General features: G+C 43.1%; 2 protein-coding genes and 1 non-coding gene across 20 annotated transcripts; 1 reads left to right on the forward strand and 2 right to left on the reverse strand.

Moving 5' to 3' along the window:
- The first annotated feature begins 1,432 nt into the window (after positions 1–1,432).
- LOC133068546 (U6 spliceosomal RNA) lies at positions 1,433–1,540 on the forward strand. Its single transcript, XR_009695525.1, has one exon. It is a non-coding gene; the product is annotated as a U6 spliceosomal RNA (small nuclear RNA).
- A 1,318-nt stretch (positions 1,541–2,858) lies between these two features.
- On the reverse strand, positions 2,859–6,187 carry RPS17 (ribosomal protein S17). The gene is made up of 5 exons (XM_061158794.1): positions 6,071–6,187; positions 5,632–5,783; positions 5,028–5,133; positions 4,273–4,338; positions 2,859–2,985 (listed from the first exon to the last, which is right to left on the reverse strand). Exons 1-5 carry the CDS (start codon positions 6,071–6,073, stop codon positions 2,905–2,907), a joined length of 408 nt encoding a protein of 135 aa, XP_061014777.1. The 5' UTR covers positions 6,074–6,187; the 3' UTR covers positions 2,859–2,904.
- Positions 6,188–9,138: 2,951 nt separating this feature from the next.
- Positions 9,139–118,922, reverse strand: CPEB1 (cytoplasmic polyadenylation element binding protein 1). Of its 18 annotated transcripts, none has more exons than XM_061158796.1 (12): positions 118,757–118,922; positions 88,988–89,162; positions 34,643–34,831; positions 22,426–22,652; positions 20,862–21,114; positions 18,534–18,647; positions 18,128–18,217; positions 17,148–17,284; positions 13,872–14,070; positions 12,576–12,670; positions 11,946–12,026; positions 9,139–10,599 (listed from the first exon to the last, which is right to left on the reverse strand). In XM_061158796.1, the coding sequence occupies exons 1-12, from the start codon at positions 118,769–118,771 to the stop codon at positions 10,489–10,491; spliced, it is 1,686 nt and encodes a 561-aa protein (XP_061014779.1). In that variant the 5' UTR covers positions 118,772–118,922; the 3' UTR covers positions 9,139–10,488. The 18 variants fall into 18 exon arrangements, with proteins under 18 accessions (XP_061014779.1, XP_061014781.1, XP_061014780.1 ...); XM_061158798.1 differs by having other exon boundaries at positions 22,426–22,547; positions 34,643–34,834; XM_061158797.1 differs by having other exon boundaries at positions 18,164–18,217; positions 34,643–34,834.
- Positions 118,923–123,615: the final 4,693 nt, after the last annotated feature.

A 123,615-nucleotide genomic window follows, 5' to 3' on the forward strand; every position in this document is an offset into this window, starting at 1 on the left:
ACTCAAACCACCTGTATTTCTAAAATTAAAAAAAAAAAATCTAAGTGCAAGACAACATCAAACTGAAATTGAAGGACATTCTACAAGGAGTCAGCCAACACTTTTCAAAAACATCATGAAAGACATGGAACGAAAAGGACATAACAAGTAGATATAGTGATTCTGGGTTGGATCCTCAACCAGGAAAACTGGAAGAAATTACTGGGAAAATTGGCAAAATCTTACATTGGATTATGGATTAGAGAAGAAACGCTAAAGGCAAAGGAGAAAAGGAAAGATATGCCCATCTGAATGCAGAGTTCCAAAGAATGGCAAGGTGAGATAAGAAAGCCTTCCTTGGTGATCAATGTAAAGAAATAGAGGAAAACAATAGAATGGGAAAGACTTGCGATCTCTTCAAGAAAATTAGAGGTACCAAGGGAACATTTCATGCAAAGATGGGCAAAATAAAGGACAGAAACAGTATGGACCTAACAGAAGCAGAAGATATAAAGAAGAGGTGGCAAGAATACATGGAAGAACTACACAAAAAACATCTTCATGACACATTAACCACAACACAATGGTGTGATCACTCACCTAGAGCCAGACATCCTGGAGTCTGAAGTCAAGTGGGTCTTAGGAAGCATCACTACGAACAAAGCTACTGGAGGTGATAGAATTCCAGCTGAGTTATTTCAAGTCCTAAAAGATGATGCTGCACTCAATATGCAATTTGATCTCTGGTTCCTCTGCCTTTTCTAAATCCATCTTGAACATCTGGAAGTTCTCGGTTCACGTACTATTGAAGCCTCACTTGGAGAATTTTGAGCCTTACTTTGCTAGTGTGTGAGATGAGTGCAGTTATAGTGCTGCACTCAATATCCCAGCAAATTTGGAAAACGCAGCAGTGGCCACAGGACTGGAAAAGGTCAGTTTTCATTCCAATCCCAAAGAAAGGCAATGCCAAAGAATGCTCAAACTACCACACAATTCCACTCATCTGGACATGGAACAATAGACTGTTTCAAAATTGGGAAAGGCTGTATATTGTCACCCTGCTTATTTAACTTGTATGTAATCATGCAAAACGCCCAGCTGGATGAAGCACAAACTGGAATCAAGATTGCTGGGAGAAATGTCAATAACCTCAGATATGCAGATACCACCATCCTTATGGCAGAAAGTGGAGAGGAACTGAGGAACTTCCTGATGAAAGCAAAAGAGGAGAGTGAAAAAGCTGGCTTAAAACTCAACATTCAAAAAACTAAGATTATGGCATCCAGGCCCATCACTTTATGGCAAATAGATGAGGAAACAATGGAAACAGTGACATACTTTATTTTCTTGGGCTCCAAAATCACTGCAGATGGTGACTGCAGCCATGAAGGTGCTTGCTCCTTGGAAGAAAAGCTATGACCAACCTAGACAGCGTATTAAAAAGCAGACATTAGTGCTCGCTTCGGCAGCACATATACTAAAATTGGAACAATTACAGAAAAGATTAGCATGGCCCCTGTGCAAGGATGACACGCAAATTCGTGAAGCGTTCCATATTTAAAAAAAAAAAAAGCAGACATTACTTTGCTGACAAAGGTCTATCTAGTCAAAGCTATGGTTTTTCCAGTAGTCATGTATGGATGCAAAAGTTGGACTATAAAGAAAACTGGGCACCAAAGAATTGCTTTTGAACTGTGGTGTTCAAGACCCTTGAGAGTCCCTTGGACTGCAAGATCAAACCAATCCATCCTAAAGGAAACCAGTCCTGAATATTCATTGGAAGGACTGATGCTAAAGCTCCAATACATCAGCCACCTGATGCGAAAAAATGATTCACCGGAAAACACCCTGATGCTGGGCAAGACTGAAGGCAGAAAGGGATGACAGAGGATGAGATGGTTGGATGGCATCACCGACTCGATGGACATGAGTTTAAACAGGATCTGGGAGTTGGTGATGGAGAAGCCTGGCGTGCTGCAGTCCATAGCGTCAGACACTAACTGAACTGATGGGTTAGGTAGCAGTATCATATCCATGTGGATTTCCTGATTACCATCACTCATTTATGGTTGTTAAAAGAATGTCCTTGTTCTTAGGAAAGTGACAAGATATTTCAAACAAAATGGCACATGGGTAACTTAATCCCAATGGATCAGAAAAAAATGTGTATATAAATACAATATATGAAGCAATTGGGAGAAAATGTGAACTGAGAGGCCTGGAAAGAGTATAAGTTTTATGCTATCTTCTTGCAACATTTCAAGTTAGAAATTGTATCAGGTGTTATAACTTTGTGTATTTACAGTACACATTTTCAACATGTTTCCTAGGATCAAAGTGCTCCAACTGCTCCTCCAGCTACTTGTGAACAAGGACCAGCCCAACCTAGCACTCTCCACCATGCAGTTGGACCCACTGCCTCAGCAGGATCCCTAAGTTCAGAACCATCTCTCAGGATTCACCTAGCAAGCTCTGCCTCCCTTAACCTGCCACATCCCATGGTCTCACTGATCCTTCCACACACACAGCCATTCACACTCAAGTCTCCATTCTATCTCCCATCCCTAGAAAACCCAACCCTCATACATATGAGGAACATGACCCTTTCAAGACAAGAAGGTTCACTAACCCAAACTCCATGTACCCAGGAGAGGCTGAGCTCAAACACGTAGGAAACATGGGGTAAAGAGGGAAAAGTATTTCCTGACTTTTGCCCGAAGCCAGAGTGAGTGCGAAGGACCTGCCAGGACCAGGCCTTCTCATACATTCAGTCTGTATGGACACTGCCCACAGGTGCTCTGCAGGACACTTCTCCCATGAGAAAGAATTCCTGCCCTTAGTTCCACCAGGACCCAACCCCACAGATGACACAGGCGAGGTTGTTGTCCGAGGTTTATTGAAAATATTACAGCACAGCAGAAAGACTCAAACAGCTCCACGTGGTGTTTTGAAGTTCATCCCAACTGTAGGCTGAGTGACCTGCAGGTTGGACAGACTGCCAAAGTCCTGTAATGATAAAAATGGGCTTAGTGTGGCTGTTCTGGCAAGATCCGTGTCCAGAGCCCCAGCACCATCATTAGGCTATGCTTCACCAGCCCCCTCCAGCTCAGGTCAGACTGCTGGGACCCTGCAGAAAAGTGAGAGCCTTCTCCCCACCCCAGACCAGTAAACTCACAAGGGGGTGGACTCCATCTGAAGGATCCTCCACCCTAACAGTCACAAGGGAGCTGTCCTGTGCATTCTAAGACTTTTAACAGCATCTTCAGCCTTTACCCACAAGTCTGCTTGTACCCCCAGCTGTGACCAGGTATCACCAAATGTCCCCTGGGTGCAAAATCTGTCCTTTTGAGAATACTGCTCTAAGGCTAACACAGTGCCCCTTCACTTTCAGGACCAGTCTCAGATAGGAAGCATCACTCATGCAGCCAGCATTTGTGAAGGCCCAGGAAGAGGAGTGGTGGGACAAGGGCAGCACCTGCCTCTGAGCTGGCTCAATCTAAGTGCAGTGAACCCAAGGGCACACCACATAACCAGAAATTAATTCCTCATTTCATGCTCAAAGACCAATTTTAAGGTTGAAAATAAAAAGCTACATTCCAGGATAGTGGTTATTTCAGGAGAAAATAATCTGTAACAGGCTTTAGCTGTACTGGTGATGTTTTTCTGAAGCTGGGTGGTAGCTATATAGGAATTCATGCTATTATTTAAACGTTTCATCATCATAAAAAAGGGAAAAATAAAGTTGCTCGAAATCAACTGCCTCCTGGACTCTGAAGCTCATGCTCTCACCAAAATGCAGAAATACTAAGATAAATCACAGAAGAGACACTTATCAGTGTGCTGAAGACAGCTGAACCCCTCAATTAGTGCCCTGTCAGCACCAGAAATGGAACCAGAGCTCATGTGAGTGGTTAGCATGTGGACACAGGAGAGCAAGAAGAATGCAACAATCTCTAGATCTGGGAATTATCGTCATGTGGACAGCAAACTCAACCTTTAGCAACCAGCTAAACCCCCTCTGAAGATAGTCTAGCTTAGTGGTTAGAAGTGTGGATGGATTCCCACCTCTGCCACCCACTAACCTGAAATTACCACTCCAACATCTATAAAGTGTAAACAACAGGATGTGCCTCGTGGGATACAGTGAGGAAAACAACATATAGAAAATGTGGAAATTACCTGATATATTTTAAAGATTCAACAAGTGTTACCCAGGGGTATTACAGATGGTGGAGAGCTACTGATGGTTGGTGACCAGGGAAACCCTACTTCAGGAATTCAGCAAACACCTACCAAGAGCTTCAGCATTTCCTTAGTGTCAGGATCTACTTCAATGATTTCCTGATCCAGGGCTGAGACCTAGGAGAAACAAGGCAGGCCCCAAATAGTAATGAGTTAGAGAATCTCTCACCTTCCCTGCCTTTTCTCCAAGATCCTTATATGAGGAAGAAAAATTGGGGGAGGGGGGAAGCATAGAGGGGATACCATAGGATCCCACAAATTCAGTATTTAAAAAAACCTTAAGACTGGGTTTATATCAACAGTCCAGGAATATTATACCAAAGCAAAAAAAAAAAAAATCAAGCCAGAAGACATGGTAAGTCACCAATCATGCAAGGTTCTCATGTACAGAACTTACATGGTCCTAGCAGTACACAACACATAGGCAGGTACTAACAGATTATGGGCACCTACAGCTGCTTATGGGCTTCCCTGGTGGCTCAGATGGTAAAGAATCCGCCGGCTATGTGGGAGACCTGGGTTCCACTCCTGGGTTGGGAAGATCCCCTGTAGAAGTGTCTGGCAACCCACTCCACTATTCTTGCCTGGAGAATCCCACGGACGTGGCGGGCTACAGCCCAAGGGGTCGCAAAGAGTCGGACGCGACTGGGCCACCAAGCAGAGCACAGCTGCTTGGGGGTGGGGAGGAGTCTATGGAGACGCAGCTGAGGTCCCCCTGGAAACCAAGTACCCGAAACGGTTCTCAGGAACCTGCTTCTATCTTTCAGGATGAACCGGAGATCCAGAGTAACACCCAGAAAGTTTACCTCAGGCACGTAATTGTCTCTCCTCTCTCTCTCCTCCTCCTGCAGCTTAATGGAGATACCTCTCACCGGGCCTCTCTGAATCCGCTTCATCAGATGTGTGACGTAGCTACAAAGCGCCCCAAGAACACACATTGGTCCCCACGGTACACAGCACGTCTGGATGTGCACGTAGGAATTTCAGTTCTTTTCCCGTAGTGAGAAGAGTCATCATCATCATCTTGGGAGTCCTGACTCTAAAAATCTTCTACATACACAGAACCTCTACACGCAGCTCCGCTTAACCAGGCATGCCTGTCCTCTGTATTCATGTTCGTTTGTAAAATCACCAAATACTCCAACAAACTTTCGCGATCCCTCCCAACCCTCATCTGCTTTCCTTCCAATTCCAATGTACGCAATACAACAGTAAATCAAGTAGATCTTTAAATATTCTCTTCCACAGATCGACTGGGGCTAACTTCGTCCAAGCGCCACTGCCAAACAGCCAAGTATCAGCAACGTGAACACAAGACAACTTCACCAAGAAACCCCAGAGATGTACAGCTCCCAGGACCCACCCGCGGGGCCACGGAGGCCCTGGAAGCCGAACGCAGACTCGACTCACCCTGCGATCTTATTGCGGAGCTTCTTGCTGGGAATAATGGCGATTTCCTCGCATACCCGCTTGTTGGTGTGGAAGTCATTGCCCAGGCGCGTGTAGTACTTCTCAATGATGACCCGGGCCGCCTTCTTTACGGTTTTGGTGCGAACGCGGCCCTGCGGGTGGAGAAAATAGGGTCACTCGCGAGGCAGGACCACCCCGCTCCAGGAAACAACGCGGCGTCACACCCTGACCCGAGTTGGGTTCGTGAGCTGGGGCTGAGCCCGATAGAGTAAAGGCCCGGCCGGGCAGTGCTGGAGCGCGGGGTCAACGCGGAAACCAGCCACCTACGGAGGCTTCGGCCTCACAGGGCAGTGCGCGCCTCCTCACGGGCTGGGAACTGAGGGAAACGGCGGATGGAGGACGATTCTGGTGGGCACGAACTTGAAGCCAAAACACCTACCATGTTGGCGGGTCCTTGGTAAAAGAGGAAACAGGAAACACAAGAGAGACCTATAAAGCGCAGGCCAGAAAGCCGCTTCCGCCTAGCCTGGGACGCGCTGAGCCTACTCCAGCGCACCACAGCGACCCCTAGCGGGGCGGAGGCAAAATAGGATGGAAATATGGACGGCTCGTCTGCATCCGGAAGGCGGAACGAGCTATTGACCCGCCCCCTGATGGTCAAGGCTCTTCCGCTCCGCCCCGCCTATGGTCGTCTTAGGCTGGTGTCTGAAAGCCTTTTATTTATTTTTTTTTTGAAAGCCTTCTACAGTGGTTTCTACAGCTTCTACATCGGTCCTGAGTATTCATTGGAAGGACTGACGCTGAAGCTGAAACTCCAATACTTTTGCTGGCCACCTGCTGCGAAGAACTGACTCACTGGAAAAGACCTTCATGCTGGGAAAGATTGCAGGCGGGAGAAGGGGACGACAAAGGATGAGATGGTTGGATGGCATCACTGACTCGATGGACATGAGTTTGAGTAAGCTGACTTTACCCCAGCGGCTTGCAGTAGGAGAGGTGCATCTCTTCCACACATACCGGGGGTGGTGGGTATGTTGGGGGGGCGGGCGTGGGGGGAGGAGGTGGACAGCGGCAGCGAGTGGAAGCACGGAAAAGTGAGAAGGTAGGGGATAGCCTCGCACACAGGGTCCCCACCAAGTCCATGGCTCAGAGCCTTGTGACCTGGTGGGGACACAAGTACAACTGGGAAACAATTATCTCACTTCTGAATCTTTACTCAAATGTCACCTTATCAAAGGGGCTTTTCCTCCAATTAATGTATGAAGTAGCACTGTTGTCCTTTTTTTTTTTTTTTTAGCACTTCAGTTCAGTCGCTCAGTCGTGTCCGACTCTGCGTTGCCATGAGCCGCAGCAGGTCATGCCTCCCTGTCCATCACCAACTCCTGGAGTCTACCCAAACCAATGTCCATTGAGTCGGTGATGCCATCCAACCATCTCATCCTCTGTCATCCTCTTCTCCTGTCCTCAATCTCTTCCAGCATCACGGTCCTTTCAAATGAGTCAGCTCTTTGCATCAGGTGGCCAAAGTATTGGAGTTTCAGCTTCAGCATCAGTCCTTCCAATGACCACCCAGGACTGACCTTCTTTAGGATGGACTGGTTGGATCTCCTTGCAGTCCAAGGGACTCTCAAAGAGTCTTCTCCAACACCCCAGTTCAAAAGCATCAATTCTTCGGTGCTCAGCTTTCCCTATAGTCCAACTCTCACATCCATACATGACCACTGGAAAAACCATAGCCTTGACTAGACAGACCTTTGTTGACAATGTCTCTGCTTTTTAATATGCTGTCTAGGTTGGTCATAACTTTCCTTCCAAGGAGTAAGCGTCTTTTAATTTCATGGCTGCAATCGCCATCTGCAGTGATTTTGGAGCCCAGAAAAATAAAGTCAGCCACTGTTTCCCCATCTATTTGCCATGAAGTGATGGGACCAGATGCCATGATCTTAGTTTTCTGAATGTTGAACTTTAAGCCAACTTTTCCACTCTCCTCTTTCACTTTCAACAAGAGGCTCTTTAGTTCTTCACTTTCTGCCATAAGGGTGGTATCATCTGCATATCAGGTTATTGATATTTCTCCCGGCCATCTTGACTCCAGCTTGTGCTTCCTCCAGCCCAGCGTTTCTCATGATGTACTCTGCATGTAAGTTAAATAAGCAGGGTGACAATATACAGCCTTGCTGTACTCCTTTTCCTATTTGAAACCAGTCTGTTGTTCCATGTCCAGGTCTAACTGTTACTTCCTGACCTGCATACAGGATTCTCAAGAGGCAGATCAGGTGGTTTGGTATTCCCATCTCCTTCAGAATTTTTCAGTTTATTGTGATCCACACAGTCAAAGGCTTCAGTATAGTCAATAAAGTAGAAATAGATGTTTTTCTGAAACACTCCTGCTTTTTCAATGATCCAGCACTGCTATCCTTTTAATGTTGCTCTAGCATTTCTTAGCACGTGTCACAGTGACTTGTCTCAGCTTTCTGAGCTAGGGATGAATTGTGACAGCAGTGTTTTGCATTGAACAATGCCCAGCACAAAGTTTGTTCTCAAATATTTACCAGAAGGGCCCAGTTCACCTGTAGTGCTTCCAACTGAGGCACCTTCTCCAATCACCACTGCTTCTTCAGGCTGTTCCTGTCTTACCCATCCTCAAACCTAGTCCTTCTGGAGCCAACAGCACTGGCTACTTACTACCCTGGTGCCCAAACAGCCTCAGGAGTACTGCTCCTTCTCTCTACCTCTGCTGAAGTGGGTTCCAGGCCCTCACCTGACTTAAGGAGTAAATTTTTGCTATTCTTCGGGACTGTCACCTGGACTCTAACCTCACAGGCTTCTAGGATTTGTTACTCCCGTTCAGTAAAGAACTGGGTCAGCATAGATGACTCCAAGAGATAGGAAGCCTCCCAAGAAGAAAGCTCCGAGGTGTACAGGAGGAGCTCAGAACAAGTGGCCTGTGCTGACCCCAAGGAGCTATCCTCTGGTCCCTCCAAGGCGGGTCTAGGATGATGAGAAGAGGAGCCCCCTGCCTGCTGCCTGCTAAGTCACTCAGTCGTGTCCAACTCTTCACAATCCCATGGACTGCAGCCTGCCAGGCTCCCCTGTTCATGGGACTTTCCAGACAAGAATGCTGGAGTGGGTTGCCATGCCTTCCTCCAGGGGATCTTCCTGATCCAGAGTTCAAACCCGTGTCTCTTCTGCCTCCTGTATTATCAGGCGGGTTCTTTACCACTACCGCCACCTGGAAAGCCCAAGAGGAGCCCGAGAAAGTTTATTTGTGCGGCCTTTTTACATACCTGGACCAAAGGTATCCACTTACCAGAAAGGCACGTTCAAGGTGCACGAAGTAAACAAGAATGATTTAAACGGGCAGGTCCCCACATGGCCCCTCCATTAACCTGGGCAGGAATCCCATCCATTACAGAAGATCCAAGGAAATGTGCATTTTTACTCTGAAATCGTAAGTGTCTCACTGTCCCCATTCCCCCACCTCAGACACAGAGACAGAACCGGAACTCTGCTGCAACGTGTTTATTATGTGCCAAAAAAACTACACCACAGCTTACTCCACACACCTGTAGGAGAGTGCAGTCTTGCCTGCATATACTACAATGAGGTAGAGACTTCACACACAGCTTCACGAAACCCACAGAGTAGCTGGGATATGCAACAATGCAACGTCAGCTCAGCAGGAGGGAGGAGGGGCGTTATGACACTGGTTCTTTGGCACACAGCTTCCCAAAGAGGGGCAAGTAGTTTTGTTTTGTTTTTTTTTAAAAAAAAAAAAAAGGAAGGAAAGAAGAAAGAAAAAGTCAAGTTTTCAAATTCCAGTAGCATTTCAGTCGACCACAACTGTTGCTTCATATGCTTCTCAAACGAAGGAAATCAGGGTAGGGTACTTGTCCCCTCTGAGAGAAAGGGCTCCTGTGAGCCTTTATCTGCCCCCACCAGAAAGCAGCCCTTTTTAGCTCAGTTACAAAAGAAAAAAGTCCTGTGACTTTGTGATTAAAAACTTCTATCAACCCTCCCCCCCCACCTAAGTGCAACTTAAGAAGGTGCAATAAACCATTTTAAAACTATATACAGCAGCTGCTCAAACATCATTCATCCAGTCCAGTTTCAAATCCAAAAAAAATTTTTTTCTTGGTTGCAAATGCCTTGATTTGCAACTGTGAGAAACAGTGACCAGCAGTCCCCCAGACACAAATTTGCTGTAATGTTAAAAGCTGCCAGGAAAGAAAAAAAATCTCTTGTTCCAAACGACTTAAAAACTGTTTTAAGGAGTGTAAAAAGGAACCGGTAAAAACCCTCGAGCGTAAAATATGAAATATGATTTTGGTTTAAATGAAGAGCAAAGTCTCCTTGTTGTTTACAGTAAAAAACACCAGCTGAACACTCAGTTTATGCCGTTCAGGTGGGGGTTAAATAAATGGAAAGGCACTGTATGGCAACTGCAAGAATGAAACCAATGAGACCTGCACATCATCACCATCAGTATTGCAAGGAATGTAAAAAAGCGCTTTTAATAAATAAACCTAGATGTAGGTGTCGTGTCAATACCTTCTGGACACGTAGTTTGTTTTTTTTTTTTTTTTTTCTGCTTTTCATCGGCAAAATGAGGAACTAAAATCTGGGAAAACTACAGAGTCGCTTGGAGGGCGAGCCAGAGGGTCCTTGCCCTGGCACACCCTCTGAAAACAAAACCCGACAAAACTCATTGTGCATTAATTAGTGCAGAAACAAAGACAGATTCAGCAAGTGCAAAGGTGACTACGATTTCCCTTGTCCTCGGGAAGCCAGCTCCCTGGTCGCCGGTGGCAGGTGGGCCGGCTGTGGAGGCGGCCGGCCCTGGGCGCACAGGCCCCTCTAGCTGGAGTCGCGGTTCTTCTGGTTCCGCATCAGGGGGCTGTGGTGACGCAGGCCCTCCATGCTGTGCCGCCAGTGCCAGCAGCTCCGGCAGAAGTACTTGAAGCACACCTGCGAGGGGAGAGAGGAGAGGAGCCAGGCCTGGGTCAGACCCGCCGGGGCGGCCGCGTGCACTGCCCGCTGCAACCGCGAGGGTGTGGGCACTCCTCATGGCCTCTGTGGGCCCCGGGGACTCCTCTTGTCCCCAACACGAGGCGTGGCTGGCTTCTACGGGCGCCTGCACTCAACTGCGCACGCTGGGCTCCTAGTGTGTAGCGGCCACACCAACTCCCCTCCTCAGTTCTGAGCACCAGGTGCTCTTCCAGTCCCTGCCCGTCCTACCTCCTGTGGGGCACGTGGGTCACACGGCCACACACAATACAGGAGAGCGTTCAAAGACAGTGACTCCAGGCCCTAAGGCCAGGCAGCGTGGCTTCGTCGTCACACTCAGTGAGGAGAGGTGACTGCTCATGTAGATCAACATCTCAGTCCCAGCCCCTCACTCCTGCTGGCTGTGTAACCTCAGGCAGGCCACTAACTTCCAGATATCTGAAAATGGGGACCATCTGTGAAACACACTGACACCCACAAGCCTGTGAGAAGAGGCTCATCAGGCTCACACGTGATCTCAAGCTCTCCCCGGCAACCCACATTTACTTCACATCCTCCTCTTGCAGCCTCGGTTTAACTACCATCTACTCAGACTCCAAACCTGAGTGACAGCTCCACTGCAAACATAGCTGCAAATACAGACACAGTGCTGGTACCTGACCAGGTCCCTAACTCCTGTCAACAGCAACACAGGCGCCACTTGGAGACTTGTCACAAACAGGGAGTCTCGGGCCATGCTCCAAACCTGCTGAATCAGACTGTGCACTGGCACAGATCCTCAGGGCATGAGTACACACACACACACAGAGGACGACAAGCTCTGTCCAATAAATCCAGATCTGTGCTCCACCACCCAGAAGCATGCAACAAAGCTGCCGGGCTGCTTTCCGCCTGCTTCTGACAACTGGGTACAAACCAGGTAGCAGCACCAAAGCAGCCCAGAGATTCAGAAGTCAACAGAGACAGATGCCTCGCCTAGGAAGGCTCTCTGTTAGAGCCAGAACAGCAGGACCTGGCTGGCTCACAGGTAGTGCTGGCCACACCTGCCTGGGTCCCTGTTATCCTGAAAACCACCCATGAGCAGCAGTGCCGCATTGCACAGCACGCCCCGAGGACAGGAGGCCACAGCACCAAGACAGCTCCATGGGCTTTCCCCGCAGCTCAGGGTCAGCATCACTGCTGCTTCTGCTGCGTTCTGAGACAACCACGAGGAACCTGAGACCTCCGTGCTCCACGTGACGAACGTGACACAATGTCTAACTGAGGGCAAGGGCTCTGTAAACTGCTCACGTGCCCAGGGGCCTCACCTGATCCCGACAGAAGAACGGGCCAGGCTGGGAGCTGCAGAGATGGCACACAGAGTCTTCCAGGTAAGGGTCGATCTGAACCTGCAGACAGAGGCAGAGCAGGGTCACTAGGGGCTGCTTCTCACGGGGAGCCAGAGGGGCCACAAGAGGAGGGTAGGTGTGGGTCACCTATATGAGCACAAGGTGGTTCCTATTTTAAGGGGCCCAGAGAGAAATAGGGCAGAGGACCCAGAGATCCTCAAGAGAGACAAGATCACCGCAGCAGCTTCCAGGCTGGCTGTGCACAGCATGGCCACCCCACGTTACTGCCTGGCCTTCTCGGCAAACCTGACATGGAACGCTACCGCCCAGCAAAAAAAGCAAGTGCTTGGAGGATGCAGGTCAGGATGGAAGTCAGCTTAGCTCGCAATGCTGCTCAAGGACCAGTGAGGGAAGGTGACCCCATGCTGAGGCTCTCATCCATTCTCATCAACCGAGACCAGGCCCACCTCCAACCCTGACCCTCAGGTGCGTCAGTGGAAGCCCGGCTCACAGCCAGCATGGCACCGCTCTCGTCTTGGGCCGGCCCTGAGTGGTGGCCACCCAGACCTCTCAGATGGCCCAGAGGAGGGTGCAGACCAGCTCACTCACCTTCTTGGTGAACTTGGTGGTCTTGATCTCCACAAAAGCAGCACTGACTGCTTTCAGGTAACTGCGCTGGTTGTTGAAAGTCACACGACCAGAGCCTACGGAAGACGAGAAACTCACCCTTGAGCCCAAGTCTCCCAAAGGCCGCATGTCAACATTCAGGAAAATCTGCTCCTAGATCAGCATGGTGCTGCCCAACAGAAACGTAAACGCAGGCTACTTGTGTAAATTTAACAATTCCCAGTAACCACGTCTAAGGAATGTAGTGGAATGAATGAAAAGTAGGGGAATTAATTTCAGTAATATTTTCAGTAATATTTTTTCTTTAACCCAACATTATCATCGTTTCAACAGGTGGCATTCAACATGGTCAGCTGGTGGCACCACGTCAGAATGCAACTGCAGACCATGGTGGCACAGCCCCTCAGGAATGGCCCCTCGGGGGACGAAAGAGACTCCTTTGTGTGGGCAAACCCACAGGCGTGGTTATTCCAGTTCAGAGCGGAAAGCCAGACACAGGCAGAGCACAGCTGACGGCAGGCCAGGCAGGGGAGTCAGAGCAGCACCTCTGCCCAGCGCCACCTCCGCCCCAAGGGCTCTGAGCTCCCCCCACAGTGTGCAGTTCCACTGCGATGCTCACACCGCGCTCCTTCCTGCCCAGACGCAGCGTGGGTGGGCAGACGGTGCGTGGGGGCGGGGGGAGCCGGTGTTGATCAGGAAGGCCAGGCTCTGTTCCACCTCCGAGCCCCAGCACTGAGACGATTCTGTCACGACTGGGAACCTGACCTTTCTCAGTGGCCAGGCCCCCAGACTCCCCTCCGCTAGGACAGCGTGAGCTGTGACCACACTTTGCTGCCTGGGTCACCCTGAGTCCTGCCTCAGCCTGGCTTGGTCTCTGACCCTGAACAAGACCACTTTTCAAGGCCTCTTAATAGAGGAAACCAGGCAAGTTCAGGAAAGTCCCAGCCTTTTAATAAAGTATTACCTGTTGTCTGTCTCAGAATGGTTTGGCTGTGAATGCTGACCTTCAAACCAACATTCCTGTTTTGTTTTCACCTCCTATCACCTCCTATAGGGCTCCTATCAACTTCTTTCCCCTTCAAGGGAGATGGGGGGAGAGGGGTGGATACAGAGAGATCAGTACTGGTAGCATATCTAGAAAAAGATGCTATACTGCTGGTATATGCTGATGAGTAGGCCTGGGTCAGGCCTCGCCTCCACTCCCATAGGAGAGTGTCACAATCTTGGTCTACACCCTGGGGGCCGCCCAGTTGTCCCACACAGAAGTGGGACACTCACCAATGGGATACTTGTGCTTATCTGTGTCAATCCCAGCATACACCACACCACCAAATAGGTCGTTGAGAATGGCAGCCAGGGCCTCGGCGTTGAGCATCCCGTGCAGAGCACCCACGAACACCGTCCTGCTGGGGTCGAGCCTCTGGGAGGGACTCTGGACAAAGTTGCTGTCGGCCAGGACCCAGGGGATCACCTGCACCTGAAAGCACCCACAGGTGTGTCAGTTCCAGCAGGGAGCCATGGTGGGGCTCCCGCAGGGGGAGGCCCGTGCTGCAGACGTGAGGCTGAGCCCCACACGGTCCCCGGCACCCTCAACCCCAGTACAGCTAAGACCTGAATCTCACTGAGGCCGTGAGTCCAAAGTGGTGCAAAGACAACAAATGGCAGAGTAGTAGTCACTCATCCTGAAGAATAAGAACTGTCCCGAACTATCACACCCAGGATCCTGGTACTCTGTCACAGCCTTCAACGGTGGGGTTCCGACGAAGGACCATGGACACTGATGAACACAGAGCATGGTCCCGAGTCCCTGGACAGGAAGGGCTCACAGAGAAATGACAGGACAGGAACTTGAAGGACAGAGGGTGGGGACCCTTAAGGTATCTGTGTGGAATGGTTACTGGCCCAACATGCATATCAGAGGGCTTGGACAGGAGCAGTGGGATAGCCAGAGAGACGCAGGGTCAACGGTCACATACAGGAGGTCACTGTGGTTCAGCAGAGCAGAAAGACACCAGGGCAGGAGCAGACTGTGCCCTCTGCCTCCAAACCCCTTGAGCCTAGAACAGAATCTGGCAAAGCAGGCAGGAGGCTCCAGAATGAAGTGGGTTGACAGATGATCACTAAGTGTTCTTGGAAGATTAATCTGTGAAGTTGTTTTTTTTTTAAAAAAAAAAAAAAAGGTCTCAAAGCAGGAAGAGATTTGAAGCAGAAAACCAGCAAGGAGGCAAAACAGTAGTACAGAGGACAGGTGATGAAGACCAGGAGAAGGCTGGGGGAGCTGGGCACAGAACAGACCACAACCAAGAATATTCTTCTAGAGGAAAATCTGCAGAATCCAGACCACCTGGGCATGGTGGGAAAACAAGAAGAATCAGGACTGATGGGTTGCAGACTGAGGTAACCTTGGAATGAGACCCTACCAGAAGTTCATTACCATGGGGAGCCGATTTCACTGAAGATGCAAAAGCCCATCTTGTTTTTTCCATTCCCATGGGAAAGTATCACATCCCGGGTGCCACCAAGCTTTCCAAAGTGAAAAGTGAAAGTGAAGTCGCTCAGTCGTGTCCGACTCTTTGCGACCCCACAGACTGTAGCCTACCAGGCTCCTCCATCCATCCGTGGGATTTTCCAGGCAAGAATACTGGAGTGGGTTGCCATTTCCTTCTCCAGGAGATCTTCCCGACCCAGGGATTGAACCCAGGAATCCTGCATTGTAGGCAGACGATTTACCGACTGAGTCACCAGGGAAGTCTCTTCCTTAAACGTCAGAGTACACGATCACAGGACATCCTGAAGAAAGGCCCTGTAGGATGGTGGGGCTCAAGCAGGACATGAGCCTAGAGAGGTGAGTCTCGGTCGAAGGTACAAGGAGGGCCACAAAAGTGGGTAGTTTGTCTGATTGGGAAAGAAGAGGGGGCATCGAATACCTACTACTATGGAGGGGAGATACAAGGAAGTAAGAGGGTCAGAGAGGGATGAGAACCAGGGCAGCCCACAGTCCGTGCACCCAAGAGAGACTACAGCACTGCCAGGTGATGAGGAGGCAGGAAGGTGTCTGCAGGGGCACTGGAGCGGGGGAGGGTCCGTGGTAGCCTCTCACCGCGAAAGCAGTGATAGCTGTGTGAACTCCACGCAGCAAGAAAGGGGAGAAGGTGGGGAAGCTGTGGGTCCCTGCGGGCAGCCAGAGGACAAAATGCGCACCAACACCAGGAAACATCTGTAAAACCAAGAGTCAGCTCTGTAATGTGGACCTCTTACTTTAATCCAATGTGACCATCTCAGTGAAGCAGGCATCTTCCCCCTTACCCCACAGTTTTCAGTAGACTTCACTCTCTAGAGCAGCTTTAGGTTCACAACAAAACTGAGCTCCAAGTGTGGAGTTCCTGTATACCCACTGCCTCCACAGCCTCTCTGACTCTCAATGCTCCGCACCGCAGTGGTACGTTTGTTCCAATCACCGAGGCTACACTGACATCACTGTCCCAACTCCACGGTTTACATCAGGGTTCACACTTGGTGTCTGTTTTCCCACTGGAACTCTATGGGGTTTTTGGCAACTGTATAATGGCATGTTGGACACGACTGGGCAACTGAACAACAATAATCTACCACTTTAATATCGTAAGACAGCACCTTCACCACCTTCACCATCCTCAAAATCTTCTATATGCTTTGCATGTTCATCCTCAACCCTGTAAGTCCTGGCAACTGCAGATCTTTTTACTAATACAGGCATTTCAATTTCCCATTTTATAAATGAGGGAATGAGGTTTGAGCGATATTGACTATCTAGTCCAATATCACAAAATACACTCTAGAATCAAATTTTTAAAAGTAACACTGATTCCTGAGTTCAGAACTTTCTTTGACAAGTGATTCTCAACCACCACCCACTAGCACCACCTGGGGAACTTGGTTAAGGTGGAGATGCTCAAGCTCCAACCAAACTGACTTAGAAATCCTGAGGCAGGGTCCAAGAACATGCAGTGAGGCCCCAGGTAGGATGACTCCTCGCTTGAGACTCATGATGCTAATCGCATACAAGGCTGACACAGCAGAGATGCGAAGGGAGAGAGAATCAGGTGGAGAGAGCCACGTACTAAGGAAGCCCTGAATGGCAGTGCAGAAGTCACCACGCGGGGCGGGGCGGCGGCTACAGAGGGCTTTACCCACCACAGGTTGGGAGGTCAGCAGGCACAGCGTGAGGGCAGGACTAGAAGAAACACCTGTAGATGTTAAGACCAAGCAGAGCCCATCTCATTTCTAAGAGAAGAGGTTTGGGAAGGAAGTGTTGGTTAGAGTAGGAAGGAGAGTGAGAGCTGGGACACAGTCTGATTTCCATGAGCAGGAGCACACACAGACCGTTAATGCCCAGAGGTGGCAGCGGCGGCTTTAATACCTCAGAGAGTGTTTGCTGCACTCACCACAGGGCAAGAAGAGCAGCCCTCTCCCCTCAGTAGGAATTCGCGTCTGCACCTGCGTACCCACCTCCCCATGAAGCCTGCCTCCTCACAGCCAGGCCCCTGATCCAGCAAGGGCTCTGCACCAGCTCACCTCCTTGCAGCGCATCCTCCGGCTGGACATCTTGAAGTAGTACTCGCTCAGGCCATCCGGGCTCAGCGGGTCATGAGAGCAAGCCTGAAGCAAGGCCCGGACAGACTTCTCCAGTTCGAAGACCAGATACACATACCCTGTTACCAGGGAAGGAGAAACTGCATTAACATCCCTTGGGGGGGCTACTCCTCAGCTGGGCATTTACGGCAGAGTGTTGTTGCTGGTTTTTTTTCCCCCCAAGAAAGATGGCATATGGGTTAAGACACATTTGTGTCCTACTTCCAATGGGGGGAGGGATGCTCACCATTTCCCATCTAGTAAGGGAAGGGAGGGTGCGGCAGGACAGAGGGTCCCATCGTCACCACACAGCTCTTCACATCACAGCACAAAGCATGCTCACATCAGCAAGCCTGGCTTTCCTGGGGGAAGGAGCAACACCGGGTCTGTGGCGAGGGGGCGAAGGTACTTCTTTAAAAGCCTAGTTCGATCACTGGTTCAGTACATCAGTGAAGATGGGGCAGCATGAAAATAGCACCTGCTCCTTTCTACAGGGAGGGAATCTCATTTCAAACCAGTGAGGACTCGGACACTTGGTCCTCATTCCTGCTAACTCCAGAGGGATCTCAGAATCAGGTCAGGCGACAGCGTCACTGGGCAGGAAAGGCAAGTACAGGAAAGCTTCTCAAACACCTCGCTTTGAGAGAATAGGAACTGCTGGGGTTCAGGTTGGAGGGAGGTGTGCACGGGCTTTTCCAGGCAGCCCCCACTGCAGTGTGAGTCTGGATGGACAGGTGGAACATTAGCTCAGAAGGAACACAGGGGCGTGCTGGGTGAGGAGAAGTGCCAAGAGCTCTGTGCTCTGGAACACCCGAACCACATTACCAGCATGCATGTGCCATCCCAGCGTCCCCCAGTGCGATCAGGTACTGGGGAGGGAGAAAAAGCTCCTACCATGTCTGCATTACCTTTCGGCATATTACCTTTGGGAGGACACCGGGGGTGCTTGCCATCCTTACCAGGCCACTCCACACTCAACGAGCCGAACACACGGAAGGTGTTAACCAATCCAGCTGCAGAGAGACGGAAAAGCATGGCAGACGCTGAGGCAGCTTTCTCCCCAGGAGGGCACGAGCACAGGGCCACCAGTGTCGCTTGTCCTCCTGGACAAACAACTCTCAACTGGCCCAGGTCTCCAGCGACACATGTGGGCACCAGACCCAGCAGCACTGCAGGGTCTAAAAAGGCACCTTTCCCCTCACAGCTGTTCCTGTCACACCCTGGGCCTGGGCAGAGGTTCAGCTCCTGGTCTGGCCTCAAGGCCAAGTTTCATGCTCTGGAAACACAGGGCCACCTTCAACACCTGAAGCAGAAGGACTCAGAGCTCACCTTCCGTAATGTCCCAAGGGACGCCTCCTAGGAACACCTTGCAAGAGTAGATGGGGTTCTTGTAGTTCCGGGGAGGGAGCTGGCCGCTCCACGTGCAGGTGGCTTCATTCACAGCTTTGGCAGAAGACAAAGAGAAACAGGAGTCAGAGAAGCCACAGAGGCACTGCCCTTCTCCGTGGTGAACTTGCTTGTGAAGGAGAGACAGGCCACCATCCCTACCCTGGCTGCTGGGCGAACGTCCATGACTACTCTGAAAGGAAAGACACCGGACACCTCTCCAAACCTGCCAGCCCAGGATGGTAACCCTGATTCACCAGTTCTGTTTCTCCACTAAAACTGGGACGAACGGCAAACCATACGTGCAGGTGAAAACGATCTCAACCTGAGCAATTTTCAAACATAAAACTGATACACTCACCAGAAGACCGTTCCATCTAGTCACTGCTTACAATACCAATTAATCTGAATTTAGAATTATAGGCATACCTCAGAGGCATTTCAGGGTTCTGTGCCAAATCACCACAATAAAATGAACATTGTAATAAAGCTGATCATACAAATTTTCTGGTTTCCCAGTGAATATAAAAGTTGTATTTATACTATATTATCATCTATTAAGTGTGTGACCACATTATGTTTTAAAAAAACAATACTTTATTGGCTAAAAAATGCTAATCATCATCTGACAACACAGGTCACTATAAACCTTCAACTTGTTAGGGAAAAAAAAAGCAATCTCGATAGATTCGAAGTTTGGGATTGACATGTACACACTGCTCTATTTAAAATAAATAACCAGTAAGGACCTACGGTATAGCACAGGGAACTCTGCTCAATATTCTGTAATAACCTAAATGGGAAAAGAACTTGAAAAAGAATAGATACATACACCCCTATAACTGAATCACTTTGCATACACTTGAAACTAACACAGCAGTGTTAATCAACTGTACTCCAAAAAAAATTTTTTTTTTAACTCAGTATTTGTAAAGTGCAATAAAGTAAAGTTCAATAAAACAAGGCACACCTCTACTTGAAAGCAAACTGGACCATTTTTCATACAACATCCTAAGTGCTTCCTGGTCCAAATGGACCTTCTCTGCAAATGTTCCAATAAGGAACGTCATTCTGTTCTCCTGTCTGCTCCGTGAGCTCACCACTCACACAAGTCAGGACACTGACAGTAAGAACCACCACCAGCAAGACAAGTATGTGGTCACAACTGCTTCAAGTCAGAACCATTCCGCATCATCTCTAGACCTATCCTTACGGTGCTGAAGGAGACACTGGGCCTTCTTGATGCCAGCACTGTAAGATAAGAGATTTTCTCCCAATCTCTCAGCTTCCTGTTTACACCAAACAGAACTCTGTCCACACCTCTTATAAAGCTTCTCTGACTCAGTTAAGAAACCCTTAAGAAACCCTTGTCGCTGTATAGAGTTGAAACTATCTTTTGTTTGGCCTGCCCTAAACTTTCTCGAGTCCCTGCTGTTCTTGGTGACTGACCAGTCCAGCCTTCTATCGTACCAGTATTCAAGCCTGTCCCCACTCAGTCTGTGCCCCTGCAGATCAGAGACTGACCTCAGTGGGTACCAACTAGTCCTTGCCTGTGTTACTCTCCTCCTCCACAACTGGACTGCACAGCCAGTGAAATGAACCATCATTTTCATTCAGGACAATGACACAGAAGGCCACTCTCTGAAAGGCACAGGTCCAATGTGTTGCTACAGCAGGAAATTTAGGCACCATCAGCAATATTTTGTGAACAAAAACAGAAGTCGATAAAATGGCCTCACCCAAAAGCATGGTAAAGTTACTTCATAGGGAAGCAATGGCAACAGACATCCGTTACCTTGGAGGTGGACAAACGGACAACCCACACATCCCTTGGATACCAATCAGAAAGTCTTGGGGAAGGAGGCTCCAGTGTGGGTTGTGCCTGACATGTCTCTGAATGGGGAGGGGTGGGGGGGAGGCAGACAAAATTCTAGGCACCACTGCCAGGGTTTCTCTTAAGGCATCCGGCATCCACCCAGGCAAAAACTTAAAAGCAACAGTAGTGCATGATCTCCATGGAAGAGAACAAGTCACAGATGGATCCAAACGCTAAGAGGCATGACCTCGTGGTTCTCGGTCATCTCGTTCCCTCTCTGCTCCGACTCAAAGACGTTCCCGAGTTTGTCCCCATTAGCATTTACTCCTCAGAACAGATCATTCTGTGCAGATGCAGAGACTTCACCATGCAATCAAGTCCTCTTCTGGACAGTTCATTTGCCTGCCCCGAAAACAAGGGCTCGGGCCCCACCATAGGTGCACGCCCACACTTACCTGCAGCTTGCCTGTGTAGCCTGGCCTCTCTCTCTATGCTGAAAGGGTCTTTGGGAGCTTCGAGGAGGTCCCAGGACGGCCACACAGAAGCTCCTGGCCATCTCTTTGATGCACTGGTTGGGGAGGGAGTGACTGCAGCCAGAGCAGCTTGCTCTTGGTCCATCCGGGACCCAACCCCCATCTTTAAAGGGTCTCTGGGGCCGCCCCCTGTCAGAGACAGGAAGGGCAGGGGAGGGGAAATTCGCAGGCTTGACTAGGGAAGGAAAAAGGAAGACAGAGGTTTTTAAATGACAGGTGTTATAAAAGTAATAATTACACTATAGAAATTATGAAAAATACCATTTTGTATTTGATACATTTTCTTTTAGTCTTTCTTCCTATGCATTTTTAAGAGCTGCTCTTATATCATAATTTAAATAATTTTTTTTCTCCCCAATTCAGTTTTTTCCTTCATATTGCCAATCTTCATAACCATTTTCAGTTAATTTATGATATTCTTTTTAGGGAACAAGTTACAGTTCACTGACCTATTCCATCTACTGCTAAACATTTAGATACTTTCCAAGTTTTCAGGATTATAAATAAAAACTTTAAGGTGTAGCTTCTTCTTATTTTGTGTCTTCTCTGGTCACAGTCCTGGACATAAGATGTCAAAATGCTTTTTACGAGGGTTCTGTGTTCTGTCAAAAGTGTGTGAGAACACAAGTTTCGTTACACATTTGTGTCAAGGCTTTAAATTCTACTAATTTAAGTGGGTAAAAATATACCACATTATCAAGAAATAAACTGAAATAATTACTCAATAAAGTATCTCTTGTAAGTTGAAATACTGCCTCTATTTCCTCTTCTGTGAGTTGTCTGTCCATATCCCTTCATCAATCAACCTTTGGGGCAGGGATCTGAGAAAATTCTTTAAACAAAAATCTCAAAGTATCAATATTAAAGCTGGTTACCAGGCAGATTCCTAAGACTGAGCCCCATCTAAAGCAACGAACAGAATTAGGAGCATCTCATCTAATTCCACTTTGTGAAGTGAAGTGAAAGTCACTCAGTCATGTCCGACTCTTTGTGACCCCATGGACTATACAGTCCATGGAATTGTCCAGGCCTGAATACTGGAGTGTGTAGCCTTTCCCTTCTCTAAGGGATCTTCCCAATCCAGGGATCGAACCCAGGTCTCCCACATTGCAGGTGGATTCTTTACCAGCCGAGTCACAAGGGAAGCCCAATCTTTACCGCGGAATAAACTGCAGCCAGAGAATCAAAGGGACCTGTTTGTGGTCACCGTTTAACTTGTTAGGGAACAAATTACACTTCAGAATCCTGCCAGGACTCTCCTATTTACTCTCAAAACTGTTTCCTAACAACTCATGCAGTAACTGGTGAAGAAGCCTCAGCTCAGGTTCCGAGTGTGCTGCTCACTGGGAGGAGTGGGGACACAGGGCACCCTTTGTTCTGCCGAGGTTCAGAAGTCCTAGTGTCTCCCATCACCCCACCTTGCAGCCGCACCCCACATGCTCAAGCTCACCTGCCCTCCCCACCAACCCCCCAGTAAGCTACATACAATCAAATCTGAGAGATGATCTGATCCCGAGCTGAAGCCACTGGTGTCTGAGTCAGAAGGGCTGCTAGAGCGAGAGTCCAGGATGGGCCGGGTGTCCAGGCGTGGTCCTCTAATGGAGGGTGCTGGAAATTTGTCCACCAAGTCAGATCCAAGCGGGTCCAGAGGCAGGAAGCTCAAGGGGGGCTTTCCCAAAACATTGCCCAGTGGGTTATGGAGCATGCTCAGTACTAGGAAGAGGGGGGGGAAAAAATCTCATGACCTCTTAGTCTTCTTCCCAGACAAGAGCTTTCCCTTTAACACCGAGAGCAAGACACACTGAGGCAGGACCACCAAAAGCCTGAGAGGACCACAGAGATGAGCACAATGAGCAGATGTACACCCAGGGTATCTAATGAGAGGCAGGAATAGGATGGCTTTCTGAAGACCCAAGTCCCTGGGTCAGTAGCATTTGGGACACTCTGTGCCACTGGGGGGCCCTCGTGAAAGCCACTACCAATGTCTGGATACACATGCCCATGTCATCACAGGAGACACCATCAGCACAGTTACGAAGCCCAAACCATACTCCTTCCCTGCTGCCTGCCAACGTGTCTATCAGAACAATGGCCCCCCTTCCCTTCTTTCTAACACTATGTAGCTAAAACACAGAATTTCATGCTATGCCACAGAAGTTCGGCAGAGCATGAGCATCCATCTCATTTGAGAGGCTCCTGTATGCAGAATTCCAGCCCATGCAGAATCTCTCCTAGACAACCCTGGACTTCAAACATTTAGGACAGAAGCAGTGACGCTGTGGTTAAGCTGCTCTGGCTGACAGAAATCCTGGCTGAGCCTGATACCACCTTCATACAGTTGCCTGCTCTGGGAAGCTCTGAGTCTCCCTTTTCTCATGGAATCTTGGGTGGAATACCAACTGCTCCGTAACATGGTCAGGAGGGGTCAGTAATTAAGATAGCAGATGGAAAGTGCTCAGCACAGCAGAGCCCAGCACACAATAAATATTTAAATATTAAATATAAAAAAAAAGAGTGAATCCGAGGCCAGGAGAGATAAGAGAGGTAAGTGGACAGCAGAAGACAGCAGCATTTTCCCACACTTGGCCCTGGGGAAAAAGGAATCCAGAGCAAAGCAAAACACCCTTTTATCCACTAAAAGGGGGTGGGTGGGGGGGGTGGGAGAAGGCTTTGGCCATAGAGGTATGGTGGCACTGAGGTTAGAAAGAAGCCTCCTTACTCTGATTTTTTCATTTTCATCTGCAGAAAGGGGAAAACACTCCCCTCAAAAAGGCTATGAAGTGAAACCAAAATAATGTGTTTACGTGTGAAACTGTTCAATATACGGTGGCTGTGAGTGGCTCCACCTCACAATTAGTCACTAGTGATTGAGTGAGACACAGGTCACCTAAGCTGGTTTCCTCGAGGGATACAAGTCAGTCTGAGTGTCTGGCTGGGGCTGTGGTGGGTCTTGGGAGGCACGAATAAACCTCTCCAAGCATGAAATCAAAGTGAAAGCATGGTTCCAGGGTACACCATTCACCACAGAGCATTTGTACAGGATCAGGTCGGCCTGCTCCCCTCTCAGCCAACCACGCGTCCCTCTCAGATCAAGAGAGATAGGGTATCTTTAACTTGATCCACAGAGAGAATCAAGAGAAGGCAGTGTATCCTTTTTTTTTTTTTTTTTTAAATGCAGGGAACGGTCTTGGATGCATTTCTTTATTTTATTGCATTTATCCTTAACGTTTAACGAAACCATCCTACCGTCCTCCAAAGCAGACATACCAGTCTACCTTCCCGCCCGCACGGGGGAGAATCAGGGCCTCCACTTGCTGGCCAACACTCAAGAGGGCTGGAGGCCAGTCTCGTATGTGTGTGTATTGGGGAGTTTATCACTTAAAGACTTCATCTTTTAAGGAAACATTCTTTTAACTAGTTTCCTGAGCACAAGCACTTAACTGCATACTGAAACCAAGTGTCTCTCACGCTTGAATTCCGACACCCATCAGAAATTATCTGTCAAGTTTCTCAAATACGCCTGACAAAGCCCTGTCTCAATGACACACACAGTCCAGGCCCCTGGAATTCATGCTGAGGGGGTAGGAGGGTGGGCAATGCGAAGATTTAGTCCAGGCTCTTCCTGGGAGCTGCAAGATGTGGAAAAAACCAAACAAACAAAAAGCACTGTGAAAACAGACAGTTCTCTGACAATACAGATCACCTGTACTGGTCTTAAAAAGTGGTACCACTGCCCTGAAGGGCCTCATCTTTCTTCACATTTTACGGAAACAAGTTTATGGTGGTGAATGAAGAGGTAACAATCAAATCTTAGAGAGTTTTGAAAGCCAGGTTATGGCATTTAGACTTTATCCTGAGGGAGGGTGGAGACACGTGGCAGCGCCTATGGGGACAGCCTGGGGGCTGACCAGGGGCCTTGGGAACACGGGGCGGGCAGCCAGCACCCGGCTGAGGCTGAAGGTCAAGTCAGACATGGGTGGCTTGCACAGGCAGTGTCAGGAACCTGCTTAGACACGGGCTGTGGGGTCTTCCCAAAGAGAATGCAGAGGAGGAAACATGTCCATCGATGGGCTGATGGACCAGCCACAGAGAGGATGGAAGACACAGTCATGTGTCACAGGTGAACGACACTAGAGGCAAACAGAGAACCAGCAGTGGCCACGTGCTGTCAGCTACCAGGGGAGTGAGGGGCAGATGGGAGAGACAGGGGAAGGGGACCGAGAAGACTGGGTCCTGAGGATGGTGCCGTCAGCCTGTGTGATCACAGGTGGCTGAGAGGGGTGTGTGGAGGCTACACTGCTGGACGGCGTCCTTAAACGGACCCACAGTGACAAGCAGGCCTGGGGTTAAAACGTAACATGGACACTGAGCTCCTCAGAGAAGGTAAAGGACTGGGGAATAGTAAGAATAATGGAAAGAATGTCTGTGAGGGAGACGAGGCTTGGGGGAGAAGTCTCCACCCAAGAAAACAGCATCCTGAAGGGAACAACCATCCATCCATCCCCCAGGGACAAACAAGATAAAGGGCAGTTTGTTGATCCCAGAAAAGGGTGGCACCACAGAGCGCTCCAAGAGTTGTCGAGGGAGAAACGGCATGAAGCAGGATGCAGACAAATGCTTAAGGAGATGTCAGGCCCAAATGACTTGTGTCTGGAGGCACCAAGGATGACAAATATGGACTACAGTGACTGTCTTCAGCCAACATTTTAAAAAGGTGTATTTGAAAGCAATGTGCGTGCCAGTGTAAACCACATTTCTCATTCATGTTAATCTGTGTTCACGACTATATTGATGCATCTAACAGTCACAAACCCATCCACCTCAACTAGCTTACAAATTTCTTTGACATGCTCACAAAGATATCTTGAGGCTTTGTCAAATTGCTGTGTCGAAGCTAGAGATCATGTCTGTAACACTCCAATTGGATAATAAGCCTGTCTAAGAAGAAAATGCGATGACAACCGATGATGGCTACTGATGAACTCCACTTCCTTAAGGGCTCAGAGTTCATGGTCAAATCATCTGTTCGACAATCTGGACCAGGTTCAAGGAAGCTCCAACCACTCACTCACAGCAGCTTCCACTCTCTGTACATCTAGGATATTCCAGATACTGAGTCAGGACCACTTTAGATAAATACTCTTAAGCTGAATCCTAAGAACGGGGTATTATTGCCCCATCTTAACAAAAGGAAACCAAGGCTCAAAGGCCAAGTGTGTGTGTTTTTTTTTTTTTAGGCCAAGTGTTTATAGTGAGTTTGTCAGGTAGTGAGTGACAGAGTGGGACCCAATCCTTTCTGATTCTTTGCTTTATCCTCTGCAACACACCATTCACTACTTTTTTTTTTTTTTTTTAAATACTCAGGACTTTACATCTTCTGGTCTTGACACTTCTCTTCTGTTCAACTTCCTTTAAGATCATCAACTACAGATAAGCTATCTCTGGATTCCAGAGGTCAGTACCTTGGGATCTAAATCATCCAAGTCTTAAAACTTCTCTAGGACCTTGTTGCTGTAAGAACTCATTAAAAATGTATCCTGGGCCCCACTCCAGACCTACGGAATCAGAACCTGCATTTTAACAAGATCCCCAGGAGATTTGTGTACACATTAAAGTCTGAGAAGCGCTAATCTAGAAAAACCCGAGGCTTGCTACTTCAAGCTTCTAATCAGTTCCCCTTTACCACACCCCTAAACCTTTCCTAAGTAATTCTTTGCTTGACTTAAAAAAACTGTATTATTCAAATACAGCTTTTACAGCACAACGGCAACTGACATCCAGGAGGAAAAAAGAAACCAAGATGGCTACATATGACATGACCCAGGGAGCTTGATCTCTGAGACATCCCCTTAGCCTGCCACCCACACTATGGGGGAGATGAAAGAGGGAGAGAGGCCTAACCAGGAACAAATAAAGAATTTTAAAAAGACTGGCGTGGATTGTGATAATAGTTTCAGGAAATGTGACAACCAGGAACAAGCTGAACATTGTGAAAAACATTCAAGACAAGAACTCTGTAAGCTCACACCCTCAAATGGAGCAAATACAAAGAGAGCCTGGGCCTAATGCTTCAGGCAGACAACTGCTAAGAGACAAGGAAGAGAAAAATGCTGTGTGGACACTACTGGGTCACTGGGAAAACTGGAATGTGAACAATGAGAGCATGAATTTAATGAGAGTACGCTTACCAATTTTAAGTTGACTGATGTTCATAGCTTTTGTTGTATGTCAGTGTATTTTAGAACATCTCTAGTCCTTATGGTACAGAAAGAAATTATATAAAGAGATACATAAAGAGAGAGAATTGCAAATGATAAAGCAAATGAGGTAAATGTCAACAGGAGAATCTGAATAAAAGAATTTTGTATAATTTTTATACTTGTGACTTTCTGTAAATTTGAAATTTCCAAACAGAAAAAAATTTTTAATGACAGGAAGGAAAACTAATCAATTCTCATTTGACCTTCTTCATCTTTTTCAAGGCAACTGATCTGACCAGAAAAGGGAAATCAAGCACAACTAACTGGGACTAGAATCCCAAGGGGAAAAATGGCAACAGAGTACCTTTAGAGCCTCTGCCTATAAGAGAAATCTTCTTTTAAACTAGCTTTTTACCTCCAACTAATAAAAATAAATGGGAAAAAAATAAACTAGCTTTTTAAAGCGTCAAAAACACTTGTATAGATATTTGCAGGCACACATGGGTACAGAGTTCTGCCTTTTCTACGAAGCACACCAAAGGACCATCTTTACCACTCATTCCATTAGTAACTAGTCAACAGCTGGCAGAAAGCAGGTGATCAATGCTTGCTGAGCAGCACTGCAAGAAAAGCAGTACTGTATCCCCAAGAGCAGTGTGCTCACTGAAGCTATGCCCTTTCCTATAAAGGTTACTCAATTTAAGGACACAGTGCTGCCTTAGATACAATTTGGAATTAGAGGAAAAAACCTTACTTACTTCATCCTGACCCTGCCCGTCACCAAAACAGAGGTTGAGAGAAGAACAGTTACATATCAAATTTGTGACAATATTCCTTCCACTAGTTTCAAATACTTTCTCCAAAGAGAATTAAACACATACAGATACAGGCTGAAGAGGGTCACTCTCCCCGGGATCCTCACAGCCACTGAAAAAACACTTCTACACCGAGAAACAAGAAGCACGGAAGAGCCCCCATGGAACATTATACCAGCCACACAGGCAAACGGGAGGGGGCAGTGCCATCAGACAAACATGTAAGATCAGCATGTACCAGAGTTAACACATCTAGTTCTGTCAGCACCTCCACACATCAGTTTCCTGCAAATACTAAACTGGAAGGGGCCAAGAATAGAGGAGTTTGACTAGAAGATACGAGGAAGACAAGAAACCCTATTATCAAGAGGCAAGGATTTTCTAGGGGGTTTGATATTTCCTTCCACCCACAGAAGGAGCCAAGTTTCCAGAAACTGTCACTCATGATTTGACGCTCTATGGTGGCCTGAGTGTCTTCAGCCCAATCTCACGAAGGACCTGGCCAGACAGTTCTCTGAGCACCTACAGATCAAAGGTAGGAGAGCAGCAGAGACACTGGGCTCCTCAGGGAGCTGGCACCTCACCTCAGCCCATGAGACCACATCTCCCCTCTACAAGGATGTTCAGTGAGCAGCACTGGTTCCCACCAGCCAGGAATCAAGATAGAAGGAGCCGCCATGTCTTCCTAACTTTAAGAATAAAGTGTACCTACTGGAAAGTCACTCTCTTCAAGCCATACAACCTAAAATCCAGTGGAAGTGACAGGTCCCTTATGCTATAGGCCAATGACTGATCTCAACCTCCACTACCCATCACAGGGCAGAGTGCTTCATCAAGATCAGATGTTGAACGTTAACCTAGATGGATTAAGGGTGGGGTAGGGAGTGTCCTCGGAGAAGGCAATGGCACCCCACTCCAGTACTCTTGCCTGGAAAATCCCACGGACGGAGGAGCCTGGTAGGCTGCGGTCCATGGGGTTACTAAGAGTCGGACACGACTGAGCAACTTCACTTTCACTTTTCACTTTCATGCACTGGAGAAAGAAATGGCAACCCACTCCAGTGTTCTTGCCTGGAGAATCCCAGGGACGGGAGAGCCTAGTGGGCTGCCGTCTATGGGGTCACACAGAGTCAGACACGACTGAAGTGACGCAGCAGCAGCAGCAGCAGGGGGTGTCCTATAGTCACCTTCCAGTGACTCTGACTTCTTTGCTCTGGCCAAGGCCAAGGCCCTGATCTCTTTGCTCTGTTCCTATCCTGACCTCTACAACTCAGGGAACACGGAAGTCTTGAGGTTTACCAGGTGCCCCCGGCCCTGGTGGCCAAGTGGATGGTGGATCCTCATTTTGCAAATGTGACTAAGGAGAACCGTGTGCTCTGCTGGAGCCGAGGACCCACCCTACCCGCACACTGGCAGGAATCCGCAGCGGCTATGGACGGCTCTCGGCGAAGTCACAGGGAGGAGAGGACCTGGCAGAGGGTTCCAGCTCATTAGCACTACCTCAGAGGGTACAAGAGACCAAATCAGCAGTAGTATTTTTAGACTGATTGTTAACTTTCTCCACTTTCACCCTTCTGTGCCAGCTCCTGTGGGTTTTATAGCTGAGTCACGGCTAGAGTTTTCGCAAGCCTTCCCTGAGAGCACAAAGGCATCAGAGTCTGACTGCAGTGGCAGCCAGAAAACAGGGGTCCACACTGTCAGACACTGGGCCTGAGCTCAGCTCGGAAGAGCCCATCACAGCTGCGTGCCACCTGTCCAATGGGAGAAGTCGTGAGAGACACCCAGACCCGGAGCCATTATCTCTAGCCTGAGATGATGATGATGTTATTTAGTCATTCAGTCCTGTCTAGACTCTCTGTGGCCCCATGGACTATACCCTGCCAGGCTCCTCTGTCCATGGGATTTCCCAGGCAAGAATACTAGAGTGGGTTGCCATTTCCTCCTCCAGGGAATCTTCCTGACCCAGGAATGCAACCCGTGTCTCCTGCATCGGCAGGAAGATTCTTTACCACTGAGCCACCTGGGAAGATCCCTAGTCTGAGACATAAGGCCACATACCTGGAACCTTCTTCCCTGTACCAACCCTTGGTTCTAGGCTGCCTGCTCAAAATCTACCTGAATGCACAGGACAAAGGCAGGGAGAGCAGCACGCATTGCAGACATAACAGAAAGCTAACAGATGCTCTTTTCCTGTGACCCCAACCCTGAAACTCCACATCACACCCCAGCTCAGCCGGTGCTCTTGTGAGTCTGAACTCCATCCACCAACTCTGGATCCCCACAGGTCCAAGGTGGTACCCAACACAGCCTTTCTGCCCGTCTTAGTCACTGGACAAGTTTCATCACCTGAAGAAATGACCTGCTTGAGTCCCAGGTAAGGTCAGCAGTACCTGGTCCCTGCACCCAAGCTCCTCAAGTTCCCTCTCTGCAGGGAGGTGTCCTGTTGTCAGTGCTTCTCAGGCCCCCTTCTCTCTGCACTGAAAGTTACTCCTCAGTAAACTACCTGACTCCACAGCAGAATTCACGGTCCAGAGCATGACAGAAACCTTCTGCAAGGGCACCATCATGCCCTAAAAGCTGTGGGGGCTCAGAGATACTGATCGTTTGGAACCATCTGTCCATCAGGATGATCAACCCAAGTAGGAGGCAGAAGAGAGAGGGACCTTGTCTGAACTCTGCAGTTCAAACTTACCCAGAATTAACTTAGCACTCATCATTCATTCAATAAATACGTGCTAAAACACCAGGACCAGGCACTGTGCTACCTACCGGGAACAGAGCGGTGAAGAACTGGACAGCCAAGGTAGATGTGGGGAAAACTTGGCTGGGCCCAGAAGGCCATGTTCCACAGGGAAGAACCCAACCCTGTTTTGAATGTTGCCTCAGAAAGGTTATCTGGAAGCAGAGCAGCAGCAGGAACAAATTGCTGAAGACTTCCCTCTCACCCCAGGCTCAATCGGCCTGCAGACAGTGGGGAACCTGCAAGTTCTCCAGCACAGGGAACATGCTATTCACTAGTGAGCAGCCAGGACAGAAACCAAGGAGGGTGAACAGGTTAATCCCCAAGGACTTCTAAGGAGAGTGGATGGGAACAGGACGTGTCCTTTGGCACCCTCAGACTGAGCATCTGCTCAGCCCACTGTGCTTCTGCACAAGGCATTGGTTAGGAGCCCTTATTTCCAGGTCCCCTGAAGTAGGTTCTCAGTCACCCCACTTCCTGCTGAGTAATGCTGCGTGCAAAAGAGTCACTGGGGGAAGGCAGGGAGACAAACACATCAGGTGCACAGCTGACGGGCTGAGACACAGGGTGAAGAGGGAGTCAGAACCATCTGCCTCGTGCCCTAGCCTTGGGGACCTCTGCAAAGAAGACCTCGTGGCCAAACAGCCCTGGAGTTGTACACAGAGACAACCCACTCTGAGTGTTCCTGCTCAAGGGTTTGGGCTCTGCCCACAGGAGCCAGGTAGGAGAGAGAGCACAAGAGGCTTGGGATCAAAGAGACCCAGGTTCAAATTCCGGTAGCTGTGTCGCTTTTGGCATTCCACAAGCTCCGTGAGCGTTACTTCCTCATATTTGAGATGGGAACAATAACAGTACCCATTTTACAGGACTATGAAAACATTAAAGCCACATGACACACTTCACATAGGAAACAGTCGCTAAATGGTGATTAGTCACTCTCCCCCCAATCCCAGGACATTAAGGATCAGGGCCTTCACGGCCCTCCTGTTCCATTACAGGACTTAAGACAGTGCAAGCAGGACATGCCACTGAGGTCACTTCCAACGTTCATCTTGCCCTCATGGACAGGAAGGTTTCCTTCCCAGCCTGAGTTGAGGCTTCATGGGTAGGCACAGTCTGGAAGGGAGGTGCCTCACACAGCACCACACCCCAACCAATGCTGGCCTTGTAGGCACAATGCTCAAAAACAGATTCCACGCCAGGGTCTTCCTGCAGGTCCCCCAGGCCAATGAAACCCACAAGGCAGAATGACTCCAGCCCCTGGAGACAGGTCCCCATGGGAGAATCCAATAAAATGTTGCCCCAATGCCAAAAAATTCCTTAGGGGAGAAGATGGAGCCCCTGAGCAGAGCAGCTGCCATGTTGTGTTCAGTATATATCCCATTTATTTCTCCTCAACAGTCAAGGGCATTTTTAAGGGAAACAATTTTATCACTGGTGCACCTTCAGTGCCTAACACACTGCCTGGCACACAGCCAGTGCTCAGTATGTGTTGAATGAATTTAGCCAAGATTTCTCCGGCAAGAGCCCTGCTACCTCCAACCTTGCCCCCTACATGCTGCTCAACCTCAGAGTTGTAGAAAATGGTCAGATGTGAGCCAACAGCCACATGGGGTAATACATCACCCAGCAGAGCCCAAGGAAGAAGCCTGCACCATGAGCTCCTCACAGAAACAGAAGGTACCAGGCTGTCTGCAAGGACGACTCCCCGATTGTCCAGAGCTGCTGAAATGCCTCCTCCCTCCCTGGAGAAACCGAGCTGGCTGCTCTTCAGATGGGAAGGCAGTGTAGGCACTGGAATGTGGGCTGCATGTTCCCGCATCGCTGGCAAGGGTGCAGCTGGCTGGTGGGAGGGCTGCGTCCCACTCCAGGAGGCAGTACCCTCCTGTGGGCTTTCCAAGAAGGCCCAGGGCTCAGGGAAAGAAGAGAGATGGCCATCACCCCAGCTCCCAAGTCCAAGGATAACATGGGGATCAGGGATGGGTGGGTGTGTCCTCAGCCCTCGGAAAGGAAGACATACCCACACTAACCCTGCCCAGGGCCATTTAAATCCCACTGGGATAACCTGAGTTCCCCATGGATGCTAGGGCCACAGAGTATAGGATCTCTCTGATGCAGAAAATCACATAATATTTATAACTAAAGTGGGCTTGGGATGTGGGGAAGTAAATCCATCTCCACTTCAGAGACAGAGCTACAAGCACAGGCAGGTGGGCTGCTGGGGAAGCCGAGGAAACTGTGGCTGGACACAGGCTTTTTTTTTTTCCCCAGCCTGATTTCAGAATGACTTTCAGGCCAACCTCTCCAAGCCCCAAGTTGGCCTCCCCTGCATTTCTATGTGCTATAATGCATTCCAGAAGGGCCCCTGTAGCTAAGAGAAGCCAGAGCCAAGGAAGGGCCACACCCAACGTGAGACCAGGGAAGGACGGTGCCCTGATCACCTCCTGTGCAGTGGGCTCTTCGGTCTTCTGCTCAGTCAGCAGTGAGGGTGGGGACAAGGTCAGATTCACATGCCCACCACCCCCTGGCCGGCTGCAGGGTACCAATGTGAAACAAACTACCACGGCCTTAAAGCCGAGATATCCAGGCACAGGACACCAAGCAGTGACACCACACTTCCCAGCCCAGGGAAAATCCTGAGTCAGCTAAAGGCTAGTACTTCAAGAAAGTCTACCTTAACCCAGAGGTAGTTACTTAAGGTAAAGCTCTTCCTCACCTGAGAGAAGAAGAAAAAAAAAAAACAAACAAAACCCAGCCTCTACCCTCAATCCCCCCAATCAAATGGGATTTACCAAAACAACTGGGCACTGAAATGCCAACAGACACAACAGTCCTAGGCTCTGCAAAGCATTCTAAAAAAAGACTTGCGCCAAACAGGGTGGAGGCCAGAGGAACCTTGCTGCCAGGTTCTGGAGCGGAGGTGGTAGCGGGGGACAGCAGGCTCCGTGAACCCCATTGTCAGCACCAGTGGTAAATGGCTGCCCCCACCCTCGCTTTCCATCATTTAAAGTATCTGCTGCCAAGATGCTCCTTATTAAGGTGTAACTCACATAAAGCAAAATACTTAAGATTTTTATGTATAGTTACAGTTATTTCTTAAGTTCACATTTCTTCCTGAATGCTCCAGAATTTGCGTCTGGCCAACCCACCCCCTTGAACCATGAGAGGGAAATAATGGGCAGTGGGGAAGGTCTGAGCAGAAACAGTTAGAGGGGTTGCCAAGAAGCCCCCTTCAATCTGTCCCCATAGAATTCTTCCAGTATGACAAGAGACCCTAAGGGGAATGGCTCTTCCTTCATCCACTTGGTCACCCTTAACACAAAGAAAAAAAAGAAAGAAAAAAGGCCTCCATAAATGAGTTACTCCACCCGGCTCACCCTGCCTACCCCCTTTTCCAGGATCAATGCTCTCAGCCTTATGTGAAGCCAATTCCAATATCCTAGGATTACCCAGCCTCACTTATGGCTAAAATTCTTCCCTTGCCATGATTCGGGGACCACCCATCCTTTACACAGAGCCCCCTAGTTTTAAAAGCCACTGGGAAATAGAATCTGGACATCCAGTCATCAGCCCCTAAAGTCCCCTCCCCCGCCTAAAAGTGTTTTGCTTCATCATCTCCAAGGCAGGCCTGGGCACTAGGGGGTTCGCTGGATCTTTTCTGCATAAGGCTATCACCTTGGGGACCCTTCTCAGGGCCACTTCAGGTACAGACTAACAACTCCAGGGAATTTATCAGGGTAAGTGGGAAAGCAGTGCCTGCCTTTATGAGCCACCATCTGTCCTGCCACACTCACAGCCAGCATTTCCATCTTTTGCAAAACAGCTCCATGTTGTATGGGGGGTGGGTGGTGGGGGATGCAAAGGGGAAGAGAACAACTGTTGCTGTGGATATCCTTGCTCCACACCCCATGCGCCCCCTCCCCACGCCAGCTCATCTTCCGCACTCACCCGAGTGTGTGCTGCTCTGGGCTGAGGAGTCTGAGTCCTGGGTGCTCCAGGGTCGGTCCCAGCCTGTGAGGCTCAGGGACTGCAGGCCAAGGCACAAGTCATTTGCATCTGGGAGGCCACGGGAAGAATCTTGCGCAGAGGTGGGGAAAAGCATCCTGCTTGTGACTGTTTCTTCTGAGTCCTGGAAGTCTGCTTTGGACAGGAAAACACCAGAAGCCCAGAGTTAAGGGCTGTTTCCCCGGATTATCAACAATAAATAATATTAAGAATAGTTTCCTCAGGCTCGAAGACCAGACATCCAAGCTGGCCGGATGCTGCAGCCACTGCCTCTGCACTTTTGGGGGTGTTAAAGCAGGAGCGGCTGCCATACAGCCCCCTCCCCACACACACACCCCTATCCCGTCTGCATTACAGACTGGGCCAGCATGTGATCAGGCTGCTGATGCTCCCCGCTGCCAGTGACATCAGCCGGCTGAGCCGTGCAATGGAGAGCGGCATCACCCCTCAGAGAGCTGGGAGGAGCAGGGGACGGCAGGGAGGGGACTTGCCTCCCAGGGAAGAGACGGCACAACAGCCGCTGGGAACAGTCCGGGTGCGGTGCTGGTAAGTCTGGCTGCGAGGCAGCGCCCTCCGGTCTCCAGCAATGGTGGCCAAGCGGCCCGAGGCACGACTGAAGTCCTCTCTGCTGACAGCGGAGCCGAAGCTCAGGCTGCCAGCTCTGCCCTCCTGCCCCTCCCTCCCCTCCCTCTGCTCTCCGCCCCCAAACCCAAAAACACTCTAGTCCTGGACTCTCTCCAGCTGCTTGCTCAAGCCCTGGTTTTGCAGCCCGATGCAAAGCTTCACAATTCTGCTAGCAAAAATCTGTGTGCTCCAAGTGGCCCCTGAGCCCTACCCTGACACAGCAGTGTTTACCGGCAGGGGTGGGACAGGCTTCAGAAAACACAGCTCGCTCGGACCCTGGGGAACGACACCTGGTGCTCCAGGCTTGTCAGCAGCAGCTGATCACCAAGAAAGGGGTCAGTTTCAGCAGAGGGCGGGGGAGTCACTGGGCCACCCAAACGCCAGAGTAAGATCTGTCCTGACAAGGATGTGCTCAGTCGCTCAGTTGTGTCTGACTCTGAGGGACCCCGTGAACTGTAGCCTGCCAGGTTCCTCTGCCCATGGGGACTCTCCAGGCAAGAATTCTGGAGTGGGTTGCCATGCCCTACTCCAGGGGATCTTCCCAACCCAGGGACTGAACCCAGGTCTCCTGCATTGCGGGCAAATTCTTTACCATCTGAGCCACCAGGGAAGTCCCCTGACTAGGATACATGCTCCCTGTTCCCAAGTTCCCTCACTCCAAAAGGGTGGGCGTCAATCTCATAGCAGGACCAGCTCCCCCTCCTGCAACTGCAGGCGCAGACAAGGAAACATTCCCCTCACAGAGTCTGATCAGACCAAAACAGCAGAAATGATCTCGGAGGTAGTACGTGCCTTGTCAGAAGCCCCAGGTTTGGGAGCTCACAGCCCCTGGCCCTGCTCCTCCAGAGCACACGGGCCACGGGAGGGGCCCTGGGGCCTCTGGCTACCCAGACCCTCTCTCCAGGCAGGGGAGGTGCTTGGGACCACAGCCCTATTCCCATGACCAGTCACAGCCCCAGCACCAAGTCCAGCTCTGCCCAGAGGCTCTGGGACCTCTGCCACTTCCCATCTGCCAACGTACTCCCCTGTATGCGTCTCTTCCAACATGACCTCCAGTTACAAGGCCTCGTCCTTAGACAGGAGGGTACAGTGAGGGTGCCAGCCGCATGGCGGGCAGGCTGCTCACACTGAGACCAGGGACCCTGCTCACTCTGCCATGCTACAGCGACGAGCAACCAGACACAGGAAGCATGCCCACCTGGGACCACCCCGGACAGGGTACAAGGTGGGCAGAGTGGGCGCTACTGCTGTTAGCCACAGGAACGGCTGGCCAGAGCCTCCAGAGTGTCCCTTTCTGTCCACAGGCACTCAGGCACAGCCGAGAAGGGGAGAACGGCCAGTCTGTGGGAGGGACTCCTCCTCTTGGAGGGTTTTTTTTTTTTTTTAAAAAGAGCTTTGCTGCTGTGTCATCCATCCACGTTATTCCTGTCTGGCTGTAGATACTCTGCCTGCTCCAAACCTGTGTCTGTCAAAACCTCTTCACCACTGCACAGGCTGAGCAAGAACCCACCCATGCTGGTGCTGCCCCCACCCCAGACCACTCCCCCAGCAGCTTCTCTGTCCACCCTTCCCCCAAGCTTATGATATACTTTAAAAATAATCCATATATAATAGTTATAAAAACACAATGCTTCCTTTAAAAACATCCACATTTAAGTACCCATTCCCCCTTACAAACTCTCTGTATGGTCCCTTCCACCACACTGTGAGCACACCCACATCTAGAAGCAATCATTTCTCCCATCCCCAGCTAAAATCAGGGCCTTTGTGTTTATGGGGACTCCATGCCACAGGCAGAGAGAATCTAGCCATCAACTATGCTCTTGCTACCCAAAGTCTAGCGTGGCCGACCAACAAAATCAGTATCACCAGAATCTTGTTATACAGCCTCTCAGCCCCCACCTAAGACTTATGGAATTGAACTACATCTTAATAAGATTCCCAGTTTATGTTAATTCACATAAAAGTCTGAGTAGCAGTGGTCTATACAACTACCACAAACTTCCAAACCCAAGCAGAAAGACTCCAGTCCTGAGCAGCAGGTCCATCAAAGGTCAGTTCAGTTCAGTTGCTTAGTCATGTCCAACTCTTTGCGACGCCATGAATCGCAGCATGCCAGGCCTCCCTGTTCATCACCAACTCCCAGAATTTACTCAAACTCATGTCCATTGAGTCGGTGATGCCATCCAACCATCTCATCCTCTGTTGTCCCCTTTTCCTCCTGCCCTCGATCTTTCCCAGCATCAGGGTCTTTTCAAATGAGTGACCATTAAAGGTCACTTAGGAACAAATGGCTGCAAGCTGTCCAGGAGCTTAGCGGTCTCAGTACAGCATACCTCTCCTTTTACTACCAGCACTCCCACTGACACATCACCTATACCTTTATCCAGACATTCTCCATCCCACTGTTTCTTTCAGATAGAGGCTTGCACTACCATTGTAGAATTCCTTCACTAGTTCCTCCAATTAACAGAAGACATACCTGTTAAACCTTTAGTGTGGTAGGCTAGGAAAAATTAAGTGGCTTTAAAAGTTTTATAGATCTTGCTTTACTCACAAGATCTGCCATTTCGTGATCTCAGTCAAGTTACTAAACCTTTCTGAGCATCTTTCACCTGTCAAGTGGCAACAGCAGCTATCTCTCAGGTGTTTTGTTGAGGATTACATACAGAGTTTGGTACAGTGTCTGGCACAAAGTATTGTATTGGTATTTTGCTTTCAGTAGGTGACCATATAATTTATCATCCAAACCAAGGCACTTCTGAGAGAGAAAGGGGGCAAATATTAATAACCCTACCAATGCAGCAAGTTCAAACAGACACTGTCCTAGGTGGACTGGCAGGCATGATTCAGTCTTATCTGTGGCCATTTGAGTTCAGAAACATTTTACCCCCAAAGCCTCTTTTCTAATGATCCCAGCTCTCCAAATTTACCCACTGTGCTCTACCCCTTCGATCTGTATTGACAGAAAGTCTGAGAAGCAAACTGTCAACATGGGCGAATGCTCAGTAAGCTGAAAGGTGTGAAATTCAAAGGCTGATTTTACTGAGGAAAGCCTGTCTTTGCTTCTCAAACTCACATCTGATGCTGGGCAGGAACTTGACCTCTTTTATTGGAGGATATTCCTTGTAATCTTTAGCCAAGCACACACCAGACACTCCGAAGATACTAAAAGCTTGGAACCAGCACGTGATGAGGTGAGACTACTTCTAAGGCAATCTTTGAACAAAGACTCTCAGCTTAAACACTTTCTATATCAACCCTAACCCTGCAAGTTTCCATATCAATACCTACGCAACATTTATGATTAAGTTTCTTGATTTGGTTCAGAATTTTAAAATGATCTCCCTTTGAAAATATGTTACTTTCTTCATAATCACCCAAATTTCTTAGCAACTGAAAAACTCAAGTAAACTGACCCAAAGTCCAAAGTTTGTCACAGTCTAGAACAGAATGACTGCTGAGGAGATCAAAATGCAGAGGTGACCCAAGGACTCTAATTCTAGGGCTGAGAGTTGTATGCATGCAGGCATGCTCAGTCTTATCCAACTCTCTGCAACCCCATGGACTGTAGCCCACCAAGCTCCTCTGTCCATGGAATTCTCCAGGCAAGAACACAGGTGGGTTGCCATTTCCTCTTCCAGGGGATCTTCCTGACAGAGGGATCAAACCTGGGTCTCCTTGCATTGGCAGGCAGCTCCTTTACCACTGAACCTCCTGGGAAGCCCTCCAGAGGAGTACAGCCTCACCTCTTTTCAATCCTCAGTCTAAGAACCTGTCTGTCCGCTGATGACTCCTCTGTCAACAAGACTTGGCATGACATTGCTCATGGTCCTCTGCAACTATCATTCTTGAGCATCTGGCAACTAAGGAGGTGAAACAAGGAGAGAAGAGTGACTTCAGGCCTCCATTTATGAAACCATTAGGCAGGTTCCATAGTATAAGGTCCATGGTGCTTCCAAGAAGTCAGCTGAGGCCCCCAGGATACACAAGCTGGCTTCACAGAGCAGATGCCGCATGAGCTGATCCTAGGGGAAAGAGGATCTAGTTCATATGAGTTAACAGGAGAGAAGGTAAGCAAGGTTTGTTTGGGCCAACCAAGCCAGGAAGAACTGAGGCAGGAAAATGAAACTGATTTCATCAATGAAACAGATGCTCAGGAGTGTAGTGAACCGTCTCTTTACACTGTTAAACAATAATTAATGTGGTAAAGGGCTCAGGATGAACCAGAGATCAGAGCTAGGGAAGCGGTCAAGGGTATATGGGATGAAAGGAAGGAGGAGGAAGACAGCATAAAAGCAGATGGAGAGGAGGGAAGAGAAGGGGTTGGGGGCAGAGAAATATGTTAAATGACTTAACAGACTACAAAGCTGCATCTACATCATAACTGTAACTATGTGAAAATGTTGTTTGTTGACAGATGTTGTTAAGGGAACACAGCTTAATGTGTGAGGGTAGCAGGCCACTCATGGATTTATCCTCCTTTAGTCATTGTACAAACAGTATCACCAAAGTGGTGTTCTCCTTTCTCTTTCCTTTTTAGACTTCCGACAAGCACACTATTACAGTCTATACAGCAACCATACTTGAACTCTTTTACAAAATCTCAGCTTCACCTCCAAATCCTGTCCCTGGGAACAGGCGAGAAGGACGCTCCGCTCCATCACTGGTCCCCATTAGATTTCTTCTAAATAACTGACTTTACAGTAAGCTGAGGCTACTTAAATCAATGCTTTCTGTTCTTAAAAGTTTTTTTTAAAGCTCATAAAGTGGCATTTCTAAGAATGTATTTCTAAAAAGACCATTTGAAAGACTATCCCCCAACCCTGCCACTTCTGCCAAATCAGGAAAACAGAAACAATTCTGTAAATCCATTTTGGTAACCTGAAGTGAAAGAGCCACCATGCAAGAAGTCAGACACCTGTCAATACCATGTCAACCACTGCGTGCACTGGGGCCCTTGACCACTCACGCCAGGAAGACTGCATGTTCCCCTAAAGCAGTGCTTCTCAGACTTTCAAGGGCATAGGGATGACTTGGGAATCGACAACACTGACCCTGCCTCAGTAGGTGTGGGTTGGGCCCTGGAATCTGTGTTCTTAACCTACTCCCAAGTGATGCCTACACTACTCACGTGCTGACCACACTTTGAGCAGTGCGAGTTTAAAATGGTCTTCCTACCCTATTCTCTCTCTTCCAGGTAATTCACCTCATTCTTACTCAACACCCCTCCTCACAGTGTTCATTCTCCCCAACAGTGCCCTGACCAGTTTCCCACTGCCTCTCTCATCAAAGCCTATCTTCAGGCTGCAGCTTACTTATTAATCTTTCCTCACACTCACCATCAAACTTTAAAGGCTAAACTTGAGTCAATCACAATTCCCTGGAAGTTCACACTCTAAAAGACAATGTGCTGTTAACCTGAGTGTTAATTACAGTAGTTCAGAAGATAGAGAACGCATGATGCACAGATGCTCAAGGAAACCTTCCCTGTAATTTCGGCTTCACCCTAAGTCACATCACAGGTCAAGTTACGAGAGAAACCAGGTTCACTTTGTACTTCTGACCACAAAAGTACAATCATTGGCTTATTTTAGTCTTGACCCCACTAATAATCTTCCAATGAATTCTGCAATTTATTTCAAAACAATTTCTATAATGTTTCTGGAAATAAATACTAACAATGTTTAAATTTTAAAATGGCATACACCATGTTCACAAAGTGGAAAGTTCAATACTATTAAAAAGCTAATTCCTACCAAATTGATTCATATATTCAATGAAACCCCAATAATATACATGCCTTCAGGTTATTCAGGGGGGAGGGCTTTTTAAACAAATGGTGCTTGAACAACCAAATATCGCTGAAGGGTAGGAAATGAACCTTGATCTCCAACTCACACCATATATAAACATTAGTATGAATCAGAGAGATTTAAAAGTTTTAACTTCTTAAAACTTCTGTAAGAAAATGTAGACTATCTTTGTGAGCTTGGGCGGGGGGATGCATAACAAGGTTTCTTACGGAGGACACAGAAAGCAATCATCATCAGAGAAAGTTTTGATACACAGGACTTATGTCTGCTTAAAAATGTCTGCTCATCAAGACACCATTAAGAAAATAATTATGCAAGCTACAAAATGGTAGAAAACATCTGCAACCATACCTAACAAATAGCTAGTATCTAGAGTATATAAGAAATCTTAACAACTCAAAAGAAAAAAACTTTTTAAAAAGCACACTTAAAAAGAGCACAGAATCCTCAGAAAGGCATTTCACACACAGACATACAACTGGACAGTATGCACCTGAAAACCTGCTCAGCATTATTAGTCATCAAAGAAATGCAGATTTAACCACAATGAGACACTACTGCATACTCACCAGATGCTAAAATTAAAAGACTGCTCCACAGTTTGCCACCATTTGGTGTTGCCAATCAGAACTTCCATACATTATTGTATGATGGTTCAATCGCTTTTAGAAAAGCTCTGCTGATGTTTTATACAACTAAACATATACAATTCTATGACCCAGCAATTCTACTCCAAGGTATTCAACCAAAAAGAATGAAAGAGTATGTCTACAAGGAGACCTGCACATGAATAGTGACAGAAGCTTTATGCTTGATCACCAAAACCTGGAAAGAGCTCAAGTGACCATTAACAGGAAAATAAAATGTGGTGTTTATACATATATGCTAGAATATTTCTCAGCAATAAAAAGGAATAGACTATTGATGCATGCAACAACAGCCTTTCCAGGTGGTTCAGTGGTAAAGAACCGCCTGCCAATACAGGAGATGTGGGTTCAATCCCTGCGTTGGGAAGATGCCCTGGAGGAGGAGATGGAACCCACTCCAGTATTCTTGCCTGGAAAATCCCATGGACAGAGGAGCCTGGCAAGCTACATTCAATGGGGTCACAAAGTGTCAGAAGAAACTGCAACTAAAACAAGATGCAAGAACAGAGATGAATCTCACTACCCTGAGTGAAAAAAACCTTATGTAAAAGTACCTACGGATTATGATTCCACTTCTTTGAAGTTCTAGAAGAAGCAAAGCTAATAAACAGTGAAACAAGGTGGTTGCCTCCAAGGGAGAAAAGTGGGAGCCAATTGGGAAATGGGATGAGGAAACTTTCTGAGGTGACAGCAATGTACATTTTGTGGGGAGTTTCATCCACACATTCGTCAGAATGCACCTAATGACACACATTCTTCTTCAAGTCTTGTGCGTTTCACTGTTTATTAATTTTACCTCCAAGAACCTCTAAACAAATACTGAACATTCGAGTCAACATGCATACTCAAGTATCAGGAGTAAATTACACCCATGTCCCCAAATTCACTTTGAAATGCATCATAAAAGGAGATGGACTGATAAATGGCTGTGTGACTGCACATGTCACTCAGTCACGTCTGACTCTTTGCGACCCCATGAACTGTAGCCCCCCAGGGTCCTCGGCCGTGGGGTTCTCCAGGCAAGAATACTGGAGTAGGTTGCCATTTCCTCCTCTAGGAGATCCTCCCAACCCAAGGATCAAATCAGGGTCTCTTACGTCTCCTGCACTGGCAGACAGGCTCTTTACCACTAGCGCCACCTGGGCTACAATAAATGGTTAGCGGGATATATAAGGATACTTAATAAATGATTAGGGGGATATATAAACAGACATGTCATAAAGCAAATACGACAAAATGTTCATCGTAGGATCTAGGTGGTAAGTATTATGGGTGCTCACTTCACGATTTATTCATCTTTTCTGTATGCATGAAAATGTTCACAATAAAATGGTGGTGGCGGGGGGTAAAGTTACTTTTTCCAAAAAGCAAATCTGAATGAAGTAATTGGTCTGATGGTAAGAACCAATTTCATTAAATCAGATTTTACAGTTGACATCTTCCATAAGCAGAACAAGTTAAAATCTATAGACCCAAGGTTTTGACAAAACATAAAAACATAATTAAAGCAAGTGATAAGATAGAAAGCATTTTAAGGGAATTCCCTAGCAGTCCAATGGTTAGGACTCCATGTTTTCACTGCTGAGGGCCTGGGTTCAAACGCTGGTTGGGGAATTAAGATTCTGCAAGCTGCACATTACGGCCAAAAAAAAATTTTTTTGTTTGTTTTAAAATACTGTATTTGTAAAGGTGTATTTTAAATTTAACAATATTTTAATCTTCTCAATCCTTTAAGTAATCTGAGTTAAACAGGGTCTCTAAGTGAAAAAATAACAATAGTCATTTGAAATCTCCATTAAGCATTTTTGGTATACTTTCCCCAAACTGAGAAATTCAATGACCGATGTCTCAAGTAACAAATCTTTTTACAAGTTAGATGGTTTCCAATTCCTTCAATAAATATGAAGGAGTGAATGGAACTGTCAGCAAGTAAATGACTAAAAATAGATAGATGACTAATTTTTTGCATATAAGTTAAGCAGTTCAAACAGTTGAGTGACATTGCTCTAACAATGCTTTCATGTCCCCTCTACTTATTTATGTGAACAAGTTTGCTCAATAGGGCACAGATCTATAAGAAACAGAAAATAGGAATGTATTTGGTGTTGAAATCCTGAGTCATTCTGGCAATAAGTGAGTCATCCAAAATTACATGAGTTATAAAAAATGCCTCATTTATCTCATTAAGAAGCAGTTCCAATAAATAATTACTAAAGAAAATTTTTATCAAAAATTTTAACCTTTAGATTGTCTTAATCAATTGTCCTAGCCATCAATGGCCACAGCAATCCAAAACACTTATAAGCCTTTCAGTCACAGGAAATAATTTAAAATTTCAATTTATGTACTGCTTTTGTTGCAGGGAAGTATAACATGGGATCAACAGAAGACTGTTGATTTCATTATATGTAACATTTCATTAGTATAAAATTCTGTGGGAGAAGTAGACTAGAAATACAAATAAAGGAGAAAAGGAATAATGAGAAATTCTCTATGATTAAAGAGCTAATTTACAGGTTTCTAAACATAGTAAGTATAAAAATCTCTACAAATTTTGATTCCACTAGATACCTTTTTCCAATGAAAATACAGATACAAAGTTAAACGTGCAAGGTGTACATTGTATTTTTTAAACTTTTTTATTTAAACATTTTAACCATTTTGAAGTGTATTATTTAGAGGCATTAAGTACATTCACTTTTTTATGCATCTATTACCACTAACCATTGTCAGAACTTTTTCATATCAAAATAAAACTCTATACCCATCAAACACTAACTCCCCACTAACCCTTCCCGAGTGCCTGATAACCATCTTCTGTCTCTAAACTCAACTATTCCAGGTACCTCCAAGAAGTGGAGTCATGCAGTATTTGTCCTTTATGTCTGGCTTATTTCACTTAGCAGAATATCAGAGTTTATCCATATTGCAGCATGTATCAAAATTTCCTTCCCTTTTAAGGAGGAATAATTTACCATTGGATGTATATACCACATTTTGTTTATCCATTCGTCTGTCCATGGACATCTGGGTTAGTTCCTTCCACATTTGGCTACTGTGAACAGTGCTGCTATGAATATCAGTGTACAAACAAACAGGTTTTTCCATCCTTGAGTTCACTTCTTTTACATATACATACTTAGAACTGGAACTGCTGGATCATATGGTAATTCTATGTTTATTTTTTTTTAGGAACCACCATACTATTTACCACAACAGCTATACCATTTTGCATTCTGCAAAAGCACAAGTGTTTCAGTTTCTCTACATCCTTACCACTTACTATTTTCTGGTTTGGTTTTTTTTTGGCAGGGCGGGGCGGGGTGGGTGATGAGAACCAGATCTCATTGAGGGATACATTGTTTTTTTAAATTGGATATATACAAGCAAGTATTCAAAGACTGCTGCTGCCTAGTCTATGATTCCCCAAAGATGATGCTTTTAAAATTCTGCTACACCCCAGGCTTTTGTTGAACTGTTTTTCTTCCTATACCATCCAAGTGGTCCTAACAGCAAATGCCACCTTTCTTGCTGGTTTCTGCATCATTCATTACAGTGATGATCCACAGGTGGGCATCTGAGTCAACCTGGGTTATAGTAACCCGTCCCTGTGACTACAAGAGTCCACTCCTAGTATGGGCACAGCTCAAGACAAGCTGAGACTCCTTCCCTAAGGTTTTTCTAACTGGGTACTGGAAAGGGAGAAGCATTTCCTGACCTCATGATGCCAAAAGATGTGAATGGAGCCCCTTCCTCAGTTAACACAAAACTGTGGAGAGGGCAAAAATGAAACTCAGAGAGAGGCAACAAAGAAACAGAATCTCGACAAAACATCTTCCTATTCTGTGAGCTTCATACCAACAGCCTCCCAACACATCCCACATTCTGCTCAAGTTAATTCTAATTAGGCGTGTGATCATTTGCAAATTAAGACTGTTCTGTGTAATTCAAGCCCCTCAACAAGGACTGACCGAACAAGTAATTGCTACAGGCAGGTTGAGAATCTCTGGACAAAAGTCCCTGATGGCCTGTCAGCAGCAAATGAGCTGGAAGACCACCCGGTTAAATCTTTTCTTCCCCCCTTTCTTTCTTTTATAACTAGTGAGCAAACAAGGCTCAGACAAGGCCAAAGTGCCAAAGCTGCTAAGTGGCAGAGGTGGGATCATAATGCAGGGACCAACCTACCTTCCTGCCTCATCCCTACTCTGGGCACTTTCTCAGACTCAGGTCTACACTCACATATGCCCCAGCTCAGACTTGCTTTATCATTAAATTATTTTCTGAAAACAAAGAATTCTAACCAACTTCAGTAGAGTTGGTTTCTTTGAGCGGATTCAGACAAATAAGCCAGCCACAGTGGAAACCTAAGTACTCGTGCCTTTTTTCCCTACATGCTATGTGCTTTCTCTGTGTCATGCATATTCTCTAAGCCACCTTTCAAGATCTGGCACTCCTACCATCATTAAATTATTAATGGATTCTGTTCTCACCAGTTAGATCCCCACGGAGCTTTGTCCTAAACCCATTCCATCCTACCAGGATTTCAACTCTTAACACTAGCTCCTCCCTATTCTTATTATCCTTGCCCCAATCACCTACTTATTCAGTAAAATGTCAACTTCACACTTTGGTGTTTCCAAGATTCCACTGCCATGTACATACACAGTTTTTGAAGTTGACAATTTAATTTCTTCCTGGTGGAGAACAAAAAAGAAGACTGATGACTGAAGTCTAGCTCCACCTACTTTATGGCTTCTGGTATGGAGTTTCTGAAGCAGAATGTTTTCAAGACTCCAGTCCAGAGTCCTGGAATACAACATGCTGTCCATGTGGTATCCCCTACACTAGTTTTATGTTACACTAAAATATAGTATAACCTAATTAGGCTTCCCTGGTGGCTCAGATGGTAAAGAATTTGCCAGCAGTGGAGGAGATGCAGGAGCTGCAGGTTCAATCCCTGAGTCGGGAAGATCCCCTGGAGAAGGAAATAGCAACCCACTCCAGTATTCTTGCCTGGAGAATTCCATGGACAGAGGAGCCTGGTGGGCTACAGTCCATGGGGATGGAAAGAGTTGGACACGACTGAGTGACTAACATCTGAACACAATGAACTGTTACTTTCCCTGATGCTATGCTGGTTCAAATTTGGGGTTTGTAGAAGTTCCTTGAACATTATACCATATTGGAGACCTCTTACAGGGCCAAACAATACTGTTGTTCAGTTGCTCGGTTGTGTCCGACTTTTTGCAACCCCATGGACTGCAGCACACCAGGCTTCCCTGTCCTTCACTATCTCCTGCAGTTTGCTCAAATTCATATCCATTGAGTCGGTGATGCCATCCAACCATTTCATCCTCTGTCGTCCCCTTCTCCTGCCTTTGATCTTTTCCAGCATCAGGGTCTTTTCCAAATGAGTCAGTTCTTTGCATAAGGTAGCCAAAGTATTAGAGCTTCAGCATCAGTTCTTCCAATGAATATTAAGGGTTGATTTCCTTTAGGATTGACTGGTTTGATCTCCTCGCTGTCCAAGGGACTCTCAAGAGTGGCCAAAGCACAGGAGCATCAGCTTCTAGAGAATATAAAAGCTAGTGATTTTAAAAGGACAGTGTGGGACTTCCCTGGTGGTCCAGTGGTTAAGACTCTACACTTTCAACACAGAGGGCACGGGTTTGATCCCTGGTCAGAGAAGTAAGATCTCACATGCCCTGTGCTGTGCTTAGTCGCATCTGACTCTTAGTGACCCCATGGACTGCAGCCTGCCAGACTCCTCTGTCCATGGGGATTCTCCAGGCAAGAATACCGGAGTGGGTTGCCATTTCCTCCTTCAGGGATCTTTCCAACCCAGGGATTGAACCCAGGTCTCCCGAATTGCAGGTGGATTCTTTACCATCTGTGGGGGAAAAAAAAAGTAAGAAGAATTGGGTGTTTCAAGTAAGAGAGCAAACTGGTACATTTCTAAAGGGCAACCTAACATGTGCACTTAAATGCTTTAAAAATAGCTATTTGATGAAAAGATTTTGCTTTTAGATATTTATCCTATGTCCAAATAATCACAGATATAGGCAAATGTACTTCTACTAGTCTTTAAAGTAGACACCTATTTAAGTAAACTATCTCTAACAATTTGAAATTCTTAACTTTTTGTACTATGAACCATTTGGCAATGTGCTGAAACCTACAAACAGATATATGCAACCTTGAAAAAGAAAGTTAATGACACAGAAAGATAAAAGGAAATTAGATTTGCACTCTAAAGAGGCAAATTACTATATAGTACGTTCAGAAAGCTTTCTCTTTAATATGTTTTAAAAATATTAGAGAGGGGTACTAAAATAGTAACAGTAGTTGTAACTGGATAGTGGGATTACATATGAGTTTTTTCCTTCTAATATATGTTTTCTTCAAAAATTTTACAGTGAACATATTACTATAGCCAGAAAAAAGTGTAAGTTATTAAGAAGGGTAAGGCAACTCAAACTTAATATCCCCAAAATCAATTTGAAAAATTAAAAATTTCTATACAGAAGTCTATACTGAGACTTTAAATTTAATGTTAGAAGTTCAATGACAATATCAATTAGGATTAAAATCCTATTCAACTAGACTAAACCACAGAATATTAAAAACAGAAGAGACTTTGGAGTCTACTTAATCTAAGCCCCTTATTTCACGGTAGAAACACCCTATCTAGAACCTATTCCAGAAGCCTCAATCCTTGACCTCTATACTTTCCCTCTTCCCCTTAAGCTGTACTCATTTCTTCTTCAGTCAAAAAGATGAAAAAAACATCTACATTCAGAAACTGGAAAGCACACACTAAAATGGGATTAATTCTACCTTTGATCAAGACATAACCAAGCCTTAGGGTTTTCGTGGCAAAGCCCTGATATTCCAGCAGGTGGGGATGGTACTACAAAGAACAAGCCTTTCAGAAATTAAACACTACATTCCCTACTTAGTGAGAAAAGGAGCAGCCTGTGGAAAGTCTCTAGAACAATCACACAAGATGTATCTTTTCATGGCCTGAGTCTTAAGGTTGGCCCCCTCCTACTTTCCACTGCAGCGCTTCCACCTTTGTACTTCTCAAGTCCAAGTGCTGTTCTGCCCACTGTACCTGGAAGTGGCTGAGAACGTAAGAGGGCATCAGGTCAGCAGTGCTGACACAGTGAGGGTCAGACCCAGAGACGCTGGCAGCATCCAGCTCTGCTTGTTCTCCACTCCTCTTGCCGATAGCAGGCCCTGAAGACAGAAGTGAGCCCAGAACTGCCACCAGGTGCAGCGGCAACCGCCTCCCCCAGAGGCCCAACTCCACAGCTGGAGGGGCCCAGCTTTCTGGAGTGCCCCGTGGGCCCCAACTGTCCACCTGTACCAGGGCTTCAGGAAGTCGGCTGGTGAAACCACCCTGGTCTTTCAGCAACCCCTGTTCCTCTCTCTACTGTGTAACGAGAAGGTCCTATAACAAATCCCTTAGTTCATAATATTCATTGTGGTTCTGCCTTCTGACCATCAGGACACTGAATAGTGTGATGGAAGTCATTCCCACAGGAAACATGGCAGCTGCCGATCTCTCTTAGAGAGCCAAGGGCAGGAGCATGCCTGGGCTGCAGAGCCCCAAGGTGGAGAGTGGAGGCTGCTTGCTGTCCTGCCAGCCTCATATACATTCCTCTGGAGCGGTCAGCGTCAACTCAGAAGCCACTGAGCCCTTCAAAAGTAGCTGTGACAAGTGGGAAATGAATTCTAAACTTTAATTCATTGAAATTTAAGTTAAATATCTGGCAGTTCTAGTCTGTTACCAGAAAACTTTTCAGTATGCTTCAGAACAACTTAAAGGCGTGAATCTACATTTTCAACATTATGACACCTAAATCATAACCAACTACTGATGAAAATGTATAGTTCAAATCAAGATGAGCTGTGAGTATAACACATAATGCATATCATGAGAATAAGTCGCATATTATTTCACAATAAACATGTGTCCAATCACTAGGCTGTACACCTAAAACTAATAGAATGTTATATCAATTATCTCAATTTTTAAAATTCCTGCATTTTGAAGACACAGTATAAAAAATAAAAAATCAAAATATCTCAATAATTTTCTATATAGAACACATGTTGATATTTTTACATTGAATCATATATATATATTAACTGACGTATAGTTGATGTATAATCTTATATAAGCTACAGGTGTGGCACATGGGTACGTGCTCAGTTGCATCCAACCCTTGGTGACCCCACAGACTGTAGCCCACCAGGCTCCTCTGCCCATGGGATTCTCCAACCAAGAATTACTGCAATGGGTTGCCACCTCCTTCTCCACGGGGTCTTCCAGACCCAGGGATCAAACCTGTGTCTCCTGCACCAGTAGGTGGAGTCTTCATCACTATTAAGGGTGTATGACACAATAATTCACAATTTTTAAAGGTTATGCTCCATTTATAATTGTTATAAAATATGGCTATATTCCCTGTGTTGTACAATATATCCTTGCAGTTTACTTTATACATTACAGTTTGTATGTCTTAACTCCGTATCTTATCTCTCCCTCCATACACACTGGTAACCACCAGTTTGTTCAGTTGTTCTCTGCATCTGTGAACATGTTTGTTAGTTTTTTTTTAATTAGCAACCCAAATGTCCATCAACAGATGAATGGATAGAGATGTGGTGTATATGTGCGCGTGCGTGCACAGACACAGACACACACACACAGGAATACTACTCAGCCATAAAAAAGAATAAAATTTTGCCATTTGCAACAACTTGGATGGACCTGGAGGGTATTATGTCAAGTGAAATAAGTCAGAGAAAGATAAATACTGTATGATATCACTTACATGTGAAATCTAAAAAATAAAAACCAATGAATATAATAAAAAATATATTATTAAATTTTTAAAAATACCATATGGAGAAGGCACTAAACCCATTTTACAGGTACTGATTCCAAGGCTCAAAAGAAGTAAAGTAATGTGAGCAAGGTGAAGCTAACACTCAGTGTGGACATACACATTATGTTTTTAAAAAAGACAACACACAAATCATGTAAAAAGTAAAAGATCACTTTCACATTCCTGCAACACTTCTCCATCCTCAATTCTATAGTCTCTGAATTAACAGTTTACTCTGTATTCCTCTCATAACATTTCCTATGCATTTTTGAACACCTCTTATCAACACTGATACTATCCAACTTTAAGTTCTGCCAAAATAACGGGTTAAAAAATGTATTTACCTATTAAAGGAGATTCTAGTCTCCTAGCTAATCAGGCACTAGCTAGGCAACAGGAATATGGTAAATAAGGAAAATCAGCTATAGCTCCTGCCTGTATGGATTTACAATCTAATGGTAAAGACAACCTACATAATCACAGAAGTGATAAACTATCATGTCAGCCAAGTGCAAGGAAGGAAAGAGACATGATGATATAAAAGTATTAACAGGGTCCCTGGCCTAACAGGAATGTTGGTTAAGATTTCCCTAACTACGCTTTTCAAATATCTTGCTAATCTAACTTATAACATCTCATATTAGATAGTTGAGGCATTCCCCCCCCCCCACCCCAAACTGAAGAAATAAAAATAGACAGTAGCTATCAATGTAATTTCCTCTGCCCTCTTTTGAGGATGAGTTCTTACTTGGCGGCCTTTCCTCTACTTTAGCAAGCTAGCATTATTGTGTTCTGTAAGGTTACAAACAAAATTCTAAAAATATTTTGACAACATTTTTCAAAGCACTCTAGAAGATTTAAAGCACTTTAAACTATAGCACTGTCCTAGAAGCCTCTAGTTTTAAATATTAATTCCCTTTTTAAAAGGGCACATTAAATAAATTTGATCTCTCCCTCTCTGGGTTTTGGTCAAAATGAAAAGTTACTTAAGTTACATTTTGTCTAGGATAGCCAGATAGATGGTAAAAACCAAAACTCAACTGATGCATAAGAATAAACAGTACCACTTACAAGTCAGCTTGTACTTTTGCGTTTAAGGGGAAAGGAATTTAAGGATATAGTTAAAATTGATTTCACAGCTATTCTAAATTTGGATTCTCACCTGTACACACACTTTTGTACACAGGGATACAGAACTGCACAGGTATGGCTTTAAAATGATTTCTATTCCCAGCCATCATTAACATTTCAGACTTTAAGCTGCCTTTAAGTAGTATCTCCAACTCTAAACCCACTTGAAAGCATTTTCTCCCTGAGATTTGATTCATTTGAAATAGGATAACAATGAATTAAAAACCTACATACCTTGTTTTAACTATTTAATAAAGGAAGGAATCACAACTATCTTTAAGGTAGTTTGATTTTTCAGTGCCCAGTGTAGTTTCCAGGCCAGTAGGAAAAAGAAAGGTCTGGGGACTTCCCAGGGGGTCCTGTGCTTAACACTCCACGCTTCCAATGCAGGAGGCACGGGTTTGATCCCTGCTTGGAAAATCCCCACAATCCGTGATGCTCAGCCAAAAAGAAAAAAGGAAAAAAAAAAAAAAAGGTCAGCAGGAAATTCAACAAGCAAAAATAACAAACTTATAGTGTTGGTTTTTTAAAAATTTGTATTTCACTTTAAAAGAAACAGAAATTAAAATAAGAATTCTAGTTACCAAACCAGAAAACTAAAGGTATGATAGTCAATGGTGCTCATTTGATAGTCACTTTGATAGTTTTCTTCTCTGCATATGTGGTGAGACAAGCATTTTCATCTGCTAGAGGGCTCATAAAAGGACAACATATCCAAAAAACATCCAAAATGTTAAAAATATTAACTGTTCAACTTAGTAATGTTATTGCTAAAAAAAAATCTCTAATTAATTATACTCATAAATGCAGAGAAATATCTACCTATAAAGATGTTTGTCACAAAGGCAGATGGTGAAAAATTAATTCCTTCATAATGGAGTAGGAACTTAAAAACATTAAAATTCATACCTCAGCACATGATGAAATGAGAATGCAATAAGAGTTGGGAACAGAGAATAAACTATAGAAAGCATGATCATAATTGCATAAAAATATCCAGAAATACATAGAAACAGACTAACAGTCATCTAAACAACTGAAACAATACTGTAGGGTACATTTATACTTGGATTTTCCAAATTGTCTACAGCAAAGGTAAATTACAAAATCAATTCAGAAGATGATTTTAAGAATTTAAAATCTGGGTATGACTCTCTGACAAAGGAACTCACAATAAAGTAAAGCAAAAACCAAAAAAAAAAAAAAAAAACACACAGAACATTTAAATAAAAATGAACTATCTTAAGAAACAATTTTGTAAAACTTCTGAGATGCTCTTAAGTCTCTTTATATTCAGAACAAATTGTTAGTAGTGTAGTACTTCTGGGATTCTATCAGAATTAAATACAAAGACTTTCTTACAGGGAAGCTTTGCCACATGAAAAGTTATTAGTGGGACTTCCCTGGGGGTTCAGTAGTTAAGAAACCACGTTCCAACGCAGGGGAGACATGGTTCGATCCCTGGTCAGAGAACTAAGATCTCATATACCACAGAGCAACTAAGCCTGCACACCACAACTAGAGAGTCTATGAATCCAGAGTCTGGGAATCCGGAGCCCATGGGGCACAACTAGAGAGTCCATGCACTGTAACAAAAGATCCTGTGTGGTGCATCTAAGACCCAACACAGCCAAATAAACAAATTTTTAAAAAGTTATTAGTGGGACTCCCTGGTAGTTAAGAATCTGCCTGTCAATGAAGGGGACATGGGTTCAATCCCTGGAACAGGAAGATCCCATAGGCTGTGGAGCAACTAAGCCCATGTGCTACAACTACTGAAGCCCTGACTCCCCAGAGCCTGTGCTCCGCAACAAGGAAAGCCACTGCAATGAAAAGCCTGTGCATTACAACTAGAGCAGCCCCCACTCACTGCAGTTAGACAGCCCAAGCACCAGCAGAGACTCAGCAGAGCCCAAAATAAACAAGAAAGTTAATCTTTTTAAAAAAGGTTATTAGTAACAGTAGGCACAACTTCATATTCTTCTTTCTTACCTAAAGTGAGAATAATCTCCTTCCTCAAATTCCCCAGCCCAGAAGTGCCTTTCAAAGATTCTTTCAAGCACACAAACATATAAATGAACATCTCTCTTAATGTACACAAAGCATCAAATATATTATTTCACAGTTTTTTTTCCCCCAAATAATGTAATTTGGAGAGCTTCCCATATGTGCACATAGAGATTGTCTTTCTTCTTTGGTGACAAGAAGAATTTATGTTCATTCTATGAACATAATATTGATAATATATATAATTATTTCTCTATTGATGGACATTCAGGTTGATCCTAGTAGCTGTTATTCTTCTTCTATAAATTATAATAGGGCAATAAACATTCCTCCATATTTATTTTTACTTTCTCAGGCAAACATACTTGATAAGTGCAGATACCAATAGGTTTACATTTGATAAGGCACTGACCAAAATTACCCCAAAAGTCAAACCAGTCTAAATTTTCAACTACATCAGCACTATTTTTCCATGGCTTTGGCAAACTTTACTTTTTATGAATCTGACAGGTAAAAAACTAAAATACCAAAAATAAAAAAAATAAAATAAAAAACTAAAATACCATTGTTCAAGCTTGTGATAAGATTCCGAGACTGAATGGCAAAGGTCTACCATACCTCCTTAATTTACTTTTAAAAAATTCAGCATTCTTTCATTTATTTGTCCCCATTTTCCCTATAATTTCTATCTCATAAAATGATCCACTAAGTATGCCAGAAAAAATTTGATTCCCCCTCACAATCAGCAAGTCTTGTTAAACCGACTTCTGAAATCCACACTGAATCTGTCCGCTTACCTTGTCTGCATTATCACCAAACCAGTCCAAGTCCACACACACTTCCTGTGGCAGCCTCCTGACCCTTCTCTGCTTCATCACCTCCCATACCCTCACAGTCCTGCCACCCCTTAAATGCACCAGATTCAGGCCCATCCACCTACTCCAAGGCCTTGCTGTTCCCTCTGCTTATACTGATTTTCTCCTGGTATTAATCCAGTTTCTTCTCTACATGGCTGGCTCATCACTCAGGTCTTTAGCTGAAACGTCACGTCCTTAGAGACAGGCCTTCCCTCAGTAGTACATAGGGAAATAATTTATGCAACCACTAACCCCCACCCCCATGATAAGTCATTCCTTATCATGTCCCCTTGTGTAGTTTCTTTTCCTATTACTTAGCATAAACCGAAATATTATGTCTCTTACTCCCCCACCATACTTCTGCATTTAGGTATAGTTCATACCTCTTTACAGAAGCACAGATGTTCACAACTGTATTCATAGCACCTAGCGCAGTTTATTACATGTTGACTAAAAACTGTCTCTTCATGTGTGTCTTAACCATTTTACCCTGGTTGTTAGTCTCATTAATTCATAAGAATACTCTAAAAAAAAAAAAGGATACTCTAAGAAAGCTAACCCTCTGTTATGTAATGCAAGTATCTTTTCTCCTTGATCAAATATTCACCCATTAAAAGCACACAATTCAAAGGCTTTTCATATTTCCACACAGCTGTGCAATGATCACAATTAAATTTAGAACATTCTACCACCCCACAAGGAAAACCCTTCATCAGTCACTCCCCTTTCCCTCCTACCTCTCCCGGCCCTGAGCAACTCATTCATCTCTTTCTGTATTAGCCTACAATGGGCATCTCATGTAAGTGGAATGAGAGAACGTGTGGTCTTCCTTAACTAGTTTTTTTCACTTTAGCATACTATCTATGGTTCATTCATGTTTTAGTATGAATCTGGTCTTCATTTCTTTTTACTGGCAACTATTCCACCCTATGGATATACCACACTTTGTCACACCACTCATCAACTGACATCTGAATTGTTTCCATGTTTTGGGTATTGTGTGGATTCATGTTTTCACTACTCTCAGGAACAAACTTCTGGGTCATTCAGTAACTCTATGCTTAACCTCTGGAGTAACTGCCACACTGTTTTTCAAAGCAGTTGTAATATTTCGCATTAGCAATGCATGATTCCAAAGAAAGACAATGCCAAAAAGTGTTCAAACTACCATACAGTCGAGGGCAGGAAAAGAAGGTGGCAGCAGAGGGTGAGATGGTTAGATTGCATCACCAACTCAATGGACATGAGTCTGAGCAAACTCCTGGAGATAGTGAAGAACAGGGAAGCCTGGCATGCAGCAGTTCAAGGGGTTGCAAAGAGTCACACATAACTTCTTAACAGCTGAACAACAATGTATGGGAGTTCTAGCTTAACAACTTATTACCTGTCTTTTTTTCCCCCTTTCTTATAGCCATCCTATTGGGTGTGAAGAAGCTCAACTGTTCAAACACTAGACAATTTGAGCCAAAAAGGATGACTGCAATGGGTCAAGACACAAACACACTAAATCCATGAGTCCTCAATGACACTGAAAAACAACTGACTGCTCAGCTTTGGAGAAGTCTGGAAAACCAGCTCAATATTTTGAAAGAAAATAGAGAAGGATAATTAAGCATTTATCTGCCTTTTCTAAGGGTCATCTTTTCAGGTTAACCAAATAGTTGATGAAAGTAAGCTTACTTTTGTAAAAGCATGTCAGCTAATAAATGAATGCATGAGAATTAGAAAATTGCTATTTGGCAACCCCTAATAAATTAGTAATGATCAAGAGCTGCCAAGATCACTTTACAGAAGTATGCAGTTTCCATTATGGAATATTCTTCCCATTCAGAGGGCAGGCTGGTGTAAACTTATACAGTATCTGCAAACACACTTTCAGGCAATCTCCAATACAAAAGCCCATTTTAAAATACAAATTATTATAATGAGAACCTATTGCACAGCACAGGGAACTCTCCTCAGTGCTCTGTGGTGACCTAAGTGGTAAGGAAATCCAAAAAGAGGGGACATATGCATATGGATAGCTGATTTGCTCTGCTGTACAACAGAAAATACCACAACACTGTAAAGCAACTATACTCCAGAAAAAAAACTTTTTTAATAAAATTAAAAAAAAAAAACAAATTACAAGCAGTATTGACCAAGTATTTTCAGAAAACCAACAGATTCAATGAAGCAGCAATCTTACCATAAAACATACTTTGGAAATAAAGGATCATAAAGCCAAAAACAAGATTTTAAAATAATTATTGGGCTTCCCTTGTGGCTCAGCTGGTAAAGAATTCACCTGCAATGCGGGAGACCTGGATTCGATCCCTGGGTTGGGAAGATCCCCATGAGAAAGAAAAGGCTACCCACTCCAGTATTCTGGCCTGGAGAATTCCATGGACTGCTTAGTCCATGGGGTCACAAAAAGAGACATGGTTTTTCCAGTAGTCATGTATGGATGTGAGAGTTGGACCATAAAGAAAGCTGAGCACCGAAGAACTGATGCTTTTGAACTGTGGTGTTGGAGAAGACTCTTAAGAGTCCTTTGGACAGCAAGGAGATCCAACCAGTCCATCCTAAAGAAAGTCAGTCCTGAATATTTACTGGAAGGACTGATGCTGAAGCTTCAATACTTCAGCCACCTGATGCGAAGAACTGACTCACTGGAAACGACCCTGATGCTGGGAAAGATTGAAAGCAGGAGAAGGGGACGACAGAGGATAAGATGGCTGGATGGTATCATTGACTTGATGGACATGAGTTTGAGCAACCTCCCGGAGTTGGTGATGGACAGGTAAGCCTAGCGTGCTGCAGTCCATGGGATCACAAAGAGTCAGACACGACTAACCGACTGCACTGAACTCCAAGTCATTACTGTATTCCCAGAAAGATACTAGAAGATCCACTGGAGACACTGAAAGGTAACATTTGATTATGCAATAAAGCCAGTATGTGGTCTGACTGGTAGGAAAGACAGAGCAAGAGAATGTAATAGTGAGGCAGAAACACAAAGTAGTTTTCCCAGAACTATATTAAGCAGGACAATGCAGGTTGAAAAGTGAAAGAACACTGCAAACACTGTTCACTGCCCACTGTTCACTGTCACTGTTCACTGGACACTTCTAAGCTCTTCACTGGTGCTGTCTCACTTCTCTGGCAACTGTTCACAGGAAGTACTAGTACCAGAGGACAATTAAAATAAGGGTTAGTAATTTTTAAACCATTCAAATTTAAATTGCAGTAATGACTGGCAAGTTTATTCAGACTTATCTTCATCCTAAAAGTAGAAAATCCTTTAGTTAGTTAGTCATAAGTTAAAAAAAAAAAAAAAATCACTATAGATCTTACCAGTCTAATCCTGGGGAAAAAAAAAAAGCCAAAATCCAAAAGAGAAAGCAAATTACCAGAACACCAAAATCACTGATCCTATGAAGGTATCTGCCCATTCAGCAAAGTTTGCTTTCGGTTCTGAGGCTTGAAGAGGCAAAGGGAGAGAAGTCAAGACCCAAAGCCTGTCCCAGCATCAAATCTTAATAGGACACAGTATTTACTGAGCTGAGACCTGGGAGTACCTTAGGTAAAAATGAACCAGAAAGAAGTCAAGGCCCAAAACTTCTCCCAAGATAGTGGAAATTTAAATCTCAAAGGTGGACTGTGGCAGCAAATGAGGCACAGTTCTGCAAAAGAAGTAAACTAGAGCATAGGACCAAAATGTCCAAAATGAAAGGGAGAAACCAAGAAGAAAAAAAAAAAAAAAGGGAGAGGTGAGAACCAAAGAGAGGATGAGAGGACAGAATGAGAAGGTTGAATACATGTTTAATCAGACACACAGAAGAAAACAGCAAAATGAAACAGAGAAAATACATGAAGAGATAATGGCTATAAACTGAGTGCTGAAGATACCAATCCATACATATAAGAAGCCCAAGAACTCATAAGCAAGAAAACAAAGATATCATATGTAGACTAAAGAGTGAAACAGCAGAAAAGACATAGGGAGAAGTAAAACAAACAGAACAAGAGATGGAGATGAAAAGAGATTTCAAAAAGAAGAGAGTGATTTGTCAAGAAAATCCTGAAAACCCTAAGATAAACATCTTATAGACTGAATGAAAAATGCCAAGCAAGAATTCTATAACCAGCAAAAACAGTCTAAAAAGGAAGATGAAAAAAAGACATTTCCAGGGAAAATAAAAGAGAATTCATTACCAGTATATTTACACTAAAGAAAACACAAAAGATGTTTCTCAGCCAGAAGGAGAATAAACCCACATGAAAGCACAGAAAATCAGAAAAAGAAGCATGATGAAAAAACAATATATATGAGCAAGACTAAGTAAATAATGATTATGTAAAATAATTCCTTATGGAATTTAAAAATACATATACAATTAAAATGTCTATTAGCAACAGCACAAAAGCTGTGGTGACAAGGTAACTGGAGTTCCATAAGGTCCTCCCATTTTCCAGAGACAATAAAAGCACTAAATTTGTGAGATACTAAGAAGTCAAAGATATGTGATGTAATCCCTAAGGTAGCCACAAAAAGAACAGTAAAACAATATTTAATCACAGAAAGGGTAAGTTTGAATAAAGAACACTTGATTATGCAAAAGAAAGCCACACAGAATATGAAGTACAAAGAGAAGACCCAATAAAGGTGATAAATTTAAGCATAAAGTATACTAATTGTTTGGGCTTCCCTGATGGCTCAGACGGTAAAGAATCCACCTGCAGTGCAGGAGACCTGGGTTCGATCCCTGGGTTGGGAAAATCCCTTGGAGGAGGGCATGGCAACCCACTCCAGTATTCTTGCCTGGAGAATGCCCATGGACAGAGGAACCTGGTGGGCTACAGTCCATGGGTTTGCAAAGAGTCAGACACAACTGAGTGACTAAGCACAGCACATATAATAGTTTAACTACACGTTAAAAAAAAAAACCCAAACTGCAATTAAGACACCTTTTAGAAGAATGAGTTAAAAACAAAAATCTCAACTGTATTGCTACTTACCAAAGTCACGTCTTAAAAATATACAAGGTTACTGACAAGTTGAAAAATGTGAGAAAAGATATACCATGCCAGAACTAATCAAAGAAAGCTCGTGCAACTGAACAAATATCAGACAAAATAATGTTAAGGCAAAACCATGAGAGATAAGAGGAGCATTTCACAAGTATAAAGGGGACAATCCCAGAGGAACAATTCTAAAATTTAACAGTCTACAAAAATCTATAATGGAAAAAAAAAAAAAGAATCAACAAATCTAAAACAAGAAAACAGTCAAGACTACAATAAAAGCTAGCAATTTAAAAACATTTCTCTTGGCAACCAACAGAATAAGATGACCAAAAATAAGGATCTATAAGATTAAACATAAAATTAACAAATTTGGCCCAGCATAAAACACAGCACCGCACCAAATGTGGTCCACACACTTTCTCTACAACTGCAAAGCCTCTAACAAAGGGCATAAAGGAAGTCTCAACAAATTCTGAAGACCAGAATCACATGGAAGACTTTCTATGAACACAGTAGAATTAAGCTAAAATCCCATCATAAAAAGACAACAGTAAGGGACTTCCTTGGTGATCCAGTGGCTAAGACTTCGTTCCCAATGCAGAAGGCCTGGGTTTGATTCCTGGTCAGAGAACTAGATACCGATAGCTGCAATTAAGAGCCTGCATGCCAAAACTGAAGAACCTGCATGCTGCAAAGACCGAAGATCCCACAGCCACAACTAAGAACCAATACAGCTAAATAAACAAACATTTTAAAAATAATTTTAAAAATAAGCATACAACAAAGTTCCAAATTTTTTGATGTTAAACCACACATTCTTTAGGGGTTAACAAGATATTCAATAGAATTTACAAAGGGTTTTTACCTGAATGAGAATTATAAGACATCACAAGTCACAGAATGCACTTAAACCCATGTTCAGAAGGAAATGTATAGCCTGTGGTGCTAGTATTTGAAAGATCAAAAATCAGGATGATGTCAGTGAAATGGCACAGCAAGGACCTCTTGAAAATTCTTTCCTCCATAAAAGCAGTGGCACATATGTAACAGTGAAGAACAAAACCGGACTCCATGTTAGATCTGTTTCTTCCACTTTAACCTTTGCTTCCTTTTGTTACTGATACTCTCATCACTCAAAGGATGCTGTCTGTAGCTGTAAGCATACATAATGGCCTGCCTCAGGGAACCCTGCCCTCCACCTGATGTTAAACTAAAGTGCCTTTGTTCAGCTCACAGGGAGACACCCTGGCCTTGCCCACCTGTAAGTGCCTGCAAGAAGAAGAAATGAACACATCCCCTTCCAGAGGTTGGCTAAATTAGGAGATACTTTGCAAGACTCATGGCCTTTTTACTTTACTTCCTCCTTCCCTTCTCTGTTTCAAAGAAGAAACTGGCATCCAGACTCTAGGACTTTTAAGTCCAGTATCTTCTCAGACACCCAGCTTTCCAAATACAGTTGCTATCCCTTGCCTCAATACCTCAACTCCCGATTCCTGGCCTGTTGTGTGGCAAGAAGACTGAGCTTGGACTTGGTGACAAGAAAATCAGCAGAAACTGTCAGATGAACTTTTTCAGAACTCTGAAAATTAAACAAAGGCTTGCAGGGATTGAAAACATGATTTAAATCACAACTACAAAAGATCTGAATCCCAGTAAAAACAGCACACTTTGTGGCCTTTTAATTTGGACTATTCCCATCTCCTTCTCCCTAGCTCTCCAGAAAGCTTGAAAACCAAGAGCTCACTGTCACAGGGAAGATTATTAATAGCATCCTGGAAGCTACCAGAAGGGGCAGAACAGGATTGGAGCTCAAATCCCATTCCCAGAGGTTGTCATTACTTGATTTTTCTGGTAGTTCTGTGGAAGTTTCCATTTTTCCAGGCCGTTTTTGGAGCTCACCAAGAATGAGAAAGCTTTCTCTAGGTTAAGTTTGTCAAACAATCAAAGGCAACTGTTAAACATCTGGTGCCTCAGGTAGTAAATAACAGTTCAGGCAAACAGACTACCAATAAAGTTTACTGGGAAAAGCAGGGGAATAAGATACCCACAGGGAACTTGTGAAATCTGGAAGGCCCTGAGCTCTCAGTTCGATTAGCTTTGAGGCTCTGCGCCAGCAGGGAAGTGAAGGCTAGTGTAGAGTCAATAAGCTGTAAGGCCCAGTGAGGAAGGCACGATGGACCCCTTGGCAAAGACCAAGGGGCTGACCAGTTCTAGGCATGTAAGGAGATTTCTGTCCAGTCATTAGCTGACCACTAAGATAACCAAAAAGATTTCAGTGGACACAGAGAGAAAAAAAAAACAAACTTCACAGAATTAGCTGAGAAAACGTCAAACTCTGAGAACAGGTAATCTGATTTTCAGACTTGTCATTTAAATAATTTAGTGTCCCCCTTTCAATTCAAAAATTACAAAATATGCAAAGAAAATGTTTTTTCTCATTTACGGGGTGGGGGGGGTGGGGAAAGAGATGACTTGACTTAGATTAGGCATTTCAAGTATTAAGACTTCAATCAGCTATAATATTTTAACTATGTTTAAGTCTTTATTGAATTTGCTATAATGCTTCTGTTTTACTTTTTTTTTTTTTTTTTTGCCAGAGGGCATGTGATAGCTTAGCTCCCCAATCAAGGATTGAACCTGCACTCTGTGCGTCGGAAGGTGAAGTCCTAACCACTGGACCACCAGGGAAGTCCTTATTTTAACTATGTTTGAAGAGCTAAGAGAGAAAATGGCAGAAAGACTTAGTATAAGAACAATGTCTTACCTGCGAAAGGAAAATCAATATGGAGTTTGTACTGCTAAAGGAGCTCTCTACAACAGTGCCAGAAGCCACTGAGCAAGCGACTTATAAATGCCTCAGCCTAAATGGAACCTGACCTTCTGACCGTATTTTCTTAACATAGGCATCCAGAACATTTGCCCATGTTTCAACTCTATATACTTACTGAACCCTCTAGACAGCCTATCCCTTAGAAGCAAATATTTCCTTTCTTGTGTCAGGGCCAATCACAATTTTTGCTAGACAATTCTGACAACCTTGTAGCCCTTATGGCTTTTGCCATTGTCATCCCGACTACTTCTCTTCTTTGGAGCACTCTTTCAGTTTTACCCAAATCTGTGTCTCCTAAATTACAATTACTAAGATTCCAAGTAAACTCTTATTTTTTCTTCCGTTTTTCTTGGCAGACATGCCCAACAGAAGACCACTAAACAAACATAAATTTTATATATATATATAAATAAATATATATGTGTGTGTGTGTATGTATACATATATATATAAAGAACCAATTAAGAATTATGGTACTATACTGACAAGTACAACAACTGAAATGAAAAATTCCCTAGAGGGTCTTAGGGCTTAAACAGGCAGAGGAAAGAATCAGTGAATCTGGAGATAAGTCCACTGAGATTATCCAGTCTGAGCAAAAGAAAGAAAAAGGAATGAAGAAAAATGAGCAGTCTCAGATACCTCTGGGATACAATCTAGAAGCCCTAAAAAGAGAGGACAGAGAAAAGGGGAGAAGAAGAATATGTGAAGAAAAATGACAAAAAAATATCCCAAATTTGATGAAAATCAATAGAAACATCCAAGAAATTAAATGAACAGTAGGATGAACTCACAGAGAACCTAACCCTAAGACAAAGAGAATCTTAAAATGTGCAAGAGAAAACCAACTCATCATATAGCCTCCATAAGATTAACAACTGATTTCTCATAAAAAATCATGGAGGCCACGAGACAGTAAGACGGCATAGTCACAGTGTTAAAAGAACAAACTCAACCAAGAATTCTATGACTAGAAACAAAACAATCTTTTGAAAATAAAGATATTCCCAAATAGAACCAGAAAGAGTTTGTTGCTAGCAAACTTGCCCCTACAGAAATACTAAAGGCAGTCAGTCCTTCAGATTAAAATGAAAAGACAACCGAGACAGTTACTTTAACCCACACAAAGTAACAAAGACATCACAAAAGGCAACTACATAGGTAAATGCTAAAGACACCATAAAGTATCTTTGTTTAAAATTTTCTCTTATTAAAAGATAACTGAATAAAACAATAATTTTAAATCTGTGTTGATGGGCATACAATGCATGTAATGTAACTTGTATGACATCAGCACAGAAGAGGGAGGAAATGCAGCAATACTGAAACAGAGTTTTTACATACAATGCGGGGGTTAACCTTCATATACCTTCTATTCAGCCCTCCATCTCCATGGTTCCTCCACACTGCCAGAACTCAACCAACATTGAAAAATATCTGCATATGAATGGACCCATGCAGTTTAAACCCATGTTCAGGGTCAACTGTACTACTAAAATTATTATTAATCTGAACTAGACTGTCATGAATTCAAATGCTAGTTGTAACTTCCAAGGCAGCCATTAAGAAAATAACTCAGAGAAAATAACTCAGACCATACCATAAAAGGGCCTCCCTGATGGTCCAGTGGTTAAGAATGTGCCTTGCAATGCCAGGGACACCAGTGCAATCCCTGGTCCAGGACGATCCCAAAGCCACTGGGCAACAAGGCCTGTGCCAACTACTGGGCCTGTGGTCTGGAGTCCATCAGTCGCAACTACTGAAGCCCAGGCACCACAGAGCCCAGCTTCTCAAGGAGAGAGGCCATCACAGTAAGAAGCCCATACGCTGCAACTGGAGGCGGCCCCCGCTCTCTGCAACTAGAGAAAGCCCGCCTGAGGCAGCAAAGTGCAGCCAAAACAAAACTACTATAAAGACAAGGGAATTAAAATGGTACACTAGAAAGTATGTACTTAAAGCAGTTAATGAGGCAGAGAAAGAAAAAAACATGGTACCTGGAAAACAAACAGTGGAATGGTAAAATGCATACCCTGCTGCTGCTATTTAGTCTTAAGTTGTGTCTGACTCGCACCACCCCATGGACTTAGCCCGCCAGGTTCCTCTGTCCATGGAATTTTCCAGGCAAGAATACTAGCGTGGGTTTCCATTTCCTTCTCCAGGGCATCTTCCCGACTCAGGGATCAAACCCATGTCTCCTGCTTGACAGGTGGATTCTTTACCACTGAACCACCAGGGAAGCCCTAGATGTATATCCTACTTTACTATTAATTACATTAAATGTGGGCAGACTAAATTGTCCAGTTAAAAGATTTTTTTAAATGGATTTTAGAAAACCATGATCCAAATATATGCTGTGGAGACACTTTAGGTTCAAAGAAACAAACAGGTTAAAAGTAAAAAGATGGAAATACATACACATATATATCCTGCAAAGAGTAACTAAAAGAAAACTGGAGTGGCTACGCTAATATTAGAGAAAGCAAACCATGAGACAAAATTGTTATTAGAGACAAATAAGGACATTTTATAATGATAAAAGGGTCAATCCATCAAAATATAACAGTTATAAACACAGATGAACCTAAAAGCAGAACACTAAAATATATGAAGTAAAAACTGACAGTTGATAGGATAAATAGGTATTTCACAGTAATACTTGGAAACATCAATACCACAATTTCAATAGTGAAAAGGACAAGGAGACAGAAGATCAGCAGGAAAAAGAAGACGTGAACACTATGAACCAGCTAGAACAAAAGCCATCTCTAACACATTCCATCCAGTAACAGCAGAAATCACAGCTTTCTTAAGTGGATACTGAACATTCTCCAAGACAGACCAAATGTAATTGCATAAAACAACAACAAATTTGAAAGGCCTCAAATCATACAAAGAATATTCTTGAACACAACAGAGTCAGAAATCTGTAAAAGAAAAAAATGGAAAATTCATGAATACATGAAAATTAAACATAGGCAGGAGCTCAAAGAAGAAATCACATGGAAAAAACAAAATGAATGAAGAAACAAAATATTAAAATTTAAGTCATACACCAAAAGCAATACTTGTTATAGTTATAAGTGCCTATACTAAAAAAGACCTTTAATGAATTACCTAACATTATGCCTTATGGAACTAGAAAAACAGCCAGGAAACAAACAAAACCAAAAAGCAAGCAGAAGAGACAAAGTAACAAAGGTTAAAGCAGAAATAAAGACTAGAAAAACTATAGAGAAAGTCAATAGAACCAAAAGTTAGTTCCTTGAAACACTCCCAAAATTGACAAACCTTAACCTAGACTGATCATGGGGGTAAAAAAAGGATCAAGGACTCAAATTACTAAAATCAGTAATAAAAGTGGCAACATTACTACCAACCTTAAAAGAAATAAAAAGGGATTACAGAAACTAAAAGAGGTCACTATCTCTTGTATAACTGTATGTCAAATTAGAAAACCTATGTGAAATAAATATCTACAAAGGCACAAATTACTGAAACTGATATAAAAAGAAATAGGCAATTTGAATATATCTACAATAAGCAAACAGCCTGAACAATAATCAAAAAACTTCCCACAAAGAAAAGTCCAGGGCCAACAAATGACCTTATTGGTGAATTCAAGGCTTAAAAAGAAATTACAATGCTTCATAATTACAATTACAATTCTTCAAATTACAATTCTTCATCTTCCCACCCAAAAAAAAAGGAAGAGGAGAGAATACTTAACAACTCAGTCGTCAGGTCAGTATGCCCTGATAACCAAAAGTAGACAAAGACATCACAAGAAAATCAGACCTACAGCCCTTATGAGCACATAAATCCTTCACAAAATGCTAGCAAAACAAATGTGGCAGCATATAAAAGGATTACACATCATGACCCAATCAGACCTCCCCAAAATGCAAGGCTGATTCAACACTTGAAAATTGATCAGTGAAATATACAATACTAGGACAGAAAGTAATCTCAACAGACCCATAAAAAGTGTTTGACAAAATAAAACACCCTTTCCTGATTTAGAAAATTCCATAAACTAAGGACAAAAAGGAACAACCTCAACATGATATGGGGTTTTTGTAGAAGCCCTTTATCTAACCTTATACTTAATGGTCAAAGACTGAAAACTTTCCCCATATGACTGGAATAAGACAAGAATGCCTACTCCTTATAATTTTTATTCAAAATTGAGTTGAAGGTTCTAGTGAGAGCAATTGGGCAGCAATCTAAAAAAAGGACATTTAGATTGGAAAGGAAAAAATAAAACCACTTGCAGAAGACATGATCTTAGATAAAGAAAGTCCTAAGGAATCCACAAAAAAAAAAAAAAAACACAATTAGAGCTAACAGTTTAGCAAAGTGGCAGGTATTAATACAACATCAATACACAATAATAGTTCTAATTTCTATACACTAGCAATGAATAACCTGAAAATGAAATTAAGAAAAAATTTCATTTACAACAGCATTAAAAAAAAAAACCTTACAAATAAAGTACAGAGACATACATAGAAAACTATAAAGCACTGTTGAAAAGAAATTAAAGATATCTCATGCTCACTGGTTGAAAAGACTTACTATTAAAATAGCAATAGTCTCCATATCAATCTACAGATCAAAGTCTCAATTGTTTTTTCTGCAGAAATTAACAACCTGGTCTTAAAATTCATATGGAAATTTAAGTGACCATGAATACCTCAAGCCACCTCAGCGTTGGAAGACTTATATTTCCCGATTTCAAAATGCACTACCAAGCTACAGTAATCAAGACTGTGTGGTACTGGCTTTATCAATGGGATAGAACTGCAAGTTCAGAAATAAATCCTGATGTTTATGGTCAACTGATTTTCTACAAGAATGCCAGATCATTCAGTGGGGAAAGAATATTCTTTTCGACAAATAGTTGTTGGACAATTGAGTATCTGCATGCAAAAGAATGAAGTTTGGATGCTCATCCTACAACACATTTAAAAATTAACAAAAAATGGATCATAAAGCTAAATGTGATAACTAAAGCTAGAAAACTTTTAGAAGACAACATAGAGATAAACCTTTGCAACCCTGGATCAGTGATACCAAAAATACTAGCAACCAAAAAGATGCAAAAATAAATGAACCAGACTTCATCAAAATTAAAATCTTTTGTGCTAGAAGAGAAGACACTATCAAGAAAGTGAAGAGACAACCCACAGAATGGAGAAAATATTTGCAAATCTTACATCTGATAAGAGTGTAACATCTAGGCTATATAAAGAACTCAAAGCTCAACAGCAAAAAAAATAGAATTAGCTAGGGATTTAAAGATAAATTTGTCCAAAGAAAATACAAAATAGCCAATAAGCTCAACATCATTGGAAAAATCAAATGTTATCTCATTTGAGATAACATTTCACACCCACTAGTTCAGTTCAGTCGCCAAGTCGTGTCCGACTCTTTGCGAGCCCATGAACCGCAGCACACCAGGCCTCCCTGTCCACCACCAACTCCTGGAGTCCACCCAAACCCATGTCCATCGAGTCGATGATGCCATCCAACCATCTCATCCTCTGTCGTCCCCTTCTCCTCCTGCCCCCAATCCCTCCCACCATCAGGGTCTTTTCCAATGAGTCAGCTCTTCGCATCAGGTGGCCAAAGTTTTGGAGTTTCAGCTTCAACATCAGTCCTTCCGAAGAAACCCAGGACTGATCTCCTTTAGGATGGACCGGTTGGATCTCCTTGCAGTCCAAGGGACTCTCAAGAGTCTTCTCCAACACCACAGTTCAAAAGCATCAATTCTTCAGTGCTCAGCTTTCTTTATAGGCCAACTCTCACATCCATACATGACCACTGGAAAAACCATAGCCTTGACCACACAGACCTTTGTTGGCAAAGTAATGTCTCTGCTTTCTAATATGCTGTCTAGGTTGGTCATAACTTTCCTTCCAAGAAGTAAGCGTCTTTTAATTTCATTGCTGCAATCACCATCTGCAGTGATTTGGGAGCCCAGAAAAATAAAGTCAGCCACTGTTTCCCCATCTATCTGCCGTGAAGTGATGGCAGCAGATGCCATGATCTTAGTTTTCTGAATGTTGAACTTTAAACCAACTTTTTCACTCTCCTCTTTCACTTTCATCAAGAGGCTCTTTAGTTCTTCTTCCCTTTCTGCCATAAGGGTGGTGTCATCTGCATATCTGAGGTTATTGGTATTTCTCCCGGCAATCTGGATTCCAGCTTGGGCTTCCTCCAGCCCAGCGTTTCTCATGATGTACTCTGCATGTAAGTTAAATAAGCAGGGTGACAATATACAGCCTTGATGTACTCCTTTTCCTATTTGGAACCAGTCTGTTGTTCCATGTCCAGTTCTAACTGTTGCTTCCTGACCTGCATACAGGTTTCGCAAGAGGCAGGTCAGGTGGTCTGGTATTCCCATCTCTTTCAGAATTTTCCACAGTTTACTGTGATCCACACAGTCAAAGCTTTTGGCATAGTCAATAAAGCAGAAATAGATGTTTTTCTGGAACTCTCTTGCTTTTTCGATGATCCATTGGATGTTGGCAATTTGATCTCTGGTTCCTCTGCCTTTTCTAAAACCAGCTTGAACATCTGGAAGTACACAGTTCATGTATTGCTGAAGCCTGGCTTGGAGAATTTTAAGCATTACTTTACAAGCATGTGAGACAAGTGTAATTGTGCGGTAGTTTGAGCGTTCTTTGGCATTGCCTTTCTTTGGGATTGTAATGAAAACTGACCTACTAATGGATATCAAAACCCTCATACATTGCTGGTTGGAAAGTAGAATGTGGCAGCTGCTTTGGAAAACAGTTTGGCAGTTTATCACAAAGTTAAACAGTGAGAGACTACATGATCCAAAAACTCACTCTAGGATGTGAGGGCGATCTAGTTGCGACATCTGTCACCCCACTGATCGCCAGGGTTGATTCGGCTGATCTGGCTGGCTAGGCGGGTGTTCCCTTCCTCCCTCACCGCTCCATGTGTGTCCCTCCCAAAGCTGCTCGCTCGGTTGAAGAGGACGACCACCCCCGACAGAGGAGGACCGGTCTTCGGTCAAGGGTATACGAGTAGCTGCGCTCCCCTGCTAGAACCTCCAAACAAGCTCTCAAAAACTCACTCTAGGTATGTACCTAAGAAAACTGAAAACATATTTCCATGTAAAACTTCTGTATAAATGTTCTTAACAGTGTTATTCATGATAGCCAAAAGCAGAAACAACCCAAAACAGTCGTTTTGATGAATGGATAAAGAAAATGTGACAAGTCCATATTATGAAATATTATTCAACCAGAATGAGAAATGATGTTCTGATTCATGGTACAACATGGATGATGTTGAAAATACTATGCTAAGTGAAAGAAGCCCAACATAAAAGACCAAATATTCCATCATTCCATACATGAAATAGCCAGGGTAGGCAAATCCATTGAGATTAAAAGCAGATTAGTGGTGCCAAGGTATGGGAGAATGGTAGATAGGAGTGACATTTAATAGGTATGGGGTCTTCTTTTTGATGTGATGAAAATGTTCTGGAACTAAGAAAGGAGTGATATGGTTTCACAATTTTCTGAGTACACTAAAACCAATGAATTGTACATTTTAAAATGGTCGGCACATTATATATGTGTCAACCATTATATATGGTATCTAAAATACCATACTCTAAGTACGTCCACTTCAAGAACTTAGAACAACAACAATAAATAAAACCCAGAGAAAGCAACAGGAAGAAAAGAAAAAAACTAACTGACATAAAAATACACTAGCGTGGGGTACAAAATTCAAAGCCAAAAGTTCATCTTTAAAACAATAAATTGAAAGGAAAAAAAGTACAGATTATCATTGTCAAGATGTCAGTAAATATACTGGCAACAAAATGAAACAGTGATCTACTGACTGGAAGACAGTATTTGCAAATCATATGTCTGGTAAGAGGTTAATGTTCAAAATACATAGAAAATATATACAACTTAAAAGCCAAAAAAAAAAATTTTTTTAAAGAAAAAAATGGGCAGAGGACCAAAACAGACATTTTACAGAGGAGATACACAGATGGCCAAAACGTATATGAAAAGATGCTTTACACATCACTAATCATCAGGAAAATGCAAGCCAAAACCATAATGAGTTATCACCTCACACTTGTTAGAAGGGTTATTATCAAAAAGATAAGAAATAATGAGTGCTGGTGAGGATGTGGAGAAAAGGAACCCCTGTGCACTGTAGTTGGGAACTGGTATAGCCATTATAGGAAACAGTATGGAGGTTTAAAAATTAAAACTGGACCTATCATATGATCTTGAAATTCTATTTCTGGTTATTTATCTGAAGAAAATGAAAACACAACTTGAAAAGACACATGCACCCCCAGGTTCACTGCAGCATTAGTTACAAGAGCCAAAATATGGACACAACCAAAGGGCCTATCAATAGATAAATGGATAAATATAATGTAAATAGAATATTCACCAGAATATTGCTGCTGCTTAGCTGCACAGTCGTGTCCCACTCTGCAACCCATGGACTGTAGCCCACCAGGCTCCTCCATCCATGGAGATTCTCCAGGCAAGAACACTGGAGTGGTTCGCCATGCCCTCTTGCAGGGCATCTTCCCAACCCAGGGGTCAAAACCAGGTCTCCCACATTGCTGGCGTATTCTTTACCGTCCGAGCCACCAAGGAAGCCCGAATATTATTCAGCTGTAAAAAAAAAAAAGAAATCTTGCCATTTGTGACAACATGTGTGGAGGGCATTATGCTAAGGGAAATAAGTCAGGCAAGGACAACTATTACATGATCTCACTTACACATGGAATCTAAAAATGAAAAAAAATATTGCCACCAACTTCACAGATACAAAGACAGATTGGAGATTGTCAGATGTGGGGTGGGAAGAAACGGGGAATGAGTGAAGAAAATCAAAAGGTATCAACTTCCAATTACAAAATAAGTCAAAGGGATGTAATGTACAGCCTGGTAACCACAGTTGGCTCAGCAGTAAACAATCTGCCTGCCAAGGAGGAGGTGTGGGTTAGATCCCTGGGTCAAGAAGATCCCCTGGAGAAGGAAATGGCAACCCACTCCGGTATTCTTGTCTGGGAAATCCCATGGACAGAGGAGCTTGGCTGGCTACAGTTCACGGGGTTGCAAAGAGTCGGACATGACTTAGCGCCTAAACAGAGGCAGCAGCACTGCATATTTTAAATCTGCTAAGAGAATAAACCTTAGAAGTTCTCATCACAGGAAAAAATTCTGTAACTATGTATGAGGATATGTTACTTAGACTTACTGTGGTGATCACGTCACAATATAAATACAAATATCAAATACTTTATATACCTAAATTTAGTAACATTGTAAATGTCAATTATGCTTGAGTAAGTAAAAGGAAATAAAGAATACTGGTAACTTTAAAACAAAGAATGGCTATTACATATAAATTTATGCCAACGAACCTGAAATTTTAAATGTAATGGAGAAATTCCTAGAACAACTCAACTTACCAAAACTTAAGAGAAAAAGTATATAAATAATTCTTTATCTAGTTAAAAAAAAAAACTGAACCCATAATTTAAACCATTCCCTCAAAAAATAAAAAATAAACAAAACACTCCAGGCATAGGTTGTTTCCCCACTAAATAAAACCAAAATTTAAGGACAAGTACTGTAAACTGTACAAACTTTCTCCCAAAGAACAGGAGAAAAAGGAACTTTCTCATTTGTTTCAAGAGGCCAGTATAACCCTGATACCAAGATATTTTAAGGAAGGAAAATTACAAGCTGATCTCTTAAATGCATTAATACAAAAATCCTAAAGACAACATTTGCAAATCAATTCCAGCAATACACTAAATAAAATACTTAATCACCAAGTTGTGTTTATTCCAAGTGTGGTTTAATGCCAAGTTGGGTTTACTTGGGTATTCTTTTCTAAATGTTATCTACATGTGTTTTGTTTTTAAATTGCTTTAAATTTCTTGGCTCTGCTGGGTCTTCATTGCAGCACGCAGGCACCTCTTGTTGCAGGTTTAGTTATCCTGCAGCACATGGGATCTCAAGTTCTCCGACAAGGGATGGAACTGCATCCCCTGCATTGAAAGGCAGATTCTCAACCACTGGACCACCAGGAATGTCCCAAACCCACATATTTTTTTTTTTAGAATGAGAAAAGTCAAATGAACAGATGCAGGAAAACCTGAAATCATTTAACACCCAATCATGACTTTCAAAAAGCCTTCTCAGCAAATTCTAAAAATAAATTAATTTCCTTAGCCAAGTAAAAGACTATCTAAAAACTTCAGCTAACACTTAATGGTGAAATGTTGAAGATACCCATTCCTGTAACCCTTCCCACAAGACTGGAAACAAAAGATGTTTGTTATTGTCACTTCTATTCAACACTCTACCGCATAACCGAAGCCAGTAAAATAAGTAATGGGAAAAAAGTAGAAGGACTGGAAAGGAAGAACAAAACATTCATACTCTGCAGACAACATATTTGTGTACACAGAAAATTCCTTAACAATCTATAAGTAAACTCTTGTTGGTGTTTAGCAAGTTTATGAAGTAAACTTATAAAGTTCACTGAAGGTAATATGCAAAAAGTTTTTCTATGTACTAGAAAATAATTAGGAAACAAATTTTTAAATAATTCCATCTACAATATTATCCAAAGAGTCAACCAAGAAGGCTTCTCAAAGATTAATACAAGAAACATCCTCATTTCCTCAAAAAAGAGAAAGATTTCTAAGTATGGCATGAAAATGCTAACTGAAAATTTAAAAAATAAATTAATTGGAACCATCTTAAAATGAAGAACTTCTCCTCATCAAAAGACAACATGAGGAGACTAAAAAGATAAGCCCCAAATGCAGGTAATATTAGCAATGCATGTATCTAACAAAGGTCTCCGCCAGAATAAACACTGCCTACAAATCTGACTCACCCAGCCGAGAACAGCATCCACAACTCTGCATAACTACATGGCAGAACAGCATCTGAAGTGGCCAACAATAGCATGCACATGTTAAAACCTCAGTAGGTATTTGGAAGATACAAACTTTAAACCATAACGAGAACAGCTACATGAAGAAGAGTTGATAATTTCAGTACTTGATGCTGGTATGAAGCAGCTGGCACTAACACACCCTGCTGGTGGGAAAGCACTATAAAATACACAGCCTCTTTGGGGAAAGTTTGGAATTATCTATTAATTTTAAAGAATCTAAAACTCAGGGAGCTTGCGTGCCAGGATTCATGCCCAATAAAATTCATTCCATCACTGTTTAACAGCCCCAAACTAGAAACAACCTAAATGCTGAACATCAAAACTGAAAAACTGTTAGGTATTTCATGACACTGTATACAGCCATCAATGTTAACAAATTACAGTTGCATGCAACATGGATGAGTTTCATAAAAGCATATAATAAAGTTCAAATTTTAGACACATTTTGGTTTTATAGGCATGGGAGTAACATACATCAAGGAAAACACAGAAAAATAATGGTTGTATCTGGAGAAAGGGAAATGTTTTAGGGAAAACATGGGGGTCTTTGGGGGTACTGGTAATGTAAGCAGTACTTATGTGGGTACTGTATAATTTATTAGTGTGTACAATGGCTTTAGCAATTTCCTAGATAAGTATGCTACCCTTAATTTAGGAAAGTCAAGCAAACCAGTCCAAAAATGAATCAAGTAAAAAATGATAATCTAAGAAACCAGTGGCAGTTACTAAAATCTAAATACATGATGTATGCATATCACACATATTAAAACTACAACTAAAATCCTAAGTGTTAGGAGGGTTCTGGGAAGACAGAAGAGGAAGAAGCACCAGGAATCTGTCTCACCAGCTAGGCAACAACTGTACTAGCTGAATCTATAAGGATGCGACTATTTCAAGACCCTGGAGTCTGTTGAAGGTTTGTGACTTCAAAGGCAAAACTCAGAAGGTAAATTGCTGTTAATTTTAGTCAATTTCAGGTCTCAGCACAGTAAAAGCCATCTATGCCCACATGTTCCTGTAACAGTTAGGACACAGTTTGTGGGAGTAAGAATACGCAAAAAGGACCATCTCCTGCAAATACTACAATCTTTGCTCTGATCACTGACTGCCCCTTCTGATCAAAAAGGTCCAGACACAGGTAGGCAGCCACTCTTGCACCTTGCTGTCGCACTATCCAACTGCTGCAGCCCGCCGCCCCCAGCTGAAGGGGCTTGAGAAGATTAAATGGGTTGGTGCCATTCCCCCAACCTCGCCTCCCACTTTCATCCTTTATTTTTCACTTTTTCTCATGGGAGCCAGATATTAAAGACTAGCGCATTCTAAAACAACTGCATGTATGGGGAAAATTAGAATGCGGCTGCATGTGCCCAGGGAAAGGCTCAATAAACACCTGAGAAGACACCTCAGGCTGATCCTTGACAGAAGCAGGCTACAATAATCAAAACAAAGCAAAACCATAAAAAAGAGCAAACTATGGGGAAGGAGGAGAATTAATTTTCCAGACTTATCATATTATTAGAGTCAAACATACAGCATCCAATGGAAAAAAAAAAAATCACAAGGTATACAAAGAAATAGGACAGTATGGCCCATTCAAAGGAAAAAAAAAAAAAATCAGTTAAACTGTCCCTGAAAAAGACCTAATGGCAAATATGCCAAAGAACTTAAACAATCATCTTGAAAATACTCAAAGAACTAAAAAAGAATGTAGAGAAAGTCAAGAAAACAATGTGTGAAATGAACAATGGAAATGTCAACAGAGAGAAAACCTAGAATTTCCTGGCAGTCTGGTGGTTAGGACACTGAACTCTCATTGCCAAGGGCCCAAGTTCAATCCCTGGTCAGAGAACTCAGATTCCACAAGTTGCACAGCATGGACAAAGAGAGAGAGAGAGAGAGACAGAAAGAAAACCTACAAAAAAAAAGAAAGAAATTCTGCAACTGAAAAATGCACTAACTGAAATGAAAATTTCCCTAGATAGTTTCAACAGCACATTTGACCAAGCTGAAGAATCAGTGAACCTACACATAGCACAATGGAAACTGTCAAGACCTAAGAACAGAAAGAAAAAAGATTTAAGGGATTTCCCTCACGGTCCAGTGATTAAGAATTTACCTTGCAATGCAAGGGCATGTGTTCTATCCCTGGTCTGGGAACTAAGATCCTACGTGCTGCAACTAAGCCCATGCACTTTGGAGCCTGTGCTCTGCAATGGAAGAAGCCACTGCAATGAGAAGCCCGCGTACCACAACTACAGAGTAGCCTCGACTCGCCACAACTAGAGAAAGCCTGTGCACCACAACGAAGACCCACCACAGCCAAAAAGTAAATAAATATTTTTTTAAAAAGATTTAAGGTAAGTGAACAGAACACCAGGGACATGTGGGACACCATCAAGTAGACTAACAAATTCATCCTTAGAAGCCCAGGAGAAGGAGGGGATGTGGGGATGGAGGCAGAGAGAATTATCTGAAGAGATAATGGTTGGGAACTTCTGAAATTTGATTAAAATGCATATAAACAATGAAAGTAGAAAAACTCCAAGTGAGGTAAACTCTAAGAGACTCACACCAAGCCACATTATAATCAAATTTTTAAGAGACAAAGACACAGAGGACCTTAAAAGGAGCAGAGAGAAGCAAATCATCACATACAAGGATCCTCAATAAGATCATCAACAGATTTCTTATCAGAAGCCATTGAGGCCAGAAAACTGAGGGCTGAGAGTCAAACTGTTAAAAGAAAAAGAATTCTCAACTGAGAATCCTGCATCCAGCAAAACTGTCCTTCAAAAGTGAGGGAGAAATCAAGATATGTCCAGATAAACAAAAGCTGAGGGAGCTTGTGACCAACCTGCCCTGTAAGAAATGCTCAAAACAGCCCAGAAAGGGGAAATGAAAGGACACAGGACAGTAACCTGAAACCACATGGAGGAAAAAAGATCTCAATACAGGGAAATATATAGGCAATTACAAAAGCAAGCATGACTGTTAACGGTTGGTAGCTGTACCCTTTTTCTACATGATTTAAGTTAGTTAGTTAAATTGCTCAGTCATGTCCAACTCTTTGCGACCCGGTGGACTATAGCCCACCAGGCTCCTCCGTCCATGGGATTCTCCAGGCAAGAATACTGGAGTGGATTGCCATTTCCTTCTCCAGGGGATCTTCCCAACCCATGGATCAAACCCAGGTCTCCCGCATTGCAGGCAGACACTTTAACCTCTGAGCCACCAGGGAAGCCCTACATTTAAGGGAAAAAAACAATGTAAAAGCTAATATTACTGTAACTTTTGTTTCTAACTCTCAATCTTATTGTCTACATAATTTAGGGGACTAACACATCTGAAAGAATTTTCAGTTTATCTTTTGAGGTATACACTAATATAAAGACATGATTTTATGACATCAAAAACGGAAAGGGGTGGTGACAGAGCTGCAAAAGAGCAGAAGTTTTTCTATGTTATTGAAGTTAAGCTGCTGTAAATCAAATTATAGTCTTATAACTTTGACATTAAATGTAATCCCCATGGCAACCACAAAAATAGCTACAGAATTTACACACCAAAAAATTAAGAAGGAATTTAAACATGTCACTACAAAAACATCAACTAAACACAGAGGATAAGAATGCAGGAAATGAGAGACAAAAGGCTGTAAGGCATACAGGAAAATGGTGAAGTCAGTCTTCTCCTTTGTTGTTTTCCAGTCGCTCAGTCACGTCCGACACTTTGCGACCCCATGGACTGTAGCGCGCCAGGCTTCCCTGTCCTTCACCATCTCCCAGAGCTTGTTCATACTCATATCCATTGAGTCAGTGATGCCATCTAACCATATTGTCCTCTGTTGTCCCCTTCTCCTCCTGCCTTCAATCTTTCCCAGCATCAGGGTCTTCTCTAATGATAATCAGCTCTTCACATCAGGTGGCCAAAATACTGGAGCTTCACCTTCACCATCAGTCCTTCCAGTGAATATTCAGGGTTGATTTCCTTTAGGATTGTCTGGTTTGATCTCCTTGTAGACCAAGGGACTCTCGTGAGTCTTCTCCAACATCACAGTTCAAAAGCATCAATCTTTTGGCACTCAGCCTTCTTTATAGTCCAACTCTCACATCCACACATGATTACTGGAAAAACTATAGCTTTGACTATATGGACCTGTGTTGGCAAATTAACATCTCTCCTTTTTTATATGCTAAGTTGGTCACAGCTTTTCATCCAAGGAGCAAGCATCTTTTAATTTAAAGGCTGCAGTCACCATCTGCATTGATTTTGGAACCCAAGAAAATTAAGTCCATCACCATTTCCACTGTTTCCCCATCTATTTGCCATGAAGTGATGGGACTGGATGCCATGAACTCGCTTTCTGAATGTTGAGTTTTAAGCCAGCTTTTTCACTCTCCTCTGTCACTTTCATGAGGAGGCGCTTTAGTTCTTCTTCACTTTCTGCCAAAAGGGTGGCAGAAAGAGATGCATATGTGCATCTCTGAGGTTATTGATATTTCTCCCTCTGATCCTGATTTCAGCTTGTGCTTCATCCAGCCCGGTATTTTGCATGATGTACTTTACATATAAGTTAAATAAGCAGGGTGACAATATACAGCCTTGATGTACTTACTCTTTTCCCTATTTGAAACCAGTCCATTGTTCCAGGTCTGGCTCTAATTGTTGCTTCTTGACCTGCATGCAGGTTTTGCAGGAGGCAGGTAAGGTGATCTGGTATTCTCATCTCTCTAAGAATTTTCCAGTTTGTTGTGATCCACACAGTCAAAGGCTTTAACGTGGTCAATGAAGCATATGTTTTTCTGGAATTCTCTTGCTTATTCTATGATCAAATGGATGTTGGCAATTTGATCTCAGTCTTCTCCTTATCAGCAATTAAATGATGTAAATGGATTAAACTCTCCAATCAAAAAACAGAGATATGCACAATGGATAAAAACAGTTGATCCCATCGGTCTCATCTACAAGAGCCTCACTTGAGATCCAAAGACAGAAACAGAAGGAAAGTGAAAGAACATAAAAAGATATTACATACGAACAGTCATCAGAAGAGAGCAGGGGTGGCCACACTAATGGCAGACAAAACAGACTAAGTTAAGAAAAAGTTAATACAGATAAGACTTTATATGTTAATAAAACCCTCAGTATAACTACACAATATATAATTATTATCAAAATATATGAAGCAAAACCTAAGAACTGAAGAGAGAGAAATAGTTCTACAATAACAGAGACTTAAATATCCCACTCAGAATACTGAATAAATAACAGAAGATATTTAAATAAGGAAGTACAGCAGCTGAACAACAAAATTAACCAATTAGATTTAACAGACATATATGGAACATTCACCGTGTGTCTGTGTTCAGTCATGTCAGACTCTGCAACCCCATGGACTGTAGCCCGCCAGGCTTCTCTTGTCGATGGAAATTTTCAGGGAAGAATACTGGAATGGGTTGCCATTTTCCTCATCCAGGGGATCTTCACCACCCAGGAATCAAAATAAAAGACACTACTCATCTTGTGTCTCCTGCACTGGCAGATAGATTCTTTACCACTAGTGCCACCTGGAAAGCTTATGGTACACTCTACCCAACCACAAATACATGTTACCAAGTGCCTATGGGACATTTTCCATACTTCAGGCAACAAATAAAGTCTCCATAGATTTTTTAAAGATATCATACAAAGTATCTTCTCTGACAACAACAGGATGGAGATAGAAATCAGTAACAAAACCAAAACTGAAAAATTCACAAAACTGTGAAAACTGAGTAACACTTTTTTTTTTTAATTGCCTAATTAGGTTTTATTTCCATCTGGACAGCTTACTTTTTATTGGTGCGTGACGATATGATTTGTTTTTTGTTTTTCCTTCTGAACCCTGGATGAAAAGAAAATTCAGTTCTGGGAGGGACTGTCAGATAAGGGTACAGAATATGGTGAAATGGTGCTCAGTATTCTCAAAAAAATTAGCAAAATCAATCCTAGAAGATCCCTTATTTGCCCTCTTGCTAGTTAATAAATAGACTGCTGGGGAAAGGGAGGAATAGATTCAAGGGCAAAGAAGGGTCCAGATGGGATGAGGAAAGCAGGGACCACTCTCTCCTGCTCTCACTTACACCTATCCTCTAAATAAAGTAGTAGTAGACTTCACTGCTACTGCTACTGCTAAGTCACTTCAGTCGTGTCAGACTCTGTGCGACCCCATCCCTGGGATTCTCCAGGCAAGAACACTGGAGTGGGTTGCCATTTCCTTCTCCATGAGTAACACTTTTAAACAACCAAGGTATCAAAGAAGAACTGAGAAGGGAAATGAGAAACATTCAGAGACAAATGAGAACAAAAACAAAACATACAAAGACTTAAGGGCCACAGCAAAAGTGGTGCAATGGAGGAAATCTGTATCTAGAAGAGATGACATTAAAAAACAAGAAAGATCTCAAAGCAACACCCTAACTGCAACTAAGACCTAATGCAGTCAAATAAGTAAATAAATGTTATTAAAATTCCTGAACAAACCCTCTTTTTTAACAGAATAGGAACAGAATGAAATTACCTTCACATAATAAACACCATATATGTAAAACCCACAGAAAACATCGTATTCAATGGTGAAAGATTGAACAGTTTTTCTCTTAAGATCAGCGACAAGACAAAGATTTCTGCTTTCACCACTTTTATTCAACATATTATTGGAAGTTTCAGCCAGAGCAATTAATTAAACAAGAAACATAAAAGGCATCCAAGTTGGAAAGGAAAAGTAAAATTATCTGTTTGAGGAGAATACACTCTTACATGCAGGAAATCCTAGTCTCCACAAAAAATGCTGTTAGAGCTAATAAATGAATTCAGCAAAGCCAGCAGATACCAAGCCAACACACCAAAATCAGCTGCATTCATATACACAATGAACAATTTGAAAAGGAAATTACAAAAACAATTCCATTTATAACAACATCAAAAAGAATAAAATACTTAGGAAGTAACCAAGAAGGTAAAAGACTTGTAAATGAAAACTACAAAACACTGCTGAAAAAAATTAAAGATAACATAAATAAATGTAAACACATCCCACATTCATGAATTGGAAGACTTCATATTGTTAAAATGTTAATGCTATTCAAAATGATTCAATGAAATCCCTATCAAAACCCCAATAACTTGTCATAAAAACAGAAAAACCTGTCCTAAAATTCATACGGAATCTCAAGTAACCTGAACAGTCAAAACAATTTTGACAAAGATCAACAAAACAAGACTCAACATTTCCTGATTTTAAAACTTACTACAAAGATATGGTAACCAAAACGGTGCAGTATTAGCCTAAAGACAGACATACAGACTGAAGAGAAGGTCTGGAAATAAACCCTTGCAGACATGGTCAAATGACTTTTAACAAGAATGCCAAGACTACTGAATAGGGGAAAGAACAGCCTTCGACAAATGGTGCTTGGAGAACTGGACATCCACTTGCAAAAGAATGAAGTTGGACTCTCACCCAATGCCACTTTACTCAAAGTGGATCAACAAACAAAATATAAAACCCAAAACAATGAAACTTAGTAGAAAACATAGGACAAAATTTTCACAACACTGGGTCTGGCAATGATTTCTTGAATATGACTTCATAGGCACAAGTAACAAAAGAAAATAGACAAATGAGATTTCATGAAAATGTAAAAACTTTGTACATCAAAACACACTATTCTACAGAGTAAAAAGTCAACCCACAGAATGGGAGAAAATATTTGCAAATCAACATCCAATAGGGAATTAACATCCAGAATACAGAGAGATACTCCTAAAACTCAACGAGAAACCAAACCACTCTATTTAAAAGTGGGAAAAGGCATGAACAGATACTTCTACAAAGAAGATACAGAAATGACTGATTAAGCACATGAAAATATGCTAAACATCACTAATCACAAGAGAATGCAAACCAAAATGACTTTGAGACACCACCTTACACCCATGAGGATGGCTACTATCAAAAAAAAAGAAGAGAAAAGTGTTGGTGAGGGTGTGGAGAAATTGGAACCCTTAGGCTACTAGGAGATGATGAAAAACAGTACAGCCCCTGTGGAAAATAGTATGGCAATTAAAAAACAAAGTACTGTGTGACCCAGCAATTACACCTCTTGGTATATACCCCAAAAGAGTTGAAAGCAAGATCTCAAAGAAATACTTGTACACCTATGTTCATTCACAGCAGCATTACTCACAATAGGTAAAATGTGCAAGCAACCCAAGTACCCATCTGATGGACGAATGGATACGCAAAATGTGCTGCATGTGTACAACGGAGTATATTATTCAGCCTGAAAAAGGAAGAAATCTGCTATATGCTACAACATGGACAGACCTTGAGGACATTATCCTAACTGAAATAAGCAAGTCACAAAAAAGACAAACACGTGTATGATTCCACATATTTGAGGTTGGTCAAAACCATAAAGACAAAGTATAATGGTGGCTGCCAACAACTAGTGGAAGGAAGCATGGGGAACTACTGCTCAATAGGTATAGAGTTTCAGTTTTACAAGATGAAGGGTTAGGCCGATAAATGGTGGTGGCTTTTGCACAACTATGTGAATGTATCTAGTATCACTGATCTGTACACCCAAAAATACTTTAGATGGTAAATTTTATTTTTGCCACAATAAACAAAATCCTAGATGTTATCAACATTGAATGTGCGAACAGAATTTAACATAAAAATTTTTTTCTTTTGGCTACGCTGCACAGCATGTGGGATCTTAGTTCTCTGACCAGTGATTGAATCTGCAACCCCTGCAGTGGGAGTGGAGAGTCTTAACCACTGGACCACCAGGGAAGGCTCAGAAGTTCACCTTTTAAAAAGATATGACCCAGGTGAGCTTGGGGGAGAACAGATTTAAGTGTATGTATGGCTGAGTCCCTCTGCTGCCCACCTGAAATTATCATGGCATTGTTAATAAGCTGTGTGTGTCCTATTAAGTCACTTCAGTTGTGTCTGACTCTGTGTGACCCTATGGATTGTAGCCTGCCAGGCTCCTCTGCTCATGGGATTCTCCAGGCAAGAATACTGGAGAGGGTTGCCATGCTCTCCTCCAGGCGATCTTCCCAATCCAGAGATCGAACCCTGTCTTCTGCACTGACAGGTGGGTTCTTTTACAAAATAAAAAGTTTAATAAAAAAAAAAAATACATCAACACAGCAATGCTCTCATGACTGCATGCTATATACACACACCATCATAATCATATACTACCAGCATTTAGTAAGTGCAGTTACAGGCATTATTCTAGGTATTCAATACACGTATCTTATTCAAGCATCACAAAAATCCTATAAATGTGTACTATTACTACTCCTGTGTAATGAAAACTTAACCTTTAAGGTTAGAGCAAGTCAGTAGCACCGCCAGGATTTGTTCTCAAGGAACCTGCATCCAGAATCTGCTCTTTACTTTGTGTAGGTTTATTATGAGATGGGCAAACTGAATATGCTTTTCTTCAAAACTATAACCTCCCCACTTAGAGAATATACATGTTTATATTTATAACATCACATAGTGGGTCAGTAACAACCTCCAACAGCCAAGAATGATCCTGCTCCATCTGATAGAGCCAAACAGACAACAGAACATGTGAGAAGCTTTTCAGAGATGAAAACCAAGTCACTCTTAAATAAGAGTAGGATTTTTAAAGGTAGAGAACATTCAATTAAGGACCAGAACAGCATTCCTGCCATGATTTCATCTAAGTCGGCAATTTTAATTATACAACATTTAGAAACACATCAGACAATATAAAGGAAAAGAACTCTGGGGCATCGTTCTAGAGACCTTTTAGGGTTGATACCACAGCATATATGCTACATGTATTCTTTTAACTACACAAAGTATTTTTTAATATAAACAAAAACTTTTGCATCTTCACATAGTCATGGATTCAGCTTGTGAAGTGTCATGTCGTTCACCCGATGACTATGTGGAAATGCAAATGTCCAAGAGGAACCAAGTATCACGAAAGACAAAGATACAACCAAGTATCAAAATCAACTAGAAAGCTATTGTCTCTAAGACACGAGGACAGATAAACAATGGAAGAGAAAAGTCTCCAGAAACAGATGTGCACATGTAATACAGATGTCTGACTTATGAGAAAGGTGACAGTAGTACAGTGAAAAGAGATTTTTTTTCCCCAACGTGGTGCTGGGTCAACTAGCTATCTATGCAGAACAAAATGAACCCCGACCTTCCACCCTATATTGTGTACAATATGAAATCTAAGACGGGTTGCAAATGTTAAGACTGAAAGGTAAAACATTAAGTTTTTTTAAATGAAATGCAGAATATCTTCATGACTTTGGAATAGGAAAACACTTCTCAAACAGGACACAACAAAGCATTAGCCATAACTGAAAGTTGATAAACTGCACTCCATAAAATTTAAATTATGTTATTAAAAAATACCAATTAAGAGTATAAAGACAAGTCACAGGTTTGGAGAAAAGATTGTTTATTATATATATATCAAAGAACTCATAGTGTAGAATATATAAAAGAGTATACAAAAAATAGCTATAGCTAAACAGGAAAAAGGCAGGTAATTCTAAAGAAATATTAGTGTATAAGACTTGAAGAGGCACTTAAGGAAAGAGGATATGTGAAGGTCAACAAACATTATAAAGAGATGCTCAAGTTCATAAGTCATCAGGGAAACAAAACTTAAAACCACAATAGAGATGCCACTACATACTCACCAAAATAGTCAAAGGGAAAAAAAACAATACCAAATCTTGGTGAGGATGTAGAACTAACCCAAACCATCTGACAGTCTGAGTGTCACAAATGTAAACTGGTGCAACTGCTGTGATAAACTGGCATCCATTAATGCTGAAATCACAGATACTCTACCAGCCAACACTCTCCCAGGATACACCCAAATAGAAGTTCACCAAAACACATGTTCAGAGTAGCACTACTCAGAATAGCCCTAAATGTCTATTAACAGTAGAATAAGCTGGAATATATTCACACAACAGAATACTGTACAGCAATGGGAACAAATGATCCACAGCCACTGGCTGTGACATGGGTGAATCTCACAGCTGAAGAGTACGCATTTATGGTTCTATGTATGTAACTTTAGAAACAGGCAGAACATATGCATTTAAAAGCACAGTGGTTTACCCTTCACTAGTTCAGAGACTGTAGAGCTGCCTGGGGCTTCTGGTCTACCATCCCTACATACAAGTGGATACACAAGATTTGTTCAGTGCCTGAAAACTCACTAAATTCGCATATTTATCCTAATAAAAGTATCATACTTTTAGGTATATATCATACCTACTTTTCTGTATATAGTGTTATACTCAGACTGAAAGTTAAAAATTTAACTGTTAAAGCCATACATTAAAGGTTTCAGAAAAAAAAATTTTATGGGAAGTAAGACTTCCCAAGAGTAATTTCAGCTGTCTCCTGTTAGCTGGGACTGAATATATTAAAATTTATTTCAGAACAGCTTTTTAGATAATTTAGTGATGATACTCGCAGAATAAAAAAGGAAACCATCTCAGCCAGAAATTCAATATATCCGGCTACAATTATACACTTCTTTGGCCCTAAACTGAAAGTTGGCAGCTCATCTAGATCCGCATTGCTGGTTACCTGCCTGTGTTCAGCTGGAGACAGTGGGAGCTCTTCACTTATGATGTGTACTTTTCTGAATGTGTATTACAATAAAAAAAATATTAATCAGCGTTTCAGTCCCACACCTTACTTGCTGTGAACTACTTTAACTTATCTATCCCTCTTCTGAGCTTCCAACTATTTTTAACTAGTCTCTGAGAGGTCTCATCTCAGTGAGCTAAGATGAAACTTTTCCCTCCAGACACTGCCTCAGGCCCATCCCATAGTTAAGAAGTCCCTTAATGTCATCTTAACAATTTTCACACTTGACAGATACTTAACAATAACTCAGTTCATTTCTGTTTCAATCACATATCCATTTAGGCTCATTTCCTTCCTTCCTCAGAATTTTAAAGGACTAGGCGGGGAGTGGGGAAGGGCCCCTGAGGAGGCAGGCACCCTCTGTGAGGAGCTGCCTGGATGAGGGGTCCAGCTCTGGCCTAACCTCCCAGCCCCACCCCAGCCCCGCCCACAACCACCAGGGTCTTGGCACAATACCAGCCAGAGAACTCCAGCCTCCCTTAATGTCTCCTGAACCAGGGGAAGTCACCGTTTCCCTGTGTGTCAACTGAGGGGCATTCAGACAGCTCCAGCCTCCCTCCCACCCTCCCTGCCCCACATCATCCTCTCAAGTTCTCTCTCACCTCTCCTCAGTCAAGGACAGACAAGTCTGCTGCCTTACAAGGGGTTCAACAACCTTGTGTTCCTTCTTAGAAGCAATTTCCGTCTACACAAACGCTCCTCTCTGGAGACACTCCCCTCACGTGGCTTGACAGTGGGAGCAATGCCCGCCTTGCTGTGCTCCACCAAGAGCGGGGAGAATCACCCTGCATGCTGCCCGCCCCAAGCAGTCTTCCTAGACAGCCCAGGGAAAGGTTGAGGTGAGGTCTGTGGTAGAGGGACAGCTCTGTGGCCTCTTTGGAAGCCCTCAGTGTGAGGTATCTGGCTCCCACTCTTGGGGACTGTCACTGTACCACAGGTCATCTAACACATCTTCCACCTCAGCTTTGGACCCCAATGTCAATTCTGAATCAACAACAAACCTACTCAATATCCAATTACACTGAAGTAACTTTCTTCTTCAAGGCTTATTTCAAATGCTGCTTCATTCAGACAGTGTTTCTTCACTCCCTAACCAACAGTCTCTCCCTCCTTGGACCTTGTTCACAGCACTTTTCCAATAACACCTTATCAGCTGACTTGCAAAGTTCTGATATGACTCTCACTGCATACTATATGCAATGAAATTCTGTCACAGCTAACACAAGCCTTCTAAGTGATAAACCAAACATTTGCTCAAGTGAAAAAAACAAAAAGCATATAACTATTGCAAAGGTAAGTGTACCTATATGAAGAAAGTTGCACAATTAAATGTACCTATGCAAAATCCAAATATCAATGCTGAAACACTGTGCCAAGATATACTCTTAACAAGTTGTTCTTATTATAAAACATGTTTGTTACAGAAGAATCAGTGGGGAAAAGCACACAGAAAAAAAAAATTGCCCGTTACACCTTCACTGTTACATTTACGTCTTGTCATTCCAGTCTTTCTATGCATATATACATCCCTGAGACCACACTGTTTTGTACTTTGCTTTTTCACTTCAGGTACTGTGACTATCAACATCATTAGGTAGTCTACTACAAACATATTAATAACTGCAGGACATTCCACTGTATGGCTACTTTACCTTTTGTTGTCACCAGATTGCCCCTAGTTGTAACACGGTTATAACCAATCTTGTTCTTGGGTTTCTATAATGCTGATTATCTACTTAGGTAACAAGATTACTTCTGACCAGAAGCTACAAATTCAGGTTAAAGTGCTTCATGGAAAATATACATCCAGGTTTACTTGTGCATTAACCACAAGGTGGGTTTTTCTCTGCTGCGGAAGCCTGGGAATGCTGCTCTCTGCTCCAGGCCAGCAGCCCTGCCTCACCTCTCAAGATCCAGAGCCCACACTCCGAACCAGCATCTGAGGCAGGGACAATGACAGAGCTGACCACACAGCAGGGGCTAGGTACGTGCAAAGGGCACAGAGCACCAGCTACCTTGACCAGAACCTCTCCTACAATTTCGGGAGGTCCCTTCAAGCGGCAGCACTGCTTCCTTACTGAGCATCCCCACCAGCCCCCACCAAGTGGAGCCCTGTGAGGCATCTGGGGCAGGCACCATCCTGTCCTACAGCTGGAAAAAACTATCTCCTTTGTCTCACTGCCCAAGGTCAACCTTACAACCCAGGTTTCCCTTATTTTTCCAGGTACTCTTCCCATTGCACTTCCTGAACCTATGCCCTGAAAAGGCCCCCCTATGGAGCTCAAGAAGTCTACACCTTATAGTTTGGCCAGTCAGTGACCAGAGCCTGGGTGTTACCACTGAGGCCACTGGGTGCCCTGGCCAACTGTGAACATGCACACCTCAAAGCTCCTGTCTCACTGACCAGGAGTCCTTCCCCTTATTCAGGTCGACAACCTAGCATTAGCTGAAAAACGCTCTGATATAAACCATAAATGAATGTTCTAGCACGTCTGAAGCAATCCAGCGAGATTTAAGTCACTGTTGACTGTCATTCTTATTGGAATATAACTCAAGAAACTTTCTGGAAAGAGCAAAACACACACATAGAACCAGGCAGGTTCTCTGAATCTTTCACTTGACATAAGCTTAATAAAGAACAAGAGTTAGCTCATGGCTTACTCCAATTAACAGGAAATATTATACACATACTTTTTTGGAAGTCAGAAGAGACAAGAGCCACCTTTATCCCTCAGTCCCCATTTTCTTCTCTCACTTTTCTCCCAGCACAATTTAATAAATAAATTTCTATGGGGCCACCTCCTTCCTAACAAACTTCCCCGTTAAACACTTACTTTATGTTCACATGCTTCTGCATTTTTGTGGGAATTATTTCCAAGGCAAAGTTAAAGATAAATCAATGAATTTACAACTAGATAAACAGCAATTACCAGTCCTTGTTCTGAAAATCCCTGTTTTATCAAACATTTTCAAGGTCCATTTAAAAAATTAAAAACATGTCCGCTTTCATCTAAAGTAAGTCAAACAAAGGACAGTCCAACAACATTCCTATAATATGTTGCAACTCCCACAAAAAGATTATGAAACACTGTTGGGACATCCAAGCCTCCTTGAGAAGAACTGTCTTCAGGAGACACTGCCCTCTCCCTCCACTGTTCTGTGGAACACCCTAAATATCAGGAAAACCAAATGCTTGTTGACTTGCACACTTTTTAAAAGCGATTAAAGTACCCAAGAACTGCACCATCCAGTACAGTAGCCACTAGTCACATGTGACTACTGAGCCCTTGAAATGTAGCTAATTCAAACTGAGCTAAACTGTCAATGTAAAATATACATTGGATTTTGAAGTCATAACACTAACAAAAGAATCTCTCATTAACAGCTTTTATACGGATTATACACACTGACACACTATTTGACTATGTTGGGTTACATCAAGTATTAATCACTTTTTAAAATGTTTCCAATGTAGCTATAAGAAAATCTACCGTAACATGTAACTCATAATTGTATATATAAATAGTCTTGTCACCTCTGACCTACTTTTTTTCACATAATTGTTGTGTGAAAGTATTATAATCAAAGGATGTCTTTACCCCACTGGCGACCCAATCCACAAGGCAAACAAACGACGAAAGGGGTGAAGTGCAACCTGAGATTCAAGGTCATTCACAGACTTCACAAGGAAGCGGCCTAGAAACAGCAATGCGTGCATGTCTAGCACATCCAAGTTTTCAAATCTAAGTCACCTGGCAAATGATCATGAATTCCTCGATTTACGGGTGTAGTGCAGACTCTACTGAAATCCAGAGAATTATCCAATATGGCATTTATCCTTCGAAAGATATTGGCATTTCTACACGTGGAGAGTGCAGGTGCTTCCTGGTTGTCCCAGCAATCTTTTATCCTTCCCGCTTCTTCTTCCTAGACACAGAAAAAAGGTGTTTAGGTTTTCTATTCTCCCTGTTGATAAAGACTTCACACCTCCTTTCCTCTAACCCAATACAAGTTAGATAAAGTAACAAAGACTTGAATTTCTTGCCTGTATACTAACATACTTAATTAACTCTCAGCAAGGTACCCTGAGAGAACAGTAAGAGGAAAAAACACTGACATGTAAGCTATAAGAACCTTCTAACATAATGGGACTTGTATAGAAGTAGAATGGCAGCAACATGAGCGTTAAGAACCAGACACACCTGGTTCAAATTCTGAGTTTACCTATACAGATTATGTGGCAATAAAAGAATGAAGTACTGATATATACTACAATATGGGTAAACCTCAAAAACATGAGGTCAAAGAAGCCAGTCACACAAGACCACATACTATATGAGCCCAATTATATGAAATGTACAGAATAGGTAATCTAAAGCAGATTAGCTGCCTTCAGCTGGGGAGGTGAGGAGGTGGTTAGCCAGTTTGTCTCAAGGGTACAAGGTTTCTTTTTTCAAATGATGAAAATATTCTAAAATTAGATCATTGTGAGGGTTGCAAAATTCCATAAATATACTAAAGATAAATGAATTGTACTTTGAAAAGTGAACCTTACAATTATGTAAATTATATATTAATACAGTTGTTTCAAAAGTCTGATTCTGCCATTTATTGGCAGTTACTAGTGTCTGTGCTACAGTCCCCACTTGTAAAGTGGGGGAGAGTACCTACCAACCTTTTGATGGGATGTATACAGTACTCAGCATGGTGCTGGCATACGGTAGCTACTATTTTTACACTTTAAGATATACCTACAGGAAAAGACTTGGGCAGGATCAAAGTGGTACAAAAACCACCCAAAGGGATGTTTAAATAACTGATACAATCTATATGGTCATTAAAAGTGCCCACAACTCATGTAAGACATCACTGAATGAAAAACAGACTCACAGGTACATAAAAGTGAACTGAACCCCCACACAAGTGATTTTTGGGTGTTCTCTATCTCAGTCAATAAGACCACCATCCTCCAGGTGCCTGAGACAGAAATCTAGGTACCATTCTTCTCTATTCAATCGCCCTCACTAACCACATTCAATATGTAAGCAAAGAAATACTGGCTGACAGACTGAATATTCTAAAGGGAGTCAGACTCATTGCTTCTATCATTCCCAATTACCTTGGGGAATATACAAAAACAAACAACAAAAAAAGTCCAAGCAATGAAACTAGCAGGGCTTCCCTGGGGGCTCAGTGGTGAAGAATCTGCCTGCAGTACAGAAGATGCAGGTTCTATTCTGGCTCAGGAAGATCTTCTGGAGAAGGAAATGGCAACTCACCCCAGTATTCTTGCCTGGACAGAGGAGCCTGGTAGGCTACCATCCACGGGGTCGCAAGGTATTGGACACAACTTAGCGACTAACAAAAAAAGAAACTAGAACCTAAGACCCTGTAGCTGAACACGTCAAAACAAAATTTTTAAAGCCTGGTGTTATTCTGTGTAACTTATTAAAATCCAGGTGTAAGCATGAGAATGACCAGAAATATTTAAGACTATAAACTCTGCAGCATAGCCTTAAAGGAACAAACCTGAATTCCACATCATTTTCAAGCTCTTGAAAGACTGGTTGGTATTCTTTGCAAACTGTGAAGATAACCAGAACACAGTTCTGTTTCCCAAGCCCTCCAGGGAGGTGCCATTGAGAATGGTTAAATCCACTGACACAGGCCGTTTTCACAACTGCAGATTTCTAAGGTTAATATTCAACTTCATTAAGGCAACTTCACAAAGGCTAAGATACAAGGATTTATAACCAATCTGCATACCTTAAGGCTACATGCTTCACTCATTCACTGTCTAACATACATTAACCAACTGCCTGCTGTCCACAGTAGCATTCTAAGGATAGGCAGATTAGGTCCAAAGAAAAAAAAAAGATCAAATCCAGCAACATCCACTGGGGAACAGACGTATCACTCTCCCCACATGTACAACAGGGATAAAAGTAACAATATTATCTCAGAGGGCTTTTTGTGAATTAATACACATAAAGTGATTCACACAGTACCTGGCACATAACTATGTGCTGAACAAATAAATGCTGGCTCTCAGTAGTGTTGTTATTATACCAAGGGGTTAGAAGCCGCCACAAGGATCCTTGAAGAAAAGAATCTACCTGCTCATTAAAAGGAGAAAACTGAACTAAAAACCTATGTCAACTATTCCTTTGAAGACCCCAAGCCCTTCCATGCCTAATTTCTGTAATCATTTGATTTCAAAAGCTTAATTAGGAACCTCCTTGGTGGCCCAGTGATTAAGAATTTGCACTTTCACTGCAGGTAATAAGGGTTTGATCTCTGGTAAGGGAACTGAGATCCTGCATGCCACCCGCATGGTGTAAATAAAAATTAAAAAATTTAATTAAAAAAGACTAAAGACATGATTAAAATAAAAAAGATCAAACTGCCCAAAAGCTGAACCTACCACAGAATACAGTGATCCTTTTAAAATTCTTCAGTTACATAATTCTTAGTTTCTCATTTTTTAAACAGAAACCTTTTATCCATCCCTACCCTTAACAGGCCCATTACTCTGCATATTCTGATCAATAACTCTGATCAATTTATGGGTCTGAGTTCATATCCATGTTTTACCATAACCAAAAATGTAATCATTTGATTACATTTTTCCTTGACTTTCTACTACTGCCTGATAGATTTCACTGCTATTTGTGGCATTTTTGCCATGAAGTGAGATCACCTGCAGCTTTTTTTGAACTTTATCTTTCACTATCGTCAGGAAAGCAAGCTTTAAAGACACATTACAGACTCAAAGGAGAACACAAACATTAATACTACTGAGAACCATGGATCAATAGGAAGGATTACTTGGTAGGGCTAGAAAAAAAAAACAGTAATTCTCTATCTTCACACCTAAAGCAACCAGAGAAAGGAAAACAAAACCCAAAGTCAGTATAAGTAAAGAAAACATTTAAGATCAGAGTAGAAATAAATGAAATAGAGACAAAGAAAATAAATAGCAACTGTCAATGAAACTAAAAGCTCATTCTTTGAGAAGAGAAACATTGATAAACCTTTAGCCAGACTTGTCAAAAAAAAAAAAAAAAAAAAGGAGGATTCAAATAAGTAAAATTAGACATGAAAAAGGGGAAGTTACAGCTAACACCACAGATATACAAGGAATCATAATAGACTACTACAAGCAACTATATACCAATAAAATTGACAACCTGGAAGAACTGGACAAATTCTTAGAAAGGTATAACCTCCCAAGACTGAACCAGGAAGAAACAAAACATGAACAGATCAATCACAAGTACCGAAATTGAAACAATTATTAAAAATCTTTCAACAAACAGATGGCTTCACAGGCAAATTCTATCAAACATTTAGAGAAAAACTAACACCTGCCTTTCTGAAACTCTTCCAAAAAACTGTAGAGGAAGGAACACTCCCAAGCTCATCCACCATCACCCTAATACCAAAACAGACAAAGATATCACAAAAAAGAAAAATTACAAACCAGTACCATTGATGAACGTAGGTGCAAAAAGCCTTGACAAAATACTAGCAAAATGAATTCAACAACACATTAAAAGGATCACACAGCATGATCAAGTGGAATTTATCCCTGAGATACAAAGATTTTTCAATATCTGCAAATCACTGTGAAATATATCAACAAGAATAAAAACCATGTGATCATTTCAACAAATGTAGAAAAAGCTATTAACAAAATTCAACATGCACTTATGATAAAAACTTTCCAGAAAGTGGGCTTAGAGGGAACCTACCTCACTTTAATATAGGTCATATATGACCAACTCACAAAAAACATCATTCTCAATGGTGAAAAACTGAAAGCATTTCCTCTAAGATCAGGAACAAGACAAAGATGTCCACTCTTGCCACTATTATTCAACAAAATTTTGTAAGTCCTAGTCATGGCAGTCACAGAAGAAAAAGAAATACAATCCAAACTGGCAAAGAAATGAAACTGTCCCTGTTTGCAGATGGTATGATACTATACATAGAAAACCCTAGAGATGATACCAGAACACTACTAGAGCTCATCAATAAATCTGGTAAAGCTGCAGGATACAGAATTAATGCACAGAAACTCTACTGCATTCCCATACACTAACAGAAGATAAGAGACATCAAGGAAACAACCCTATTTACCACTGCATCAAAAAGAATAAAATACCAAAGAACAGACCTGCCTAAGGAGACAAAAGATCTGTACTCTGGAAACGATAACATATGGACGGAAGAAGTCAAAGATGACACAAACAGATGGGGAGATTCACCATTCTTGGATTGGAAGAATATTGTCAAAATAACTATACTACCCAAAGCAATCTACAGACTCAATGCAAACTCCCTAACTACCAATGGCATTTTTCACAGAATGAGAACAAAAAATTTTTAAATATGTGTGGACACACAAAAGATCCCGAAGGGGAAAAAAAAAAAAACCTCCCCAAGAGCCAAAGCAATCTTAAGAAAAATGGAGCTGGAAGAATTAGGCTCCCTGACTACAAAGCTACAGTAATCAAGACAGTATGATATTGGCACAAGAACAGAAATATAGTTAAATGGAGCAGAATATAGACAAAAGCCCAGAGATAAACCCACACACCTATGGTCACCTAATCTATGACAAAGGAGGCAAGAACATACAATGGAGAACAGTCACTTCAATACTGTAAGTGGTGCTGGGAAAACTGGACAGCTACATGTAAAAGAATGAAATTAAAATACTTAACACCATACACAAAGATAAACTCAAAATGGATTAAAGACCTAATATAAGGCCAGAAACCATAAAACTCTTAGACGAAAACACAGGCAGAACACTGACATAAATTGCAGCAAGATTCTCTTTGACCCATCTCCTAGAGAAATGGAAATAAAAACAAAAATAAACAAATGGGATCAACTTAAAAGCTTTTGCAGAGCAAAGGAAACTATAAACAAGATGAAAAGACAACCCTACGAATGGGAAAAAATAGTTGCAAACAAAGAAAAAGCATTAATTTCCAAAATATACAAACAGCTCATGAAGCTCAATATCAAAACAACCCAATCAAAAAGTGGGGGAAGTATCTAAATAGACATGTCTTCAAGGAGACATACAGATGGTTAAAAAGCACATGAAAAGATGCTCAGCATCAATAATTATTAGAGAAATACAAATCAAAACAATATACAATGAGGTATCACCCCACACCAGTCAGGATGGCCATCAATCAAAAGATCTACAAATAATAAATGCTAGAGAGTGAGTGTGTGGAGAAAAGACAACCCTTCTACACTGTTGGAGGGAATGTAAACTGCTATAACCACTATGAGGAACAGTATGGAGATTCCCTAAAAAACTAAAAACAGAGCTACGATATGATTCAGCAATCCCTCTCTAGACATATATCCAGAGACAATCTTAATTCAAAAAGACACATGCACCCCAATGTTCACTGCAGCACTATTCACAATAGCCAGGATATGGAAGCAACCTAAATGTCCATCAACAGAAGAATGGATAAAGAAGATATGGTACATATAGACAATGGAGTATTAACTCAGCCATAAAAAGAATGAAATACTGCCATTTGCAGCAACATGGATGGACCCAGAGATTGTCACACTGAGACAAGTTAGAGGAAGACATATATCATATGATATTGCTTATATGTGAAATGTTCAAAAAAGGGGGGGGGGTACAAATGTTGGTAAACAGAGATTGAGTTACAAATGTAGGAAATAAACTTATGGTTACCAGGAAGTGATTGTGGAAGGGATAAACTAGGAGACTGGGATTGTCATACCAGTTCAGTTCAGTTGTTCAGTCGTGTCCGATTCTATGCAACCCCATGAATCACAGCACGCCAGGCCTCCCTGTCCATCACAAACTCCCGGAGTTTACTCAAACTCATGCCCATCGAGTCGGTGATGCCATCCAGTCATCTCATCCTCTGTCGTCCCCTTCTCCTCCTGCCCCCAATCCCTCCCACCATCAGGGTCTTTTCCAATGAGTCAACTCTTCGCATGAGGTGGCCAAAGTATTGGAGTTTCAGCTTCAGCATCAGTCCTTCCAATGAACACCCAGGACTGATCTCCTTTAGGATGGACTGGTTGGATCTCCTTGCAGTCCAAGGGACTCTCAAGAGTCTTCTCCAACACCAAGTTCAAAAGCATTAATTCTTCGGCACTCAGCTTTCTTCACAGTCCAACTCTCACATCCATACATGACCACTGGAAAAACCATAGCCTTGAATAGACAAACATTTTTTGGCAAAGTAATGTCTCTGCTTTTTAATATGCTATCTAGGTCGGTCGTAACTTTCCTTCCAAGGAGTGAGCGTCTTTTAATTTCATGGCTGCAGTCACCATCCACAGTGATTTTGGAGTCCAAAAAATTAAGTCTGACACTGTTTCCCCATCTATTTCCCATGAGGCGATGGGACCAGATGCCATGATCTTAGTTTTCTGAATGTTAAGCTTTAAGCCAACTTTTTCACTCTCCTCTTTCACTTTCATCAAGAGGCTTTTCAGTTCCTCTTCACTCTCTGCCATAAGGCTGGTGTCACCTGCATATCTGAGGTTACTGATATTTCTCCCAGCAATCTGGATTCCAGCTTGTGCTTCTTCCAGCCCAGCGTTTCTCATGATGTACTCTGCATATAAGTTAAATAAGCAGGGTGACAATATACAGCCTTGATGTACTCCTTTTCCTATTTGGAACCAGTCTGTTGTTCCATGTCCAGTTCTAACTGTTGCTTCCTGACGTGCATACAGATTTCTCAAGAGGCAGGTCAGGTGGTCTGGTATTCCCATCTCTTTCAGAATTTTCCACAGTTTATTGTGATCCACACAGTCGAAGGCTTTGGCACAGTCAATAAAGCAGAAATAGATGTTTTTCTGGAACTCTCTTGCTTTTTCGATGATCCAGCGGATATTGGCAATTTGACCTCTGGTCACAAGCCAGATAATCACAATGGTGTAATCACTCACCTAGAGCCAGACATCCTGGAATGTGAAGTCAAGTGGGCCTTAGAAAGCATCGCTACAAACAAAGCTAGTGGATGTGATGGCTTGTCATATACATACTACTATATATAAATAGACAACTAATAAGGGCTTACTGTATGGCATAGGAACTCAATACTCTGTAAAGATCAATATGGGAAAAGAGCCTAAAAAACATACAACATTGCAAATCAACTATACTCCAAGATAAATTTTTTAAAAACAGTAATTCTTACTGTTACTAGCTAAAAATGGCTCAAGATAAAACTATTGATAGCTATATTTACTCATATGGGGGAAAAAAATGGTTCACTAGGAATTTCTACTAATAGAAGCGATTTTATGGCAGGTCACAGTTCTTGCCTCTTCAATAGCAAAGGGCTGACACCCCCATCATGAAACAGTGGCTTTCTTTAGCAATAATCCTTAACTGGAAGGGGGTAAGGCAAACAGCCTACAATCTGAAAAGAGCATTTCCCTTTTCCACAAAGGAAGAATCCTCCCTCAGAACTGTGAATCACTGTTTTGAAAAGCAGAAAGAAAGCTCCTGGAACACAAACACTAAGTTTACCGCTTCAGTATCTTCTCTAGCTTCCATTGGCTCAGGTACAAAAGTGGAGTGCTACCTATTTGCAGATTTTGTGATAATGAGAAATATATAAAGTACCTGAAAACACTCAATTACTTATTAGGGGCAAATGTACCCCAACTCCATCACTGTTATTCAGAAGTATTCTTTCAATTTATCCTAGTCAAGTTCACCAAGAAGCCTGCAGCACATAATTGAAGGTTGTTTGCCTTTGTGGCTTGAAACTACTCATAATACTTTAAAATCTGAACCCTCACCATGCAGCTATGTTTGTCTATTCAAGAATAAAATCTCAAAATGTTATACCTATTTGTATGCTATTACAAATCTAGACTTGCCTTATTCGGAAACCCCCAGCCTTGCTTTCACATACCATATAACCTACAATCAACATGGTGATGAAATGGCCATTATTTTAGGTCAAAATCCTGGTTTGGGAATACTTAATTGTCATAAATGAATGCCAACTTTATTATCCCTGGTTTATTTTTATTGTCTTTAATCAACAACAAAAAATATCTACACTGCAGACCACTTCAAGACTATTACTGTTAATCATCTGTTATGGAGTCTTCAAAAGCCAGGTGAAAGATTTACAGAAGGCTGACTGAATGGCACGCGGTTTATCTCCTGATGGGAGTTTTAGCATGGGCTTCCATGGACAGGAATCCACGAAGGCCCCTGGCAAAACTGTTCATCCTAAAAATTTTGCTGAGAATAAAATTTTCTAATTAATCACTTATTTTTTAGTTAAAAGCCCTGGTCTTTAAGTCTCTTTAACAAATGGGGTTGAGAAAACTGGACAGCCTCATGTAAAAAAATTAAACTAGATCTCAGCCTTTAACACCATACACAAAAATAAGCTCAAAATGGATTAAAGGCCTAAATGTTAGACCAGACACTATAGAACTTCTACTAGAGGAAAACATAGGCAGAACACTCTGACATAAATCAAAACAGCATCTTTTTTTATTGTCTCCCAGAATAATGGAAACAAAAGTAAGCAAATGGGACCTACTAAAATCTTTTGCACAGCAAAGGAAACAATAAGCAATACAAAAAACAACCCACGGATTGGGAGAAAATATTTGCAAATGATGTGACTGACAAGAGATTAGTCTCTAAAATTTACAAACAGCTCAAGATGCTTATCATCATCAAAGCAAACAACCCAATCAAAAAATGGGCAGAAGACCTAAACAGACATTTCTCCAAAGAAGACATACAGATGGCCAAGAGGCACATGAAAAGATGTTCAACATCATTCATTATTAAAGAAACGCAGATCAAAACTACAATGAGATAGCAGCTCACACCAGTCAGAATGGCTGTCATCGAAAAATCCATAAACAAGAAATGTTGGAGAGGGTGTGAAGTGTAAACTGATACAGTCACTATAGAACAGTATAGTTTTTTTTTTTTTTCCAAATGTTAATTTGCATTTTTAACTTTTTTTTTTTCATTTATTTTTATTAGTTGGAGGCTAATTACTTTACAATATTGTAGTGGTTTTTGCCATACATTGACATGAATCAGCCATGGATTTACATGTGTTCCCCATCCCAAACCCCTCTCCCTATGGAACAGTATAGATTTTTAAGGTTTTTAAAGGTTCCTTAAAAAGCTAAAAGTAGAGCTACCACATGACCCTGTAATCCCACTCTTGTGCATATATCCGGAGAAAAACATGATCCAAAAGGACACATGCTCCCAATGTTCGTTGCAGCACCGTTTACAACAGCCAAGATATGGAAGCAACCTAAATGTCCATTAACAGAGGAATGGCTAAAGATGATGTGGTACAGGACGTCCCTAGTGGTCCAGTGGTTAAGAATCTGCCTTGCAGTGAAGGGGACACCAGTTCAATCCCTGGTCCAGGAAGATTCCACATGCCGCAGAGCAACTAGGCCTGTGCTCCACCACTGCTGAGCCTGAGTGCCTAGAGCCTGTGCTCCATAACGAGAGAAGCCACCACACTGAGAAGTCCATGCCCTGAAACAAAGAGTAGCCCCATGTGCCACAACCAGAGAAAGCCACCATGCAGCAATGAAGACCCATCACAGCCAAAAAGTAAAAGGATTTAAGATGTGGTACATACATACAATGAAATATTACTCAACCACTAAAAAGAATGAAATAATGCCATTTGCAGCAACATGGATGGATACAGAGATTGTCATACTGAGTGAAGCACCTGAGAGGGAGAAATATCCTACGACATCACTTATATGTAGAACCCAAAAGAAATGATACAAATGAACTTACTTACAAAACAGGAAGAGACTCAAGACTCAGAGAATGAACTTGTATGGTTGTTAAGTGTTTGGGGTTGACATATACACACTGCTATATTTAAAATGGATACCCAACAAGGACCTACTGTATAGCACAGGGAACTCTGTTCAATGTTGTGTCGCAGCCTAGATGGGAGGGGAATTTGGGGGAGAACGGATACATGTACTTGTGTGGCCAAGTCCCTTTGCTGTTAGCCTGAAACTATCACAACATTGTTAACTGGCTATACCCCAACACAAAACAAAAAGTTAAAGAAGAAAAAAAGTACTGGTTTTCCAACTTTTTTTTTTAACTTATTATACAGCAGTCGAAAGTAATATACTCAAGATAGCCCCAAAACACTGGTTCTGTGAGATAGTTTGGAAATCTGATTTTAGTTTTTCGTAAGTAATGATGACTCAGTATTTTAAAGATGTTGTCTACAACAATTTGAACAACACTTACATGACCACCCACTCAGAAAAGTGTCACTCAGACTAAGATCAAGAAATGCCAGTTTCCTCTGAGGAACTGATATATCTTCTTTACATTCATTCTTCACGGAAAATGTAAATCTAGCCAAGTTTCCATGTTTGCTTTTGTCACTGGTCACTTGAAGCCAGTTTTGCTTGAATTTCAACATGACTAGACGGTTGTTAAGAAATGCTTCTCTAACTTTCTTTTTGGTTCTTGTCCATTCTTAACTGAACTTTCACCTCAAGTCTTCTGTGCAAGAATATAAGAAATACAAATGTATTCACTTGATCCATATGAAACTGTCAATATCCTCCCTTTTCTGACCAACAAAATAACAGCTTAACATAGCTCAATATTTCACAAATACTAAAAAACCTGCTACATCAGATGTTGAAATTACTGAGATAAATAAAACATAATCTGGGCCCTGGGGAGAACTAGGTAAGTGGGGGGAAAATGAATAAAAGTCAGCTAGGTAAGTGGAAATGAAGACAAGTTTGTACAAAACACTGCAGAAGAGAGGAACATATTAAGGTATCTGGAATTATTTGACAACTCAGACTTTTAAATTGAAGAATAATGAAAAAGCAGAATTTCAATAAGCCAAGTCTGAGAAAGAACATAACAGACAGGCAGAAAACAAGCACAGAGTGGACGCAGAACACAGTAAATTCAAGGAAAGGAAAGGCAGGCCAGGCTGGGCAGGAAGGCTGGCCAGGAATGCAGGAGAAATGGCAACAGGTCCTCACCTACAGGAAGAAAAGCTGAATCCATCCACAAAGAGAAAGTGAGCCCATTACCAGACAAAACTCAAAGAGACCCCTCCTCTTCATTAATGATCTCACGTCCCTCTCTCCTCCACTGCTGCCTTCCCACCAGTCTGTTAAGTAATGCCCAAGGCTCTCTCATCTTAAAAAAACAACAACAAAAAACCACATCTGCCTTGACTTAAACACTCTCTTACACCACTGTTTTCTTCCTTTTGCTCTACCACCTAGAAAATACATCTATTTCTTAACCTCTTGTTCATCCTTCCTCTCAACCCACAACACCCTGCCAGCATGTCCCTCTCCCCCTTCAAAAGACACCACACAACTGTGCTTAATCACTTGAGTTGCCAAACCCAACCCACACTTTAAATCTATTTTGCCTGGCATCTTTGGGGATCTGATCCTCAGCTATTCTCTACTCATTTAATTCAGGAACCACTTTCTCCTTCCTGGTTCTCCCTTTTCTGATTATCCTTCGGTTTCTACAGGATGCATTTAATGCTCAATATTCCTTTTGCTCTATAAATTCAGTCTGAGAAAGGAAATACTACAATTTCAAGGACAGGCTTATAAGAACACTAAGGAAAAATTTAATGGCAAAACTGCTCAAGAATACACAGAACACACGGTCACTATAATTGTAGCTCCTGTCACATCTGTCAAACCCTTTGCTGTATGCATTGTCAGCACTGCATTTGATAAACTGTAGGATCTTTCAAGGCCTTTATCAAAGCCAAACTCAACATACTATCTGCTAAATTTGCAGGCACTCAATACAGATACCACAGAAAAGGCAAACCCATATCATACTCCTTTCATAGGTATTTTTACCACCTCAATCACAACCTCTGTAAGTTGTAATTTCTTTATTAAATGATAAGATCAAAAATCGTTATTCACTCATCAATTCTTTTCACTGTCAAAGCTCTTGGCCACTCATTTCAGGACTTGTGATTTTAAGCTTGGAGCAGACACAATTTCATGTGAATGAAAAACAAGGAACCCATGAACAATATGACCTGATGCCTAGGGACACAGAAATTATAATTACTGATTTCATTCTCACACACCTGGAGCCATTCTGGGGACAGAGGATAAAGAAGACAATCCCAGCTCCCAAGAAATTAGTCCAGTGGGAACATAAGCACATCAACAGGTTATATACTACATTGTAAGCCTGGGTTTCCCAGGTGGCACTAGTCATAAAGAACCTGCCTGCCAATGCATGAGATATAAGAAACGCGGGTTCAATCCCTGGTTCAGGAAGATCCCTTGGAAGAGGGCACAGCAACCCACTCCAGTAGTCATGCCTGGAGAATCCCATGGACAGAGGAGCCTGGCAGGCTACGATCCATAGGGTTGCAGAGAATCAGACATGACTGAAATGATTTAGCATGCACATAAGCCTAAAAATACATACACATAACAACTAAAAGAGTAGTAGATAGGTAGATAAAAATTCAGACTTAAATAGAATAAAGTAGGGAAAACCACTAAACCATACAGGTATAACCTAAACCAAATCCCTTACGATTATATGGTGGAAGTGACAAACAGATTCAAGGGATGAGATCTGATAGATAGAGTGCCTGAAGAACTATGGATGGAGGTTCGTAACACCGTACAGGAGGTGGTGATCAAAACCATCCCCAAAAAGAAATGCAAAAAGGCAAAATGGTTGTCTGAGGAGGGCTTACAAATGGCTGAGAAAAGAAGAGAAGTGAAAGGCAAAGGAGAAAAGGAAAGATACACCCATCTGAATGCAGAGTTCCGAAGAACAGCAAGGAGAGATTAAAAAAAAAAAAAAGCATTCCAAAGTGATCAATGCAAAGAAATAGAGGAAAACAATAAAATGAGAAAGGTTAGAGATCTCTTTAAGAAAATTAGAGATACCAAGGGAACATTTCATGCAAAGATGGGCACAATAAAGGACAGAAATGGTATGGACCTAACAGAAGCAGAAGATATTAAGCAGGGGTGGCAAGAATACACAGAACTATACAAAAAAGGTCTTAATGACCCAGATAATCACAATGGTGTGCCCACTCACCTAGAGCCAGACATCCTAGAATGCGAAGTCAGGTGGGCTTTAGGAAGCATCACTACAAACAAAGCTAGTGGAGGTGACGGAACTCCAGTGGGGCTATTTCAAATCCTAAAAGATGATGCTGTGAAAGTGCTGCACTTTCCAGCAAATCTGGAAAACTCAGCAGTGGCCACAGGACTGGAAAAGTTTTCAATTCAATCCCAAAGAAAGCAATGTCAGCGAATGTTCAAACTACTGCACAACTGCACTCATCTTACATGCTAGCAAAGTAATGCTCAAAATCCTCCAAGCCAGACTTAACAGTACATGAACTGTGAACTTCCAGATGCTCAAGCTGGATTTAGAAAAGGCCAAGAAACCAGAGATCAAATTGCCAAAGTCTGTTGGATCATAGAAAAAAAACAAGAAAATTCCAGAAAAACATCTATTTCTGCTTCACTGACTATCCTAAAGTTTTTGTGTGGATCAAAACAAAACTGTGGGAAATTCTTGAAGAGATGGGGATACCAGACCACCTTACCTGTCTCCTGAGAAATCTGTATGCAGGTCAAGAAGCAACAGTTAGAAACTAACATGGGACAACGGACTGGTTCCAAATCGGGAAAGGAGTACGTCAAGGCTGTATACTGTCACCCTGCTTATTTAACTTATTTGCAGAGTACATCATGTGAAATTCCAGGCTGGATGAAACAGAAGTGGGAATCAAGATCACAGGGAGAAATATCAATAACCTCAGATATGGGGATGACACCACCCTTACGGCAGAAAGCGAAGAACTAAAGAGCCTCTTGATAAAAGTGAAAGAGGAGAGTGAAAAAGCTGGCTTAAAACTCAACATTCAAAAATATAAGATCATGGGACCTGGTCCCATCACTTCATGGCAAACAGATGGGGCAACAATGGAAACAGTGACAGACTTTATTTTCTTGGGCTCCAAAATCAGTGCAGATGGTGACTGCGGGCATAAAATTAAAAGACACTCGCTCCTTGGAAGAAAAGCTATGACCAACCTAGACAACGTATTAAAAAGCAGAGACATTCCTTTGCCGACAAAGGTCTGTCTAGTCAAAGCTTATGGTTTTTCCAGTAGTCATTATGGAAGTGAGAGCTGGACCATGAAAAAAGCTGAGTGCCGAAGAATTGATGCCTTTGAACTGTGGTGTTGGAGAAGACTCTTGAGAGTCCCTTGAACTGCAAGGATATCAAACCAGTCAATCTTAAAGGAAATCAATCCTGAATGTTCACTGGAAGGACTGGTGCTGAAGCTGAAGCTCCAATACTTTGTCCACCTGATGCAAAGAACTGACTCACTGGAAAAGAATCTGATGCTGGGAAAGATTGAAGGCATGAGGAGAAGGGGACAACAAAGGATGAGATGGTTGGATGGCATCACTGACTTGATGGACATGAATTTGAGCAATTTCCGGCAGTTGATGATGGACAAGGAAGCCTGATGTGCTGCAGTCCATGGGGTCACAAAGAGTCAGACACGACTGAGCGACTGAACTGAAGTAGATGAAAAGATTTTGTCAAACAAGCATATTGAGGATGGGGAGGGCATTCAAGACAGAGTTAACACATACAAAGGCCAGAACTACTCTTAGGTGACTGGAAGTACATGACTGCTAAAATTTTAAATTCAAGGGACACTACCCCCGACCCAGCAACGGCACACAGTCTCCTGTACGAGCGAGAAATGAATACAAATCGATGATACAAGAGCATGCACAAGAACAGTCACAACAGTTTTAGTCACTACACTCAAAATCTGAAAAGAAACAAAAACTGATGCCTGTCATGTTATGGTCCCCAAGACCACCCTAAGGTTCGATGACTCAGGAGGACGACTCACAGGACTCAGCATTTAGGTGTACTCAGCATGCATGAGGAAGGCTTACTACAGCCAGAGAACAAAGAGCAAAACCAAAGGGAAGCAGCACGTGGCGCAAAGCCTGGGATAGATACCAGGTGCAAAACTTCCAAGGGTCTTCCTCCCCAAGGGCATCACACAGTTCACACTTAATTCCCTAGCAACACACTGTGACAACACGTTTCAGTGTTGCCAACAAAAGCAGCACGGCACCCGGGGATTTTACTGAGGGCTGGTCAACAGAGGCAGCCTGTGTCTGTAACGTACCAAAATTCCAGACTCCAAGAGGAAAGCAGATATTCAACACAAACCATATTCCCTGTGCAGTTGAGGCACACTAAATCATTCTTACCAGTTCTTGGAACAGTGAGAACTCAAAATATAAGTTCCCAGACACTAGTCAAATGGCAGCCATGACGCCTGACATGTTACGTCTTTTCAGCACATCCGTGAGCTTCAGTGCAGATAAGCCGTCCACATCTGTAACATGCACTAGACAGATGCACTCACAGCTCTAATGCAGTACTTACTATACAGGAAAGACAACTGCATCGCATCTTACAGAAACCTCACAGATACTACATTAAGTGGGGGGGAAAAAGCTTAACTCAAGAGTACATGCTACATGATTTCATTTATAAGAAATTGAAAAACAGCCAAAATCAACTGATGACAAAGGAAATCAGAGAAGTATTTTAATTGTGGGATGGGGTGGGGCCCTGGAGTGGAAAGGGCACAAAGGAGCCTTAAGGAGTGTTAGAAATGGTCTGTGTCTTCATCTGTGTGATACATAAAAAGAACACATAAACATGTAAAAGTTGATCAAACCATACAGTAACAACTAATGCCTTTTACTTCAAGTATGTCATCACTCAATTTTTTTAAACATTTCTTTTTTTAGTATTTATTTGGCTGCACCAAGTTTTAGTTGCAACACGCAAACTCTTAGTTCCTTGACTAGGGATCAAACCCTGCATTGGGAGTGTGGAGTCACAGCCACTGGGCCACCAGGGAAGTCCCTCGCTCAATTTTCTAAAAGTTCAAGGAGTTGTAGACCAGGGCTAAAACTTGGCCACTAAACTGAAGTCACACCATCATGGACTCTGTATGCTAACTAAGGAGCTTGACCTTATTGTGTGGCAGCAGTTCTCAAAGCAAGGTCTATGGCCCCACTCTTTCTGAGGTCCACCAAATCAGAAAAACTTTTTGTAATTCTAAGATATCAGCTTCTTTTTTCACTATGCTGACATTTGCAGTGACGGTACAAAAGCAACAGGAGTAGATAAAACCGGCACCTTAGTAGGAATCAAGGCAATGCCAACCAACTGGAGCAGCAGTTACTGTATTCTTTATGCTATGAACTGCCAGAAAAAGCCAGATTTATTTACAAATTTCCTTGAGTAAACAGGAAAAGTTTTATTAAATCTCAACCCTTGAGTACATGTCCTAATATCTATGAGACAAATGAACAAGAGTATAAGGCCCCTGCTTGATACTGAAGTATAATCATGGTCTCAAGAAAAAGTGTGTGTGATTTGAGTTTCAAGAAGAATTAACCTCAGGACTTCCCTGGTGGTGCAGTGGATAAAAATATACCTGCCAATGCCAAGAGACACAGGTTTAATCCCTGGTCAGGAAGATTCCACATGCCACGGAGCAACTAAGCCCGTGTGTCATAACTTCTGAGCCCACGAGCCACAACTATTGAGCTTGCATGCTGCAACTACTGGAGCCTGCATGCCTAGAGCCTGTGCTCTGCAACGAGAAGTCACCGCAATGAGAAGTCCACACACAGCAACAGAGCAGCCACAGCTCACCGCAACTAGTGGAAAGTCCATGTTCAGTGATGAAGACCCAGTGCCACCAGAAATAAATTTTTTTAAAACAGAAATTTTTTTTCAATGAAACATTTTTTTGTACTTGAAAATACAACTGACACACTATGGTTATCAACTTTGGGTATTTAGCAAACATTATATATCTTGAAAACAGAGTAAGCCTGTAGCCTCAAAAGATAAGTAACTGTCACTATCTATTGCTAATGATAAAACTAGAGCCTTGGAGAAAAAACAAGAATTCTGGAAACCCTGGATTTGCCACCACTTGAACTTGACACCTTACTCAATACTTTAGAAGACTCTTCTGAGGAGACTGGTGATGCTATTAACCAGTGCTCGACATAACCACATAACTTAGTGAACCCACATTTATCAGATGATGTCACAAAATCAGGCATGAGTAGACAGACACCCAAAGCGCAACATGGACCAATGCATTTTGATGTAACAACACATGAACAGTACATCGATATGGCTTCAGATTTCATGTTGCAACTACAGTCAATCCTTTGTATATCTGAGTTCCTCATCTGCAGATTCAACCAACCACAGAGTAAAAATATTGGGGGAAATATTCCAAAAAGTTCCAAAAAGGCGAAAGCTGATTTTGCTGTGCAGTGGCAACTATTTAACTGGCATTTACATTGTATTTACAATTATTTACATAGTATTGGGTATTTTAAGTAATCCAGAGATGATCTGGTGTAACATTTACAGGACTGCGTATGTTATAGGCAAATACTATATCATTTTATGTAGAGAACTAGAGCATCTGCATTTTGGTATCCATAGTCGTCCTGGAACCAATGTCCCTTGGACCCTGAAGGATAACTCTGACCTTTAAGAAGTTACCACTTGTTGGCACCAATGACCATAATTATCTGAAAAGGTTATTAAAATATTTCTCTTCTTCCAAAAAATACCCACAGGACAATCCCAAAACAATTTGGAAAATGATAGTAGAAACATACATGTCAACAATTACCTTGAATGTAAATGGATTAAATGCTCCAACCAAAAGATACAAACTGGCTGAATGGATACAAAAATAACACCTGTATATATGCTATCTACAAGAGACCTACTTCGGACCTAGGAACACATACACTTAAACCAAGGGGGTGGAAAAAGAGATACTCCATGCAAATGGAAATCCAAAGAAAGCTGGAGTAGCAATATTCATATCATATTAATAAACTTTAAAGACTGCTTCAAGACACAAGAAAGGTCACTACATTAACAGCAAGGGATCAATCCGAGAAGAAGATATAACAAATATTCATGCACTCAACATAGAAGCATCTCAATACATAAGGCAAATGCTAACAACCATAAAAGGGGAAATCAACAGTAACACAGTAACAGTAGGGGACTTTAACGCCCCACTTATATCAATGAGCAGATAATCCACACAGGAAAATAAGGAAACACAAGCTTTAAATGACACAACAGACCAGACAGTCTTAACTGATTTATAAGACATTCCACCTGAAAGCAGCAGAATACACTTTTTTCTCAATTGCACATTGAACATTCTCAAGGATAGACCACATCTTGGGTCACAAATCAAGTGTTGGGAAACTTAAGAAAACTAAAATCATATCAAGCATTTTCCCAACCACAACACTATGAGATTAGAAATCAATTACAGGGGAAAAAATATAAAAATCACAAGCACATGGAGGCTAAACAAGACACCACTAAAAAACCAAGAGATCACTGAAGAAATCACTTCCTCTCTTACATTCCTATACACTAACACCACAAGACCAGAAAGAGAAATTAAGCAAACAATCCCATTTACCACTACAACAAAAAGAATAAAATATCCAACAATAAACCTACATAAGGAAACAAAAGAGCTCTACTCAGAAAAGTACAGTAGTAAAACACTACCTTTTTCTAGTGTAAAAAACTACCTTTTTTTACAACTACTTTTTAAACAAGCAGTTTAAAAAAACTACTAAAAGCAGAAAAGTAAAACACTGATGAAAGAAATAAAAAATGACAAACAGATAAAGAGATATACCATGTTCTGGGACTGGAAGAATCAATATTGTCAAAATGACTATGCTAACTAAAGCAATACAGATTCAACGCACTCTCTATCAAACTACCAATGACATTTTCCCCAGAACTAGAACAAAACACTTTACAACTTGTTAAAAAACACAAAGACCCCAAACAGCGAAAGCAATCTTGAAAAAGAAAAACAGAGCTGGGAGAATCAGCTGCCCTGATGTCAGACTCTACCATACACCACAAAGCTACACCAGTCAAGACAGTATGGTACTGGCACAAAAACAGAAACACAAGGAGTGGGACAGACAGAAAGCTCAGAGATAAGTCCTCACACCTACGCTCACCTGATCTACAATAAGGAGACAAGAATATACAATGAAGACAAAACAGTCTCTTCAGCAAGTGGTGCTTAGAAAACTGGACAGCTCCATGTAAAAGAATGAAATCAGAACACTCCCCAACCATACAAAAATAAATTCAAAATGGATTATTAAAGACCTAAATGTAAGGCTGGACACTGTAAAATTCTTAGAGGCAAACAAAGGAAAAACACTTTTTGACACAAACCTCAGCAAGATCTTTTTTGACCCACCTCCTAGAGTAATGAAAATAAAAACAAAACAAATGGGACCTAATTAAACTTAGAAGCTTCTGCACAGAAAAGAAACCACAAACAATATTAAAAGACAAGCCTCAGAATGGGAAAAAGACCCATTCGCAAATATTTGAAAATATTTGCAAACAAAGCAACTGACAAAGATTTATCTCCAAAATACAAGCAGCTCATGCAGCTCAATATTAAAATAAACAACCCAATCAAAAAGTGGGCGGAAGACCTAAACAGACATTTCTCCAGATAAGACATGCAGACAGCCAAGAAGCACATGCAAAGATACTCAACATCACTAAATTTTAGGGAAATGCAAATCAAAACTACAATGAGTATCACCTCACACAGGTCAGAATAGTCATCACCAAAAAATCTACAAATTAAAAAAAAAATCTACAAATAACAAATGCTCAAGAAGGTGTGGAAATAAAGGAATACTTCTACACCACTGGTAAATGTAAACTGATATACCCACTATGGAGAACAGTACTGAAGCTCCTTAAAAAAAAAAACTAAAAATATAACTACCATAGCAAAAAGAAAGTGCTAAGTCATGTCCGACTCTTGTGATCCCAGGAACTACAGCCTGCCAGGCCCCTCTGTCCATGGAATTCTCCAGGGAAGAATACTGGAGTGAGCTGCCATTTCCTTTCCAGGGGAACTTCCCGACCCAAGTATTGAACCCAGGTCTCCAGCATTGCTCTCCCTGGTGGCTCAAAGGGTAGTCTGCCTGCAATGTGGGAGACCCTGGTTTGATCCCTGGGTTGGGAAGATCCCCTGGAGAAGGAAATGGCAACGCACTCCAGTATTCTTGCCTGGAAAATTCCACGGACAGAGGAGCCTGGCAGGCTATAGTTCATGGGGTCGAAAAGAGTTGGACATGACTGAGCGACGTCACTTTCTTTCTCCCGCGTTGCAGGCAGATGCTTTACCAACTAAGCTAAGTGGGAAGCTTCAAAACCACCATACGACCAAGCAATCCCACATTAGGCATGTATCCTGAGAAAACCATAATTCAAAAGACACATGTACCCCAATGTTCACTGCAGCACTATTTACAATAGCCAGGACATAGAAGCAGCCTAGATGTCTGTGTGTGAGAATTACTAAGTGGTGTCCGACTCTGTGCGACCCCATGGACTGTAGCCTACCAGGCTTCTCCGCCCATGGGATTCTCCAAGCTAGAATACTGGAGTAGATTGCCATTCCCTTCTCCAGGGAACCTAGATGTCTATTCACAGATAAATGAAGATGTGGTATATATTTACAATGGAATATTACTCAGGCATAAAAAGGAATGAAATTGGGTCATTTGTAGACACATGGATGGATCTTGAATCTGTCATACAAAGTGAAGTAGGTCAGAAAAAGAAAAACAAATACTGTATACTAACATATATATGTGGAATCTAGAAAAATGGTACAGACGTACCTATCTGCTGAGCAAGAATAAAGATGCAGACGACGAGGACAGACATGTAGACACAGGCAGGGGAGGAGAGGAGGGCGGGATAAACTGAGAGGGTATCACTGATGCATGTAAACTACCACATGTCAAACAGACAGCTAGTGAGAAGCTGCCATAAAGCAACAGGGAGCTCAGCTCAGTGCTCTGTGATGGCCTCCATGAGTGGTGTGGGGTAGGGGGAGGTCCAAGAGGGAGGGGATATATGTATGTGTCCGAGAGGGAGGAGATACATAAAGCTGATTCACTTCATTGTACAGCAGAAACACATAAAATAATTACATCCCAACAATAAAGACTTCCTTATAGCTCAAATGGTAAAGAAATCTGCCTGTGATGCAAGAGACCAGGGTTCAATCCCTGAGTTGGGAAGTTCCTCTGGAGAGGGGAACAGCCATCCCCTCCAGTATTCTTGCCTGGAGAATTCCATGGACAAAGAAACCTGGCGGGCTGCAGTCCATGGGATCACAAAGAGTCCCAACACGACTGAGCGATTAACACACATACACGCTCCAATTAAAATTAAGTAACCCTCCAAAATTTTTCCTCTTCCAATTACATACTGTGTGAGAGCAAAATTTCCCCCTCTATATCAACTAAAATGACACATGGCAACAGATTAAATACAAAGGCAGATTACAAAACTCAGCTATTACAACAGATACTAAAGAGATTAGCAAAAAATGTAGAATGCTCACTTTTCTCATTCATTTTTTTGTTTTGGAAAATATAATTGTTACTATGTAATGGATGTTATTTTTTAATGACTAGTAGATAAATGTTTTCAGTTTAAATTTCTAATGGGTATTAGCAGATATGATCCACATGCACAAAAGCTCTTGAGGCCCTCAAAATTTTAAGAAGTGTACAAGAATCCTGAGATGAAAATGCTTGAGAACCACTGCCTTATGGAGTAGCTGATCAAATTTGCACTTTTCAAAGATCTTTTAAGAACATCTCGGAAGGAATGCAAACATCCTGAAAGGCTCAACAAAACATCTATAAGATTTGATACAGCACAATGAACTTGGTAAAACAAAAAAAAAAGTTCCAAAATAGAATGTGAGAGAGGAGAGAGGATCATAGGATGTCAGAGGTGAAGAATTTAAGAGAGAACTAATGGGTGAGGTAGTCAGGATTGGAGGAGGGTTACCCTGTAGGAAGCTAAGGAAAGCCAATGAAGCTGGTTGCTGGCGGAGGCTGCTGAACCAGGAAGATGTACTGCTCTCACATCTCTGTGAATGAGAGACAGACATGACCATGTTTAGAGACAGAGATGAACCATGTGGTAGGGACAACCGACCCAGAGGTCCCAAAGGTATCAGAGAAGACGGACACCAGGACACAAGCTGCTCTTTGGACAGGGAGGAGGGCATTCCTTCAACAGCCAGAGAAAAGGGACAGTAAACCAAGCTCAGTTCAACTAGAAAGGGCAACAACAAGGCCTCTAAGGCCAATCGCCCAGAGCCTTCTGACTCGTGTTCATCACAAGAACGGAGCCTGTCTCAGTCTCATTACAAGACATGCTTAGCAAAACTGAAAATCTTTCCTTAAACCAATGTTTAACAAGGTACTAGGACTCAAATCAGGATCCCATACTACGAATCTCCTCTTCCTCCTGCATCAAGTCAGCCTGAGAAACATGAGAGGAGGACAGGAAAAAGCAGGTCAGGGAAATGCTCTGTAACAACTCTGAAGCTATGGGGGAGCCTCTTACAAGGACAGAGAAAGACTGTTCTCAGCTTCCTCTGAAACATTCAGAAGCTTCAGCACAAAGAGAACCTCCGGAACTCAGGCAGGGCACTGGGAGCAGGAAAAGCAGCAGGACAGTGGAGCTGGCATAAGCGCCTGACCGGCAGAAATAAATTCAGCCTCTTCAAGCCCAGAGATCCAAGGGAAGTTTGAATTTCCTCTTAAAACTCCTGTATTTAATCAGTGACACCTCAGTAGTTACTCCGTGCAGGGATGGGTAGGGGGTTAGAAAGGATACAGGAAAAGACCCTCTGATCCAGAGCTTACCATTCAGCTTGGGAGATACAACTACCCATTAAGACCCAAGAACCGAGGGTCTGAGGGATGTGTCTGGGGAACAATATGGCCATTACTATGGTGTAGCTCCACAAAGAGTGGTAGCTGTGAATAGGCAGGAATTAATAAGGAGGAAGGCAGGAAAAGCAGACTGAAAATATTCATCCAAGGGAGACCTGAACTAGTGGCAGCAATGGGAATGGAGAACAGATGAAAGGATACATGGGCCAAGAGTTAGATCACATCAAGGCTTTATTGTTACAGGAGCTGGGGAGAGGTTTCTGGAGGAAAGCTATAGGTATTTATTTACCTAGTATCCATCTGCACTGGGGCCTTCAGGGTTTAAAAAAAAAAAAGGAAAAAAACCCAAAACACCCAAACACAGTTCTTTCACCCAAGAGGACACCAGCATCTAGTCAGAAAATAGACTCGTAATTGGAGGGGACAGAATTAGATTAGCCCCAGGAGGAGAAGAAAGGGAAGAAGTTGGCTGTTTTGAGATCGTCTGCATTTAATATGCCTCACAAAAACATTCATTCAGTAGGCTAATCAGAACCATGGTTCTTGAAAACAATCAGGACTATATAGAGTTCAACCTAAAACGTGAGAAGCAGTGCTACAGGAATACACCGGCCCCTGTGAAAAAGCAGAGAAATGAGCAGTAGAATGAGGCACAACAAATGTGGGCTTCCGGGGGGCGGGGGGCTGTAAGTGCCAAGCCAAGGAAAGATCAGACAGAAGAAGAGAAACTAGGAAAAGGAAGCCATTGAGTCTTAGGAACCAAGTGGATGTTTTAAGTAAGATGAGATAATCAGAGACCTACATAGCAAAGGACAGGTGTGTGAATTCCAGAAACAACACTTGTTTGGAAATAGAGAGACCTGGGTTCCAGTTTTGGCTCTATCATCGTCTCACTGTATAAATCACCCCTTTTCATTCTCAGCTTAAATCTCCTTGTCTGTGAAAATAGTGAGACACCATCATCTGGACTTGGTGTCAACTCAGTTATACCAGGGAGGCAGGCAGGTCTCCAACACCTCCTGAGCTTCAAAACAATTCCAAAATTACAGCTTAAAAACAAAGTCTCAGGAGAAAGGGCAGACTCAGGAGACAGATGGTGTCAGACCCAGAAGCACAAAGCCAGAATGCAGAGAGCACAGGTGTTAAGCAGTAAGAGATTAAGTGTTCAGTCAAAAGACACCAAAAAACCCCAACCTGCCCTTCAAGGTAACTGCTTTGCTTCCACAAGGGGAGAGCTACTCCCACACCTCATCAAAGGAGATTTCAGGCCACTGTGCTAAACCTGTCAGGATGGGACCTTTGTCAGCATATTACGCTGGCCAAGAATAAGGAAACCAGTAGCACTATTGAAGTCAAGTTACTCCCAGAATCAGCAGCTAGGTGCAACTGTGACCCATTTTTAGCACACAAATCAATCTTCAGATCTGTCCTCTGGGAATTCTCCAGTTACTTCAAGGAAAGTCATCACAAAATGCCTTAAAAATCACAAGAGAGTGTTAACTCACTGTAGTCGAAAATGAAAACGGTACTCTAACCATACAGAAATACTGAAAACTAGAGCAGAATGCAGAGGCTATACACGCCTAAGTGTTCTTCTGCATCACTGAAAGCAAAGCTCAACCCTACTTAATCAGGAATATTTCCTCCACACCTGCGTTAGTGAAAATTGCATTCTACTGGGTTGGCCAAAAAGAAGATGTTGCAGAAAAACCCAAACTTTTTGGCCAACCAATATATTAAGAAGACAAACTAATCCCTAACAAGAGCCTTTTTAAATGCCAAAAATGAAACTGAAAACTATGCCAACAATGTAAAATTAACACTCTCAAATTTGAAAATGGCTTTTTATGGGAAATCATATAATTTTCCTATGAGAAATATGAAATATGTTTATTTATTATATATACCTTCAAGTTCAATCGTTTTAGCCAGTTTACTGTAATTGAAAAATGCCTCATTTTGGCAGTCCTATCTTGAACATAAAAATTTCCAGCATTTGGAATCTGTGAGCTTACAGAGGATGACAAACTCTCATGCAGGTATAACTAAAATCAGGCTGCAACACTGGCAGGAAAGAAAACAAAGAGCATTCCCAAAGCAGCAGGTGTGGGGGGCAAAGGAGGTGCGGCCAGCAGAATGCAAATACTGAAAGGGTGCAATGAGTGCCTCCTGGTTTAATTCAAACAGAGAGGAGCAAAAATTCTTTATGTGACTTCCTCCACTCCAACCTCTAAGCCCAACCCTCTTTCCTATCCCGCATCCCCTACCCCAGGGCTTTCTGGCAAGCTCTTCCCAGAGTCCATACAGCTTAGATACTGCCCAGGAAAAGCAGATTTGCAGAACAGGATGGGATCAGCACAGCTCTTCCACAGCAGAGAAAATACCTTGCTATTTGATCTCATGATTCTCTCACTGCCTCCAACCATTAGCTACTGAAGACAGAAGCCTAAATGTGAATATCTGGGTTTGGTATGCATCTCTATCCCAAACTTTAAAGGCAGAAATACTACCCACTAATTAACCTGTCCTTTAAACAAACACATAACAACTTTAGGAAACAGTCATTTAGCTGAAAACAATGAATAAGAAATTTTGCACACTTATTATCTAGCAAATAAACACTAAAATTCCAGGGAAGACCTACTCCAGTCATCTCACCCTTCCCCTCCACCACCAGATTCACAAGAGTGAATTCATGGCTGAGCGGCCTGTAAAGGTAACTAAAACAGCAGGAGGGGACAGGTAACACTTTAAAGTTTTCATCTTTCCCAAAACTTCCCAGACCACAGGTTAAAAAAGAAAAAAGTTATCTGGTTTGTACTTGAGTCTGCAGTCTCACAGAAAAAATTCCCTTTGGCAAGTCTCTGAACATGGTCTTTACTTCTTTATGTTTAAATCCTTTGGGAATAAGATACAGAAATAAAGGTATCTATCTTTTTACATCTCCTAGTGTGGCTTACACATTGCTAGAAGGATTCTAACTGTTGTCCAGAATGAAACCCCAGTCCCTCATTTCTGGTACAGAGCTCTTTTTATGTCCTAGGAGCTTATTCCAGATTTTACCACGCACTGCTAAAATCCTTATTAATTCTTCCTGGGAATCTAAGAGACAGGATTACGGGAATTTTACCTAAGACAGAAAAGCTAAGATTTAATATGCCTCATTCTACTTTTACAGGTCAGCAACAATCATATGATTTCACATAATGCCTTTTCTCAGAAGGAAAAAGGTGGCTGAAATTTAACTGTCCTGAAAGAGGACAGTCTTTTGTGCAGAGGACTAGGAGGGTCACCCCCACAGTGGGAGGAGCCTGACTTCTCCAGACCTCTGGCTCTCTCAGAATAGCTAAACTGCTCTGACACATATCATGGAATGATAGACACAGCACATTCCTCTTGACATCAGCACCACAGCACTAATGCTCGGAAGACCCACACTGACTTCCACAGCAACCCAGGTTCCCTCCAATGCAGTTAAAGCTCGCTCTTGCCTATGAGTGAGACCAGCCCATAGACCACTACCTTTTCTGTACAATATATACCACCAATAACCCTCTTGACCCCTCTAACATACTAGAATACACACAGTATCATAGGCTGAACTACCGCACCAGAAAAACCTAGGTTCATACAACCAGTTTTCTCACTTGGTGGCCTTGTGACTTGATTTCTAAGCCTGTTTCATCACCTGCAAAATGGGGAGGGGGAAATCTAAAAGAGACCTTTTGAGACAAAGATCCCCAACTAGCTCTCAGGTTGAATACAACCTTCAGAGACTTTGATTCAGACAATGTTGTCCATTTTTAAATTGTTACATTTAAGAATTAAGAGACTGGCAGCTTAGCTAGGAAAAAACAAAAGATTCATGAACTCCGGCCCCACATTTCTGCACAGCCAACCAGCTACTGGCTCTTTACGCAAATTCTGTAGTTCAGGGGGCACTGCTCTTCTTTCTTTCCCTATACTCATTTATGTTACCTCAGGCCCCTGTAGGGATTTGGGTCTGTAACCCATTTTAATGATTCAAAACAAAATGAATAACTTGGGTAACCCCATGAAAATACTTACAAAGATCACTATTATCATTAGCCTGGAGTCTTACTGCTGTGATCACCTTCCTCCACCTCCTGCCTCACAGACACTGGAGTGCGTATCACAGCAAAGACAAGATCATAGAACCCTGCCTTCATTGAGTGCCTCAAGGCCCAATCTAAGCTGCTCTGTGTTTCCACGATCCCTCAGCACACGCACCAGCTCTCTAACCTGCCTGCTTCACAGGCTGGCACAGCTCCCCTTCCCCAAAGGGGAGCCTGGCCAGAGAGATTTCCTAAGGCCACCCACGGGAGGAGGGAAAGCAAGTATTTCCACACCGTTAATACAAAAAGTGACCTACACACAGGGCAGTCAACTTCACATCCTGCTTCTAACATACTGAGCATGTACTGCGGCCAGACCACTGCTCAAGCTTAGATTACATCACCGTGGCAAGAGCCAAACTCTAGAGCAAGGGGCTCTGGGAACACCGTGTCGCCCCAGGCAAGCTCGAAGAGGAGGGTTGGCCCTGGGGGGGGGGGGGGGGGGGCGGGGAGGAGGGGGGAAGCCGACGGCCCAGAGCTCTGCGGAGCTCCAGAAGCAGAACTGCCTTCCACTCCCCTTCCACCTACGAGCAAAACCAACCAACCAGGGAAACCACCGCCAGCCCGAGGTTTCCAAGGTTTCCTTCTGCTTATTTGGATGTATTTTTGTTTTTAGCCCAGCGTGGGTCCCTAAGCTCATCTCAACCTGAGCCTAAGGGTGCACACCCTCCTCGGGAGACACTCGCGGCCAGCTAACACATGTCACTGCTGTCACCTGGGGGGCAGACCCGAGGCGGGCGGTGCAACTGGGGCTTCCATTTCCGACCCATTCGCCCCTCACCAGCACATGACGCTGGCCAGCCGCGTACTCAGGTGCCAGCAAGAGAGCGAGGCGGCTGATCGGTAGCCAGGGAGACCAAGGGAGGCAGCTGCCAGCAAAACGCAGCGCTAAGCACAGCCCAGCCCGGCCCGCGGGGAGGCTGGGGGAGGGTGTCAGGCCTCCGCGTCCCCGCCCCCCACCCCCACCCCCACCCCGGGGCTCTGAGCGCTGCTGTCCCAAGTCCTCGTGCTTCCCACCCGCCTCCCGAGGGCAACATCGTGTAAACTAGGGCAAGGCCCGCAGGGGGCTGAGCGCCACCAAAAACTAACCCGTGCACACCAGGACGTTCTCCAAAGCCCCAAGGTCGGCTCGGACTTTCTAGGTGCCGGGGGTGGCACCGAGCCACTTACAAGGACCCTGGCCTGGACCCTCGGGGGATGAACCAAGAAAGTCAGGGTCGCCTTGACCGTAAACACCACCCACACGAGGAAAAAGCCAGAGAATGAGGCCACGTGGGACAACCCACGGAGAGCAAACTTTCCTGGGTCTGCGTCCCCACTCCCCCCGGGGTTCCAAGCAGGCACAGGCCTTCGTAACCCCTGACTGGCCAGGCCAAGCAAGCCGGCTGTCCCCTCAGGCAAACCCGGAACCAGAGCGGGGGCCCGCGCCAAGCCTCCCAAGCGAGTCTGGGCACCTGGTCCGGTCCAGGGCTGAGGGGAGAATGACAAGGCCAAGATCACTTGCACGCTTCTCTGCTACCTAGAGAGCCCGGGTTAGGGAAAACGAGGCTGGCACGGCCTAGCTTGGCTCCACGCCTGGGGCGCCTCCATATCCTGCAAGACCCGTGCCTATGCCTCCAGGACCCAGCTCACCTGCGCGGCTCCGCAGCTCCAAGCCGCGCTGCACGTGCGGGTCGACCCACCCACTGGTGCTGGACCCCACCTAGCCAACCACGCCCCAGTATTCCAGCTCCAGCCGAACGTGTGAAGCCACGTGACCTCCCGGGCCGGGGAAGCGCGTGCAGAAGGCACGAGGGGCCTAATCCCTCCGCCTTAAAGGAGCCGCGCCCACTGCCGTCGTGGAGATCTCCCATGACCCGAGGCCCAGCGCGAGAGCCTATGCCGCCAGCAGCCCCGCCCCACCCTCCCCCGCTGGCCCCTGGGTACGAACGAGGCTCGCGTGGGACGTGGCGAGGCAAGTGAGCTCCCGGCGCCGGTGGCTTCGGCTCTCACGTGCGACGGCTGCGGGAGAAGGAAAAGTTCCGGGCGCGGAGGCGCCCTTCCGTCTGGTCAGCTCCCGTCTGGACATACACTCGAGGGCGACAGGAGTCTGCAGCGCAGCTCGGAGGCCTTACCGGCCGCCCCCGGAGGGCCGCGGCGCCTTTAAGCCCAAAGGCCCTGAGTCACGAGGAGGCTCCCTACCCCTCCTTCGCCACACACCCCTCCACGAGGCCCCACGCCCGCAGGCACGTGACCCGCGCCCCGCCCGGGACTCGCGCGCACGGGTGGGGGCGGGGGAGGAGGGGACCGCGGTACCGGCCGAGGCTGCGCGCGGACCGTTAGCTACCGCGGCCCTGACCGCGGCCCCGCCCAACCCCGCCCCGGCGGGCGGCGGGCAGCTCTTACCAGTGGGAACGCCATGGGGCTGGCGTGGCCCTGCGGGACGGACGGACCGGCCGGCGGGCGGCTGACCGGCTCGGCGAGGGACGCGCAGACACGTGGGCACTATTTTTGCAGCGAGCCGCTCACAGCGCCGCACTCGCGGCAGCTTATAAAGCCCCGCCGAGCCGCTCCCCCCCCCCCCCCCCCCACGGCCGGATGCGAAGCACCTGTGTCGGCCCCGCCCGGGGCCCCGCCCCTTCCAGCGGGCCGGGCCGAGGGCTCAGCCGCCCACCCAGAGCCGGGCGCCCTGATGGGGGCGCGCTCAGCACCCCGCACCCTGCCCCCCGCCCCAGGAGTCCAGGGGTCCAAGCGGAGCTTGCCACTCACCTAGTGACCCTGATCACGTCCTTTAGCTCTTAGGGCCTCAGTTTATCCCTTACAGAGCGCCATTCACAAGCCCCTGCGACGGGGCGGCAACGCGCTTTGTCAATAAAGCCGTCTTTACGGTGTCCACGCTTCTTTTCTGCCAAAGAACCCCTCCTTGGAGAGAGCCTGCGCGACGCGCCCCTGTCCAACCCCACTCCCGGGTTCCAGCAGGCGCGCTCACCTAGACCGGCTGCTTCGTGTGCTGGACCAGGGCTGGAGTGCGCGGGCCTCCGGGGATTCCGGAAAGTTCCAAGGACATCAGGGATCCCCTTTTGGATTGTAGTTCCCTGGGAAGCCGCTTCCGACGCTCTTTCCAGACTGCGAAAGGAAAACTTCCTGGAGAGCGGAGGAGGGACCCGGCGGTGGGTCAGACTGTGGTCAGGGAGGGCGTCTTTGGGGCAGGAGCGGACCCCCGGCTGAAACCCCGGGCAGGCACCGAAACGGAGGTGGCGTTCCAGGCGGGAGGGCAGGCGAAGGCTGAGAAGGAGTGCAGAACAGAGAGGCTCCTTCTGACCAGGGCAGAGGATAATGCGTGCTGATACTGCAGAAGGCAAGCCTGGGCCCAGTTCGTGAAGGGCCTTTATTTTGCAAACATCTGGGAACTATTAAAAATGGTGAACAGGAGAATGATAGTATCAGATCTCTTTTAAGATGTTACTGCAGACGTTGTAGAGGTCTGACAGTAAATGGGGAGAAATAAAGGACCGCGGTAGGGACAAAAGGGGCGTTTGTTGAGCCTAAGTGTTCCACTTGTGTTACCTCAGCACCACCATCATACTATTTTATAAAGTACTCTGCTTAAGGTTCCTCCTGGCAGTTGGGGAGACAGATCTGCTGCCTTCCTGGCAGGCTGATGAGGCTGGCATGATCTAATGGATGAGAGGAGGAAGTCAAGGTCTAGCTTTTGGTGGCAGAGAATTAATGGGAGAAAGGGTAGGAACAGACACTGGAGTAAAAGTCCACAGGAGAACTCAGAGTGGCAATGAGAGTGGGCCGGTCTCCATCCGTAGAATGTCCCCGTGCAGGAGCTCCCATGGGTTGCTGAGGTTCTGGGCAGAGAGGTGATGGCGGCAGGGGAGGGCAAGAGGGGACCCTGGCACCCCCTAGCCATAAACTGCTCCACTCTCTCTTCCCCTTCAGAGAGACTGCTTGAGCGTTTCCCCCTCCCTCCTGAAGATGCCCCATTTCAGCTGCCCAGGAATTCCCTACCTCCTGGTTTAGTTTCTCTGGAACCCTCCCACACCAGCCCTATCTGGAGCTCTTCCTTCTCTAGGAGCAACACACCCACAAGTCCCACCCGGGCCCACAAACAGCGTAGGACAACTCAACCGAGGTGATGTATCTTGCTTGTCCTCTCAGGGAGTGCCACACCCAGATACCTACCGCACAGGAGCCAACGAGGGTGAATGGCAGCACCAGGAAGGCCCCAGTTACATCTAAAGAGGATTAGCTGATGGATGCTGTGCAGGAATGACGTCGCAGCCCAGCCAGATCTTTCAAGACAGCTGGAAAAGCAGTTTTTGTGTTTTTGGGGGGTTTTTTTATGTGCAATCTTCCTAATTTTAAATTTGGTCATTAATTCAAAGAATCAAGCCCAGCCTGTCCAGGGGCCTCACGCAGCCCATGCTTTATTCTTCCCTGACCCAAAGCTGAGCAAGAGAAGGACCGGAAACTGGAATAGTGCCCAAGGCAACAGTACCTGGGAGCTCCTTCCTATTTTAAAACTCCCAGCTGTAAGAAAAGGAAGGCATCTTTCAGGGGTCTTGTAACAGAAATTTCTGCTGCATAAAATCCCTCTTCTTAAAATTTTCTGTTGCAGTAATAATGAGAATATAGTTGACCTTCACTGAGTACTTGACCTGTGCTTGGCACAGTCCCAAGTGTTTCACCTGCATTAACCCATTTAACCCATTTGCAGACAAGGAAACTGAAGCTCAGAGAAGTAACTAGCTCAAGGACTCCTAGTTTGAAGTAGAAAAGTGAGCACTCAAACCCAGGCGGTCTTCTGGCTTCAGAGCCTAAAGCTTTAACCAGATAAGAACAAAATGTCCAGCACCCTTACATGTGTACAACCTTCTGACTGACCCCAGAGCTCAATGTAGGCAATGAAGGAAGGGGTGGGTGAGTGCACATACCCTCATGCATCTGGTGAGTCCTGGCTCCCTGCCCTGACTTGGCCATGCTTGCAGGTTATACAGGAAGAACAGTACCCCTGACTAGATGCCTACAGTACACAGGGCAGGGTGCGGAAAGAGGCCGAGGTGGAGGTATTACATGACTTGGTCAAGTCCCCGCAGCTGGTCACTGAAGCAGGAACAAACAGGCAGCATTATCCATTCTCCTAGTCAACAAATAGCCTTTGAGCCCAGCTATGCCTGGCACCATCTCTGCAGTCAAGCTCCAGATTTATAACACAGGTTTTGAGTGTAACTGTAGTTGGCTGGACTGTTTTAAATGCATGCACCAGGAGGGAACCTGTATTCCTTTATATGCTCAGGTGTTCGGTGCCTCCACAGCAGGCAGAGAGCTAAGAGAAGAAAAGAGACTGCAGGGAGAAAATTAACTTTCCTGGCTGGAAAAGATCAGAAGGGAGATTCCTTTAGGAATTCAAGACCACAAGGTAAAGTAAGCATATAGTGTCTACTCAGCTTTTGCCAAGCTCTGTGCAAAAGAAACCACGTTGTTTTTTTGAGCTTTTTTTCATGCCCTTTTAAGTGGAATAAAAGAAACTAGATCAGTCCCACCTTTCATCATACACAAATGGAAATTTTAAGTGGGATAAAAATGCAAATGTATACAGCATTACTTGGAAATTTTTTGTTGTTCGGTTGCCAGGAAATTTTTTTAGAAAACAATATTAGGAAAATATTTTTATTACACTGGAGTACAGACAAAATTTGTGAATGTGGAACAAGCATAGGGTATAAAGGAAAATTGATAACGTTGACCACATTGAAATTAAAACCTTTGGGTTATCAAGTTTAAAACTTGAAAAGTCATACACTGGAGGAAGGTATTCACAATACATGATCTACAAAGGACTAGTTTCCAAAATATGTAGGAACTTCTACAATGAGGCAAATAGAAAAATAGACAAAAGATGGGAATGGGCCATTGACAGGAGTGGAAGCACAAATGTCCAACAAACCTATCTCAAGATGCCTGCACTCACCCACAACCAAGGAAATGCAAATGAACACAGAAGGACACCATTCCACACTCCCCAGACAGACGCAATGAAAAGGCTCACTCTTCCAGTGGCAAACTCACTGCCAGTCAGGGTGTAAACTGGTTCAGTCACTTTGGTTATGGGTTTTATTTTCTACATTTTCCTTTTTTTTTTCCCTACATTTTTCAAATTGAGGGCTAACCCACATATAGAGTGCACAGAGTACACAGTCCTGGTATCCAGTTTGATGCTTTTTTCCTACGTATACACCCAGGTAACCACTACCCACACCAAGACATGGACTCCTTCTAGAACCCCATAGGGTTCCATCATGCCCCTTTCCACTTCATCCCCTTCTCCTTGAGGTAACTAATCTTCCAGTCACTTTTCTCACAGATTCATTCTGCCTGTTTTAGGACTTCATCTAAACTTTTAACTTCTTTTATTCAACAAGATTCATCGATGTTGATGCAGGTAGCAGTAGTTAAGTCCCTTTTATTGCTAAGTGGTATTCCATTGTATTGATATACCATATTTGTTTCTCCATTCTCCTGGTGATTGGCAATGTGAGTTGTACTATTATGAATGATGATACCATGAATATTCTTGATGTGAAGTGCAGCTACCCTGGAAAGCAATTTGGCAATGTTAAGTTGCAGGTGTGTATGCCCTACCACCAGGAATCCCACTCCTCGGGTAACGTGTTAGAGAAACTTGCCCACATGTTAAAGAGGCAGCAGTTGGGGTTAAAAATTCTGAAAGGTATTATTCAAAATTGCAAAAATAAATGCCTTACATACCTATTGACAGGAGAATGGATTGATAAATTGTGGTGTAGTCATACAAAATGGCAACCCACTCCAGTACTCTTGCTTGGAAAATTCCATGGACAGAGGAGCCTGGTGGGCTACACTCCATGGGGTTGCAAGGAATCAGACGCCACTCACCAACTGAGCATGCACATACATACACAATGAAATACTGTATATAAGTAAAAGTAAATGAAATAAAGCTAATCATATCAACATGGATGACTCATACACAACATTGAATGAAAAAAAGCAGAATGTCGAAGAATACATACTCTACGATGCCATTTATATAAAATTTCTAAACAGGCAGTACATTACAGTCACAAAGTACAATACATTGTTTAGGAATACATTTATATGTAGTAAAAGTACCCCAAAATGCATGGCCTTGATAAACATAACATTCAGAACAGTGATTTACTCCAGGTGGGGAGGGAAGCGCTTGTGAGACAGGAATCCAGTGGGTATCTGCTGAA

Source organism: Dama dama, chromosome 13 (assembly GCF_033118175.1).
Source record: "Dama dama isolate Ldn47 chromosome 13, ASM3311817v1, whole genome shotgun sequence".
Taxonomy (NCBI): domain Eukaryota; kingdom Metazoa; phylum Chordata; class Mammalia; order Artiodactyla; family Cervidae; genus Dama; species Dama dama.

Bases quoted from the DNA above. Each gene is read 5' to 3' on its own strand.
- RPS17 (XM_061158794.1), bottom strand. The intron at 5,134-5,631 runs GTGAGTCGAGTC...GGCGCTTTGTAG, and splicing joins CTCCGCAATAAGATCGCAGG to CTACGTCACACATCTGATGA. The intron at 2,986-4,272 runs GTAGGTGTTTGC...TTATCATTACAG, and splicing joins AGGAAATGCTGAAGCTCTTG to GACTTTGGCAGTCTGTCCAA.
- CPEB1 (XM_061158795.1), bottom strand. The intron at 34,835-88,987 runs GTGACTTAGATT...TCCTGTCCAAAG, and splicing joins AATTCATGATCATTTGCCAG to CAGACTTCCAGGACTCAGAA. The intron at 12,671-13,871 runs GTGAGTGTCCCA...CGTCTTCCGTAG, and splicing joins TAAGCACAAGTATCCCATTG to GCTCTGGTCGTGTGACTTTC.